The 144179-nt window shown below is 46.4% G+C and overlaps 2 protein-coding genes across 2 annotated transcripts in view; both read left to right on the plus strand.

Moving 5' to 3' along the window:
* Positions 1–35159: 35159 nt before the first annotated feature.
* LOC149428550 (A-type potassium channel modulatory protein KCNIP2-like) lies at positions 35160–115727 on the plus strand. The gene is made up of 8 exons (XM_089667274.1): positions 35160–35572; positions 81092–81216; positions 99465–99534; positions 102949–103019; positions 107762–107869; positions 110446–110550; positions 110636–110698; positions 115555–115727. Exons 1-8 carry the CDS (start codon positions 35491–35493, stop codon positions 115600–115602), a joined length of 672 nt encoding a protein of 223 aa, XP_089523400.1. The 5' UTR covers positions 35160–35490; the 3' UTR covers positions 115603–115727.
* Positions 115728–136446: 20719 nt separating this feature from the next.
* Positions 136447–144179, plus strand: part of LOC149428551 (protein O-GlcNAcase-like) — a gene marked incomplete at its 3' end in the record, with an annotated part of 26279 nt that continues 18546 nt past the window's right edge. Inside the window, exon 1 of the mRNA XM_089667275.1 lies at positions 136447–136853. Coding sequence (XP_089523401.1) covers positions 136700–136853 — 154 coding nt within the window. The remainder of the gene's footprint in view (positions 136854–144179) is intronic.

Genomic DNA, 144179 nt, shown 5'->3' on the forward strand with positions numbered 1-144179 from the left:
TGCTCCGGTCTTTCATCCTGTTATAGTAGTGGTGCTCCGGTCTTTCATCCTGGCATAGCTGTGCTGCTCCGGTCTTTCATCCTGGCATAGTAGTGGTGCTCCGGTATTTCATCCTGGCATAGCTGTGCTGCTCCGGTATTTCATCCTGGCATAGTAGTGGTGCTCCAGTCTTTCATCCTGGCATATCTGTGCTGCTCCGGTCTTTCATCCTGGCATAGTAGTGGTGCTCCAGTCTTTCATCCTGGCATAGCTGTGCTGCTCCGGTCTTTCATCCTGGCATATCTGTGCTGCTCCGGTCTTTCATCCTGGCATAGCTGTGCTGCACAAATCTAATATTATGGCCTAGCTGCTCTGCAACGGTCTTTCATCCTGGCATAGTAGTGGTGCTCCGGTCTTTCATCCTGGCATAGTAGTGGTGCTCCGGTATTTCATCCTGGCATAGTATTGGTGCTCCAGTCTTTCATCCTGGCATAGCTGTACTGCTCCGGTCTTTCATTCTGGCATAGTAGTGGTGCTCCGGTCTTTCATCCTGGCATAGCTGTGCTGCTACGGTCTTTCATCCTGGCATTGTAGTGGTGCTCCAGTCTTTCATCCTAGCATAGCTGTACTGCACTGGTCTTTCATCCTGGCATAGCTGTGCTGCTCCGGTCTTTCATCCTGGCATAGGAGTGATGCTCCGGTCTTTCATCTTGGCATAGCTGTGCTGCTCCGGTCTTTCATCCTGGCATAGCTGTGCTGCACCAGTCTTTCATCTTGGCATAGTAGTGGTGCTCCAGCCTTTCATCCTGGCATAGTTGTGCTGCTCCGGGTTTTCATCCTGGCATAGTAGTAGTGCTCCAGTCTTCCATCCTGGCATAGCTGTGCTGCTCCGGTCTTTCATCCTGTTATAGTAGTGGTGCTCCGGTCTTTCATCCTGGCATAGCTGTGCTGCTCCGGTCTTTCATCCTGGCATAGTAGTGGTGCTCCGGTCTTTCATCCTGGCATAGTAGTGGTGCTCCGGTATTTCATCCTGGCATAGCTGTGCTGCTCCGGTCTTTCATCTTGGCATAGTAGTGGTGCTCCGGTCTTTCATCCTGGTATACTTGCGCTCCACCAGCCCGGCACAGTTTCTTTTCCCAGTAATCTGGTGATCCTGGAACCTGTCAGCTTGTGATGCTGGAACACACGGCCCAGGCTCCTTGCTGTCTATACCATGCAGAGAGTCTACTAGGAAGGTTTTCTCAGCCACCAATCAAACTCATCAGCTCCTCAGAGGAAGTCATACATCACGGCCTTTAAATGGCTCCCGGTCTCAGTACTCCCCTCAAGAGTCCTCAGCTATGATGCAAGCAGTGGGCGGGCTCTTGGGAGGAGCTATGCAAATATCAAAATGTCTTGATGGGTGGGTGTCAGTCTGGAGAAGTGGGCGTTCCTAGGCAGGCTGTATTTGCATAGGTAACACCCACATGTGATGCTGAGCCATCGTGATTTAACTCCTTGGCGCCGAGGGAACGCAAATATACGGCCTCTCATCGGCTGGGCCTTGACGCAGAAAGGCCACATATTTGCTTACCAAAACTTAAACTCCTGGCACAGTCACCAGCTACTTGCGATCCGAAGATTTCCGATCACGGCGGTCACATGATCATAAGCCCCGCCTCCCAGCTTCAGAAACCCCTTAAAGCGCCAGGAGGCGCTGGTGTAACAGGAGTTAATGAACTGGAAGTGAATGAATCAAAGGGGTGGACCAGGGACAGTTAGGGTGGGGAGGAAAGGGCTAGATGATGCTGGATGTCCTCCAGCCAGAAAATGAGGCGGAGCTCTGTCTGACTTGTTTCAGCTTCTAATGCACATTGTGAGCAGCTCACAGTGTGCGTCAACCCTTATCAAACCCCAACCACTAAATACCTTAACAGTTAGGGGACTCTCAACCAATCAGGAGCACTGCACAGGCTTCCCTCATCAACATTCGTAGAGGAGGAGGGAGTAGAGGGATGACCTTATCAGTGCACTTCTTCTCCCTATTTATTTTAGGTGCCTTCACAGTGCTTTACATTCAAAGGAGCTTACAATCTAATGACTTACTAGGGCAAATTGGAGTGTGGGAGGAAACCCATAGAAATACATGGAGAGCATGCAAACTCCATGCAGATAGTGTCCTGGCTGGGAATTTAAACCACTGAACCGCCTGCTACAATTGGTACAACTAACATCCACGTCTACTGTAAGGACTCATTCACACCAGCGGTGGTCCCTGAAGCATTGCATCTCCATCTCACTGAATGCTTTAACCCCTCCATCACCACTTTGGTGGTCCAGCCGTGTGCATTGCCCGTAGTTGCAGGGTGATGGCAGAGCGCCCCCATTAGGAGGTATCATTATTGCTGCGGTGTGTGTGCACCCCTGACTGATGTAGCTATTCTCCACATTGAGATTCAAACCAAGGACTCCAACACTGCAAGCAGGTCCGGATCTAGCGGGGTGCTGGGTTAGCTGTTCCCCCCACAGGTTTTAGTTGTGCCCCCCAAGTCTTGAAATCGCATCCTCTGATCCTTGAGTCTAATATTTGATGTAAGGGGGCACTCTGATGGTGTCCCTGATGTAGGGGGGATTCTGGTGGGGACACTGATACAAGGGGGCACTCTGATGATACACCTGATGCAAGGGGGCACTCTGATGGGGACACCCGATGTAAGGGGGCACTCTGATGGAGACCCTGATGTAGGGGGAACTCTGATAGGGTCACTTAAGGTAAGGGGGCACTCTGATGGGGACCCTGATGTAGGGGGAACTCTGATAGGGTCACTTAAGGTAAGGGGGCACTCTGATAGGGACACTGATATAAGGGGGTACTCTTTTGGGGACACCTGATGTAAGGGGGCACTCTGATGATACACCTGATTTAGGGGGGACTCAGATGGGGCCACTGATGTAAGGGGGCACTCTGATGATACACCTGAGGTAGGGGGGACTCAGGTGGGGACACTGATGTAAGGGAGCACTCTGATGATACACCTGATGTAAGGGAGCACTCTGATGGGGACACTTAATGTAAGGGAGCACTCTGATGGGGACACTTAATGTAAGGGAGCACTCTGATAGGAACACTGATATAAAGGAGTACTCTTTTGGGGACACCTGATTTAAGGGTGCACTCTGATGATACACCTGATGTAAGGAACCACTCATATGGGACACCTGATTTAAGGGGGCACTTGATGGGGACACCTGATAAAAGGGGGCATTCTGATGGGGTCACTGATGTAAGGGGGCACTCTGATAGACACATCTGATGTAAGAGGGGACTCTGATGGGGACTTTGATGTAAGAGGGGACTCTGATGAGGACCTTGATGTAAGGAGGTACTCTGATGGGGACACCTGATGTAAGGGGGCATTCTGATGAGAACCTGATATAAAGGGGGACTCTGATGAGTATTCATGATCTAAAGGGGGGCTCTGATGGAGACTTCGGATGTAAAGGGGGACTTTAATAGGGACTTCTGATATAATGGGTCACAGGTTTTGTTTAATCCTAACACATACTAGTGTTTCCCAAGTCATGACACTGTGTGACTGTCAGTGACTCAAACAGTGTTGACATTATGCCACCTGACTTTTTTTACTGCCCCCCCAGATCAGAAAGGCTAGATCCAGCCCTGACCGCAAGGCAGAAGTGCTAACCACTGTGCTGCCCCTCTCCGCCCCATCTAGGGTGGGCAGTGACCAACCTGTTAGGCTTAACCCCAGTTTAGAAAAGTGAGGTGACTGACCTGGCTGTGCTCCCTGGCAGGGGGTCTTTCGATCACACGATTGACTAAACAGAACATGGTACATATTCTTTCCATACTTATAGTTCATAATTGGGAGTTCACAACCAAAAGCTGTAATCGGTCCTAAAGTTTTCCAAAATTTTACCAAAATTTTTCAGCCCCACCCGAAAACCCCAGCAACCCAACTCATCACGAAGAAGACTCCCAAGTCGCGGAAGCTAATCTACGTTTGGTTTATGTCGTATTTAAACTTGCTCCACTAAAGAACTCAACTTTCTTAGTGGTGTTAAAGTACTAATTTGGTCTTCTGCAGTCAACTGAAATATCACAAGAATTGTTTCACATAATTGCTTGTACATGTCAAAAGTATTAAGAGATATTCCTGCGATAGTGTGAAATCAGCTAATGCAAACAGCGTCGGAGAGAGCTGCGAGGAAAGAGACGGGAGCTGGGGAGTTTGAGCTTTGCATATCTGTGACAGCAACAAAGGCAGCGTGCATGGGAGGGAGGGGGAACATGGGCTCTCCATCCACAGGCAACCTACATACACTCCAACCAGTTTCTCTGCTCCTTTAAGTCTTTGATATCTGCTAGCATGGAGGAGAAGATAGGTTGCCTCTGCGCTGGAAAAGAACTACAAGGCTAGCAGATCTTTAAGGGAGAACTTTAGGCAAGCCCAGATTCCGGTGTCGACAGAGTTAAAAACCTAACATCGAACGTGGCGGCTGAGATCTTGCATATCATTTGTTGCAAAGCTTCAACTTGAAAGATTCAACTTCACGCTAAGTGGTCACCAAAAAGGAGAAGATCTGCAGACCAGCGTTCTTGCCTTCAAAGGACCACTTGCCTGGGCAAAAAATCCAAAAATAGATCTTCAAGGTTAGAAGATCTGTTGGAGACCTGGGCTGATACCTCTCGGGCTACAGCAAGCTTCAAATGACCACTTGCCTTGCCTAGACAAAAATCCCCAAAAAGAGATCTTCAAGGTTAGAAGATCTTTTGGAGACGTGGGATCCTGCCTTTGGTGCTACAGCAAGCTTAAAAGGAGCAATTACCTTGCCTGGCCAAAAAATCCAACAAGAGATCTTCAAGGGTAGAAGATTTTTTGGAGACCTGGGTTCCTGCTTTTTGGTAAAACATCAAGCTTCAAAAGACCACTTGCCTTGCCTGGACAAAAAAATCCAATAAGAGATCTTCAAGGGTAGAAGATTTCTTGGAGATCTGGGTTTCTGCCTTTGATAACACATCAAGCTACAAAAGACCACTTGCCTTGCCTGGACAAATAAAGCCTAAAAAGAGATCTTCAAGGGTAGATCTCTTGGAGACCTGGGTTCCTGCCTTTGGGAAAACATCAAGCTTCAAAACACCACTTGCCTTGCCTGGACATAAAAAACCTAAAAAGAGATCTTCAAGGGTAAAAGATCTCTTGGAGACCTGCGTTCCTGCCTGTGGTACTGCAGCAAGCTTCAAAGGAACACTTGCCTTGCCTGGACAAAAAAAAAAGCCTAAAAAGAGATCTTCAAGGGTAGAAGATCTCTTGGAGACCTGTGTTCCTGCCTGTGGTACTTCAGCAAGCTTCAAAGGAACACTTGCCTTGCCTGGACAAAAAAAAAAGCCTAAAAAGAGATCTTCAAGGGTAGAAGATCTCTTGGAGACCTGTGTTCCTGCCTGTGGTACTTCAGCAAGCTTCGAGGAACACTTGCCTTGCCTGGCCGAAAAAAACAAAAAGGGATCTTCCAAGCCTAGCCTCTGAAAAATGTAAATCATCAAATCCTAGACCTATGGAGGAAGAGATCACAAGGAAAGTCCCCGAAAGGGATGGAGCCAGCTAGTTTTGCATGTCCAGATGGTAGATGGTAAGAGGGAAGTTATCAGGGTCCTACCTCCGTCCTCAGGGCGATGGTGCTACCCAGGATGTCCTTGGAGGAGGAGTGGCATTCGGAAGGATTCCAGACTTTGGGCATTGTTTTTCTGATCTTCAGCTCACTTAAACTTCTGCACTTTTTGGGGATCATAGACTTTTCAGAAGAAGGTAAGACCACCTCCAGAAGATGACCAGTAGGCAGGTGAATGATGAGTGAATGTAGCTTTTCATGCCACAGTCAGTGATTTTAATGCACAGTTAGTATATGCATACCTGAAATATCAATATAACGTTTTTTTGTTTTTTTTTTTAATCCCCCCCCAAATAAGTTGAGAAACCAAAGGTTGAAATATGGTTGATCACATTTGAAAGTTCCATTAGCTTTCCCCCCAAATGTCTCATCAATTTGTTTGTACCTACCAGGTGACTTGACCAGGGATGTCTTAATGCATGGGCACCTCAGGGCACTGCCCAGGGTCTCCAGATGCATGGGGGCCCCATAATAATCTTGCATTACATCATAATTGCCAAATGTCCCGGATTTGCTGGGACAGTCACGCTTTTTACTAAGCTGGCCCGGCATGGCAGAGTCTTAGAACCTGTATTGTGCCCTCATGATCCCAGTATTGTGCCCTTATGCCTCCCCTCCCCCCATACTGTGCCCTTTATGTAGATTAGTCTTTGATTTATGGCATTTTTTTTTTATCGTTTAAAATCAATTTTATTGAAAGTACTGATGAATATATGTTTAATTGTATCGATTATATATTATTATTATACAGGATTTATAGGGCCAACAGTTTGCTCAGCGCTTTACAATATAACGGGAGACAATACATATACTTTCATTCTTGACAGTAGGTGCGTAAAGGTGGTTGGTAGGGGCCCCCAGTGATTACTTTGCCCAGGGGCCCATGATGCTATTAAGACGGCCCTGGTCCTGATACTTCACTGTCTACATGCTTGTTCCCAGCCAATAACCCACTAAGCGGTTTGCCAGTTCTGAAATTTGTACCTTCAACAATAAGTTGGCAACAACAACTACATTTTCATCAGGACAAGTTTCATTTAAACGTCCGGCCGAAAAAAAAAATCAGTTTCAGTACAAATATTGTGGGGTGGGGGGGGGGGGTTGGTTTTTTTTGCTCATAGTAACCATTTATATGATGATGAATTCTGATTTGCTACGGAACAACTTCGATTTTTGAGCTAATTTTATTTTTTGCAGTTTTACCGGCCCAGTTGGTTTCCTACCCCATAGCCACTCAGATAGCCTATTAGCAGCCCGTTCAGCTTCAAGCAGTTGTTAGTCCAGTGCCTCCCATCCATCCTCCTGTAATTCCTCTGGTGTAATATGTATTGGCCGGGCTACATTGTAGTTGTCTGACTGCTGTGCTTCAATCTTCTCCATATATATATATACACTGCCCGAGGGCCCCGGGTCAGTAGGGGGCCCCATGAGATGCCCCTCGTACCTTTTTCATAGGCTTTTTTGAGTGTAGGCAAGGACACAGGGGCCCCATGATGCCCTATTGCCCGGGGGCCCCATGAGTTGTCAGTCCGTCCCTGATTGAGATATATATATATAGACTGTGTGTGTATATATATATATATATATATAGGGGTTTTCTTCACAGAGAATAGGTGCAGGTACTCTCCGCTTCCGAGCCCCCCCTTTTCTCTGTCCCCCTTCCCACCTCCTTGCACCGTCCTCCGCAGCCAGGAACAATAGGCCCCTTCCAGCAATGATAGATCCCCCTGAGCAACAATAGACCACCAGCATCAAAATACACCCCTCCCCACCAAGAACTATAGACTCCTCCCCCCCTCCCAGCAATATTAGACCACCCCAATGTAACAATACAGTAGGAACAATAGGCCCCTTCCAGCAACAATAGATCCCCCTGAGCAACAATAGATACCCCACCCTCCAGCAACAATAGACCACCAGCATCAGAATACCCCCCTCCCCACCAAGAACTATAGACCACCCCAGCAGTATTAGACCCCCAATGTAACAATACAGTAGGTCTACCAGCATCAATAGACCCCTCCCTCAACAGTAGATCCCTCCCAGCAACGATTTGACCCCTAGCAACATCAGATCCCTCCAGAAAAAAATAGATCCCTCACCAGCAACAATAGACTTCCCCAGCAGCAAAGGATACCCCAGTGACGATAGATCCCCAGCAGCTGGCATTGGAAGGCCTTCCAGCAAACCCCAGCACCCCGTCCAGTGCTGGAGGGGCTGGCATGTTCCAGCTGAAAAATGAATATATATACAATATAGAGGGCTTTTCTTCCCAGAGAATAGGTGCAGGTACTCTCCGCTTCCGAGCCCCTCCTTGTCTCCGTCCTCCTTCCCACATCTGAGCAACATTCTCTGCAGCCAGGAACAATAGGCCCCTCCAGCAATGATAGATCCCCCTGAGCAGCAATAGATACCCCACCTTCCAGCAACAATAGACCACCGGCATCAAAATACACCCCTCCCTACCAAGAACTATAGACCCCCCCAGCAATATTAGACCACCCCAATGTAACAATACAGTAGATCTACCAGCAGTCAGAATCAAATAGACCCCTCCCTCCACAGTAGATCCATCCCAGCAGTGATTTGCCCCCTTGCAAAATAAGATTCCTCCAGAAAAAATAGATCCCTCACCAGCAACAAAAGATCCCCCAGTGACAATAGATCCCCAGCAGCTGGCATCGATAGGCCCTCCAGCAAACCCCAGCACCCCATCCAGTGCTCGGGGCGCTGGCATGCTCCTGCTGAAAAAACGCCCTGAATATATATATACAGTATAGCTGATTACATATCCTGCTCCAGGAGTCAAAGGAGGGCTCTATATATTTTTCTAGTGAGTAACAAGAAGTATTAAGTTGAATGGCTCTGTACACACCTCTACTTTTTGTTGCATTGACTCATACCATAGCAAGGATGGGTTTGGAAACCATGCAGAAAACCCCCCTTCCCCCGCACGTTCCGTCCCGGGTACAAGGTGTAGTTGTAAAGGAATGGTTGAGCCAAAAGTTATGTATCAGTTATGGGTGGAGCCTGGTTAAATCAAGCCTTTGGCTTTGTTCCCACCTCCTTGGCTTGGTAGGCATTTCCTTTCTTTACTTTACATTCCTCGTATGTTTATTCTGCTGGTATTTGGCCTCTCCTGGTCCCCCCTCCCCCCATCAATTTGTAAAATATATTTTTACTCTAAACCTTTCTATTCTCATTACACATATTATTTTGGACTGAGTGATGTCATCACCAGGTCTCTGCGATTCTCTATGCTATGCAGGCAGATCATGGCCGGTGGGTGAGGCCGGCAGAGTGCTGTACCTAGCTTCCTGAAAACATCACAGCACCTGGCCTCAGTACTCATCTCAAGAGCCTTCAGCCCTGGTGCAAACAGTGGGTTGGAAAACAGTAAAATGCTTTCAGGGGCTGGTGTCAGGCTGGAAGAGGGGGCGTTCCTAGGCGTTCCTACATGTGCATGCAGATTGTCCTAGGTGACACTCACTTGTGATCACATGATTGCAAGACCTGAAATCCACTAAATGAAAAAGAGCAGTCCAGGGACAGTGAGGCTGGGGATGAGAGGGCTAAATGATGCTGGGCATCCTCCTCCTCCTTTTTAGTATTTACCAGAAATTGAATTTACAAAGTTTCGGGTGGACAGACCCTTAAAGCTCTTCGTCAGCCTTCATCAACCTTTTTACGTCAGAGGAACCCGTGAAATAATTTGTAGATCTCGAGGAATCCCTGCTAAGATTAGTCCATTGGGGGTCACATGGAAAATCCCCCTTACATTGGTGGTCAGTGGGAAGAATGTCCCTTACATTGGGGGTCAGTGGGAAGAATGTCCCTTACATTGGGGGTCAGTGGGAAGAATGTCCCTTACATTGGTGGTCAGTGGGAAGAATGTCCCTTACATTGGGGGTCAGTGGGAAGAATGTCCCTTACATTGGTGATCAGTGGGAAGAATGTCCCTTACATTGGGGGTCAGTGGGAAGAATGTCCCTTACATTGGTGGTCAGTGGGAAGAATGTCCCTTACATTGGGGGTCAGTGGGAAGAATGTCCCTTACATTGGTGATCAGTGGGAAGAATGTTCCTTACATTGGGGGTCAGTGGGAAGAATGCCCCTTACATTGGTGGTCAGTGGGAAGAATGTCCCTTACATTGGGGGTCAGTGGGGAGAATGTTCCTTACATTGGTGATCAGTGGGAAGAATGTCCCTTACATTGGTGATCAGTGGGGAGAATGTTCCTTACATTGGTGATCAGTGGGAAGAATGTCCCTTACATTGGTGATCAGTGGGAAGAATGTTCCTTACATTGGTGATCAGTGGGAAGAATGTCCCTTACATTGGTGGTCAGTGGGAAGAATGTCCCTTACATTGGTGGTCAGTGGGAAGAATGTCCCTTACATTGGGGGTCAGTGGGAAGAATGTCCCTTACATTGGGGGTCAGTGGGAAGAATGTCCCTTACATTGGTGGTCAGTGGGAAGAATGTCCCTTACATTGGGGATCAGTGGGAAGAATGTCCCTTACATTGGTGATCAGTTGGAAGAATGCTCTTTACATTGGGGGTCAGTGGGAAGAATGCCCCTTACATTGGTGGTCAGTGGGAAGAATGTCCCTTACATTGGGGGTCAGTGGGGAGAATGTTCCTTACATTGGTGATCAGTGGGAAGAATGTCCCTTACATTGGTGATCAGTGGGGAGAATGTTCCTTACATTGGTGATCAGTGGGAAGAATGTCCCTTACATTGGTGATCAGTGGGAAGAATGTTCCTTACATTGGTGATCAGTGGGAAGAATGTCCCTTACATTGGTGGTCAGTGGGAAGAATGTCCCTTACATTGGTGGTCAGTGGGAAGAATGTCCCTTACATTGGGGGTCAGTGGGAAGAATGTCCCTTACATTGGGGGTCAGTGGGAAGAATGTCCCTTACATTGGTGGTCAGTGGGAAGAATGTCCCTTACATTGGGGATCAGTGGGAAGAATGTCCCTTACATTGGTGATCAGTTGGAAGAATGCTCTTTACATTGGGGGTCAGTGGGAAGAATGCTCTTTACATTGGTGGTCAGTGGGAAGAATGTCCCTTACATTGGGGGTCAGTGGGAAGAATGTCCCTTACATTTGGGGTCAGTGGGAAGAATGTCCCTTACATTGGTGGTCAGTGGGAAGAATGTCCCTTACATTGGGGGTCAGTGGGAAGAATGTCCCTTACAGTGGGGGTCAGTGGGAAGAATGTCCCTTACATTGGGGGTCAGTGGGAAGAATGTCCCTTACATTGGTGGTCAGTGGGAAGAATGTCCCTTACATTGGTGGTCAGTGGGAAGAATGGTAGTTAATATGCAACCCTCACAGTCAGCTAAGAAGATCATTGATATCATGCTACTAGCTCCGTCATGTAGGGATGGACCTGGAATTATGAAGGCACCATCAGATGGAAGATCAGTTATCCACAGCTGAGGAAACCCCTGGCAACATCTGGAGGAACCCTAGGCTTCCACAGACCCTTCGTTGGGAGTGACCGATCTACGTTTTTCACGTTCTTTTGCTGTTTTCAAAGTAAGAAAACTATATACTGAAATAACTCGAACAAAAACAAAAGGCTCTTTGGACCTCCTCTGTCTCGAATAAGTCCCCCCTCCCCTCTCGAAGGGTCATCCAAAGAAATGATGAAACTTTAGAAGGGGCAGGTGTCGTCTGGAGTTGAAGTAATGGCGAAACGTTAGACTGTATTATGATATTTTCATGAGTCAGCTGGCCAAGTTGAGCCTCGTGGTCCCTCGGCCACTCCCAGAAGCAGGTTCTCATTCCTGAAAGTGAATGATGCCATCGCCCATTATGCTCATTAACAGCTGTGCAGTGCAACATTTAACACACAACCAGAGCGGCTCCCTCAATAATTCATACGATGGTTCATACAGCCGGGCTTTTAAGACGCGTAAACCCATACATTAAGGGACTTCGAAAACAGAAGAAGACAGCTGGGCTTAAACATTGTTTAACCGTTAGGGCGGGGAAAGATGGTTGCCGATTGGTCCTTACGAATGGTCCAGGTATATGATATTTAAAGTCGATCTCAAGGCAAGCACCGAAACCCAGCGTGTGCTCCTCTGTTCTTTGCAGGACTCACCCTCTCCTTCTGGGTTTTTACTAGCCAAAGATCCTCTTTTTGGTGACACCAGGAAAACATGGTGGCAATTGTGAGTTTTAGGGTGTCACTAGGTTTTGTTAGGACCTTGGGTTTTGTGCTGCCCTAGGCAACACAAAAATTAGAGCCCCCCTCCCCGGTGGAGAGAGCAGACCCACCCCCATATAGAGAGTCCGACAGTGACCAACAACACCCCTGTCCCCCCCCACCCAAGAGAGAGTCTTCAACTAACACCCACCCACCCCCTCCCCCAGCAACAGAGAGAAAGATACTCACCTTCACAGCTACAGACATCCCCGGAAACGAGAGTTGAGTTCTGCATATACCAATAAGCAGCCCGCAGCTTCTTTTGGATCCCACCTGCTCCCCATGCCGCACGTGTCCCTTCTTCCTGGGGGGTGCTGCCCCCCTGAAAAATGTCGCCCTAGGCAAATGCCTTGTTTGCCTTGTGGTAAACACATCCCTGTATTTATATATATATATAGAGAGAGAGAGAGATACTGTATGTTGAAATGCATTTTTTATATATTACAAAATATATGAAAAATATTTTTTTTTAAATATATATTTTTTTAAAATATTCTTCAGATTTTTTTTTTTTAACATACAAAAAGTAATTTTAACATGTATTTTACATATATTTGTAAATGCATTTTAAAAATGTAGATTAAATGTATTTTTAAAAACATACAGTATATTTGAAAATGTATTTTTAAAAATATTTGTTATATATTCTGTAATATATAAAAAAAAAAGCATTTTAACATACAGTGTGTGTATATATACATATATATATATATATATATATATATATATTTATATATTTATATATATTATGCACATTGAAATGCATTTTTATTACAAAATATATGAAAAATATTTTTAAAAATATATATTTTTTAAATATATTCTTCAGATTTATTTTAACATATAAAAAGTCATTTTAACTTATATTTTTACATATATTTGCAAATGAATTCCAAAAATGTAGATTTTTTGTTTTTAAAGACATACAGTATATTTGGAATGTATTTTTTAAAATATTTTTCATATACTTTGAAATAAAAATGCATTTCAACATGCAGTATATATATATATATATATATATATATATATATATATATTTGTGTGTGTGTGTGTGTGTGTGTGTGTGTATATATATATATATATATTTTTTTTCTACCCAAATATATTGACATATAATATATTTGACATATATAGAGAGAGAGAGAGAGAGACTTTGTTGAAATTAATTTTTTTATATATTACAAAATATATGAAAAATATTTTTTTACAAATATATATTTTTTATATTATTCAGATTTTTTTTTTAACATATATTTATAAATTTTTTAATATATTGAATACGGCCAAAATTGTAATATTTCAAATATATGTCAATATATTTGGGAAGAATATTTTTTAAATATATTTAAAATATATTTTTCTTTTCTTTAAAGCTAGGTCTGTATGTATATAAGGACATAAAACCAGCTTTGGACACCCCAGCGCACATTCCCAGCACACTACCAAGGAGTTGCATTTTGGCACAACAGAGCAGAAATAAACCATCTGTGCGTTGTGGTGCGCTGCAAAAAAAAATAAAAAAATTAAAAAATGTGCAGGTGCGTTAAAAGGTCCATTGTGCTTCGGCAGCCCATTCAAAATGAATGAGCTGCCTTACTTTGCATGAACATGCAAAAAAAAAAAACACATAACTGTGCATGCGGTAATGCTTGTTCAGCATTTTATGACTTCCGCCGAGCGCCCCCCCTGGGTGCAAGAGTCAGGACATAAGTCTGTATCTGGCAGGTGTGACCATGTGTTGCTCTGGCCATAGAAAAGCACATCATGCAGGCTGCATTCACACTTGAACGTTTCGTAGCTTGAACCTCGAAGTTCCAAAAACGCTCAAACTTAAAAAAAAATCAATTGTTCTCTGTGGTGCCTCTTCATGTGATCAGGTGTGAACAGGCACCACAGAGAACAATTGATTTTTTACGTTTGAGTTTTTTTTGAGATTCGAGCTTCAAGCTATAAAATGCTCAAATGAGAATGCAGCCTTAGTGAGTGTCAGGGTGTCAGAGTGTCAGGGTGTCAGGGTGTCAGAGTGTCAGAGTGTCAGGGTGTCACAGTGTCAGGGTGTCAGAGTGTCAGGGTGTCAGGGTTTCAGGGTGTCAGGGTGTCAGAGTGTCAGGGTGTCAGGGTGTCACAGTGTCAGGGTGTCAGAGTGTCAGGGTGTCAGAGTGTCAGGGTGTCAGAGTATCAGAGTGTCAGGGTGTCAGGGTTTCAGGGTGTCAGGGTGTCAGAGTGTCAGGAATACGATGCATGGAGTAGTATCATCCTGGATGCTCCCTGCATTCCCATATGGAAGAGAAATATATTTCCAATATTTTTAGAAAAAAAAAAATTATACATGCGATATATATACTATATGTGTGTATATATACAGTTGTGTTCACAATAATAGCCGTGTGTTGAAAAAAGTGAATAAAGCTGAAAATCCTTCTAATAGCTTTTTATTTCCATCCACACAAATGCATTGGGAACACGACACATTCTATTCCAAATCACAACAGGAAGAAAAATACATCAAATTTGTGTTGTTCCTCTAAAAAAATGGAAGAAAAGTGAATATTAGACGGTTCAAAATAATCGCAGTGTTTGTATTCTTCTTTACAAACTCAAACATTCACTATATAAACTGAGAAATGTTTGAAGATTTTGCTTTCCTTTGAATGACTTCATGAATATTTGGTTGTAGTCGCACTGTTTCTGAGAACTGCTGTACATCTGTGTTGCATGGAGTCCCCCAACTTCTGGCCCCTGTGATCAGGTATTCCAGCCCAGGATGATTGGACCACATTCCACAGTTCTTCTCCATTTCTTGGTTTTGCCTCAGAAACGGCATTTTTGATGTCACCCCACAAGTTTTCTATTGGATGAAGATCCGGGGATTGGGCTGGCCACTCCATAACGTCCATCTTGTTGGTCTGGAACCAAGATGTGGCACGTTTACTGGTGTGTTTGGGGTCGTTGTCTCGTTGGAACCCCCATTTCAAGGGCATTTCCTCTTCAGCATAAGGCAGCATGACCTCTTCAAGTATTCTGATGGATTCAAACTGATCCATGATCCCTGGTATGCGATAAATAGGCCCAACACCGTAGTATGAGAAACATCCCCATATCATGATGCTTGCACCACCATGCTTCACGGTCTTCACAGTGTACTGTGGCTTGAATTCAGTGTTTGGGGGTCGTCTGACAAACTGTCTCCGCCCACTAGACCCAAAAAGAACAATCTTACTTCCATCAGTCCACAAAATGTTGCGCCATTTCTCTTTAGGCCGGTCAATGTGCTCTTTGGCAGATTGTAACCTCTTCAGCACACGTCTTTTTCCCAACAGTGGCACTTTGCGGGGACTTCTTGCAGATAGCTTGGCTTCACATCGGCGTCTTCTAATTGTAACAGTCCTCACAGGGAACGTCACACCTTCTTTCATCTTCCTGGAGCTGATTGTTGGCTGAGTCCTCACAGGGAACGTCACACCTTCTTTCATCTTCCTGGAGCTGATTGTTGGCTGAGTCTGCCCCATTTTGGCTATTCTTCTATCCATTCCAATGGTAGTTTTTCGCTTTCTTCCGCGTCTTTCAGGTTTTGGTTGCCATTTTAAAGCATTTGCCATCATTTTAGCTGAGCAGCCGATCATTTTCTGCACTTCTTTATATGTTTTCCCCTCCAATCAACTTTTTAATCAAGGTACGCTGTTCTTCTGAACAATGTCTGGAACGACCCATTTTCCTCAGGATTTCAGAGAGAAATGCACTGTAACCAGCATGTCCAACATTTGCTGCCTTCCTTCCTTAAATAAGGGCAATAATTGCCACCTGTTTATCAAAGAATGAATGACGTCACTAATAGAACTCCACACGGCTATTATTTTGAACACGCCCCTTTCAATGAGTGATTCAATGACACAGAATCAGCAGCATGCATGTCATGATTGTCGGGTCTGTTGGATTTCTATGACTCTACTACACCTGCTAGGAAATTATTTGCCATGTAGAAATATCATTTCCACCAAAAACAGCGATTGATCCGGTTAGTGATGTCTGACTGCTATTATTTTGAACACAACTGTATATATATATTTATTATTATTTTTATTTTATTTTTTTAATTATTTTTTATTTATTTAGTTATTTTTTTTTTTTATTGAAATATATTGAATATGGCCAAAATTGTAGCATTTCAAATACACGTCAATATATTTGGGAAGAATATTTTAAAAATATATTTCAAATATATTTTTTCTTCCATGTGGGTTTTTTCTCACGTTTGTGTCAATTTAAATTGCCTGCTACATGGAGAGAAGATATTTGTTACTGTCATTATATTTGTTATGTTCGACCCGAAGCCCATCCCGATCAGCGAGGTCGCCCATCACATTTAAGAATTAATGGGGGGGGGGGGGGTCAGAGATGAGTCGGGACCCAAAGGGGAGAATGAGGGCCAGGGGCAGACTGACAACTCATGAGGCCCCCTACTAACCCCAGGCCCTCAGGCAGTGCCCGAGTTTCCAAATGAGGGCCCATAGTGACCCGATTAGGAGGAGGCATTATTGCAGAGTGGCGTCCTGATAGAATATTCGATGTAAAGGATAAATGCGACACCAGAGGAATCCTGCAGGTGATAAGTCAGTACTGTGACTGCGCGGCCCATTGTTCCCGGCTCAGAGACGATCGGTATTTAATCCTGAACAGCTTGTATTTCCTGCACACCGAGATTCTCCGCGAATTCCCAGCCTCCGCGCTTCATAAAATATTCAAATTGCTTTTGTTGCGTCCTGTAATTGTAACTCCATCTGTGAACACAGGAACCCGCGGTGAGCGCCCCGCCGCCCCACCGCCGCCTTCTGTCACAGATAAAGCAGAACATTAGTCGCCGTTAAACAGCCACTGAGCTCTTCTGATAGGCTGGAATCTTTCTTCTTTCTTGGATACACAGAATATAACTGGATAGAACATTTATAGGGAAAGTTGATCCAGGGAATATCCGATTGCCTCTCGGGGGATCAGGAAGGAATTTTTTCCCTGCAGGAGCAAATTGGATCGTGCTTTGCTGGGTTTTTTGCCTTCCTCTGGATCAACTGTGGCTGTAGGATTATAACTTTTTTTTTTTTTGAGGGTTGAACTGGATGGAATTTTGTCTTTTTTCAGCCAGACTAACTATATACTCGAAAAATATTCCTGTGAAACTGCTTATACGTTCGCTCTGTGCAATCGGATTTTTTATATTTTTGATTGCAGGTCGAATGTTAGAGGTTTATACCGATTAGAGGGAAAAAGGAAAATACGGCATTATGGAAACTAGATGGAGCTGAGGGAATAGTTAGACAAAAAATGAACTATAAATAGGTTTACTGTAGGCAATAAATAATAATAATAATACAAAATATATTGACTATAAGCAATGAATAATAAATGATAATAAATACATTTAATATAAGCAATAAATAATAATGATCGTAATAATAATAATAATAATAATAATAAATACATTTGCTTTAGACAATGAATAATAATAATTAATTAATAAATGTACTATAGGCAATAAATAATACAATTATTATTCTTATTATAAATTTTTTTATAATAATTATTAATAATACATTTACTATAAGCAAAAAATAATAATAATAATGATAATAATACATTGACTATAGGCAATGAATAATAAATAATAATAAATACATTTACTATAAGCAATAAATAATAATGATAATAATAATAATAATAATAAATACATTTGCTTTAGGCAATGAATAATAATAATTAATAAATAAATGTACTATAGGCAATAAATAATAAATTAACTATTATTGTTATTAATATTTATTATTTATATTATTATTAGTATTATTAATAATAATAATACAGAAATACATTTACTATAAGCAAAATAATAATAATACAAAATACATTGACTATAGGCAATGAATATTAAATGATAATAAATACATTTACTCTAAGCAATAAATAATAATGAATACATTTGCTTTAGGCAATGAATAATAATTAATAAATAAATGTACTATAGGCAATAAATAATAAATGAATTCAATATTATTGTTATTTTTATTATTTTTATTAGTAATTTTTTATTAATTATATTTATTTATTATTATTAATAATAATAATAATAATAATACATAAATACATTTACTATAAGCAAATAATAATAATAATAATAACAAAAATACATTGACTATAGGCAATGAATAGTAAATGATAATAAATACATTTACTATAAGCAATAAATAATAATAAATACATTTACTATAGGCAATAAATAATAAATTAATTCATTATTATTGTTATTATTATTATTATTTTTATTAGTCATTTTTTATTATTAATAATAATAATAATAATACATAAATACATTTACTATAAGCAAATAATAATAATAACAAAAATACATTGACTATAGGCAATGAATAGTAAATGATAATAAATACATTTACTATAAGCAATAAATACATTACCTATAGGTAATTAATAATAGATAATAATAATTTGTACATATTAATAATAAATACATAATAATAATAAACACATTTACTTTCGGCAATGAATAATATAATTTAATACATTTAAAAAATGTACTACAGGCAATAAATAATAATAATTTTTACAATAATCATCATCATAAAAAATGACACATACATTCATTATTGGCAATAAATAATAATACATTTGAATGATAATAATAATAATACATTGATAGGCAATAAATAATAAATTTGTTAATTATAATAATATTAATAATAATACATACATTTACTTTAGGCAATGAATAATAATAATAATTGATAAATACAAAATGTACTATAGGCAATAAATAATAATAATAATAATATTTAATAATAATAAATTTACTATAAGCAATAACTGTACTATAATAAATTTAATTTTATAATTTATAAAAATAATTGTATAATTTATAAAATGTTATATATTTCGTATAAATTTATATATCTATAAAATAATGTTATAATCAGTTAAAATGAATCTACTATAATCATTAGCGCCATCTAGTGACCATAATGTGGTATTATCCTGATTTCATTTTTTTATGAGTACACCTCATAATCTTTTTTTTTTCTATGAACCAAAGAGTGCCAAACGTTTAAAACTGAAAGCCGATGCTTTGACACAAACTGTGTAAAGTCTGCTCAATTCTAAAATGTAGATTTTGGGTGGATGGGCCTCTTAAATCTCTCGGGGGCTAGTTTGCACTTGCATGGCGTTGCATTGCGTGCAATGGCTAATTTGTGTCCAGAAATAGGACATTGTGAATGCTGAGGAAATATTTGTTAATTGCCGTCTTTCTGTCCTGGTGACAACCACATTCCTATTTTTACTGATGGGGGGAGGTGGGGGTCATAGGGACAGGAAGTGAGGGGAAATCTCCCCAGTGGGGTCACAGGGTTGATGGTGCTGAGCGGATGTTGGAGGATTCAGGCCGGTGAAGGATTCCATCATTGGCTCTATATATAACCCTCACCTTGAGCGGCCCGTCCTGGTCACACGTCATCGGGGAAAAGCTGAGAAAGCAAAGCCGCCGCGTCACCTCATTATCACTTTGTATGGAGTGTGAAGATTGTGCGGCGGGAGGGTTGCTATAGAAACGTGTGGTTGGCGGGACCCTCGCTAGATCTCTAGATCAGAGATTCCCGACCATTTCCAGTCACAACACCTTTTAAAAGTTTGTAAAATCACCCCCCCCCTTCCCGGGCAATCTGAACCTGCGATGATGCAGACATTAACTTCACCTCAGAGGCCCCCCTTCATGCCAGAGTCCCTATTTCATGTTAGAGTCCCCCATCACATCAGAGTTCCCCTATTTCATCAAAGTCCCCTCTTCACATCACAGCCCTCCCAAAATATCAGAGGTTCTCCATCACATCAAAGGGACCCTAATTACATCAGAGTAACCCTTTCAAATCAAAGTCCCCCCATCACGTCAGATACCTCCCCATTACATACAAGTCCCCACATCCCATCAGAGGCCCTCATCACATTAGAGTCCCCCTATTTAATTAAAGTCCCCCCATAACATCAGAGGTACCCTAGTACTTCAGGGGCCCCATTACATCAGAGGCTCCCCTTCACCTCAAAGTCCTCCTATCACATCAGAGTCCCCCCAATACTCTCCCCGGACCCCGCATTCACTATATCCGCTCTCCCCGGACCCCGCATTCACTATATCCGCTCTCCCCGGACCCCGCGTTCACTATATCCGCTCTCCCCGGACCCCGCGTTCACTATATCCGCTCTCCCCGGACCCCGCGTTCACTATATCCGCTCTACCCGGACCCCGCGTTCACTATATCCGCTCTCCCCGGAGCCCGCGTTCACTATATCCGCTCTCCCCGGACCCCGCGTTCACTATATCCGCTCTCCCCAGACCCCGCATTCACTATATCCGCTCTCCCCGGACCCCGCGTTCACTATATCCGCTCTCCCCGGACCCCGCATTCACTATATCTGCTCTCCCCGGACCCCGCATTCACTATATCCGCTCTCCCCGGACCCCGCATTCACTATATCTGCTCTCCCCGGACCCCGCATTCACTATATCCGCTCTCCCGGACCCCGCGTTCACTATATCCGCTCTCCCCGGACCCCGCATTCACTATATCTGCTCTCCCCAGACCCCGCGTTCACTATATCCGCTCTCCCGGACCCCGCGTTCACTATATCCGCTCTCTCCGGACCCCGCGTTCACTATATCCGCTCTCCCCGGTCCCCGCGTTCACTATATCCGCTCTCCCCGGACCCCGCATTCACTATGTCCGCTCTCCCCGGACCCAGCATTCACTATATCCGCTCTCCCCGGACCCCGCGTTCACTATATCCGCTCTCCCCGGACCCCGCGTTCACTATATCCGCTCTCCCGGACCCCGCGTTCACTATATCCGCTCTCCCCGGTCCCCGCGTTCACTATATCCGCTCTCCCCGGACCCCGCATTCACTATGTCCGCTCTCCCCGGACCCAGCATTCACTATATCCGCTCTCCCCGGACCCCGCGTTCACTATATCCGCTCTCCCCGGACCCCGCGTTCACTATATCCGCTCTCCCGGACCCCGTGTTCACTATATCCGCTCTCCCGGACCCCGCGTTCACTATATCCGCTCTCCCCGGACCCCGCGTTCACTATATCCGCTCTCCCCGGACCCCGCGTTCACTATATCCGCTCTCCCCGGACCCCGCGTTCACTATATCCGCTCTCCCCGGACCCCGCATCTACTATAACCGCTCTCCCCGGACCCTGCATTTACTATATCCGCTCTCCCCGGACCCCGCATTCACTAGATCCGCTCTCCCCGGACCCCGCATTCACTAGATCCGCTCTCCCTAAACCCTACATTCACTATATCCGCTCTCCCCGGACCCCGCGTTCACTATATCCGCTCTCCCGGACCCCGCGTTCACTATATCCGCTCTCCCCGGACCCCGCGTTCACTATATCCACTCTCCCCGGACCCCGCGTTCACTATATCCGCTCTCCCCGGACCCCGCGTTCACTATATCCGCTCTCCCCGAACCCCGCGTTCACTATATCCGCTCTCCCCGGACCCCGCGTTCACTATATCCGCTCTCCCCGGACCCCGCATTTACTATATCCGCTCTCCCCGGACCCTGCATTTACTATATCCGCTCTCCCCGGACCCCGCATTCACTAGATCTGCTCTCCCCGGACCCCGCATTCACTATATCCGCTCTCCCCGGACCCCACATTCACTATATCTGCTCTCCCCGGACCCCGCATTCACTATATCCGCTCTCCCAGGACCCCGCATTCACTATATCCGCTCTCCCCGGACCCCGCATTCACTATATCCGCTCTCCCGGACCCCGCATTCACTATATCCGCTCTCCCGGACCCCGCATTCACTATATCCGCTCTCCCCGGACCCCGCATTCACTAGATCCGCTCTCCCTAAACCCTACATTCACTATATCCGCTCTCCCCGGACCCCGCGTTCACTATATCCGCTCTCCCGGACCCCGCGTTCACTATATCCGCTCTCCCCGGACCCCGCGTTCACTATATCCACTCTCCCCGGACCCCGCGTTCACTATATCCGCTCTCCCCGGACCCCGCGTTCACTATATCCGCTCTCCCCGAACCCCGCGTTCACTATATCCGCTCTCCCCGGACCCCGCGTTCACTATATCCGCTCTCCCCGGACCCCGCATTTACTATATCCGCTCTCCCCGGACCCTGCATTTACTATATCCGCTCTCCCCGGACCCCGCATTCACTAGATCTGCTCTCCCCGGACCCCGCATTCACTATATCCGCTCTCCCCGGACCCCACATTCACTATATCTGCTCTCCCCGGACCCCGCATTCACTATATCCGCTCTCCCAGGACCCCGCATTCACTATATCCGCTCTCCCCGGACCCCGCATTCACTATATCCGCTCTCCCGGACCCCGCATTCACTATATCCGCTCTCCCGGACCCCGCATTCACTATATCCGCTCTCCCCGGACCCCGCATTCACTATATCCGCTCTCCCCGGACCCCGCATTCACTATATCCGCTCTCCCCGGACCCCGCATTCACTATATCTGGTCTCCCCGGACCCCGCATTCACTATATCCGCTCTCCCCGGACCCCGCATTCACTATATCTGCTCTCCCCGGACCCCGCATTCACTATATCCGCTCTCCCCGGACCCCGCATTCATTATATCCGCTCTCCCCGGACCCCGCATTCACTATATCTGCTCTCCCCGGACCCCGCATTCACTATATCCGCTCTCCTCAGATCGGAGATTGGCCCTTTAAGAGTTTCAGAAGCCGGGAGGTGGGACGGGCGGGACGGAGTTTAGAGGTCATGTGACCGCCGTGGCATGCTGGAAAGGTCCTGATCAAAAGAGGAGTTCGGGACCTTTCCGTGAGTACCAGACATGTGTGTTGGGAGCGTACAGGGCGCGCGCTCTCGGCACATATGTTCTTTTTTAATAGAGCGCAAATGTGCAGCCCCTCGGCATCTAGGCCCAGACACCGGGAGGCTGCACATTTTCGTGCAGCCGGAATGAAGAGGTTAAAAAGCAAAACAGCAGCATATTTGCTACAATAGCGTTCAACGGAGAATCTGCTGAAATGCACGGTAATGCGTTTTTGCCGCGTTTTTGCATTTTTATTCTGCCCAGCAAAAAAAAAATCTAAGAAATAAAAAAAAGTTGAACAACATACAAAACACGTCAAAACGCGCGTAGAAAAACGCAGAACGAACTGCAAAAAAAAACGGCCAAAAAAGCAAACCGTGAACGGAGGAGCCTAAAACCTGGAAGCTGATTGGTTTCTATGCAGAGCTGAGCCAGATTTTGCACCCCCCTGACGCCTCTAATTACCCCGCGGATCGTGGCGCACCATCTCAACGCGTGACTTTTGCCCGTCCCCGCTGCCTGGGCTGCAGGCAAAGTCGCAGCAACATTGCGGATGTGTAAAGCCAAGTTAGCAAGTTATCAGCCGAGCGTAAAATTGCATTAACAGTTATATTTATTTTTTATATATATTTTAGGTTATTATTAGGCTTGTCAGTGATCTCACTTTTTTTATTTTTAATTATGAATTGTCACCATTACAGAAGAACAGCGAGGAGGGGGAGGGTGAGAAGGATCCGGTGCGGTATTATATAGCGCATGGCGCCCCCCTGTCCCTCCTCCGGTGTCTTGCATTTATATCCAGGGGCAAACTGACAACTCATGGGGCCCCCGGGCAATAGGGGATCATGGAGCCCCTGCAGGGGTGGACTAACCATTTGGAAACTCGGGCACTGCCCGAGGGCCCGGGGTCAGTAGGGGGCCCCATGAGATGCCCCTGCTACCTTTTTCATAGGCTTTTTTGAGTTTGGGCAAGGACACACGGGCCCCATGATCCCCTATTGCCTGGGGGCCCCATGAGTTGTCAGTCCACCCCTGGGCCCCTGTGTCCTTGCCCAAACTCAAAAAAGCCTATGAAAAAGGTACCAGGGGCTTCTCATGGGGCCCCTTACTGACCCCGGGCCCAAGTTTCCTAATGGTCAGTCCGCCCCTGATTATATCTGATGTATAGATCGGTATAAACTTGACTTCAAAATCGCGCGATTTTCATTGCGACTCGACGCGACGTTGGATGAGCGCGGCTTTGGCTTTGACCGAGGATGATTGTTTGTGTTGCACAACGGCGCACACAAGTCGCATGTATATCATTCAGGTGCAACTTTCATGTCGCATTGAAGTCTATGGCCCTCCAGTCGCATGAAAAGCAGTGCAGGAACTACCAGGGGCGGACTGACCATTTGGAAACTCAGGCACTGCCCCAGGGCCCGGGGTCAGTAGGGGGCCCCATGAGATGCCCCTGGTACCTTTTTCATAGGCTTTTTTGAGTTTGGGCAAGGAGACAGGGGCCCCATGATCCACTATTGCCCAGGGGCCCCATGAGTTGTCAGTCCACCCCTGGGAACTACCTTCAAATCGCTGCACATATATGAATGGTACTCGTTGGGAAACATGGGGTGCGACTCATCGTGTGACTTTTGGACCCCAAAGTCGCACGACATGTCGCATCAGTGTGAATGGGCTGTAAAGGAAAGTAAAGCGTGTTTTCTGCGAACTATTACTAGTTGGAGCTATTTTTTTGTAGAGAAAATTGGAAATGACTTTCATGTTTATAAAACCTTGCGTTTACACATTGTTACATAGAAATTAACCACTAGAGGGAGCTCCCAGTAGCTCAGAGCTATTACTCTGTCTCTCCAGTGGCGTGGCTCGTCCTGTCTGCAGTGTGTCGTCTTTTGGGTATGACGTGCATGTAGGGGTGAGCATGCAAACCTGCATCCCCGATGCTGGGGGTGTTCATTGGCTTGAAGGGTCTTAAAACACCAAATTTTCTGGTGGCCGTTGCTGTGTTGTCTTCCCAGGTATCCTGTGTGTGAGATTTCTCCTTCTCTGATTACCTGTTGCTGACCTGGATTGCATGACTTTGACTCTGCTCTGGTCTCCATCTACTGTTGCCGACTCTGTTCCTTTTACTCACCTTGCCTGTTGCCCGACTCAACCTCAGCCTGGACCCCGGCTACTCTCTTGCCTACCATCTTCCTCAACCAATGCTTGAACCATGACTACTCTCCTGTCTGCTGCCTGCTTCAACCTTTGATTGGACCCAAATTATTCTTCTGTCTGCCGCCTGCCTCAACCTGGAGACCAGCTACTGTCCCGCCTACCACCTTCCTCAACCAATGCTTGAACCATGACTACTCTCCTATCTGCCGCCTGCCTTAACCTTTGATTGGACCCCAATTATTCTTCTGTATACCACCTGCCTCAACCTCAGCCTGGAGACCAGCTACTGTCCCGCCTACCACCTTCCTCAACCAATGCTTGAACCATGACTACTCTCCTGTCTGCCGCCTGCTTCAACCTTTGATTGGACCCAAATTATTCTTCTGTCTGCCGCCTGCCTCAACCTCAGCCTGGAGACCAGCTACTGTCCTGCCTACCACCTTCCTCAACGAATGCTTGAACCATGACTACTCTCCTGTCTGCCACCTGCCTCGACCTCTGATAAGACCCCAACTATTCTTCTGTCTGCCACCTTCCTCGACCTCTGATTGGACCCCAATTATTCTTCTGTATGCCACTTGCCTGGACCTCAGCCTGCACACCAGCTTCTCTCTTGCCTACATCCTTCCTCAACCAATGCTTGAGCCATGACTACTCTCCTGTCTGCCGCCTGCCTCAACCTCTGTTTGGACCCCAACTATTTTTCTGTCTGCCACCTGCCTCGACGTCTGCCTGGACACTGACTACTCTCATGTCTGCAGCCTGCTTTGACCTCTGCTTGGACCCTGAATACTCTCTTGCCTGCCGTCTGCCTCGATGTCTGCTAGGACACTGATTACTCTCTTTCCTGTCTTTCCATCTAAACCTCTTCTTGGACTCTGATTACTCTCTCGCCTACCGCCTACCTCAGCCTTTGCTTGGACCCTGATTCCTCTCTTGCCTACCATCTTCCTCAACCTCTGCTTGGACACAGACTACTGTCTTGCCTGTTGCTCGCCTCAACCTCTGCTTGGACTCTGACTATGCTGGCCACCTGCTTTGCTCTCTTACCTGTCACCGGTTTGGATCCCAACTTTACTCTTGCCTGCTGACTGCCTCAACCTCCATTTGGACCCTGACTGCTCTTTTGCCTGCCTCAACCTCTGCCTGAACACTGACCTGCTGCCTCATCCTATCCTGTCTGCTCAACTTAGCCACTCTGCACCGCTGCGTGAAGGCTGCAACCCAGTGGCAGCAAGCAGCAAAGTACTACATTCTTGCCTGCCACCTGCTTCAGCCTCTGCCTGGACACTCTCTTGCCTACCACCTGCTTCAACCTTTGCTTGGACCCAGACTACTCTCTTGCCTGCCTCTTGTCTCGAACTCTGCTGGGACCCAAACTATACTCTTGCCTGCCACTTTCCTGAAAGTCTGTTTGGACCCTAACTGCTCTCTTGCCTGCTGCCTTCTTCAACCCCTACTTGGACCCCTCACTAGACTCTTTCCTGCCACCTTCCTGAACATCTGTTTGAAACCTAACTTCTCTCTTTCCTGCCGCCTTCCTTAACCCTTACTTGGACCCCCACTAGACTCTTTCCTGCCACGTGCCTGAATGCCTTTTTGGACCCTAACTTCTCTCTTGCTTGCCACCTTCGTCAACCCCTACTTGGACCCCCACTAGACTCTTGCCTGTCACCTTCCTGAACATCTGTTTGGACCCTAACTTCTCTCTTGCCTGCCGCCTTCCTCAACCCCTACTTGGACCCCCACTAGACTCTTGTCTGCCACCTTCCTCGACCTCTGTCTGGTCACTGGCCTGCTGCCTCATCCCATCCTGTCTCCTTAACGTAGAGACTCTGCAGCTAGGACCCTTTGAAAGGGCAACCCGAAGGCTGCTACCCAGTGGCAACAAGCAGCAAAATAGCCCTTGGCCCCTAGGTTCACCGACCCATCACTCCTTGGTGAAGACCAACCTATCAGTGAGACCCCACGCCTTGGGGTAGCTAGCATTACCCACCAGGTGCATCTTTCATAACACAGGGTTTGGGCTCCCGGCTCCGCAGACCAGCAGGGAATTGCAGTGGAGGTAAGTATAAGTGGCTGGAGGTGTGTTCCTGTTAGAGGTTCAATCGTTTTCTCTATTCCTTCTCAACCATGGTTGATATAGATGTCAACCGCACAATCATGGTGTAGCACTCCTAAGCAGGAAGCAGAGCCTGCCTATGTACTGAACGAACCTTTGACAGGTAAAACAACTCCCACATATGTATTCGATTGCTGCACTTAGCTGTTTGCCCGGAGTCCGGCTTTAATTTTGGTCATTATATATGCCTGAGCATATACGCCCTCGGCCTCCTTGGCATCCTTCCACCCATCTGTCATGTACGGTGGAGTCCTGCACATTGGGCTTCTGTGTTGTGAAACAGATCTGTGACTGTCTATTAAAGGCTCTACCATATGGGGTAACGATGATCGCACTGTCACACCAGCGACTCTCCTTTCCTCCATTACTTCCATTGTCTGGGCAGTTTAGGTTTCTGAACCTCCAGGAATAGGCGGTGTCGTTGCTCCGTCCTGGTTTCAGAGATTCTTTATCCTACCTCTTCTATTATTTACAAGGAATGACCAAAAGCGTCAACTACTAACCCAGTTTACTTCTAACATTTCCCGCTGTAAACGAGACCTCGATCTAGAAAGACAGTCAATAGAACAGAGTGCCAAACGGGGAACCAGCACTGCAGAAGGGCCGCATTACTTATATGGGGAATTCTCTCAAAGTAGACATGGAATCAGGGGTGGATTGACAACTCATGGGGCGACCGGGCAATAGGGGATCATGGGGTCCCTGTGTCCTCGCCCACACTCAAACCACACCCGAAAGAGCCTATGAAAGGGACCAGGGGTATCTTATGGGGCCCCCTCCTGACCCTGGGCCCGAGTGCCGGAATGGTCAGTCCGCCCCTGCTTGGAATTTGGTTACGCCAACCGAAGCCGCTCATGGGATTAGTGGCTAGCAGGTCTGTCTTGCAACCCTGGGTTCCTTGGTTTGAATCCCAACTTAGACACCGTCTGCATGGAGTTTGCATCAACTCCCTGTGCTTGTGCCCATATGGAAGAAAAATATACTTTAACCACTTCCAGTCCGGACGCTTTCACCCCCTTCCTGTCCGGACACTTTCACCCCCTTCCAGTCCGGACGCTTTCACCCCCTTCCAGTCCGGACGCTTTCCCCCCCTTCCAGTCCGGACGCTTTCCCCCCCTTCCAGTCCGGACGCTTTCCCCCCCTTCCAGTCCGGACGCTTTCACCCCCTTCCAGTCCGGACGCTTTCACCCCCTTCCAGTCCGGACGCTTTCCCCCCCTTCCAGTCCGGACGCTTTCACCCCCTTCCAGTCCGGACGCTTTCCCCCCCTTCCAGTCCGGACGCTTTCCCCCCCTTCCAGTCCGGACGCTTTCCCCCCCTTCCAGTCCGGACGCTTTCACCCCCTTCCAGTCCGGACGCTTTCACCCCCTTCCAGTCCGGACACTTTCCCCCCCGTCCAGTCCGGACACTTTCCCCCCCCCTTCCAGTCCGGACACTTTCCCCCCCCCCCTTCCAGTCCGGACACTTTCCCCCCCCCTTCCAGTCCGGACACTTTCCCCCCCGTCCAGTCCGGACACTTTCCCCCCCGTCCAGTCCGGACACTTTCCCCCCCCTTCCAGTCCGGACGCTTTCCCCCCCTTCCAGTCCGGACACTTTCCCCCCATTCCTGCCCAGGCCAATTTTCAGCTTTCAGCGCTATCACACTTTGAATGACAATTGTGCGGTCATGCAACACTGTACCCATATGAATTTTTTAGCATTGTTTTGAGACAGATAAAGCTTTATTTTGATGGTATTTATTCACCGCTGGGATTTTAATTTTTTTTGCTATGTAAATTAAAAAGTCCAAAAATTTTGAAAAAAAAGTGTTTTTCTTACAAAATTTTGCAAATAAATAGTATTTGATCATAAATCTTGGCCAAAATTTATTCTGTTATATTTTTAGTAAAAAAAAAATAACCCAAATTAGTTTATAACCAAAATTATAATTTTTAAACTTTTTTTATATTATTATTTTTTTATTTTTTTTTTACATTTGTCACCCTAGCAGTACAGTGTCACCATGGTGACACTGTACTACTTGTGGGGGGTGATGAAGATTTTTTTTTTTTACACTGATTGCTTTTACACCCATAGAGGCTGTACTGTAAATCAATCATTTCTCCTTCTCTATGGCTGCATTCTTGTGTGTATTTGTATATATATATATTTATTGAAATATATTGAATATGGCTTAAATTGTAGTATTTCAAATATATTTTTCTTCCATGGGGTGTAGCTTTCCTTCTACACTCCTAAGACACGCTGGTCACCTAATAGCCCCGTGTACATGAGACAGTGACGTTGTGTCATAAATAATGTCTAGACATGTGTGGTTCGATTCATTCCGAATTGAAATTCGGACTAAATTTTCTTTATTTGGATGTATCCGAATTTCCCAATTACAATAGTAAGGAATTCGAACGAATCTGAAATAATGAGATGAAATTTTGTCTGAAATTTCAATCAAATTCTAAGTTTGAAAATGAAAATCGAATCAAATTCATATATATTGCTGAATGTTGCTGATTTCCTTCAAGGGGTGTTAGTGTTAGAATGTAGCCATCTTTCGAAATTCTAATTTTGATTAGAATGAAACAGAATAGAAAAGAAAATCATAGAATAGAAAGGAATAAAATAACAAAAATAGAATATAAAATAAACGAATAAAATAGAATATAAAGGAACAGAATAGAATAAAAAAATAGAATAGATTGAATATAGCTTTCTATCGAAATTTGAATTTTAAAAAGAATGACAGGAGGTGTTCCCGGTCTGCAGTGGTCAGAACCGACCAAAAGTGGGCCAAGGAAGGAAAACCGGCCAACCGGAAACAGGTTCATAGGTGACTAAGGCTCATTGATGGAGGTGGAGAGTAAAGACTGGCCTGTGTAGTCCGATCCAATAGAAGAGCTCCTGTTGCTCAATTGCTGTGCCAGAGCACACAGAGCATTGCAGTTTGTTGGGTAGGGGGCTGTGTAGCCACAGACCGGTCAGGGTGTCCATGCTAACCTGTATCCACAGCCAAAAGTGCCTACAATGGGGACGTGAGCATCAGAATTGGTCCACAGAGCAATGGAAGAAGGTGGCCTGGTCTGACGGATTCAAGAATAGTCTGAGGATCATAACAAGTGTTGACTTGACTTCCAAATTCTCCAGATCTGAATCCAATTGAGCATCTGTGGGATGTGCTGGAAAAACAAGTCATAAGCCATAGCGGCCCCACTTCCCAACTTAAAGGACTTAATGGATCACTACTGATGACTTGGTGCCACAGCATACCTTCAGAGGTCTGGTGGAGTCCATGCCTCAACAGGTTATGGCTGATCAGTATATATCACACGGGCAACTCAACCACCCTAATCCAATCACCACGTTGTCATGGAATCTGACAAGCTTAATTATTCAAGAACTTGACAGGAGGTGTTCCCGGTCTGCAATGGTCAGGACCGATCAAAAGTGGGCCAAGGAAAGAAAACCAGCCAAACGGAGACGGGTTCATGAGTGGCCAAGGCTCATTGATGGAGGTGGAGAGCAAAGGCTGCCCTGGGTAGTCCGATCCAATAGCTGTAGCTCATATTGCTGAAAAAGTGCATACTGGTTCCGATAGAAAGCTTCCAGAACAGACAGAGCATCGCAGTTTGTTGTGTATGGGGCTGTGTAGCCACAGATCAGTCAGGGTGACCATGCTGACCCATGTCCACAGCCAAAAGCACCTACAATGGGGACATGAGCATCAGAACTGGACCACAGAGCAATGGAAGAAGGTGGCCTGGTCTGATGGATTCAAGAATGGTTTGAGGATCATAACAACAAGTGTTGACTTGACTTCCAAATTCTGAATCTGAATCCAAACGAGCATCTGTGGGAAGTGCTGAAAAAACAAGTCTAATCCATGGAGACCCCACTTCCCAACTTAAAGGATTTAATGAATAGCTACTGATGACTCGGTACCACAGCATACCTTCAGAGGTCTAGTGGAGTCTATTCCTCAACAAGTTATAGCTGATCAGTATATATCGCACGGGCAACTCAACCACCCTAATCCAATCACCACGTTGTCATGGAATCTGACAAGCTTAATTATTCAAGAACTTGACAGGAGGTGTTCCCGGTCTGCAGTGGTTAGGACCAACCAAAAGTGGGTCAATGAAAGAAAACCAGCCAACCGGAGACAGGTTCATGAGTGGCCAAGGCTCACTGATGGAGGCTGAGAGCAAAGGCTGGCTTGTGTAGTCCGATCCAATAGCTGTAGCTCATAATCCTGAAAGTGCATACTGGTTCCGATAGAAAGCTTCCAGAACACACAGAGCATCGCAGTTTGTTGTGTATGGGGCTGTGTAGCCACAGATCGGTCAGGGTGACCATCCTGACCCGTATCCACAGCCAAAAGCACCTACAATAGGGACATGAGCATCAGAACTGGACCACGGAGCAATGGAAGAAGGTGGCCTGGTCTGATGATTCAAGAATGGTTTGAGGATCATAACTTGACTTCCAAAGGAAAGACTTAATGAATCGCTACTGATGACTCGGTACCACAGCATATCTTCAGTGGTCTAGTGGAGTCTATTCCTCAACAAGTTATAGCTGATCAGTATATATAACACGGGCAACACAACCACCCTAATCCAATCACCACTGTCAGGAATCTAGGAATGACCAGAAAGGTGTGGACTGACACAGGGAAACGCAGGTCTCAGGTACAGTATAATACAGTTATTATTAGCCACCCAGATATATATATATATATATATATATATATATATATATAAACGCACAGTGAACAAACCAACCTTCCAACGAAGCAGGAACACAGGCGTAGTCAGGGCTGGAGAGGTGGAAAGGTCAGGCTGGCCGTAGGGTTCTGTAATGACCGTTTGGTGGTACCTCTAGTGGTCCCCAGGACAGGATTCCCCAGGGCGCGGAGTCTAAGTCCCAGTCTGCTTATTCACCAGGGCCCCTGATGGTGAGGATGGACTTGGAGCAGACAGGAACCAGGTCGCGGCCCCTGAGTACACCTGCTAGTGGTAGAGGGGTCCGCCAGAGGTATGTGCAGGTACGGCTGGATCCGTGCAGGATGGATGGATGGCAGAGTAGTTAGCGTGGTCAGACGGGCCAAGTCAGCAACGTGCAGGCAGCAAGGTACCAAAAGGAGCAGGCAGAGAATGGTCAAGGTCACAAGCCGGGTTCAGTAACTCATGGACAGCGCGGTACAGGGGATCAGGCAGAAGGATGGTCAGGCAAGCCAGGGGTTTAACAGGAGACGGTCAGCAGAGGTCAGAATCAAGCCGGGTCAGCAACGAAGCAGGAACACAGGATACCAGGTACAGAGGCTCATGGGAAAACATACACCAAGGCCCAGAGCACAGGCCCGGTCATGCCTTATATACACCTTTCTGTAATCAGCCCCAGGTTTGGCTGATTGTGAGCTTCTGGCTGCTAAGAGCACCTGCTGGTCAGCTCTGGTACTGCAGCCCACACGGCAGGTGAGTCCCACCACCAGTGCTGAGTCCATTCCTGACAACCACGTTGTCATGGAATCTGACAAGCTTAATTGTTCAAGAACTTGACAGGAGGTGTTAAAGTTTGTGAGATCTCTGGGTTCTAATTTACACGATCCAATCCCACGGTGACATGCAGCCCGGGACGTGTCATAATTATTTGAGGTGCATGGTTGAAGGTGTGACTTGTCAAATCCCGAGGGTAGAGATGTTAAACACGGCATTGTGTGTGGATGGCAGGTTGAGGACTCCGATAATACTAAAACCAGGACAGGCAGACAGGTAGCCCTTTCACAGGTAGGTCCTTCTTGGGTATTCCGGTAATCACTTACCTACCACTGTATCGGCATCATTTATAAACGGCACTGCAAAAAAAAAGTATCATTGGGCGGCCAATGTACCCATAAACCGAGCCAAACTGAGCGCACAGAGCCGATTCGAGAGGCTCTGCACATTGTGATCACTGTGCAAATCACAGCGATCACAAAATCGCGGGCAGTGATCTGATCTCTCTATGTGACGCTTTGATCTCCATTCTTCCACTGTATGCGCCTGCACATTAACCCCTTCGTCTCCTCCTCCCTCTGCCTTTTGCCTCCCTGCGCAATTTCTAGCGCAACATTACCACGCCCCCTCAATACCAGCATGTTCATCCCATAACAAAAACAATTTGTAGCAAAAATAAGATCGCCATTTCTGCTTTCCAAAAAAGGGGTCAGTTTGGGGTGTTAAACAGACGCTAAGAAACGTTTTTATTTTCTCAACATTTTGCTTTTTCCTTTATATTTAGTATAAAATAACCCCCCCCCCAGAGCCAGGGTTGGTGCTACCACTAGGGGAACTAGGCAGCCGCCTAGGGTGCACTGCTGTCTGGGGTGCAGCTATGGTTTCCTTACTCTCTGCCATGGACGGATCTAGGGGGCAGTTGGGGTGGAGCTTGTAGGCCACGGGAACTGTACGCAATGAAAAGGAAGGGGGGTAACAATAATTTATGCTGAGATGAGTGGTTTGTGCAGGAGGGGGATGGGGGCTATTTGTGCTGGGATGGGTAATGGGGGGGGGGGATTTGTGCTAGGAGAAGGAATAGGGAGATATGTGCTAAGAGTAGGAGGGAGGTTTGTGTGGGTGGGGGGAAATTTGTGCCATGGGGGAAGGGGTGTTTGGTAGGGTGGGTGGATTTTATGCTGGGAACAGTAATTTGGAGGGGTTTTACCTAGAGGAATGATTTGTTCCTAGGTGAGATTTGTGTTAGGAGGGGGGATTTTGGGGGGATTTGTGTTAGGAAAGAGAAATGGGGGGATTTGTGTTAGGAGGGGGGATTGGGGGGGGGTTGTGCTAGAAGAGGAGAAGGGGGGATTTGTGATAGGAGGGGGAATAAGGGGGATTTGTGTTAGGAGGTGGGATTTTGGGGGGATTTGTGTTAGGAGATAGAAATGGGGGGATTTGTGTTAGGAGGGGGGATGGGGGGATTTGTGTTAGGAGAGGAGAAGGGGGATTTGTGTTAGGAGGGGGGATTTGGGGTGGATTTGTGTTAGTAGGGGGAATTGGTGTGTGGGGGGGGGGAGAATTGGTACTAGTAGGGAGATGTGCTAGGAGGGAGAAATGGGGGGGTTGTGCCTGGGGGGATTGGGATAAGGTGGGAGGATTTTATGCTGAGAAGAGTAATTTGGAGGGGTTTTAGCTAGAGGAAGGATTTGGGGGAATTTGTCCAAGGTGGGGGGATTGAAGGAAGAGGATTAGTGCTAGGAGGGGGGATTGGTGGGGGGAATTTTTTCCCAGGAGGGGGATTGGGGGGTGGGAGTTGTGCTAGGAGGGATTTGTGTACGGGTATTACAGGCTCATACACTTTGGGTGACCTTTGACCCCTGATCCTCAAGCTGATGAGTCCTATTCAGAGCAATTGAATATAAACTTTTCATTCATTATGAATCAGAAATCCCGGCATCTCCAGGTGAACGCCGGCCGGTTCCCCGGGACGGGTATTACAGGTATTAAATAGCAGCTCATGTACTTTTGGTGACCTCTGACCCCTGTGAAATGAAAAAATGAATAAATATAAACCTTTCATAGGTAAGACAAGATATTAATTATAAATTAGGAATTCTGTATTATAAAACCTCAATAAAAATGACTGAAAAAGAATCGGGAATCCCGGCACCTCCAGGTGAACGCCGGCAGGTTCCCCAGTATGGGTGTTACAGGTTGAAGATTTTAAATATCAGAATCCATATACTTTGGGTGACCTTTGACCCCTAATACTTAAGCTGATGAGTGAGATTCAGAAAAATTTGATATAAAATTTTCATCATAATGAATCGGGAAACCCGGCACCTCCAGGTGAACGCCGGAGAGCTCCCCGGTTCGGGTATTACAGGGTCAATAGCAGAACTCCTAGACACTAGGCGACCTTTGACCCCTGTGAATTTGGTAAGTCAGGCAGGACAATCGTTATGAATTGGGACTAAATATTCGCATTCCTTCATAAACCCGACTGCTGCCAATTCTCGATGTTTGGAATATCATCGCCTCGGCACGTCCCTCCGCACATCCCCTCCATCCTGCAGCAATCCGTATCCCGCACACATGCAGAAAGTTGATTGTCGCCGTGTCGGGGGGGGGGTGGGGAAGGGTTTCCCCCTCGTATTCGGATGATGAACAGCCTCCCGAGGCCTTGACATGCTTCACTTCCAGCGGAGGTCTCTGCGTCTACAACACATCTGCAGTGATTAAAAAAAAAAAAAAAAACCCCACGTTGTTCCTGTACCTCCCGGCTCCAGCCGCAGACTTCTGCAGTGTGTAGTGTGACCAGACTGCAGGATCTGCCGGATCGCTGAATTAAAAGGCAAAAGACACCCAATAATTACCATCAGCGCACCAGCCGGAACCTCTCGCTGCAACAACCCGAGAAGGCTGGAGAAAGAGGCAGCAACATATTTACCCAGAAACCGGGAATTCGGGGGATTCCGGGCAGAAGATGGCATTTATCCCACAGACGGCCGGGTGTATGCTCAAGTCTGTCAGGGACCTGCTGCCCAATAGACTGAGGAGGCGGAAAAGTGAGTCTTGGGGACCATTTCTTCCTTTCAGCTCCTGGATCACATTGCATCCCAAAGTGGGCTTTGTGTATCCAGGGGCGGACTGACAACTCATGGGGCCCCCAGGGGCGGACTGACAACTCATGGGGCCCCCGGCAATAGGGGATCATGGGGCCCCTGTGTCCTTGCCCAAACTCAAAAAAGCCTATGAAAAAGGTACCAGGGGCATCTCATGGGGCCCCCTACTGACCCCGGGCCCTCGGGCAGTGCCTGAGTTTCCAAATGGTCAGTCTGCCCCTGTATGTATGTATATATATATATATCTATATATATATCTATATATATATAGATATATATATATAGATAGATATATAGATATACATATATCTATATATAGATATACATATCTATATATAGATATATATATATATCTATATATAGATATACATATATCTATATATCTATATATCTATATATAGATATATATATATCTATATATAGATATATATAGATATATATATATATATAGATATACATATATCTATATATAGATATATATATATATCTATATATAGATATACATATATCTATATATAGATATATATATATCTATATATAGATATATATATCTATATAGATAGATAGATAGATAGATAGATAGATAGATAGATAGATAGATAGATATAGATATATATATATATATATATATAGATATATATATATAGATATATATCTATTTATATATATAGATAGATAGATAGATAGATAGATAGATAGATAGACAGATATATTAAAAAAAATATTAAATATATTTTTTTGGACTGGTTGGATTTGCTTTTGTTTGTTCTTATGTAAATTATGTCAATTATTGATGATAAAATTTTAAAAATGATAATCAAATGTTAATAATATTATAATAGTTATTATAATAAAACACTTAGAATTATAAATAAAATATTATAAATAATTATATTTAAGACAATTATGAAAATAATAATAATAATATAATTATTATAATAAAACACTTAGAATTATAAAATAAATATAATTTATAACTAATAAAATTATAAAAATGATAATAAAATTATAATAATTATTATTATAAAAAAAATACTTATAATTATTTTTAATATAAATATAATTTATAACTAATAAAATTATAAAAATTATAATAATTATTATAATAAAACACTTATAATTTTTTATAATATAAATATAATTTATAACTAATAAAATGATAATAAAATTCTAATTATTATTATTATAATAAAACACTTATGATTATAAAAAAATTATAAATAATTATAACTAACAAAATTATAAAAATGATAATAATATTATAATAATTATTATAATAAAACCACTTATAATTATAAAGAAAATATTATAAATAATTCTAAGTGTTTTATTATAATAATAATTATTTATAATATTTTCTTTATAATTATGTTAATATTATAATAATTGTTATAATATTATTATCATTTTTATAATTTTGTTATAATTATTTATCATGTTTTTTTATAATTATAACTAATAAAATTATAAAAATAATAATTATTATTATAATAAAACACTTAGAATTAAAAAGTATTATAAATAATTATATTTACTACAATCATGAAAATGATAATAATATTATAGTAATTATTATTATAATAAAACACGTCTGCTTACAAATAAATTATTATAGCTAACAAAATAATAAAAATTATAATAATATTATAATAATTATAATAATAATATTATTATTTTTGTAATAAAATACTTATAATTATTTATAATATTTTCTTTATAATTACAACTGTTTTATTATAATAATTATTATAATATTATTATAAATTTTATAATTTTGTTAGTTATAATTATTTATAATATTTTATTTATAATTATAACTAATAAAATTATAAAAATGATAATATTATATGAATTATTATAATATAACACTTAAAAATATTTAAAAAATTATAAATAATTATAACTAATACAATTATAAAAATGATAATATATTATAAGAATTATTATAATAAAACACCTAAAATTATAAAGAAAATATTATAAATAAATATAATTAATATTAAAAAATGATAATAATTTTATAATAATTATTGTAATAAAACACTTATAGTTATAAATAAAACATTATAAATAATTATAACTAATACAATTATAAAATGATAATATTATAATACATATTATAATAAAACACTTATAATTATAAAGACAATATAAACTAATAAAATTATAAAAATGATAATAATATTATAAGAATTATTATAATAAAACACTTAAAATTATAAAGAAAATATTATAAATAAATATAATTAATATTATAAAAAAAGAAAATAATATTATAAGAATTATTATAACAAAACACTTAACGTTATAAATAATTATAGCTAATAAAATTATAAAAAATGATAATATAAGAATTATTATAATAAACGCTTATAATTATAAAGCAAATATTTTAAATAATTATAACTAATAAAATTATTTAAAAAATTATAATAATATTATAAGAATTATTATAATAAAATGCTTAAAATTATAAAGAAAATATTATAAATAAATATAATTAATATTATAAAAATGATAATAATATTATAAGAATTATTATAACAAAACACTTATAGTTATAAATAAAATATTATAAATAATTATAACTAATAAAATTATAAAAAAAATAATAATATTATAAGAATTATTATATTAAAAAGCTTAAAATGATAAAGAAAATATTCTAATTAAATATAATTAATATTATAAAAATGATAATAATATTATAAGAATTATTATAACAAAACACTTATAGTTATAAAAAAAAATTATAAATAATTCTAACTAAAAATTATAAAAATGATAATAATAATATTCTAATAATTATTATAATAAAACACTTATAATTATAAAAAATATTATAAATAAATATAATTAATATGATAAAAATGATAATAATATTATAATAAATATTATAACAGACCACTTGTAGTTATGATTAAAATATGGTAAATAATTATAATTAATAAAATGATATAAATTATATTTATTATTAAATATTTTGCTTTACAATCCGGTGATATAACATATGAGCAGATTGTGGGTTGTTGAACCGGTTGATTGAGAAGGATAGATTTTTTTTTTTTTTCTTGCTACATACAGATTATTCGAGAAGGTAGGAAAATAAAGCAATGATGATGTACAACAGCCTATAGGAACCAATCAGAAATAATCTCCTAAATGACCTGAATGTATAAGGTGAAATCTCATTGGCTGATATGGGGTACATCACATGACTCCGCATCAAACCGTACGGCAATATTTCTTTGCTTGTTCCCACCAGTTGTAGTGCAGGAATGCTCAAAGCATGTTCTTTGCAGTGGCGTCCCTAGGGGGGTGCGAGGGGTGCAGGCTGCTCCGGGTGACAGTGGCGTCCCTAGGGAGGTGCAGGGGGAGCAGACCGCACCGGGTGACACCATCACAGGGGGTGCAGGAGCAGGATGCCATCACAGTGACAGCTGCCCCCGCCGTGGTGTAGCGGTAAAATGAGTATCCCCTGAAGCAACTGCGCATGTGCTGGTTTCAGGCCGAAGAAGCCGATCGCCGGCTCTGTGCTAAAATCTGCTTCTTCAGCCTGAACCCGGTACATACGCAGTTGCTTCAGGGGATACATATCTTCAAGGGATACTCATTTTACTGCTACCATGGCACCACTGCTTCCTCTTTGGAGGGGTGACACAACATGTTATCGCACCGGGTGACACCAACCCTAGGGACTCCTCTGTCTCCCCATACAAATCTCGGCAAAATGCACATGTAAAAATCGTGGCAAAATGCACGTGCACGAGCTTCTTTTTGGGTGAAAAGGTAAGAGACGTAAATGGGCTGCCCTATGGGTGGCACACGGAAGCGCGTGTAAATCGCGCTTTCAAAACGCAAGCAGGAACGCAGAAGGCCGCAGTACCATGCATGCTGTTTGGTGTGATGCAATTTCAAAAACATGTCTGTGCTACTTTTTGCATCTTTCCATGCATTTGTCAGCCCATTTGAATTAATGGACTGCTAATAATGCACCACATACAGCATAGGCCCCGTTCACATTAGGCGATTTTTTGGGGGGATTTTTGGGGTTGTTTGTACTTTCATTAATAAAATGATGATTAGTCCCTTTTTGGGTTTTAAAATAATCATTTTAGGCCTCAAGATTAATTAAAACCCCCAAATATTATATGCAAAAAAAAAATACTAGTTGTTTTCAATTTTTATAAGACACAATTTTAGCGCAACGGTTGATCAAATGTTCCGTACAAAAAAAGTTAGTGACACTAAAGTTTTGTTTTTTTGTTTTTTTTTTTTCTTAAAAATAATAAACATGTCTGTCCTTACCTGCTCTGTGTAATGGTGTTGCACAGAGCAGCCCTGACCCTCCTCTTTTCAGGTCCTCGCAGGCGCTTCTGGCTCCTCCCTTCTGTCAGGTGCCCCCGTAGCAATCAGCTTGCTATGGGGGCACCCGAGCAGGGACGCTAAAAAAAATGAGAGGAAGACTCTGACAAACCATCAGATCCCAATGGGGAGGAATCTCCTGCTGGATCTCTATACTGACATGGACGGGGGATGGGTGAGGAACGTAAGGACGCCCCATCGTTTGATGGAAATGATCGACATACAGAGGACTGAATTCAAAGCCCCCCCCGAAAATCAAAGTGAAGAAATGATGCAGCAGGCGAGTCCATTTGGCTGAAATGTCATTGCAGTAACTCAGAATGGTCCTCAGTAGTTTGTATGGCCCCCACGTGCTTGTATGCATGCCTGACAACGTCGGGGGAGGCTCCTAATGAGACCACGGATGGTGTCCTGGGGGATTTCCTCCCAGATCTGGACCCGGCCATCACTGAGCTCCTGGACAGTCTGAGGTGCAACCTGGTGGCATCGGATGGACCGAAACATGACATCCCAGAGGATGGATTTAGGTCAGGGGAGTGTGGGGGCCATTCAATGGTATCAATTCCTTCATCCTCCAGGAACTGCCTGTATACTCTCCCCACATGAGGCCAGGCATTGTCTGCACCAGGAGGAACCCAGGACCCACTGCACCAGGAGGAACCCAGGACCCACTGCACCAGGAGGAACCCAGGACCCCCTGCATCAGGAGGAACCCAGGACCCACTGCACCAGGAGGAACCCAGGACCCAATGCACCAGGAGGAACCCTGACCCACTGCACCATGAGGAACCCAGGACCCAATGCACCAGGAGGAACCCAGGACCCAACACACCAGGAGGGACCCAGGACCCACTGCACCAGGAGGAACCCAGGACCCAACTCACCAGGAGGAACCCAGGACCCAACTCACCAGGAGGGACCCAGGACCCACCGCACCAGAAGGAACCCAGGACCCACCACACCAGGAGGAACCCAGGACCCAATGCACCAGGAGGAACCCAGGACCCAACTCACCAGGAGGGACCCAGGACCCACCGCACCAGAAGGAACCCAGGACCCACCGCACCAGGAGGAACCCAGGACCCACTGCACTAGGAGGAACCCAGGACCCAGCGTACCAGGAGGAACCCAGGACCCAGCGTACCAGGAGGAACCCGGGACCCCCCGTACCAGGAGGAATCTGGGACCCAATGCACCAGGAGGAACCCAGGACCCACTGCACAAGGAGGAACCCAGGACCCACTGCACCAGGAGGAACCCTGACCCACTGCATCAGGAGGAAACCAGGACCCACCGCACCAGGAGGAACCCTGACCCACTGCACCAGAAGGAACCCGGGACCCACCGCACCAGGAGGAACCCGGGACCCACTGCACCAGGAGGGACCCAGGACCCACCGCACCAGGAGGAACCCTGACCCACTGCACCAGAAGGAACCCAGGACCCACCGCACCAGGAGGAACCCGGGACCCACTGCACCAGGAGGGACCCAGGACCCACCGCACCAGCGTAGGGTCTGACAATGGGTCCAAGGATTTCATCCCGATACCTAATGGCAGTCAGGGTGCCATTGTCTATCCTGTAGAGGTCTGTGTGTCCCTCCATGGATATGCCTCCCCAGACCATCACTGACCCACCACCAAAACAGTCATGGTGAACCATGTTACAGGCAGTAGAACGTTCTCCACGGCTTCTCCAGACCCTTTCACGTCTGTCACATGTACTCAGGGGGAACCTGCTCTCATCTGTGAAAAGCACAGGGCGCCAGTGGTGGACCTGACAATTCTGGTGTCCAATGGCAAATGGCAATCCAGCTCTATGGTGCCGGGCAGTGAGCACAGGGCCCACTAGAGGACGTCGGGCCCTCAGGCCACCCTCATGAAGTCTGTTTCTGATTGTTTGGTCAGAGATATTCACACCAGTGGCCTGCTGGAGGTCATTTTGTAGGGCTCTGGCAGAGCTCCTCCTGTTCCTCCTTGCACAAAGGAGCAGATACCGGTCCTGCTGATGGGTTAAGGACCTTCTACAGCCCTGTCCAGCTCTCCTAGAGGAACTGCCTGTCTCCTGGAATCTCCTCCATGCTCTTGAGACTGTGCTGGGAGACACAGCAAACCTTCTGGCAATGACATGTATTGATGAGGAGTTGGACTGCCTGTACAACCTCTGTAGGGTCCAGGTATGACCTCATGCTACCAGTAGTGACACTGACCCGAGCCAAATGCAAAACAAGGGAAAAACAGTCAGAAAAGATGAGTAGGGAAAAAATGTCAGTGGCCTCCACCTGTAAAACCATTCCTGTTTTGGGGGTCATCTCATTGTTGCCCATCTAGTGTACCTGTTGTTAATTTCATGAACACCAAAGCAGCTGAAACTGATGAACAACCCCCTCTGCTACTTACCTGACCAGATCAATATCCCAGGAGTGTCATGGACTTGATGCCAGACTCGGGTTACAAAGTGTTCCTTTAACATTTTTGAGCCGTGTATGTATGTGTGTATGTGAGGGCGGGGCAGACTTGGGGGAGGGGGAGTTAAGTGCAGGGCTGCCTTAATGCATGGGCACTGCCCAGGGGCCTCATGTGCATGGTGGCCCCATGATAATCTTGCAATACAGCATACTTGCCAACTGTCCCAGATTAGTTGGGACAGTCACGCTTTTTACTAAGCTGTCCCGGCATGGCCCAGGCAACGTCCCAGAATCTGTACTGTGCCCTCCTGATCCCAGTATTAGGTCCTCCTGATTCCAGTATTGTACCCCCCTGATCCCAGTATTCTACCCCCCCTGATCCCAGTATTGTACCCTCCTAACTCTCCTGTACTGTGCCCTCCTGATCCCAATATTGTGCCCTCCTGATCCCAGTATTGTGCCCTCCTGATCCCAGTATTGTGCCCTCCTGACCCCAGTATTGTGCCCTCCTGATCCCAGTATTGTACCCCCCTGATCCCAGTATTGTACTCCCCTGATCCCAGTATTGTGCCCTCCTGATCCCAGAATTGTGCCCTCCTGATCCCAGTATTGTGCCCTTCTGATCCCAGTATTGTGCCCTCCGGATCCCAGTATTGTGCCCTCCTGATCCCAGCATTGTGCCCTCCTGACCCCAGTGCTGTACCCTCCTGACCCCAGTATTGTACCCTCCTGACCCCAGTATTGTACCCTCCTGATCCCAGTATTGTACTCCCCTGATCCCAGTATTGTGCCCTCCTGATCCCAGTATTGTGCCCTCCTGATCCCAGTATTGTGCCCTCCTGACCCCAGTGCTGTACCCTCCTGACCCCAGTATTGTACCCTCCTGATCCCAGTATTGTACCCTCCTGACCCCAGTATTGTACCCTCCTGATCCCAGTATTGTGCCCTCCTGACCCCAGTATTGTGCCATCCTGACCCCAGTATTGTACCCTCCTGACCCCAGTATTGTACCCTCCTGACCCCAGTATTGTACCCTCCTGATCCCAGTATTGTGCCCTCCTGATCCCAGTATTGTTCCCTCCTGATCCAGTATTGTGCCCTCCTGATCCCAGTATTGTGCCCTCCTGATCCCAGTATTGTGCCCTCCTGATCCCAGTATTGTGCCCTTCTGATCACATTATTGTGCCCTCCTGATCACAGTATTAGGCCCTCCTGACCCCCCCCATACTGTGCCCTTTGTGTTGATTGGTCTTTGATTTACGGCATGCTTTCTTATGGTTTAAAATCAATTTTATTGAAAGTACTAATTTAATGCTATCAAATATACTTTCATTCATGAGAGTGGGCGTGTACCTTGGGGCGGCTGGTACGGGCCTTGAATTGTTTTACATGTAAGGCGACTTTCACACGGAGGAGTTTTTGAGTTAAAAAAAGCACCTGAAAAGCTCAAGAAAATGCTTCCCTGTGTATGTGAATGTATATCTATGTATGTGTTCACACTGAGACGTTGCGGTGTAAAAAATGCCGCTTGCGTCATCTTTGGGGCATGTTTGGGGAGTTAAAAAAATGCCCCAAAAAATGCCTCTTTCCATTGAAATCAATGGAATGCACCTGAAAAATGCCTGAAAAGCACCTGAAAAATGCCTCTGAGAAGCGTTTCTGGTGCAGTTTTTAAGTCACGTGTCCTTTAAAAAGACACTAAGAAACCGCGGCAAAAGTCTATGCGTTTTTGCGGCGGATCAGTGTGAACGTAGCCTAACTTTATATTTATCTCATAGGGGCCCTGGGAAACATGGCGGGGGAGGGGAGGTTGCACAGGAGAAGGGATGGTGCGCTACTGGGGGTCCGCAGAAGCATTAGGGTGTGCTGCGCTTTTGAAGTCCCGATTACCGCAACTTCACTGCTTTTGCACCCTCCATGATAACTAATGGTAGCGCACCAAAAATGCAGAGGGGCGGGACTAAATCTCCCTGACCTCCAAAACCCAGTCGTGCTCCAGAGGCTACTGATAGGTGGCGAGGAAGCAATGTGACGCCATCTCATCGCCATTTTTAATCCCATCGTTGCCGACATTCACGCTGCAATCATGTGCGTTCCGGGCGTTTGTGGTTCTTCCCCATTTACTTGAATGGCCGATCCCTACGTGTTGAGTGAACTTTTATTGCCAAGCATCATGGCCGTGCCACGGAAAAATCTCTGTCCACCGCCTATGGCAGCTTAAGGGGGAGGGAGGTTGGCAGGTAGCAAAAATGTGGCTCAACTGCACATTTTTGCTGCCCCACAACCAGGGGCGTCCCTAGGCAGGTGCGGGGGGTGCTCCCCACACCGGGTGACACCAAACCCGCTCCACGAAAAGTTTTAAAGCAAGCCGACGATCCCCGCAGGATGGATGGGATCTGCGGATTCAGCATAATGGATCGGACTTAGATCCATTATGCTCCCCAATCCGCAGATCCCATCCATCCTGCGGGGATCGTCGGCTTGCTTTAAAACTTTTCGACCAGGGGTGGACTGACAACTCATGGGGCCCCTGTGTCCTTGCCCAAACTCAAAAAAGCCTATGAAAAAGGTACCAGGGGCATCACATGGGGCCCCCTACTGACCCCGGGCCCTCAGGCAGTGCCCGAGTTTCCAAATGGTTAATCCGCCCCTATTTACAACTTACCTTTTCGTGGAGAGATCAGTTAACCCCGTATAGGTTGCAAGCCAACGATCCCCGCAGGATGGATCGGATCTGCGGATTGGGGAGGATAATGGATCGGACTCTGATCCATTATGCTCAATCTGCAGATTCGATCCATCCTGCGGGGATCGTCGGAAGGGGTGTCACCAAGTGTTCTGGCACCGGGTGACACCAACCCTAGGGGCCAGGGGCGGACTGACAACTCATGGGGCCCCCGGGCAATAGGGGATCATGGGGCCCCTGTGTCCTTTCCAAACTTAAAAAAGCCTATGAAAAGGGTACCTGGGGCATCTCATGGGGCCCCCTACTGACCCCGGGCCCTCAGGCTGTGCCCAAGTTTCCAAATGGTCAGTACGCCCCTGATAGGAACGCTCCTGCCCCTCAACTGCAGGTCTAAACAAAGCCATACGCCATCCATAGATGGATTGAATCTCAGCCGTTTCAGTGGGGAGATTCGATCCATCCGTGGGCAGGCTGATTGTAACCAAGTCAATCCATCGATCGACTTGGGTACAACCAGCATGTTGGATTTTTAGCATGCGATTGTTGCCAGCAGTTATAGCCATCGGCAGTAATCATTGTGTTCTACCTACATTCTACCTGCTGGCCCCCATGGTTCCCTGAGCCTTGAAGATTATTTCCAGGATTCCCCCGGGGTGAAAGGGTTGAAAAAGGCTGGGCTAGTGGTTAATGCTCTTGCCTTGCAGAACTGGAGTCCTTGGTTCAAATCCCAACCAGGACACCTGCATGGAGTTTGTATGTGCTTCCAAAGAAGAGAGAAGGGAGGGGCAGCTGCCCTGGGTGCAGAGGAGCAGGGGGGAAAAGACCATGACTAAGGCCCAGAATTTGTGGGGCTGAAACGCGTCAATCTTTTTATTGGATGGATTCTTTTTACGTCTCGATAGATCAAGAATAAAGATTTGTTTTTTGTTTGTTTTTTTTAGTTTTTTTTTTTTATTCATCCTTTTATCCTTTTATTTAATTTTATATACAAAAATAAATACATATACAACTATTATATAAAGATAGTTTTACATATAAAAAAAAAGAAGAAGAATGATTTGTAATTTTTTTTTTTTCATACCTTACCGGTGATGGGCTCAAACGCGTCGATCTTTTTATCGGATGGATTCTTTTTATGTCTCAATGGATCAAGAATAAAAAATTTATTTTTTTTTATTTATCCTTTTATTTTATATACAAAAATAAATACATATACAACTATTATATAAAAATAGTTTTTTTATATATATATATAAATAAATAAAAAGAATAAAGATTTGTAATTTTTTTTTCCCATACCGTGTCAGTGATGGACTCTCATACATTAGATAGTAAGCTCCTTGGGGACAGATGTGAAGGTTCCATGGGTAGAGCTTTGTGTAAATTGCTGGGGTTCTATAGATACTTGTAACAAAGACTTTACCTGATGGTCAGTTCACTTCTTGAAATCAGATTTTTTTTTTTTATTCCTATATTCTTGGATTGGCTTTTTAATAAATCGGGAAAAAAAAAATCGATCATCAACATTGTGTATGGAAATGTACAAAAGCCAGGACAGCAAATTCTTTGCATTGCTTCTCTTCCCTGCATGCAGCCGCCATATTCACCATAATCTGTGCTCCTGAAATGTCTCCGGTATGATGTATTGGTGTCATGGTGTCATGTCTGTATTATGAGAACTCCGATGTATGTGGTGACAACATGCAATTTATTAATGTGTATACAGTCTGTCCAATCGTCATCCAATCTTCTGTATCCTGTGCAGAGATTTCTATGTTTTATATTCGTCTTTCCATACTTGATTGTCCCGGTAATGCTATTCGGTTCTCGATGATCACATCTCATTATACCTCCCAGCTTTCCGGTGTTTTCCTACAATTCTGCATTCTTGTCATGGAAACAATCTGTACCGTGTTAGTATCTGACACACCGACAACCAGTCATCCCTAGGAAACCTGCTGAGGGTATTGTGTGGGTCTGCGGACCAGAGAAGGATCTCATTTATAACTTTGTACTGTATAGTGTATTATAGTAACAGAGCGTTGTATAGTAACATGTAACCGAGGGACATATACTGTAGTATAGTAATATATTGTAAGACAGTATAGAAACATAGCATAGTGTAATGTAGTATGGTATAGAAATATAGTATAGTGTAGTATAATATAGTAACATATAATAATGTAGTATAGTAACATTGTAAGATAGTATAGTATAGTAACATATAGTATTGTAATGTAGTATAGTAACATATTGTAAGACAGTATAGAAACATAGTATAGTGTAATGTAGTATAGTATAGTATAGAAACATAGTATAGTACATCAAACTATAGTAACATATAGTATTGTAATGAAGTATAGTAACATATAGTATAGTGTAGTATAGTATAGTAACATATTGTAAGATAGTATAGTATAGTAAGATATATTATAGTAATGTAGTATAGTAACATTGTAAGATAGTATAGAAGCATAGTATAGTGTAATGTAGTATAGTATAGTATAGAAACATAGTATAGTACATCAAACTATAGTAACATATAGTATTGTAATGAAGTATAGTAACATATAGTATAGTGTAGTGTAGTATAGTAACATATTGTAAGATAGTATAGTATAGTATAGTAACATATATTATAGTAATGTAGTATAGTAACATATTGTAAGACAGTATAGAAACATAGTATAGTATAGTAACATATAGTATTGTAACAGGGGCGGACTGACAACTCATGGGGCCCCTGGGCAATATGGGATCATGGGGCCCCTGTGTCCTTGGCCAAACTCAAAAAAGCCTATGAAAAAGGTACCAGGGGCATCTCATGGGGCTCCCTACTGACTCCGGGCCCTCGGGCAGTGCCCAAGTTTCCAAATGGTCAGTCCGCCTCTGTATTGTAATGAAGTATAGTAACATAGGGTTTGTATAGTAACATATAACCGAGTGACATATCCTGTAGTATAGTAATGTTGTATAGTAATATATTGGAAGATAGTATAGAAACATAGTATAGTGTAGTGTAGTATAGTAACCGGGGCGGACTGACCATTTAGCCACTCAGGCACCACCCGAGGGCCCAGGGTCAGTAGGGGGCCCCATGAGATGCCCCTGGTACCTTTCATTGGCTTTGTCATAGGCTTTTTTGGGTGTGGCCTAAGGGACACGGGGGCCCCATAATCCCCTATTGCCCAGGGGCCCCATGAGTTGTCAGTCCGCCCCTGATAGTAACGTATAGTAATGTAGTATAGTAACATTGTAAGATAGTATAGTATAGTAACATATAGTATTGTAATGTAGTATAGTAACATATTGTAAGACAGTATAGAAACATAGTATAGTGTAGTGTAGTATAGTAACATATAGTATAGTAACATATAGTATAGTAACATATTGTAAGACAGTATAGTAACATATAGTATAGTAACATATAGTATAGTAACATATTGTAAGACAGTATAGTAACATATAGTATAGGAAGATAGTGTAGTATAGTAATATATAGTAATGTAGTATAGTAACATATTGTAACATAGTATAGATATATAGTAATGTAGTATAGTAACATATTGTAACATAGTATAGATATATAGTATAGTGTAGTATAGTAACATATTGTAACATAGTATAGATATATAGTATAGTGTAGTATAGTAACATATAGTATAGGAAGATAGTGTAGTATAGTAATATATTGTAAGATATTATAGTAACATAGTATAGTATAGTAACATAGGGCCGTGGATAAGGGGGCACCACCAGTCCTCCTGTACGGGGCCCAGGCCAGCAGGGGGGCCCAGGCAGCTGGGATAACTGGGCAGGGAGGGTGATCAGCACGAATTACTGGAACCGATCCCCTGTATGGTTCTTCCTGCAGCAGCTGAAAGCTGGATTCTTCTCTTATCCCTCACAGTTGTTGCAGAGATACATACAGGGGATCAGTTTCAGTTATTGCTTCAGCCCTTGCTGCACCCATCACCCTCCCTTTTCATCATATGTTTTCCTCTGATGCACATCCCCCCCCCCCCCTTGTGCCCCCACCCCTTGCAGTACTTCCGACTTCCATCCTCTCCTTCCCACCGGCAGCTGCAAGCACACAATAGGATCCTTCAGAATAGAGGGTTGGGGATGGGTTCAAATATGTCACATTCACCAGCTCCTTTCTTTCCTGAATGAACACAATGAGTGATCGGCACCGATCACTCACTGTGTTCATTCGTAAATGAAGCATAGTAAACTCTGGGTTTTTTTTGGAGGGGGGCCCTGTTAGGTTGACTGTATGGGGCCCTGCGGTTTCTAACAGCAGCCCTTAATATAGTAACATGAAGTTGTATAGTAACATATAGCTATATGGTCTGGTCAGGAAGGGGGGGGGAATCCTCGGGAGATGGAGGGGTTAAAAAAGAAAGAAAACCGCAAACAGTGTTTACAGGTTTTATTTATTCAGGAATCTCCGTCAACAGTCCTAAGGCACAGGATGACAAACTCTGGGGTGGGAGCGCTCAGTGCAAAAGTTCACATCGCTCGAGGGTCTGTTTAAAATGTTTGTTGGTTAAAGGCATCAGGTAGAGCTATGCGTTTCGGGTTGAAACTCCTCCCTCCAGTCTTCAGGGCTGTCAAAAGTGAGAACTGCCACTGCAGACAAAGACAGCAATAAAAAAAAGTGAATTAAGTTTTAACCATTAAACTGCAGCTTCCCCTGTGATCAGATTTGAAGAAGGGGGGAGGCATTTCAACCCAAAACGTGTTGGCTCTACCTGATGCGTTTAATCAATAAACATTTGAAAAAGACCTTGAAGTAATATGGACTTTTGCACTGAGCACTCCTCAGTAGCCACCCCCCAGAGTTTGTCATCTGCTGAGAGTTTTCTTTGTGGGTCAGAGGCAACAGCCCGGGACCAGAACTAGGTCCATCTATGGTGCACCTTCATTATGCATTAATCCCTTTGAAGGAGTACTTACCCCACTGTACATCCTCCAGTACCAAATCTGGCTTCTTTTGGTCCAGCTCTATTACACACGTCTCAGACACAGAATGGGATCCGGCCATTTCACACAACACAGAAGCCTCAGCGGTGGAAGAAGTCCTGGGTGTACAAGGCATGGCTGAGATACGTTGATGATGTTTTTTGGGGCTCTCCTTGTACAGCCAGGGTCTACATCTCCGCAGTCTTGTGGCACATCAGGCTCCCAAAAATGTAGGTTTTGTGCTGCCTTAGGCAACAAGAAAATCGGCCACCCCCCGTGGAGAGAGCCTGACACTGACCAACACCACCCTCCACCCCCGCTGAGGAGAGAGCCTGGGACATTGACCAACAACACCCCTGCCCCCCCCCCAGACAGCCTTCCACTATCATTGCCCCCCATACACCGCCTTCCCCACCTGGCGAGAGAGAGAAAGACACTCACCTTCACAGCTCCGGACATCCATGAGAATGAGAGTGGGGCTCTGCATATGCTGTCAAGCAGCCCGCAGCCTCTCTCGGATCCCACCTGGTCCCCATGCCGTGCGTGTCCCTTTTTTCATCCCTTTTTCCAGGGGGGCACCGCTGCCCCCCCTGAAAAGTGCCGCCCAAGGCAAATACCTTGTTTGCCTTCTGGTAAATACGCCCCTGGCTCCCAACCCATAGAGGTGCCTGTAGGCACAAACCTACTGTGTCTTGTATACCGGTAGTGGTTTTTACAGGGTCTCCTACTTTCTTCTGGAGGCCAACACAACTATGTACTGTAAACCTTCAGAACATAAAACAACCTCCAGGAGACAATCATGACATTGTTCCTAAGAAAGACCAGTATGGAAAAACACGTGCAAAACTGTGCAAATCCCTCTGAAACCATGACCCTGCATGCCTTGCCTTTGTTGTCCTGGTATTGCTCTAGGCCGTTTACAAAAATTGCATTTATTGGGAGGTGCAGTCCCGTGATGAAAATTGTGATTGTAAAATTCTCATTGACGTGTTATTTCTTGCACTACTTCCTATGGTTCCCCAGCCCCACCCCTACCCCCTTCCTGCAACGGCGGCTCGTAATTCAGAACCAATAAAAGCTTTAACCTTGTGCTACACGAAGAGCGGATGCTAAAAGCTTTTTCGGTTGATGATTGGGATGCAATTAGCCCAAACGCCATCCACTGTAATTAGCTAATTAGAGACATCTAGGCGGCTTCACGTGGTAGGACTTGAGTTTTAATGTTTTTGCCAACCTCCGCTTTGTTTTCCATCAAGCACAGAGGATCCCACTTTGGGAGAACATTAAGATGTTCCTGTAGACCAAAACATCATAAAATGTCTCCTGAGATATCTGGAAATGGAATGATGATGTCATTGGGTGTTAGGTACAGGAAACGTCCCCTCTGGTCCTTTACTTCTCTCGTGTCCTGGTTCAGTCATAGACTGCAAATATAATGTGGAGCAGATTTTCTCGATCTTTTCACCCCAGAGGAACCCTTAAAACAATTTCCTGGTCCCTGGGAACCCTTGTAATAAACAAATTCATTGGAGGTCAGTGGGAAGATTGCCCCTTACATCAGTGTTAGTGAGAATGCTATTTACACTGGTGATCAGTTGGAAGAATGCCCTTACAATGGTGGCCAGTGGGAAGAATGCCCCTTACATTGGAGGTCAGTGGGAAGAATGCCCCTTACATTGGTGATCAGTGGGAAGAATGTCCCTTACATTGGTGGTCAGTGGGAAGAATGTCCCTTACATTGGTGATCAGTGGGAAGAATGTCCCTTACATTGGAGGTCAGTGGGAAGAATGTCCCTTACATTGGTGATCAGTGGGAAGAATGCTCCTTACATTGGTGATCAGTGGGAAGAATGTTCCTTACATTGGAGGTCAGTGATAAGAATGCCCCTTACATTGGTGATCAGTGGGAAGAATGTCCCTTACATTGGGGGTCAGTGGGAAGAATGTCCCTTACATTGGTGGCCAGTGGGAAGAATGCCCCTTACATTGGAGGTCAGTGGGAAGAATGTCCCTTACATTGGTGGTCAGTGGGAAGAATGGCCCTTACATTGGTGGCCAGTGGGAAGAATGCCCCTTACATTGGAGGTCAGTGGGAAGAATGTTCCTTACATTGGGGGTCAGTGATAAGAATGCCCCTTACATTGGTGGCCAGTGGGAAGAATGCCCCTTACATTGGAGGTCAGTGGGAAGAATGTTCCTTACATTGGGGGTCAGTGATAAGAATGCCCCTTACATTGGTGGTCAGTGGGAAGAATGCCTCTTACATTGGTGGTCAGTGGGAAGAATGTCCCTTACATTGGAGGTCAGTGGGAAGAATGTTCCTTACATTGGGGGTCAGTGATAAGAATGCCCCTTACATTGGTGGTCAGTGGGAAGAATGTCCCTTACATTGGGGGTCAGTGGGAAGAATGCCCCTTACATTGGTGGCCGGTGGGAAGAATGCCCCTTACATTGGTGGTCAGTGGGAAGAATGTCCCTTACATTGGTGGTCAGTGGGAAGAATTTCCCTTACATTGGGGGGTCAGTGGGAAGAATGTCCCTTACATTGGGGGTCAGCGGGATGAATGCCCCTTACATTGATGGCCAGTGGGAAGAATGCTCCTTACATTGGGGGTCAGTGGGAAGAATGCCCCTTACATTGGTGGCCAGTGGGAAGAATGTCCCTTACATTGGTGATCAGTGGGAAGAATGTCCCTTACATTGGTGGTCAGTGGGAAGAATGTCCCTTACATTGGTGATCAGTGGGAAGAATGTCCCTTACATTGGAGGTCAGTGGGAAGAATGTCCCTTACATTGGTGATCAGTGGGAAGAATGCTCCTTACATTGGTGATCAGTGGGAAGAATGTTCCTTACATTGGAGGTCAGTGATAAGAATGCCCCTTACATTGGTGATCAGTGGGAAGAATGTCCCTTACATTGGGGGTCAGTGGGAAGAATGTCCCTTACATTGGTGGCCAGTGGGAAGAATGCCCCTTACATTGGAGGTCAGTGGGAAGAATGTCCCTTACATTGGTGGTCAGTGGGAAGAATGGCCCTTACATTGGTGGCCAGTGGGAAGAATGCCCCTTACATTGGAGGTCAGTGGGAAGAATGTTCCTTACATTGGGGGTCAGTGATAAGAATGCCCCTTACATTGGTGGCCAGTGGGAAGAATGCCCCTTACATTGGAGGTCAGTGGGAAGAATGTTCCTTACATTGGGGGTCAGTGATAAGAATGCCCCTTACATTGGTGGTCAGTGGGAAGAATGCCCCTTACATTGGTGGTCAGTGGGAAGAATGTCCCTTACATTGGAGGTCAGTGGGAAGAATGTTCCTTACATTGGGGGTCAGCGATAAGAATGCCCCTTACATTGGTGGTCAGTGGGAAGAATGTCCCTTACATTGGGGGTCAGTGGGAAGAATGCCCCTTACATTGGTGGCCGGTGGGAAGAATGCCCCTTACATTGGTGGTCAGTGGGAAGAATGTCCCTTACATTGGTGGTCAGTGGGAAGAATTTCCCTTACATTGGGGGGTCAGCGGGAAGAATGTCCCTTACATTGGGGGTCAGCGGGATGAATGCCCCTTACATTGATGGCCAGTGGGAAGAATGCTCCTTACATTGGGGGTCAGTGGGAAGAATGCCCCTTACATTGGTGGCCAGTGGGAAGAATGTCCCTTACATTGGTGATCAGTGGGAAGAATGTCCCTTACATTGGTGATCAGTGGGAAGAATGCCCCTTACATTGGAGGTCAGTGGGAAGAATGTCCCTTACATTGGTGATCAGTGGGAAGAATGCTCCTTACATTGGTGATCAGTGGGAAGAATGTCCCTTACATTGGAGGTCAGTGGGAAGAATGTCCCTTACATTGGGTGTCAGTGGGAAGAATGTCCCTTACATTGGAGGTCAGTGATAAGAATGCCCCTTACATTGGTGATCAGTGGGAAGAATGTCCCTTACATTGGGGGTCAGTGGGAAGAATGTCCCTTACATTGGTGGCCAGTGGGAAGAATGCCCCTTACATTGGAGGTCAGTGGGAAGAATGTCCCTTACATTGGTGGTCAGTGGGAAGAATGGCCCTTACATTGGTGGCCAGTGGGAAGAATGCCCCTTACATTGGAGGTCAGTGGGAAGAATGTTCCTTACATTGGGGGTCAGTGATAAGAATGCCCCTTACATTGGTGGCCAGTGGGAAGAATGCCCCTTACATTGGAGGTCAGTGGGAAGAATGTTCCTTACATTGGGGGTCAGTGATAAGAATGCCCCTTACATTGGTGGTCAGTGGGAAGAATGCCCCTTACATTGGTGGTCAGTGGGAAGAATGTCCCTTACATTGGAGGTCAGTGGGAAGAATGTTCCTTACATTGGGGGTCAGTGATAAGAATGCCCCTTACATTGGTGGTCAGTGGGAAGAATGTCCCTTACATTGGGGGTCAGTGGGAAGAATGCCCCTTACATTGGTGGCCGGTGGGAAGAATGCCCCTTACATTGGTGGTCAGTGGGAAGAATGTCCCTTACATTGGTGGTCAGTGGGAAGAATTTCCCTTACATTGGGGGGTCAGTGGGAAGAATGTCCCTTACATTGGGGGTCAGCGGGATGAATGCCCCTTACATTGGTGGCCAGTGGGAAGAATGCTCCTTACATTGGGGGTCAGTGGGAAGAATGCCCCTTACATTGGTGGCCAGTGGGAAGAATGCTCCTTACATTGGTGGTCAGTGGGAAGAATTTCCCTTACATTGGGGGTCAGTGGGAAGAATGCCCCTTACATTGGTGGTCAGTGGGAAGAATGCCCCTTACAGTGGTGGTCAGTGGGAAGAATGTTCCTTACATTGGGGGTCAGTGGGAAGAATGCTCCTTACATTGGTGGTCAGTGAGAAGAATGTCCCTTAGAGTGGTGGTCAGTGGGAAGAATGTCCCTTACATTGGTGGCCAGTGGGAAGAATGCCCCTTACATTGGAGGTCAGTGGGAAGAATGTCCCTTACATTGGTGGTCAGTGGGAAGAATGGCCCTTACATTGGTGGCCAGTGGGAAGAATTTCCCTTACATTGGGGGGTCAGTGGGAAGAATGTCCCTTACATTGGGGGTCAGCGGGATGAATGCCCCTTACATTGATGGCCAGTGGGAAGAATGCTCCTTACATTGGGGGTCAGTGGGAAGAATGCCCCTTACATTGATGGCCAGTGGGAAGAATGTCCCTTACATTGGTGATCAGTGGGAAGAATGTCCCTTACATTGGTGATCAGTGGGAAGAATGCCCCTTACATTGGAGGTCAGTGGGAAGAATGTCCCTTACATTGGTGATCAGTGGGAAGAATGCTCCTTACATTGGTGATCAGTGGGAAGAATGTCCCTTACATTGGAGGTCAGTGGGAAGAATGTCCCTTACATTGGGTGTCAGTGGGAAGAATGTCCCTTACATTGGAGGTCAGTGATAAGAATGCCCCTTACATTGGTGATCAGTGGGAAGAATGTCCCTTACATTGGGGGTCAGTGGGAAGAATGTCCCTTACATTGGTGGCCAGTGGGAAGAATGCCCCTTACATTGGAGGTCAGTGGGAAGAATGTCCCTTACATTGGTGGTCAGTGGGAAGAATGGCCCTTACATTGGTGGCCAGTGGGAAGAATGCCCCTTACATTGGAGGTCAGTGGGAAGAATGTTCCTTACATTGGGGGTCAGTGATAAGAATGCCCCTTACATTGGTGGCCAGTGGGAAGAATGCCCCTTACATTGGAGGTCAGTGGGAAGAATGTTCCTTACATTGGGGGTCAGTGATAAGAATGCCCCTTACATTGGTGGTCAGTGGGAAGAATGCCCCTTACATTGGTGGTCAGTGGGAAGAATGTCCCTTACATTGGAGGTCAGTGGGAAGAATGTTCCTTACATTGGGGGTCAGTGATAAGAATGCCCCTTACATTGGTGGTCAGTGGGAAGAATGTCCCTTACATTGGGGGTCAGTGGGAAGAATGCCCCTTACATTGGTGGCCGGTGGGAAGAATGCCCCTTACATTGGTGGTCAGTGGGAAGAATGTCCCTTACATTGGTGGTCAGTGGGAAGAATTTCCCTTACATTGGGGGGTCAGTGGGAAGAATGTCCCTTACATTGGGGGTCAGCGGGATGAATGCCCCTTACATTGGTGGCCAGTGGGAAGAATGCTCCTTACATTGGGGGTCAGTGGGAAGAATGCCCCTTACATTGGTGGCCAGTGGGAAGAATGCTCCTTACATTGGTGGTCAGTGGGAAGAATTTCCCTTACATTGGGGGTCAGTGGGAAGAATGCCCCTTACATTGGTGGTCAGTGGGAAGAATGCCCCTTACAGTGGTGGTCAGTGGGAAGAATGTTCCTTACATTGGGGGTCAGTGGGAAGAATGCTCCTTACATTGGTGGTCAGTGAGAAGAATGTCCCTTAGAGTGGTGGTCAGTGAGAAGAATGCCCCTTACATTGGTGGCCAGTGGGGAAGAATGCCCCTTACATTGGTAGTCAGTGGGGAAGAATGCCCCTTACATTGGTGGTCAGTGGGAAGAATGCCCCTTACATTGGGGGTCAGTGGGAAGAATGTCCCTTACATTGGGGGTCAGTGGGAAGAATGTCCCTTACAGTGGTGGTCTGTGGGAAGAATGTCCCTTACATTGGGGGTCAGTGGGAAGAATGTCCCTTACATTGGGGGTCAGTGGGAAGAATGTCCCTTACATTGGGGGTCAGTGGGAAGAATGTCCCTTACAGTGGTGGTCAGTGGGAAGTATGCCCCTTACAATTGTTGTTAGAAGGCCACCTTTACAGATAGCTATAAAAATCTTTGGTGTCCTGCAGCTGAATCTGCCAAGAGGCATCGTGCCTGATGGACACAGTATGGGTTAAAGTATAAAGACCAAAACCCAGTTGTTTGTTGTGGGCAGCAGTACAAATTCTACCCTACTGCTGTCAGTGTATGGTCCGATGGACCTCTTCTTTGTCCTTTACTGAATCCCTTCTTAGAAAGAGCAACTCCGTCCCTAAGGAACTTTGAAAAGGGTCACTTTAAGAAACAAACTCCAATTGTGAGAATGCAGACCCTTCCTGTAATTTGTAGGAGTGCCGGAGTCCAGGTCATTGTGTCTTGCCTTTACTTGCTACATGTGGAGGACTGTTGGTTTGGGTTTTGGCAGAAATCAGCTACTGATTGCCTAGGGCAGGGGTGGGCAACTGTGGCCCTCCAGCTGTTGTAGAACTACAAGTCCCATGAGGCATTGCAAAACTGACAGTTACAAGCATGATTCCCAAAAGCAGAGGCATGATGGGACTTGTAGTTCACCAACAGCTGGAGGGCCACAGTTACCCACCCCTGGCCTAGGGGGAACTCTCTCTTTGGCAGCACCTGAATGTGTCTAATAACACGCTTGGATCATCCTGTGTTGTCAGCATGTGGACAGCTGCAGGCTATTTTCTTCCCTGTAGGTTGCGCTCATCAGGAGCGGTACTGCAGCTGGAGGGGAAGTAAAGGGAAACGTTTCCCTATGGTTTCCTCGGTTCCCTGGAGCAGCATTTCTGTTGGCTACGCTGCATCCAGGTGACCCTGGTGGCCAACTTGGGTCATGCAGAGTCATTTTAAGGCCCTGTCCCCAGTTTTTGGAATGCATTTGTGAAGTGGCTAGTGTAGGATCTGCGTTTCTCTGGGATTCACATAGACTACAAATACATTTTTAAATGCAGATGTAGCCTACAGTGTGTCCAATCAGAAGGAAGTATTTTCATCTCTCTGCAACTAATATTTTTTTTTACTATTTCATCTCTCAGAGCATACCCATCTTTCAGGGACAGCACTAGCAGCAGGGAGAGGTTCCAGAGAAGTTTGGAAAGCTCAGGGCCTACATCTGCATTGGTGCAAGCTCCCTTTTGGGTCGGTGTGGCCAAGCCGTATTCCACCCTCCTTGACAAGAACTATCTTCAATTTGGGTCTACTACCACAGGCTCTCTCCGTTGCATTGATTGTAGGTTACCAATCAAGTGAGCTCCCTTGCCAGGCTCTTCTACTGTTTGCCAGTTCTTCAGTATATCGGTTACTGCAACCTCGAACCTCCGTGTGTTTACTGCTGCTGCACCTACCCAACAAGCCCATGTTGTACTTTGTGGTATTGCAATTTTGAAGGGCTTTCATTAATTGTCTCTACAGCAGGGTGGTGCCGTGGACATAGCATGCTGTGATTTCGGACAGTGTTTCATACAGTTCCACATGATCATCTCAGGTGTGGATTCAACCCTTGGGTGTTCCTGTGGAAAAAAAGTTTGGCTGAAGGATAGATATAGGCGTGGGGTTGTAAATGAGGTTATTTCGGAACAGTGACCGGTCACCAGTGGGGTGCCACCAAGGTCTGTACTAGGTCCCATTCTGTATATATATATATACAGTATCTCACAGAAGTGAGTCCATCCCTCACATTTTTGTAAATATTTGATTCTCTCTTTTCATGTGACAACACTGAAGAAATGACACTTTGCTACAATGTGACGTAGTCAGTGTACAGCTTGTATAACATGTAAATTTGCTGTTCCCTCAAAATACCTCGACACACCACCATTAATGTCTAAACCGCTGGCAACAAAAGTGACTCCACCCCTAAGTGACAAGGTCCAAATTGGGCCCAAAGTGTCAATATTTTGTGTGGCCGCCATTATTTTCCAGCACTTCCTTAACCCTCTTCGGCATGGAATTCACCAGAGCTTCACAGGTTGCCACTGGAGTCCTCTTACACTCCATGACGTCATCACGGAGCTGGTGGGTGTTAGAGACCTTGCGCTCCTCCACCTTCCGTTTGAGGATGCCCCACAGATGCTCAATAGGGTTCAGGTCTGGAGACATCCTTGGCCAGTCCATCACCTTTACCCTCAGCTTCTTTAGCAAGGCAGTGGTGGTCTTGGAGGTGTGTTTGGGGTCGTTATCATGTTGGAATACTGCCCTGAGGCCCAGTCTCCAAAGGGAGGGGATCATGCTCTGCTTCAGTATGTCACAGTACATGTTGGAATTCATGGTTCCCTCAATGAACTGTAGCTCCCCAGTGCCGGCAGCGCTCATGCAGCCCCAGACCATGACACTCCCACCACCATGCTTGACTGTAGGCACATGGAGGCCCCACAGATGCTCAGTAGGGTTCAGGTCTGGAGACATGCTTGGCCAATCCATCACCTTTACCCTCAGCTTTTTTAGCAAGGCAGTGGTGGTCTTGGAGGTGTGTTTGGGGTCGTTATCATGTTGGAATACTGCCCTGTGGCCCAGTCTCTGAAGGGAGGGGATCATGCTCTGCTTCAGTATGTCACAGTACATGTTGGCATTCATGGTTCTCTCACTGAACTGTAGCTCCCCAGTGCCGGCAGCACTCATCCAGCCCCAGACCATGACACTCCCACCACCATGCTTGACTGTAGGCACACGGAGGCCCCACAGATGCTCAGTAGGCTTCAGGTCTGGAGACATGCTTGGCCAGTCCATCACCTTTACCCTCAGCTTCTTTGGCAAGGCATTGGTGGTCTTGGAGGTGTGTTTTCTGGTCGTTATCATGTTGGAATACTGCCCTGCGGCCCATGGTCTTCTTTAGTATGTCACGGTACATGTTGGACACCTAAGCAAAAAGAATCTTCTGCGAGAGTACAATTTTGGTGGAGGGAGGTGGGTACATTGTTAGCTATTTGGTCTTTTTTTCTGATATTACTATTCGGAGCAGGCCACTGCGTACTAATTCGATGGAATGGCGTGGGTGATCTTTATGCTGACCATATACACAATGGAACAATTGTAAGATATAATAGACAATCCAATGGCAATTTTGCTCTACGTTGATCATTTTGGTCAAGAAGGGTCAATCCATCCTGGTGAAAGACCCACCATTCATTGAGTTCAGTGTCGAAAGAATGTTGATGTATCATGACGTGATTGGCCAACGATCTCGGATGAAAATGGATTTTCTCCATTTTGTGCTGGAAAATGCATGAGGACACCCTTAGAGTGAAAAGCCCTTAACCACTTACCGTGTCATGTGACCGTTCCATCCATCTTGTCTGAACCATCTTTTTCTGTCTGCACAGATACAAGTCCGCTCTTTATGTTCTCATGGTCCCGCTGTCTCAGTCTCCTTACCTACCTTCCAGTCTCTGTCCTTGTCCCCGTATTAATAAATTGCATGTTGGAGTTGTTTTACTTGCTGACCGCTTGCTTGTCTTCTTTTTTGTAAAAAAAAAAATTTGTCTTTTAGTTAACACACGATCAATGTACGCAAGAGGATCGCGGCTCAACTTGTCACGAACGCAAAATTATTTATTCAGGATAGTATGTTCTATTTCTTTAGAGCTCTGTCTAGATCCTGGTCATAGACTACCAGACATATCTAGGTCATGTACAAATCTGTTGTACGGGAAAAAAAAAAGACAGCTAAAAAAAAAAAACACGGGGATTTTCCTCCTTCAAAGTTTGGACACCAAGTAGGCAAAGAGAAGGCCGGGTTTAAAAATACAGCCATCGGAGGAGGTCTTCTGAGAAAAGACGGACTCTGTCTCCTGGACTATATTAGTAGTCGGTGCGTACGGAATATATGAACTCATTCTGTTCATCCCCGAGCAAGGGTTCATTCAGGTTCCCCTGTAGGGAAATCAGTTTTCTCGCCTACCTTTTGGCCATGAAAAATACGTGGAAATGAAACCCCTTTGGAGCGTAGACGAGAATTGAATGAATTCCTTACTGCTTGACTTTAACTGAAAGCCAGGAAAGACCGATAGTCTCCTTAACGTCCCTTTTCGAAATGATTCGCTCATTCATTAGAACTCATTGACATACTGTAAGAACTTGTGTTACCCACAGCCACCAATCACATTGATTTGTTGATAGGAGGAATCTGAAAGCTTGAAATGGACTGGTGGTTGCGGGGATTTTCCTGAGGCATCTGAGATGTCAGTGCCTTCACCCACTAAAAGCCATTATTTAGGGTAGCACTGTCTAAATCAGCCATTTTCAACAAGGGAAGAACCTTTAGGGTTTCTCAAGAGGTTGCTAGGGGTTCCTTGAGCTACAGCTGGTACCTCCATAGTTCCTAGGTCAACGCCGGTGCCTTCACCCCCACAAAGACATTATCAGTTTACCACTGTCTAAATCACCTATGCTCAACTAAGGTGGAACTCTAGGGTTCCTCAAGAGGTTGCTAGGGGTTCCTTGAGCTTCAGCTGGTGCCTCCATAGTTCCTGGGTCAATGCAGGTGCCTTCACCCCCACAAAGACATTAACAGTTTACCACTGTCTAAATCACCTATGCTCAACTAAGGTGGAACTCTAGGGTTCCTCAAGAGGTTGCTAGGGGTTCCTTGAGCTTCGGCCGATTGATCTTCCATCTGATGGTGCCTCCATAGTTCCTGGGTCAACGCCGATACCTTCACCCCCACAAAGACATTATCAGTTTACCGCTGGCTAAATCACCTATGCTCAACTAAGGTGGAACTCTAGGGTTCCTTGAGCTTGAGCTGGTGCCTCCATAGTTCCTGGGTCAACGCCGGTGCCTTCACCCCACAAAGACATTATCAGTTTACCACTGTCTAAATCACCTATGCTCAACTAAGGTGGAACTCTAGGGTTCCTCAAGAGGTTGCTAGGGGTCCCTTAAGCTGTGGCCGATTGATCTTCAATCTGATAGTGCCTCCATAGTTCCTGGGTCAACGCCGGAGCCTTCACCCCCACAAAGACATTATCAGTTTACCACTGTCTAAGTCACCTATGCTCAACTAAATTGGAACTCTAGGGTTCCTTGAGATTCAGCTAGTGCCTCCATAGTTCCTGGGTCAATGCCTGTGTCTTGATTGACCTTCCATCTGCTGGTGCATGCATAGTTCTATGGTCAGTGCTGGTGCCTTCACCCCCTTAAAGCCATTATCAGGGTGTTGCTATTTAAATCAGTCATTCTCAACCAGGAAACCCCCCTCGGATCCTTAGGGTTCCTCAAAAGATTGCTAGGAGTTCTTTTAGCTGTGACTGAATGACTGTCCAGCTGATGGTGCCTCCATAGTTCCTGGGTCAACTCCGGTGCCTTCACCCCCACAAAGACATTATCAATTTACCACTGTCTAAATCACTCATTCTCAACTAAGGTGGAACTCTAGGGTTCCTCAAGAGGTTGCTAGGGGTTCCTTCAGCTTCGGCTGATTGATCTTCCATCTGATGGTGCCTCCATAGTTCCTGGGTCAACGCCTGTGCCTTGATTGACCTGCCATCTGCTGGTGCATGCATAGTTCTATGGTCAGTGCTGGTGCCTTCACCCCCTTAAAGCCATTATCAGGGTATTGCTATCTAAATCAGCAATTCTCAACCAGGAAACCCCCTCAGATCCTCTGAGCTCCTCTTCCCTCACCAATAGATCCCACACCAGCAACAATAGACCCCACCCCCACCTTTAGCAACCATAGACCACCAAGCAAAAACAGATCCCCCAGCAGCCAGCATCAACAGACCTTCTAGCACACAACTGACCCCCCAGCAACAGTAGATCCTACACCAGCAACAATAGACCCCCCCCCTTTAGCAACAATAGACCACCAAATATAAACAGATTCCCAAGCAGCCAGCATAAATTAACTCTTCAGCAGCAGACAACAATAAACCCCTTCCCTCAACAATATACCCCCCTTTAGCAACAAAAGACTCCCTTTAGCAACAATAGACCACCAAGCAAAAACAGATCCCACAGAAGCCAGAATCAACAGATCTTCTAGCACACAACTGACTTCCCAGCAACAGTAGATCCCACACCAGCAACAATAGACCCCCCCTCCAACAACAACAGATCTCTCAGCAGCCAGCATCAACGGACCTTCTAGCACACAAATGACCCCCCAGCAACAGTAGATCCTACACCAGCAGCAATAGACTCCCCCCCTTTAGCAACAATAGACCACCAAGCACAAACATATCCCCCAGCAGCCAGCATCTATTGACTCTTCAGCAGTAGACAACAATAAATCCCTTCTATCAACAACAGATCCCATCAAGCAACAATAGATCCCACACCAGCAACAATAGACCCCCCTATAGCAACAATAGACCACCAAGCAAAAACAGATCCCCCAGCAGCCAGCATCAGCAGACCTTCTAGCAGACAATTGACCCCCCCCAGCAAAAGTAGATCCTACACCAGCAACAATAGACTCCCCCCTTTAGTAACAATAGACCCCCCCCCCATTTAGCAGCAATAGAACACTAAGCAAAAACAGATCCCCCAGCAGCCAGCATCAATTGACTCTTTAGCAGCAGGCAACAATAAACCCCTTCCCTCAATAATAGATCCCTTCCCTCAACAATAGATCCCACACTAGCAACAATAGACCCCAAGCAAATCCAGATCCCCCAGCAGCCAGCATCAAATGACTCTTCGGCATTAGAAAACAATAAACCCCTTCCCTCAACAATAGATCCTTTCAAGCAACAATAGATCCCACACCAGCAACAATAGACCCCCCTTTCAGCAACAATAGACCACCAAGCAAAAACAGATCCCCCAGCAACCAGCATCAACAGATCTTCTAGCACACAACTGACCCCCCCCCCCCCCCCCCTCAGCAAGACTAGATCCCACATTAGCAACAATAGACCACCAAGCAAAAATAGATCCCCTCCAGTTACAATACATCCCCCAGCAGCCAGCATCAACACACCTTCCAGCACACCCCAAGTATTTCTTGTCATTACATACATTCAGTGCTGGAGGTGCCAGAACTGCGTTCCTGCTGAAAAAAGCACGCAGCTCTGGCACCTCCAGCACTGAATCTACATACTGTATAGAGAGAGAGAGAGAGAGAGAAAGAGATTGATTTATTTTTTATAATAACGCATAGGTGCATATATATATATTATTATTATTATCATTATTATTATTAATAATAATAATTATTATTATTTATTTTTAATTATTATTTCCTTTTTTTTAGTTAATTCTTTTGTTTTCAAATATATATATATACGAAATAAAAATAAATAATAATTAAATAACAATAATAATTATAAATATATATATATCTTTCATATCAACACAAGACTATATACTATTATTATTTATCTTTATTTTATATATATATATATATATATTTTATAATTATTATTTAATTATTTATTTTATATCTATCTATCTATATATATATATATATATATATATATATATATAATAAAGATAAATAATAATTAAACAATAATAGTATATAGTCTTGTGTTACATACTGTATATATATCTTTCATACCAACACAAGACTATATACTATTATTATTTATCTTTATTTTATATATATATATATATATTTTATTATTATTATTTAATTATTTATTTTATATCTATATATATATATATATATAATAAAGATAAATAATAATTAAACAATAATAGTATATAGTCTTGTGTTACATATATATATCTTTCATACCAACACAAGACTTCATAGCCGCTTGTTCACATTATCAGCAAATTTAGTTTAAAGAGGACCTTCAGCAGGTGCAAATACCGGCACTCACCCAGCGCTGTTTTCCCGCAGCCGGTTCTGGGTCCCTGGCATCGCCATTTTGGAAATGGGAGCCCGGCTGTGGAATCACATCCGGCTTCTCAAAATTGGAAAATTGTCATAAATTTTTTTCTTATTAATTATGCCATCTATGGCCACCCATGGCTACCTACAGTAGGTGACAGGAAGTCAAATGTGTATAGAAGAATATCTCCCCCCCCACCCCAACCTTCCCAGATATAATCAGCGCGGTACATAATCTATCCTGTAAATACATTGCAGAGATGTGTCGTGTCACTGATCAATAATAAACATTACCGATCAATATGTATCAATATCCGGTTCGTGACAAGTTCATCTGTGACCACCTCTGGTACGTCATCCGTGGACAAGTCAATTCGCTGATTTCCAATTTGCTGTTTTTTTTGTTGTTTTTTTTTTTTAAATATTGTGAATGACGCTGTTCATTATCTAATGTCATTTATCACTGCTGGCAAAAAAAGTGTACCTGTCATCCCTTTGGGGAGGTTACCCATATGGAAGAGAAATATATTTTTAATATATTTAGAAAAAAAAAATGATACATGCGACATATATTTACAATATATTGGCCTACGTGAATATATTTTAACATGTATTCCAAAAATGTCAATTAAAATATATTTTCCAAAGGCATACATTTAAAAATATATTTTTCAAAGGCATACATTTAAAAATATATATTTAAAAATATATTTTCCAGATATTTTTGAACATCTAAAAAAAATGCATTTAAACATAAATTTTTAAATATATTTGTAAATGCATTCCAAATTATACTTTGATATATATTGCAGCGTGTGTTCTGAATATATTTTTAATAATATATTCACAAATATATTGAAATATATTTTTGAATATATTAAATACGGCCAAAATTGTATTATTGTAAATGACACTGAATATATTTTTAATAATATATTTACAAATATATATTTTTTTAATTGAATATGGCCAAAATTGTAGTATTTCAAATGACACTGAATATATTTTTAATAATATATTCACAAATAAATTGAAATATATATTTTTTTAATTGAATATGGCCAAAATTGTAGTATTTAAAATATAGGTCAATATATTTGGGAAGAATATATTAAGAATGTATTTTTTAAAATATATTTAAAATATATTTTTCTTCCATGTGAGTAGCCATACAGCGAGTGTAATCAATATCCGGCCTAGGAATTAGTAACATCACTTTGGGGTTTCTTTATTAATAAATCATAGAGGTATTCATCTGGCGAAGCTGCGAGCACGTTCACTCTGTGTAAAGTCGAATGTTCTTAGGCTACTTTCTCTCCAGGTCGAATGTTATTCATTTCTATGGAATAAATCAGGAAAATACCTCATCATGGCCACTAGATGGAGCCGATCATCATCAGATTTAAATACTCATTTACAATGAGATCCAGCTCCAGCTAGTAGCCAAAAAGTGGGATTTTCTTTTAACCACTTCAATACCTGACACTTTTACCCCCTGACTTGCCCAGGCCAATTTTCAGATTTCAGAGCTATTGCACTTTGAATGACAAAAGTGTCATTCAAAGTGCAATATCAAATTTTTATAATTTTTCTGTACCCATATCAAATTTTTTATAATTTTTCTGTACCCATATCAAATTTTTTTAGAATTTTTCTGTACCCATATCAAATTTTTTTATAATTTTTCTGTACCCATATCAAATTTTTATAATTTTTCTGTACCCATATCAAATTTTTTGAATTTTTCTGTAACCATATCAAATTTTTTAGTATTTTTCTGTACCCATATCACATTTTTATAATTTTTCTGTACCCATATCAAATTTTTTAGAATTTTTCTGTACCCATATCAAATGTTTAGAATTTTTCTGTACCCATATTACATTTTTAGAATTTTTCTGTACCCATATCAAATTTTTTGAATTTTTCTGTACCCATATCAAATTTTTAGAATTTTTCTGTACCCATATCAATTTTTTTTAGAATTTTTCTGTACCCATATCAATTTTTTTTATAATTTTTCTGTACCCATATCAAATTTTTAGAATTTTGTTTTGAGACAGATAGAGCTTTCCTTTGGTGGTATTTAATCCCCACCGGTTTTTTTTTTTTTTTTTATTTTGGAAATATACAAAAAAAAATACAGGAAATGTTGAAAATAACACATTTTCCTGACTTTTTGTTATAAAATTTTCAAATAAATAATCTTTCTTTGTAAATTTTAAGCCAAAATGTATTCTGCTACATTTTTTTGGTAAAAAAAAAATCCCAATAAGTATCTATTATTTAGACTGTGTGAAAGTAGTAAAATCTACAAACTGTAGGATATATCTGAAAATCGATCAGTCCTGATGTACTGGCCCAGAGGGCGGGGTCACTTTCTACGTGGAGCCAATCAGCAGAGGGCTTGCAGTGGTGACAGGTGCACTTTTACAAATACAGAAGCAGCTTGCATTGTATGATGCCTTTCAGACGCTTTGTTCAATAACCCCGCCCCCATGCTTTGCCATTCCCCCCGCATGCTTTGCCCCTCCCTCTGCATGCTTTGCCCCTCCCCCCGATCATCTGCCCTAACACTCTGCTTTGTTCCGGTGATTTCCAGGCAACGTTCCGGGACAAAATAAAAAAGCTTTTAAACAGCGAATCCTCAAACTGTTGCCTTGCTGCGGTCCCAACGCCACGCCTTCAGTCAGCGAAAGCAAGTGAATCGTTCTCCTTTCTTGTCCTGTATTGGTCGATCGCCGTCATTTGATTTGTTGAGTCGACTTTAACGGCGGCCCCCGTCGGAGCCCACACCTTGGATTCCTCTCTTTGCTCCAAGGGGGCGCCACAGAGCAATGTGGGAGTGGGGGGCGGGGAGTATGTGCAGCTGGTGGGGCCGCCATTAAAGTGAACCTGTTGCTTTGCTTCATTTACACCGGGGTCACGCCCATGAGGTTCACGCCCATGAGGTTCACGCCCATGAGGTTCCCACAGCGGTTTGCAGAAACGCACTGCAGTCCATTTAACATGAGACAGGTTCACATCTGTGCGTGTTCACCCCGGTGCGCATCATGGTTCCAGGCCAGGTCCCTAGGACCGGTTCTGTTCCTGTTACCGGGTTGGCCGGGTTACTGTTTTTTTTTTTTAATTATTATTATTATTTATCATAACTAGAATGGAGAAACTGTAAAAAAAAAGGTTTTTGAATCCAGGTAAGACACAACTCAAAACTATATTTTCCTGTGTGTAGTTATGGGACAGATGTTTCAATTTTTTTCATTTTTTAATTTTTTTAATTCTTTTATTATTATTATTATTATTAATCATAACTATAATGGAGAAACTGTAAAAAAAAATAGGTTTTTGAATCCAGGTAAGACACAACTCTATACTATATTTTCCTCTGTGTAGTTATGGGACAGATGTTTCAATTTTTTGCATTTTTTTTCATTTTTTTAATTCTTTTATTATTATTATTTATCATAACTAGAATGGAGAAACTGTAAAAAAAAATAGGTTTCTGAATCCAGGTAAAACACAACTCTATACTATATCTTCCTCTGTGTAGTTATGGGACAGATGTTTCAATTTTTTTTCATTTATTTTTCATTTTTTAATTAAAATGTATTGTATTTTTTATTTAAATTTAAATTTTGATTGTATGGGATTACTATTTTTATTTTATTTATTTATTTTACCACAACCATAATAAAGAAACTGTAAAAAAAAAAAAAAAAAAGGGTTTTTGAATCCAGGTAAAACACAACTCCACACTCCAAAATATAATGTAAATATAATGTGTAATTATGGGACAAATGTTTTAAAATCTTTTTTTTTTTCATTTTTTTAATTAAAATTTATTGGATTTTAAATTTAAATGTAAATCTTGATTGTATGGGATTACTATTTTTAGTTTATTTATTTATTTATTTATACCATAAATATAATAAAGATACTGTAAAAAAAAACAAAAAAAAGGTTTTTGAATCCAGGTAAAACACAACACCACACTCCAAAATGTTTTCCTCTGTGTAATTACGGGACAGATGTTTTAAAATCTTTTTTTGTTTCTTCTTTTTTTAATTAAAATGTATTGTATTTTTATTTGAAATTTACATTTTGATTGTATGGGATTACTATTTTTATTTTTTTTTATTTTTTTTTACCATAACTATAATATAGAAACTGTAAAAAATAGGTTTTTGACTCCAGATAAAACACAACTCCACACTCCAAAATGTTTTCCTCTGTGTAATTATGGGACAGATGTTTTAAAACTTTTTTTTATTTTTTTTAATTACAATTTATTGTATTTTTAATTGAAATTGAAATGTTGATTGTATGGGATTACTATTTATTTTATTTTTTTTATGATAAGTATAATAAAGAAACTGTAAAAAAAAAATAGGTTTTTGAATCCAGATAAAACACTACTCCACACCAAAATGTTTTTCTCTGTGTAATTATGGGACAGATGTTTTAAAATAATTTTTTTAGTTTCATTTTTTTATTAAAATTTAATTGTATTTTTAAGTTAAATTTAAATTTTGATTGTGTGGAATTACCAAAAAAAAACAAGAAGGTTTTTGAATCCTGGTAAAACACACCTCCACACATGACTGAAAAAATTAAATGCTTTCCTCTCTTTCATTATCAGACAGATGTTTTATCCGTTGGTTGCATTTTTACATGTTTAGTCAAGTTGAATTAAAGATGCAAGTCCACCTGGTTCAGCCATTTTTTCCCCTAAATATTTTTTTTTAAAAAAAGTTAATTTATTGGCTCGGTTTTAGTGGATCTTTTCATGCGTAAAAAATAAATGAAGCCACACTCCAAAATGTTTTCCTCAGTGTAATTATGGGACAGATGTTTCAATTTTTTTTTCATTTTTTTATAAAATTGTATTGTATTTTTAATTGAAATTGAAATTTTGATTGTATGGGATTACTATTTTTAGTTTAGTTTTTTTTTTTTACCATAATTATAATAAATAAACTAAATAGTCACTAAAAAAGTTAATTTATTGGCTCGGTTTTAGTGGATCTTTTCATGCGTAAAAAATAAATGAAGCCACACTCCAAAATGTTTTCCTCAGTGTAATTATGGGACAGATGTTTCAATTTTTTTTTCATTTTTTTATAAAATTGTATTGTATTTTTAATTGAAATTGAAATTTTGATTGTATGGGATTACTATTTTTAGTTTAGTTTTTTTTTTTTACCATAATTATAATAAATAAACTAAATAGTCACTAAAAAAGTTAATTTATTGGCTCAGTTTTAGTGGAACATTTAATGTGTAAAAAATAAATGAAGCCACACTCCAAAATGTTTTCCTCAGTGTAATTATGGGACAGATGTTTCAATTTTTTTTTTCATTTTTTAAATAAAATTTTATTGTTTTTTTTTATTGAAATTTAAATTTTGATTGTATGGGATTACTATTTTTGGTTTAGTTTTTTTTTTTTTTACCATAACTATAAAAATAAACTAAATAGTCATTAAAAGAAAAGTTAATTTATTGGCTCGGTTTTAGTGGATCTTTTCATGCGTAAAAAATAAATGAAGCCACGCTCCAAAATGTTTTCCTCAGTGTAATTATGGGACAGATGTTTACTTTTTTTTTTTTTTTTTTTTAAATTAAATTTTATTGCATTTTTAATTGAAATTGAAATTTTGATTGTATGGGATTACTATTTTTAGTTTAGTTTTTTTTTTTACCATAATTATATTAAATAAACTAAATAGTCACTAAAAAAGTTAATTTATTGGCTCAGTTTTAGTGGAACATTTAATGTGTAAAAAATAAATGAAGCCACACTCCAAAATGTTTTCCTCAGTGTAATTATGGGACAGATGTTTCAATTTTTTTTTTCATTTTTTAAATAAAATTTTATTGTTTTTTTTTATTGAAATTTAAATTTTGATTGTATGGGATTACTATTTTTGGTTTAGTTTTTTTTTTTTTTACCATAACTATAAAAATAAACTAAATAGTCATTAAAAGAAAAGTTAATTTATTGGCTCGGTTTTAGTGGATCTTTTCATGCGTAAAAAATAAATGAAGCCACGCTCCAAAATGTTTTCCTCAGTGTAATTATGGGACAGATGTTTACTTTTTTTTTTTTTTTTTTTTAAATTAAATTTTATTGCATTTTTAATTGAAATTTAAATTTTGATTGTATGGGATTACTATTTTTAGTTTAGTTATTTTATTATTATTTTTTTACAATAACTATAATAAATAAACTAAATAGTCATTAAAAAAAGTTACTTTATTGGCTCGGTTTTAGTGGAACATTTCATGTGTAAAAAATAAATGAAGCCACACTCCAAAATGTTTTCCTCAGTGTAATTATGGGACAGATGTTTACATTTTTTTTCAATTTTTTTATAAAATTTTATTGTATTTTTAATTGAAATTTAAATTTTGATTGTATGGGATTACTATTTTTAGTTTATTTATTTTATTTTATTTTTTTTACCATAATTATAAATAAATAAACTAAATATTCATTTAAAAAAAGTTCATTTACTGGCTCAGTTTTAGTGGAACTTTTCATGCGTAAAGAATAAACGAAGCCTCGTGTACAAATTAGTCGACATGAAATCAAACCGGGTTTTAATCTTGTTTAGTGAGAGATTATTTCCTTGGCAGGCGCAGAGGGAGGTGTCGTTTTCTGGGTCAGAGCGCTCATGTTACCTTGGATGGCACACATCTTAAAATGTCTAAAGTTGCATTATTATTCCACTCTGAACAATTAACCTTCGACCCCCCCTCCCCCCCCCAATACGCAATAAATAAATAAATACATTAAAAAATTTTTAAAAAATTCTAAATGAAAAATGTTGATTTGCGTACGTGAACATGTGGACTGTGTCAAGTTTTACCCCTTCCAGTCCGGACACTTTTCCTCCCTTCCAGTCCGGACACTTTCACCCCCTTCCAGTCCGGACACTTTCCCCCCCTTCCAGTCCGGACACTTTCCCTCCCTTCCAGTCCGGACACTTTCCCTCCCTTCCAGTCCGGACACTTTCCCCCCTTTCAGTCCGGACACTTTCACCCCCTTCCAGTCCGGACACTTTCCCCCCCTTCAAGTCCGGACACTTTCCCCCCATTCCAGTCCGGACGCTTTCCCCCCCTTCCAGTCCGGACACTTTCACCCCCTTCCAGTCCAGACACTTTCCCCCCCTTCCAGTCCGGACACTTTCACCCCCTTCCAGTCCGGACACTTTCCCCCCCTTCCAGTCCGGACACTTTCACCCCCTTCCAGTCCGGACACTTTCCCCCCCATCCAGTCTGGACACTTTCCCCCCCTTCCAGTCCGGACACTTTCCTCCCCTTCCAGTCCGGACACTTTCCCCCCCTTCCAGTCCGGACACTCCCGCCCCCCTTCCAGTCCGGACACTTTCACCCCCTTCCTGTCTGGACACTTTCCCCCCCTTCCAGTCCGGACACTTTCCCCCCCTTCCAGTCCGGACACTTTCCCCCCCTTCCAGTCCAGACACTTTCCCCCCCTTCCAGTCTGGACACTTTCCCCCCCTTCCAGTCCGGACACTTTCCCTCCCTTCCAGTCTGGACACTTTCCCCCCCTTCCAGTCTGGACACTTTCCCCCCCTTCCAGTCTGGACACTTTCCCCCCCTTCCAGTCTGGACACTTTCCCCCCCTTCCAGTCTGGACACTTTCCCCCCCTTCCAGTCCGGACACTTTCACCCCCTTCCAGTCCGGACACTTTCCCCCCCATCCAGTCCGGACACTTTCCCCCCCTTCCAGTCCGGACACTTTCCTCCCCTTCCAGTCCGGACACTTTCCCCCCCTTCCAGTCCGGACACTTTCACCCCCTTCCTGTCTGGACGCTTTCCCCCCCTTCCAGTCCGGACGCTTTCCCCCCCTTCCAGTCCGGACGCTTTCCCCCCCTTCCAGTCCGGACGCTTTCCCCCCCCTTCCAGTCCGGACACTTTCCCCCCCTTCCAGTCCGGACACTTTCCCCCCCTTCCAGTCCGGACGCTTTCCCCCCCTTCCAGTCCGGACGCTTTCCCCCCCCTTCCAGTCTGGACGCTTTCCCCCCCCTTCCAGTCCGGACACTTTCCCCCCCTTCCAGTCCGGACACTTTCCCCCCCTTCCAGTCCGGACACTTTCCCCCCCTTCCAGTCCGGACACTTTCCCCCCTTCCAGTCCGGACACTTTCCCCCCCTTCCAGTCCGGACACTTTCCCCCCTTCCAGTCCGGACACTTTCCCCCCCTTCCAGTCCGGACACTTTCCCTCCCTTCCAGTCTGGACACTTTCCCCCCCTTCCAGTCTGGACACTTTCCCCCCCTTCCAGTCCGGACACTTTCACCCCCTTCCAGTCCGGACACTTTCACCCCCTTCCAGTCCGGACACTTTCCTCCCCTTCCAGTCCGGACACTTTCCCCCCCTTCCAGTCCGGACACTTTCACCCCCTTCCAGTCCGGACACTTTCCTCCCCTTCCAGTCCGGACACTTTCCCCCCCTTCCAGTCCGGACACTTTCACCCCCTTCCAGTCCGGACACTTTCCCCCCCTTCCAGTCCGGACACTTTCACCCCCTTCCAGTCCGGACACTTTCCCCCCCATCCAGTCTGGACACTTTCCCCCCCTTCCAGTCCGGACACTTTCCTCCCCTTCCAGTCCGGACACTTTCCCCCCCTTCCAGTCCAGACACTTTCCCCCCCTTCCAGTCCGGACACTTTCCCCCCCTTCCAGTCTGGACACTTTCACCCCCTTCCAGTCCGGACACTTTCACCCCCTTCCAGTCCGGACACTTTCACCCCCTTCCAGTCCGGACACTTTCCTCCCCTTCCAGTCCGGACACTTTCCCCCCCTTCCAGTCCGGACACTTTCCCCCCCTTCCAGTCCGGACACTTCCCCCCCCCTTCCAGTCCGGACACTTTCACCCCCTTCCTGTCCGGACACTTTCCCCCCCTTCCAGTCCGGACACTTTCCCCCCCTTCCAGTCCGGACACTTTCCCCCCCTTCCAGTCCGGACACTTTCCCCCCCTTCCAGTCCGGACACTTTCCCCCCCTTCCAGTCCGGACACTTTCCCCCCCTTCCAGTCTGGACACTTTCCCCCCCTTCCAGTCCGGACACTTTCCCCCCCTTCCAGTCCGGACACTTTCCCTCCCTTCCAGTCTGGACACTTTCCCCCCCTTCCAGTCTGGACACTTTCCCCCCCTTCCAGTCTGGACACTTTCCCCCCCTTCCAGTCTGGACACTTTCCCCCCCTTCCAGTCTGGACACTTTCCCCCCTTCCAGTCCGGACACTTTCCCCCCCTTCCAGTCCGGACACTTTCCCCCCCTTCCAGTCCGGACACTTTCACCCCCTTCCAGTCCGGACACTTTCCCCCCCTTCCAGTCCGGACACTTTCCCCCCCTTCCAGACCGGACACTTTCCCCCCCTTCCAGTCCGGACACTTTCACCCCCTTCCAGTCCGGACACTTTCCCCCCCTTCCAGTCCGGACACTTTCACCCCCTTCCAGTCCGGACACTTTCCCCCCCTTCCAGTCCGGACACTTTCACCCCCTTCCAGTCCGGACACTTTCCCCCCCTTCCAGTCCGGACACTTTCACCCCCTTCCAGTCCGGACACTTTCCCCCCCTTCCAGTCCGGACACTTTCCCCCCCTTCCAGTCCGGACACTTTCCCCCCCTTCCAGACCGGACACTTTCCCCCCCTTCCAGTCCGGACACTTTCACCCCCTTCCAGTCCGGACACTTTCCCCCCCTTCCAGTCCAATTTTCAGTTTTCAGTGCTATGAATGACAATTGCGTTGTCATGCCACAATGTACCCGTATTAATTTTTTACCATTTTTTGAGACAGATAAAACTTTATTTTCGTGGTATTTTTTTCCCTCCGGGATTTTTCTTTTTTTTTTTGCTATATAAATGAAAAAGTCCAAACATTTTGAAAAAAGTTTTTCTTACAAAATTTAGCAAACGAATAATCTTTCTTCCTCAATCTTGGCCAAAAATGTATTCGGCTATCTTTTTAGTAATAAAATTAGTTTATAATCAAAAATTAGACTTTTTTAAAAAAAATTTTTACAATTTTATTTATTTTTTTATATTATATTTGTTTTTTTTGTTTTTTTACATACCCTCACCCTAACAGTACAACGTCACCATAGGGATTTTTATTTTATTTTTTTGCTATATAAATGAAAAAGTCCAAACATTTTGAAGAAAAAATGTTTTTCTTATAAAATTTTGCAAATAATCTTTCTTCATAAATCTTGGCCAAAATGTATTAAAAAAATAAAAAAAAGTAACCCAAATTAGTTTATAACCAAAAATTATATTTTAAAAAAAAAATTTAAAATTTTTTTTCAATATTAATATTTATTTGTTTTGTTTTTTTACATACTGTCACCCTAGCAGTACACTATCACCATAGTGACACTGTATTACTTGTGGGGGGTGATGAAGATTTTTTTTTTCTTTACACTGATTGCTTTTACACCCATAAAGGCTGTAAAAGCGATCATTTCTCCTTCTCTCTGGCTGCATTCTTGCAGCCATTGAGAAATACTGTGTGAGCTGTGATTGGTCACAGCTTGTCACATGGTACAAGGCTGTTGTGAATAGCCCTGTACCATGTGACCTCTGTGATCATTCACAGATTTCACACGTAGTAAGCAATGATGTCAGAAGTGACATCGTGCTTACTACTCTGCATGTGATCACTGATTGGCCAATCAGTGATCACATGATCAGGACCTCGCACAGAGGTTCCGTACAGTGATTGGACACAGCGGGAACAGTGGGGTAGGGCTGACACCACCCAGCCCATGGAAATGCTGTATGTTGTTGGGAGGAGCTGAGTGCATTTCCAAAAGATCAACCGATATTTTTCTGTACTTGGAGGGTCTCTAAAGGGATAAAATGTGGAAAAATGGCCGTGTGTGGCGGTGCTCAGCGGGGAAAAAGTGACGGATGCCCATGTGGGACGTTACTGGACCGTGGCGGAAAATATAGAAAAACCCATTGGTGTCATTTGGGGGGGGGTCGGTAGGGCACAGGACCGTAAACATGGGTTAGGTTGAAATCCTGGGACAGTCCTGGGGAATTTGGAACAATTGGGGGGGGAGGGGGGCGGGGTATAGTTTGTGGAAAATGGTTCAAAGCTCTGCCAGGTTTAGATTTGTCCCTGATGGGGAGATCCAGCCTCATGACTTGTAACCGGGAACTGAAAATGGAGGGAAGTCCCTCCTGTTGGGTCTCTGGGAAAGGAAATTCTCCTAAACCACTTCTAGATGAGTAGGAAGCCCATGCTTCTTCTAGATGAGAAGGAAGGCCATGGTTCTTCTAGATGAGCGGGAAGCCCATGCTTCTTCTAGATGAGTAGGAAGGCCATGCTTCTTCTAGATGAGTAGGAAGACCATGCTTCTTCTAGATGAGTAGGAAGGCCATGCTTCTTCTAGATGAGTAGGAAGACCATGCTTCTTCTAGATGAGTAGGAAGGCCATGCTTCTTCTAGATGTACAGGAAGGCCATGCTTCTTGTAGATGAGTAGGAGGATAATGCTTCTTCTAGATGAGTAAGAAGACCATGCTTCTTCTAGATGAGTAGGAAGACCATGCTTCTTCTAGATGTATAGGAAGGCCATGCTTCTTCTAGATTTACAGGAAGGCCATACTCCAGTTGGACGGATAGGAAGGCTATGCTTCTAGATGAGTAGGAAGACTATGCTTCTTCTAGATGTACAGGAAGGCCATGCTATCTTTGGAACAATAGGGAGGCTATGATTCTCGATGGATCAAGAAGGACCTACTCCTTTTAAGATCAATAGATGATTCTAGAGTAATAGACACACCATACTTCTTATGGATGTATTTGAAGACTATGCTACCTTTGGATTGATAGGAAGGCTAAAGTTCTAGATGAATAAAAAGGCCATGCTTCTTCTAGATCCCCAGGGAGGCCATGCTCCTTCTAGATCCCCAGGAAAGTCATGCTCCTTCTAGATCTCCAAGAAGACCATGATCCTTCTAGATCCCCAGGAAGGCCATGCTCCTTCTAGATCCCCAGGAAGGCCATGCTCCTTCTAGATCCCCAGGAAGGCCATGCTCCTTCTAGATCCCCAGGAAGGCCATGCTCCTTCTAGATCCCCAGGAAGGCTATGCTCCTTCTAGATCCCCAGGAAGGCTATGCTCCTTCTAGATCCCCATGAAGGCCATGGTCCTTCTAGATCCCCAGGAAGGCCATGCTCTTTTTGGACCAATAGGAAGTCTATGCTTCTAAATGAATAGGAAGCCCATGCTTCTTCTAGATGTACAGGAAGGCCATGGTATTATTGGACCTATAAGAAGACTATTCTTCTCAATGAACCAAGAAGGCCGTTCTCCGTTTTTGACCAATAGGAAGGTAATGCTTCTAGATGTACAGGAAGACCATGGTACCATTGGACCATTTTGACCAATAGGAAGGTTATGCTTCTAGATAAGATAGGAAGAATGTGCTCATTTTAGACTGATAAGAAAACCATCACCACTTAGACCGATAGGAATGCCGTGCAGCATCTTGATGTACAGGAAGGCCATGCTCCTTCTAGATGGATAGGAAGGCCATGCTTCTTCTATATCCCCATGAAGGCCATGCTCCTTCTAGATGGATAGGAAGGCCATGCTCCTTCTAGATGGATAGGAAGGCCATGCTTCTTCTATATCCCCATGAAGGCCATGCTCCTTCTAGATGGATAGGAAGGCCATGCTTCTTCTATATCCCCACGAAGGCCATGCTCCTTCTAGATGGATAGGAAGGCCATGCTTCTTCTATATCCCCACGAAGGCCATGCTCCTTCTAGATGGATAGGAAGGCCATGCTTCTTCTATATCCCCACGAAGGCCATGCTCCTTCTAGATGGATAGCAAGGCCATGCTTCTTCTATATCCCCACGAAGGCCATGCTCCTTCTAGATGGATAGGAAGGCCATGCTTCTTCTATATCCCCACGAAGGCCATGCTCCTTCTAGATGGATAGGAAGGCCATGCTTCTTCTATATCCCCACGAAGGCCATGCTCCTTCTAGATGGATAGGAAGGCCATGCTTCTTCTATATCCCCACGAAGGCCATGCTCCTTCTAGATGGATAGGAAGGCCATGCTTCTTCTATATCCCCACAAAGGCCATGCTCCTTCTAGATGGATAGGAAGGCCATGCTTCTTCTATATCCCCACGAAGGCCATGCTCCTTCTAGATGGATAGGAAGGCCATGCTTCTTCTATATCCCCACGAAGGCCATGCTCCTTCTAGATGGATAGGAAGGCCATGCTTCTTCTATATCCCCACGAAGGCCATGCTACTTCTAGGTGGATAGAAAGGGGAGCAGAGAGACCACCAAAACCTAGCAGAGGTTCTAACACCTTTGGTTCTCCTACCAGTTTATTTACAAACCTTGTTTTCTTTTGGAGTGTTTACGATAAATTAGATGATTTTTTTCTACACGTGCCATGAAATGAATCTGTATATCTGAGGTTTTAGGTTTTTCCTTTAAATGTTGTAGAGACCCAATGCCATCCAAAAATTCACCTTTCAGTAAAATACAAGATCCACTCCAATGTCCTGGGGCCCCTCCCACATTGGAAATCGGCCACTAAGATTTTACGCACCTCCCCTCGTCTTCCACATTGTAGACTAATGGAGGAAAAATATAATTGAAATGCTAAAATTGTGGCCGTGTTCAATATATTTCAATAAATAAATATTTTTATATATATACACTGCATGTTGAAATGCGTTTTTATTACAAAATATATGAAAAATATTTTTAAAGACATTTCCAGTATACTGTATGTCTTTAAAAATACAAATCTACATTTTTGGAATGTGTTTACACATATATGTTAAAATGACTTTTTTATATGTTAAAAAAAAAATCTGAAGAATATATTTAAAAAATATATATACAGTACATGCAATATATAGACTCCAATTAACTAACCTAAATGACAAAATTAAAATTCAATAATTATACGTACTTATCCACCTAAAGTCCACCCTATAGTAGCTTTACATACATTTTCAAATATACTGTATGTCTTTAAAAATACAAATCTACATTTTAGAATGCATTTACATATATCTGTAAAAATATATGTTAAAATAACTTTTTTTATGTGTTAAAAAAAAAATCTGAAGAATATATTTAAAAAATATATATTTAAAAAAATATTTGTCATATATTTTGTAATAAAAACAAATTTCAGCATGCAATATATATATATATATATATATATATATATACGTATACATATACTGCATGTTGACATACAAAATATATGAAAAAATATTTTTAAAAATACATTTTCATATATACTGTATGTAAAATACAAATCTACATTTTTGGAATACATTTACACATATATGTAAAAATATATGTTAAAATGACTTTTTTTATGTTAAAAAAAATCTGAAGAATATATTTTTAAAAAATATATTTATAAAAATATTTTTCATATATAATGTAATAAAAATGCATTTCAATGTGCAATATATATATATATATATATATATATATATATATACTGCATGTTGACATACGTTTTTATTACAAAATATATGAAAAAATATTTTTAAGAATACATTTTCATATATACTGTATGTAAAATACAAATCTACATTTTTGGAATACATTTACACATATATGTAAAAATATATGTTAAAATGACCTTTTTATGTTAAAAAAAATCTGAAGAATATATTTAAAAAAAATGTATTTATAAAAAATTTTTTCACATATTTTGTAATAAAAATGCATTTCAATGTGCAGAATATATATATATATATATATATATATATATTATTTTGAAATATATTGAATATGGCCAAAATTTTAGTATTTCAAAAATATGGCAATATATTTGGGAAGAATATTTTTAGATATATATCAAATATATTTTTCTTCCACATGGGTTAGATTGTAAGCTCTAACGAGCAGGGCCCTCTGATTCCTCCTATTATTAATTTGTATTGTAATTGTACTCCCACATGGAAGAAAAATATTTAAGAAATATTCTTCCCAAATATATTGGCATATATATACTGTATGTTGAAATGCTTTTTTTATATATTAAAAAATATATGAAAAATATGTTTAAAAATATATTTTAAATATTTTTCAGATTTTTTTAACATATAAAAAGGTAATTTTAATGTATATATTTACATATATGTTTTAAATATATCAAAAAATGTAGATTAAATATATTTTTAAAGACATACAGTATATTTGAAAATGTATTTTTAAAAATATATTTCATATATTTTGTAATATATATAAAAAAAGCATTTTAACATACAGTATATATATATATATAAAATATGGCCAAAATTGTAGCATTTCAAATGTATGGCAATATATTTGGGTAGAATATTTTTTAAATATATTTTTTGTTCCATATGGGAGGCTACACCGTTACCGCCCTTCCAAGAAAATCCCTGAAGGATGCAGACCAGCTGGAGATACCTCAGCCCATTGCAAGAGCGTCTTCTCACGAGATTTCAGCTGCTCTGCATTCCATAGAATCCCGCTGGAAGGAATGCAACGTCACCTTGGCCTAGGCACTGCCGCCACCCATATGGAAGAGAAATATATTTCCAATATATTTAGAAGAAAAAATTATACATGCGACACATAATTACAATATATTGGCCATACGCAAATATATTTTAACATGTATTCCAAAAATGTCAATTAAAATATATTTTCCAAAAGGCATATATTTAAAAATATATTTTTTTAAATATTTTTTCCAGATATTTTTAAACATCTAAAAAAATGCATTTAAAGACAGATTATTAAAAATATTTTTCATATATCTTGTAATAAAGACGCATGTCAACATGCAGTATACATATATATATATATTTATATTATTATTATTTATTTATTGAAATATATTTTGAAATATATTGAATATGGCTAAAATTGTAGCATTTCAAATACATGGCAATATGTTTGGGAAGAATATTTTTAAAGTATTTTTAAAATATATTTAAAAAAATGCATTTACACACAGATTTTTAAATATACATGTAAATGCATTCCAAAGTACACTTTGAAATTATTTCGTGTGTTCTCAATATTTTTTTTATAATATATTCACAAATATATTGAAATATATTTTTTAAATATTTTTAATATGGCCAAAATTGTAGTATTTGAAATATAGGTCAATATATTTGGGAAGAGTATATTATGAATGTATTTTTAAAATATATTTGAAATATATATTTTTTTCCATGTGGGTTCAGGGACCTTGCGTTTTACCCCAGGACAGGGGCGGACTGACCATTGGGGAACTCGGGCACTGCCCGAGGGCCCAGGGTCAGTAGGGGGCCCCATGAGATGTCTCTGGTACCTTTCATAGGCTTTTTTTGGGTGTGGTTTGAGTGTGGGCAAGGACACAGGGGCCCCATGATCCCCTATTGCCCGGGGGGGCCCCATGAGTTGTCAGTCCGCCCCTGCCCCAGGATCCTGTTAAACAAATTATTAAGGCTCGTCTGTGTTGACTTGGGTAACATCTGCGTCTCCTCTTGCAGACAGCATAGAAGATGAGTTTGAACTGTCTACGGTTTGCCATCGTCCAGAAGGCCTTGAACAGCTACAAGAACAAACCAAATTCACCAAAAAAGAACTTCAGGTTCTATATCGAGGCTTTAAAAATGTGAGTAAATTGGGTTCAATAGAGACCATGGGATGGATTTGGTTACTGCGGTCGTATATGTAATATTGTGTACAGAAAATTGTACAATAATTGTGATTTGGAGTCATTGTGATGGGGGGGGGGGCCATATGGAAGAGAAATATATTTCCAATATATTTAGAAAAAAAAAATCTACACGCGACATATATTTACAATATTACTATTATTATTACATCGAGTTTATATAGCGCCAAAGGGTTTGCTCAGCGCTGTACAATAGAGGGGGGGACAATACATGAAACAGAACAGCAACTACAAACAGCACACGAGGGGTAAGAGGGCCCTACTCTTTCGAGCTTACAATCTAAGAGGGAGGGGGTAGTGGTACAGGAGGAAGTGTCTGTGGGGGATGGAGTGGTAGGAGGAATGAAGGAGAACGGCTGTTAGGTGAGGGCGGGGTAGGCTTCCCTGAAGAGGTGAGTTTTCAGGGAGCGCCTGAAGGTGAGGAGGGAAGGCGACAGTCTGATGGATTGGGGTAGTGAGTTCCAGAGGATGGGGGAGGATCTGGAGAAGTCTTGCAGACGTGCGTGTGAGGAGGAGACCAGGGAGCAGGATAGAAGGAGGTCCTGTGAAGAGCGAAGGGTACGGGTAGGGTGGTACCTGGGAATCAGGTTGGTGAGGTAGTTAGGGGCAGTGTTGTGAATGGCTTTGTAGGTCAGGGTTAGTAGTTTGAATTTGATGCATTGGGCAATCGGGAGCCAGTGGAGGGAATGACAGAGGGGGGTGGCAGAGGTGGAGCGGTTGGTGAGGTGGATGAGTCTAGTCGCTGAGTTCAGGATGGTCTGGAGCGGGGATAGCCTGCACTGGGGTAGGCCGGTGAGAAGGGAGTTGCAGTAGTCAAGGCGTGAGATAATCAGGGAGTGTACGAGTAGTTTAGTGGTGTCTGGGGTGAGGAAGGAGCGTATCTTGGCAATGTTGCGGAGGTGGAGTCTGCATGTGTTTGTAAGTGATTTGACATGAGGTTAGAAGGAGAGGTTTGAGTCCAGAATGACGCCAAGGACTTTGACTTGCGGGGCGGGATTGATGGTGGTGTTGTTGGTGATGATGGATAGGATGGGGGGGGGGCACGGGCTGGGGGGAAGACGAGAAGCTCGGTTTTGGAGAGGTTAAGCTTGAGGAAATGGAGCGACATCCAGTCAGAGATGTCGTTTAGGAGGTGAGTGATGCGGGCGGAGAATGTGGGGGTGAGGTGGGGGGTCGAGAGGTAAATTTGAGTGTCATCGGCGTAGAGGTGGTAGTTGAAGCCGTGGGAGTGTATGAGTTTGCCAAGGGAGGAGGTGTAGATGGAGAAGAGAAGGGATCCAAGGACAGAGCCCTGGGGGACCCCAACAGAGAGGGGGAGGGAAGGGGAGGTGGCACCATTGTAGGAAACGCTGAAGGAGCGTCGGGATAGGTAAGAGGAGAACCAGAAGAGAGCGGTGTCTCTGATGCCAAGGGAGAGTAGTTTATTAAGGAGGAGGGGGTGGTCAACTGTGTCGAAGGCCGCGGAGAGGTCCAGGAGGAGGAGGACAGAGTAGTCGCCTTTGGCTTTGGCGGTTAGTAGGTCGTTGGTGATTTTGAGGAGGGCGGTTTCGGTGGAGTGTAGGGGACGGAAGCCGGACTGTAGTGGATCAAGGAGGTTGTTGTCAGTTAGGTGGGCGCTTAGACGGTCGTAGACTAAGCGCTCAAGGAGCATGGAAGTGAGTGGCAGCAGGGAGATGGGTCTGAGGTTGTTTGGGTCAGTGGGGTCCAGGGAGGGCTTTTTGAGTATGGGGGTGATGTGCGCATGCTTTAGGGGGGAGGGGAATACGCCGGTAGAGAGGGAGAGATTGAAGATGTGGGTGAGGGAGCGGATGAGGGAAGAGGGGGGTGACCGGAGGAGTTGAGAGGGGATAGGGTCCAGGGGGCAGGTAGTGAGGCGGGCTCCTGAGAAGACCCTGGTGACTTCCTCAGTGGTAGCAGGGCTGAAGGAGTGCAGCGCTGGGGGGGTTACGGTAAGCGGGGCCTTGGGTGTGGTGGGGGGCAGTGCGGTTGCGAGGTCAGAGGAGGGAGGAGATGAGGGGGACATGGGGGGGGGCTAGATGGGGAGGTAGATTGCGAGTTGACTATGTCCTTACGGATTGCATCAATCTTGTTGTGGAAATGAGTGGCAATCTCGTGGGTGTTAAGTGAGGTACTGAGTGGAGGAGGGGGGGGAGAGAGTAGGGAGTTGAAGGTGGAGAAGAGTCGGCGAGGGCAGGAGGAGAGGGTGTTGATCAGGTTAACGAAGTAGGCCTGCTTGGCGGCGTGGAGGGAGGAGGTGTAGGTGAGGAAGGCAGATTTGTAGAGGGAGAATGCATGAGGGGACCTGGTTTTGCGCCATAGTCTCTCCAGCATGCGACTGCGACGTTTGAGGCATTTAGTGTGGTCGTTCTGCCAGGGTTGGAGCGGTCTGGGTTTGATGTAGCGTGTGGTTAGGGGTGCCAGAGAGTCTAGGGTAGCTGATAGTGAGTCGTTGTACGCGGTGGTGGCTAGGTCAGGACATGACAGTGAGAGGATGCTGTCGTGTAGGCGGTCGGCAGCCGAGTGGAGGGGGGCCGGGTTCAAGTTGTGGAGGTTTGCGGCTGGTGATGGTTTGGCGCTCTGGGGGGGGGGGAGTTAGGGGAAGGGGAGATGGAGAACGTGAGGAGGTGGTGGTCGGAGAGAGGGAAGGGGGTGTTAGTGAAATGGTTGAGGGTACAGAGGTGGGAGAAGACGAGGTCCAGGGTGTTCCCATTGATGTGGGTGGAGGATTGAGTGTGCTGTGTGAGCGCGAAGGAGGAGGTTAGGTGGAGGAGTTGGGAAGTAGCCGGGGGTCCCTAGAGGAGGGATGAGGTGGTGAGGGGCCAGGGTTCGGGGAGATGTCCCCAGCGGATAGGAGAAGGAGAAGGGTGCGGAGGGTGGCATGGGAATGGGAAGTGCAGGAGCGTGTGGGTCTGATAGTGGTGGCACGTGGGTCGACGGGGGGGTGGAGTACCAGGAGGAGGTGGTGAGTGCCGTAGTGGGGAGAGGGGAAAAGTGAAGGGGCAATGTAGAACTGTTTTGGGGGGGTAGGCGGGTAGAGGGAGGCGATTTTTGGGATGCAGGAGAGGAAAACGAGGAGCAGGAATGCAGGTGGCATGTTGGGGTGAGTGGAGTGCTGGTCGGGTCGGGGGAGGTGAAGGGATACAGGTCAGGGCAAGGTGATGTGGAGAGTCTGTATCACCGTGGAGGAGTCCATTTGAGTCCTTCTGTAGGGGGAGAGTGAGAGTGGAGGGCAGCAACTGGCTGGCTGCAGTCTGTGGGTGCAGTATGCTGGCATCCGTGGGTGCTGCGGCACGTCTTCAGTGGGTCCGGTGGTTCGGCGAGCGGAGGGGTCATAGGGTGCGATGTCTGGGGGTATTGGTAGGCACGACGTCTGGTGATGCTGGCGGCTCGGTGACTGGAGATGTTGAGGCCAGGCGTCAGGTGCTGAGGGCTCGGCGTCAGGGAGGCGCTGAAGGGCGCAGGGTCAGGAGGTGTTGAAGGGTCGTCATCAGGAGGTGGTGTGGACCGACGTCTGGAGTGGGCTAGGCGTTGGTAGGTGCAGTAGGGCTCGGCGTCCGTGGGCAAAGTGAGCCAGTGCATGCGGATGTTGGGGGTCAGCGACTGAGGGTGCTAGGGGCCCGGCATCTATGGGAGCGGTAGGGCCTGGTGTCAGTGGGTGCTGAAGGACGCGTGGCAGGCTTGACTCCTCCGGATTGGATAGGGCTCAGGGCTGTGTAGGTGCCCGGCCGCGTGGTACCCGGACGGGAGCAGGGAGGCAACTGGTAGTGGAGGCTTACCCTCTCGGTGCGGGTGGCCTGGAGAGGTCCTTGGTCCGTGGCTGGGTGCCGGCTGATGCAGGGTGCTGGGTGGTCTGAAGCAGCCCCTAGGCTGGGGCAGGGTGCTGGGTGCAGGTAGCTGGGTGCCGGTAGCTGGGTGTCCTGAGGTGGTAGCTGGGTGCCGGTAGCTGGGTGCTGGGTGACCCTCTCGGTGCAGGTGGTGGAGATGCGGCGATGTCTTAGTTTGTTTGGTGGTCTGAAGAGGTCCCTGGTCCGAGGCTGGGTGCCGGCTGCTGCAGGGTGCTGGGTGGGCTGAAGCAGCTCCTGGGTGCCGGGTGCAGGTAGCTGGGTGCCCGGTAGCTGGGTGCTGGGTGCTGGGGAAAATATATTTTCCAAAGGCGTATATTTAAAAATATATTTTTCAAAATATATTTTCCAGATATTTTTGAACATCTAAAAAAAATGCACACAGATTTTTAAATATACTTGTAAATGCATTCCAAATGACACTTTGATATATATTGCAGCGTGTGTTCTAAATATATTTTTAATAATATATATTCACAAATATTTTGAAATTTATTTTTGAAATATATTGAATATGTCCAAAATGGTAGTATTTGAAATATAGGTCAATATATTTGGGAAGAATATATTAAGAATGTATTTTTTTTAAATATACAGTTGCAAGAAAAAGTATGTGAACCCCTTGGGATTACGTGGAGTTTTGCATGAATTGGGCATAAAATGTGCTCTGAACGTCATCTAAGTCACAACAATAGAAGAACACAGTCTGCTGAACATAATACTACACAAACATTAGATGTTGCCATGGTTTAATTGCACATAACATGTAAACATTCACAGTGCAGGGAGGAAAAAGTATGTGAGGCCCTAGCTTCATGACTTCTCCCAGAGCTAATTGGAGCCAGGAGTGAGCCAACCTTGACTCCAATCAGTGTGATGATATTGGATGTGTTGCTGACAGCTGTCCTGCCCTTAAAAAACACACACCTGTTTTGGGTTTACTGGTTTCAAGAAGCACTGTCTGATGTGAACCATGCCTCGCAGAAAAGAGCTCTCAGAAGACCTACGATCAAGAATTGTTGACTTGCATGAAGCTGGAAAGGGTTACAAAAGTATCTCCTTGAGCCTTGATGTTCATGTGTCCACGGTAAGACAGACTGTCTACAAATGGAGAAAGTTTAGCACTGTTGCTACTCTCCCTTAGCGTGGTCGTCCTGTAAAAATGACTGCAAGAGCACAGCGCAGAATGCTGCATGAGGTAAGGAAGAATCCCAGAGTGTCAGCTAAAGACCTACAGAAATCTCTGGCACATGCTAACATTTTTGTTGACACATCTACAATAAGGAAAACATTAAACAAGAATGGAGTACATGGGAGGACACCACGGAGGAAGCCATTGCTGTCCAAAAAGAATATTGCAGCACGTTTGAAGTTTGCAAAAGAGCACCTGGATGTTCCACAGCACTACTGGCAAAATATACTGTGGACAGATGAAACCAAGATTGAGTTGTTTGGGAAGAACACACAACACTATGTGTGGAGAAAAAAAGGCACAGCACACCAACATCAAAACCTCATCCCCACTGTGAAACATGGCGGAGGGAGCATCATAGTTTGGGGCTGCTTTGCTGCCTCAGGGCCTGGACGGATTGTTGTCATTGATGGGAAAATGAATTCCAGAGTTTATCAAGACATTTTGCAGGAAAACATACGACCATCTGTCCGCCAACTGAAGATCCGCAGAGGATGGGTGATGCAACAGGACAATGACCCAAAGCATGCAAGTAATTCAACAAAACAATGGCTGCAACAGCACAGAATACGCCTTCTGGAGTGGCCCAGTCAGAGTCCTGACCTCAACCCGATTGAAATGCTGTGGCATGACCTTAAGAGAGCGATTCACACCAGACATCCCAAGAATATTGCTACACTGAAACAGTTTTGTGAAGAGGAGTGGTCCAAAATGACTCCAGATCGTTGTGCAGGTCTGATCTGCAACTACAGGAAACGTTTGGTTGAGGTTATTGCTGCCAAAGGAGGGTCAACCAGTTATTAAGTCCAAAGGTTCACATACTTTTTCCTCCCTGCACTGTGAATGTTTACATGTTATGTGCAATTAAACCATGGCAACATCTAATGTTTGTGTAGTATTATGTTCAGCAGACTGTGTTCTTCTATTGTTGTGACTTAGATGACGTTCAGAGCACATTTTATGCCCAATTCATGCAAAACTCCACGTAATCCCAAGGGGTTCACATACTTTTTCTTGCAACTGTATTTAAAATATATTTTTCTTCCATGTGGGTTTGAAGGCTTGTAGGGCTCGGTCACACCACACCACCTCGGTCACACTAATCGAACACATTCCCATTGAAGAGACAATGACATTTATCTCATGTTCTATTGGCTCAGTTCACACCAAGGCAGCGCTGAAAATAAAAAAGACGTTGCATTTTTATGCAGCTCATTCCAACGTGCTATAGGGCATGGCAGAGCTGCTCGCATTAAAGTAGAACTGGAAAAAACTTTTTTTTTTCATTTTTGATAGCGAACAAGAGGGTTATAACCCATCAGGCTTTTTTTTTTGGCATCTGTGTCCCATTGTGGAGATTTTCTTTCACTTCCTGTCCCATAGCCAAACAGGAAGTTAGAAGAAATCCTTGCAAATTGAGGGAATCCCTTGGGCCCCCCCCCCCCCAGGTCACCAGACCTAGTGTCCCCATTGGAAGACCTCCTTCTGTTACGTTTCTGGGGACAACCCAAAATTTGGGATTTTCTTTTACTTTCAATGATAATAATTATTATTATTATATATTATATAAATATAATATATTATTAATATACTATTATTATACAGGATTTATATAGTGCCAACAGTTTCAGCGCTGTATGTCTTTAAAAATACAAATCAAAATTTTTGGAATGCATTTACAAATATATGTTAAAATTACTTTTTTATATGTTACAAAAATAAAAATCTGAAGAATATATTTTAAAAAAAAATATTTTTTAAAATATATTTTTTTTAAAATATATTCTTCAGATTTATTTTATATTTCAATATTTTTATTGAGAAATAAACATATTAAAACAAGATGGCTAACAATAAAAGAAAAGAAAAAAAAAAGAAAGGGCCCACCAACAAAATGGAACCAGATTCAGAATCATAAACATAATACTGGTAGGTAAAAAAAAAAAAAAAAAAAAAAAAGAAAAAGAAATTTAGCAGATAATAGCATTACAATGCACATGAAAAAAGTCAAAGCCATCAAAATATACAAGTTTCAAAGATCAATAAACAACAATTATAGCAAAATAGACCAAAAATAACAAAGAAAAATAAAAATGTTTAACAAATAGTAGGAAAAGAGAAAAAAAGAGGAAAAATAGAGAAAGGAGGGGGGGGGGGGGGGGGGGGTCAGCTGCCAGACACTCACGATACAGTAATATAAGCAATCCAAGGATCCCAAGTCCTCTCAAATCTGGACACATCATCAGAGACGATACTCGTCAGTTTATCATTAACCATTATCCAGTTCAGTTTTTGTTTCACCCTATCCAGCGGGATCAAAGATTGCTTCCAACTCCTAGCTATAGTAATGCGAGCCGCCAATAAGATATATACAATTAGTTTAATCGATCTTTTGGGAACATCAGAGGGTAGTATATTAAACAAGGCTACTTCCGGCGATCTACGGATATTAATTCCTGTCACTGAGTAAAGAAAATTAAATATGCGGATCCAGAACCTACTCACGACTGGGCATTTCCACCAGACATGGAACATAGTACCCTCTTGACCACAGCGTCGGAAACAGGCAGAAGAAACGGAAGGATACATAATGGCTAGGCGAGCAGGGACCAAATACCACCGAAGTAGCGTCTTGTAATTAGATTCAACAAGATCAGTGTTAATCGAAATCTTCGATAAGGCATGGGCCGCCGTCCGCCAGGTATCCAAATCCAATGAACTATTTAAATCCCGTTCCCATAAAGTCATGTAAGACAATTTTGTTAGAGGATCAACCAACAAAGCATAAACAATGGACAAGCGACCCCGCATTACCCCACTCGCCCCACAGGAGACCTCGAGGGAAGTAAGCGCACAAGGTTCTGTGAGTAGTCTAAGTTTGCTATCAATAAAAGAGCGAAGTTGATGGTAACGAAATATCTCTCCACGAGGCATCCCACAAAAATTCACAAAATACTGACGAGACCGAGGGCGAACCCCATCTAAATAATCACCAATACGTAGCAAACCCTTATTAATCCACCATTGGAACCCCGCGAAAGACAAACCCGGAACAAACTCAGGATTACCAAACACCGGAGCCAACGGAGTATGCGGAGAGAAAAAAGGTTTACGAGCTCGCCATCTATCCCACACTGACAATGAATAAGATAGAGTAGGACACAAAATAGGAGGGCGCAATCTATTGGGAAGCCACATGAGAGTACCAATAGCATATGGACGGCACGAAAGAGCCTCAATCCCAACCCATTGGGGGACATATCCCCTGGCCGTAGTACAAGATAATTGTGCTATTTGGGCCGCCTGAAAATATGCGAAAAGATTAGGGAGTCCCAAACCACCATGCCTCTTCAAAGAAAACAAGGTAGATTTGTTCAGCCTAGGGCGCTTTCCCCTCCAAACAAATCTGGAGACTGCAGCCTGCAGGAAGACTAGTTCTCGTTTGGGAATCAAAATTGGTAACGTCCTAAAATAGTATAATAATCTAGGTAGGAAGGTCATTTTAATAGAATTAATTCTACCGAACCAGGAAAGAGAAAGATCCTGCCAGGCTAATAAGTCATTCTTAAGTCGCTTGAAAAGCGGGATATAGTTGGCCTGGTATAGCGTCGATACAGATTTCGTAAGAAGAATCCCCAGATAGGGGAGAGAACCAGGAGCCCACTGAAAAGCAAAGTTTTCCCGGCAGTAGCGAACCTCTGAATCGGGTAAAGAGATATTCAAAGCAACAGTTTTAGAGGAGTTGAGCGTAAGACCGGAGACCTCAGAAAAACGATGAAACAGATGGAAGAAACCAGGTAGAGACGTTCGAGGATCAGATATATACATAAGAACATCATCGGCAAATAGGGCACATTTATGAACCCTTTGACCACAGATAACACCCGATATAGAGGAATCAGCGCGAATAGCAATCGCAAGAGGTTCCATCGCCAATGCAAAGAGCAACGGAGAAAGAGGACATCCCTGTCTAGTTCCTCGCTCTATCGAAAAAGGAACTGATTTATGACCACGAATGGATACCTGAGCTGACGGGGTAGAATAGAGGGCCCGCAACAACGTCGTAAAATAAGGGCCAAACCCAAACCTGTCCAACGTTTTAAACAAATAATCCCAGGACAGACTGTCGAATGCCTTCTGAATATCCAGTGACAGTAGAAAAACATCCCTTTGCGACGATCCATCCCAATTGGACTGCACAGCTGACAGCAAAGCTATAGTCCGCCTAATTTGGTCCGATGTTTGTCGACCACTTATGAATCCTGATTGGTCATCATGAATGTATAAGGCCAAGAAATTATGGAGCCGTAAGGCCAGGATTTTAGTAAGAATCTTTAAATCACAATTAATTAAAGAAATAGGCCGGTAATTGGAGACCATAGCGGCATCCTTGAAAGGCTTGGGAATGACACTAATGAATGCCTTATTTTCCTCTGGGAGAACCACACCCCCCTCCCGCAAATAATTAAAGTACAGGGCCATATGGGGTATCAGAATGTCCGGGAAAGCTTTATAGTAAGTATTAGGAAGACCATCCGGTCCCGGGGCCTTGTGAGAGGCCAGGGATTTCACCGCATTCCCAACCTCTTCACAGGAGATAGGTTGTTCCATTAGCTCCCTATGTGCCTCCTGGAGGGGGGAAAAGGAGATAGACTCCAAAAAAGCCTCCAGAGAGGAAGAAGAACAGCCCCCCGTGGGCGAACTATAAAGCTGAGAGTAAAAAGACTGAAATTTGTGGAGGATCTTACCCGGGTCCTGGGATAACGAACCATTGTCCAGTCTGAGCTTGGGGAGGGCCGTCTGGGAGTGTCTAGGAGTCAGCTTGCGTGCCAACAAGGTGCCAGGTCTGTCCCTCCACGTAAAGAATTTATGATTAGACCAACGAAGTTGTTTATCCGCAGTGGTAGTAAGACATAAATTAAGTTCCAGTCGGGCCTGGTCAAGTTTAAGTAACAAATCAGAACTGGGATGATGTTTATGTTGAGCAACCAGGTCAATATATAACTGAGTTTTAGTAGCAAGTAGGTCAGTTCGGGCTTTTTTTAAACGAGAAGAGAGTTGAATAATATAGCCCCTGACTGAGGCCTTATGAGCTGCCCAATTAATCGCCGGGTTCGTGTCCTCTGCTTTATTAAAATCAAAAAACATTTGTAGGTGCGATGAAATTTCCCGACAATGAGATGGATTACCCAAAATAGAGTCATTAAGACGCCAATGAAAAGCCGTCTTACCAAGAGTCTCGGACGAAAAGGTGATAGAAACTGGGTCGTGGTCAGACCAGGGCGTGGAAAAGATTTTAGCAGTGACAAGTTTGGGGAGTGAATATGTATGAAGAAAAATATGGTCAATGCGAGAATAACTATCATGAGCCCTGGAGTAGTGGGAGTAGTCTCGGGAAGTAGGATTAGCCTCCCTCCATGCATCAATAAGATCATAGCGATATAAAAGTTGAGCCAATTTACGGCTCCGTCTAGAAGGAGGTTGAAGCGTGGCGGTTTGGGAACGATCCAGAGTCTGATCCAATGCTAAATTAGAGTCACCAGCTAGAATAACGTCACCCTCAAATTCTCCTACCAGAGTACTTAGCAAAGATTGGAAAAATTCAACCTGATTGGTATTGGGGGTATAATAAATTATAAAAGTGATAAGGTCGCCTCCCAAGTGGCCTTTCACCAAAAGATATCTCCCCTCCTTGTCCCGGATAATTTTAGAGACAACAAAGGACACTCGACGAGAAAAGCAAAGGGCCACCCCCCGCTTTTTCTCTGTGGCATTAGCAAAAAAGCAGAGAGGGTAATTTTTATGAATATAACGTGGAGAGAAGGAGGGTGGAAAATGAGTCTCCTGTAAGGCAACTATATCCGCCCCAAGGGAGTAGTATGAGCTGAAAGCCTGTATACGTTTGGATGGGGAATTGAACCCCTGAACATTATGAGAAAGGAAGCGAATTTCTCCGCTAGTGGACCGTACGGAAGACATGACAAATAATTATGGAACTAAGCAGAATAAAGACCCCTCGTTCCTTAAAAGTAAGAAGATCCCTATAAGTCCCTAAATGTCGCCAGCTGACCCCCCAAAAAATCAGAAAACAACAAAAAGAAAAAAGACAGAAAAAAACAGAAAAAAGAAAAGAGAACATTCGGATCACAAAAGTCCAAATGCCAAGTGACCGCGGTACACAAAACAGTATCAGAAAATGAAGGAAACAATGTACCAGGAAATACAGAGCAATAGCCCTGCGGTGGAATAGGTCTGCCCAGAGAAACATTCCCGGGGAAGAGTCTTCCAATCAGGGAGAGCGCAAAGACACTCTCCGGCACTAACAGCAGTTACAACCCAATAACAATAAATCGAACGCACAGTGCATTAAACAAAAAAACAAAGCAATTAGAGCCACTGAAATGATATTCAGCAAACAAATGTAATTAACATCCTAAGTCCCACCCCCAGCCCATCCCCCCAAACCAATATAACAACAGCGGCCAATGCTCCGAAGAGCCACAGAAAGGCCGCCATAAACGAACATATTCCAGCGAAAAGTCCCCAAAAGAACACAAAAGTTCAAGAAGTCCACCCGGGCGGATTCCGGGACCCCTTCTTCTTAGACGATGGAGTAGTCCACAAAGGCTGGAGCGGCGGAGGTCGAGAAGCCGATCCCGTGGGAGAATGGGACGTCGGACTGCGAGATATAATACCCAGCTGAAGCAGCAACTCCTCGCCATCCTGGAATGTAGTAAACCCATAGGATTTCCCATTAAGAGTGAACTGCAGACGAAAAGGGTAGGCCCAGCGATATTTAATGCCCTTTTGAACCAAGTGAGAAAGAAGTGGCTTGAGGGAGCGCCGCCTCTGGATAGTGGCCGACGAAACATCAGCAAAGATTTGTACCTTGTGCCCTGCAAGCTCTATATCCGGATTCTCCCTGCCAAACCGCATAACCGCTTCCTTAACCTGAAAAAAATGAGGCTTGACGATGATATCTCTAGGAGGCCCCCCTTGCCGGGGGGGGATCAATGCCCGGTGAATGCGATCAATCTCAAGATGAAGATCATCAATTGCAGGCATAGCGGACCGCATGAGGGTATGTGCGCAGCTAGTAAGCTCCTTAACCGACTCAGGAAGACCTCGAATGCGAAAATTGTATCGCCTAGCCCGATTCTCCAGGTCATCAATTTTAGAATACGCCTCCTCCAGGCGATCTTGCAAGTCGGTGATCATGTTAGAATTTTGGGAGATACTTTGGACTGTCGCATCAACTTTAGCCTCAATACAGTCTAAACGGTGGCCCAAGGCCTGAAAATCCTGCTTTAAATCCGCCGCCAATTTTGAGGTAGCTCTGTCTAATTCGCGTTGCAGCAAATCTGCGAATCGAGCTATCAAAGTCGCATCACAAGAGTATAGAGGCGGGTCAGGAGGAATCGTTGGCGAGGAAGCCGGGCTGTCATCAGCGGGATCTGGACCGCTATGCTGGCTTGAAAAAATGGCAGCTATGTCGCTGCTCAAGGGCGAGGATGCAGGGGAGTCACGGCTCAATGGACAGGCCGAAGCCTGGGACTCTAGTGGCACAGGGCTGGAGGATGACTGGGGGGGCTGCAGGAAGTCACTCACCCCACCTAGCGATGCTGCTGTAGTCCTCCCTGGCCCAGCGTGGGACGAGGAGCCCATCTTCTCTCTCCGAGGGAGAGGTGCTGCTGTAGGAGAGGCAGAGGAGACCCCATGAGCCGCGGGCGCCGATCCGGCCGCCATCTTGGTCCTCCCAGTCCCCGCAGGGAGCCGCAGCTGGGAGCCTCCACGGCTCTTAATCGCCGACTTGCCGGGCATAGTGACAGGTGCCCGAGATCCGGAGATAGGCAGGGGGGGGCCCCGGGGGTGAAGCGGCACTATGCCCTTTTATGGGCTGCTGTCAGTGCCGGAGATGTGCGGAGCTAATGCCGGGACATCCGATCCCGGCGGCCGCGCATGCGCACTCCTCCAGATTTATTTTAACATATAAAAAAAAGTCATTTTAACATATATTTTTACATATATTTGCAAATACATTCCAAAAATGTAGATTTTTTGTTTTTAAAGATATACAGTATATTTGGAATATATTTTTAAAATATTTTTCATATACTTTGAAATAAAAATGCATTTCAACATGCAGTATATATATATATATATATATATATATATATATATATATTTGTGTGTGTGTGTGTGTATATACAGTATATATATATATATATATATATGTGTATATATATATGTATATTCTACCCAAATATATTAACATATATTTGAAATACAACAATTTTGGCAATATTCAATACATTAAAAATAAATGAATAAATTATATATATACATATATATTATATATATATATATATATATATATATATATATATATATAATTTATTTATTTTTAATATATTGAATATGGCCACAATTGTAGTGTTTTAAATATATGTCAATATATTTCGGTAGAATATTTTTAACATATATTTTTCTTCCATATGGGCGCCAGCAAAACTTCCCCCTTCTTCAGCACAATCCTTCACTAACAAATACCCCCTTCCTGAAGCAAAACCTTCAACAGAACCACTCCACTCCACTCCAACCTGTACTGTGCTGGTCACTGTACTCCTTGCTGGAAGCTATGACATGAGGAAGCAAAGCCCTGCCTCTTCCAAGATGGCCGCCTCCACTCAGAGACACACTGCAGAACAAAACATGCAAAGCCAGTAATCACGGCACAATTGTCTACGGGGAGACCACAGGCAGTACTGGTGACTAGCCCTTTGCCATTTGGCACATCTTCTAGAGTTCAATTTCTTTTTAATGGTTGGAGGAGGAGGAGACAGCCAGGCCATTAGCTTTTTCAGGAATCCAACAACGACAGACCGCATATATTTCCCGCAGTACGCATCCTTTAAACATAGGCTCTTTTTCCTTCACATGGTTGGCAGCATTTTTACTTTGGCATTACCACAGATGGAAAACGCTCGAGTCTTGGATCATGAATTATTGAGGCGATTTGAAATGACCCCTCCGTCAACTTCTAAGGTTCTCCGTTCCGATTTTCTTCTCTGTCCACTACTGAATTTTAACGAGCGCCAAACAAAGCTCGGATTTCAGACCAACTGATACTGAACAGTGACCAAAGGTCCTTCAAATGGCCTACATTTTAATTATACATAATGGAGGTGTCTCATTATTTAGACAAAGACTGAGGTCATACTTTGACTTTGATGTATCTTTCTCTGCCAACTGTCGTGTTGGAAAATGTGAGCTTCGAATGGCAACGGAAACAGACCGTACAACATTTATACGCTACGTGGCCAAGAGTACATGGGCCCACTCCAAAATATACAGTTCAGGTGTTTCCTCATGTCAATGAATCAGTATACAAAGACGTTGTAGACAATTCGGCTCCTCCAACCTTTCGGTGAAGGCCCTTTTCTGTTCCAGCATGACTGTGCCCCTGTGCACGTAGCCAGCTCCATAAAGACCTGGTTTGATGAGAGTTCTTTGAAGGAACATACGTGACCTACACAGAGCTTTGGCCTCAACCCTACTGAACACCTTTGAGATGATCAGTCAGCCTGTGAGTGTGGCAGGAGTTTACCTCAGGACAGGCTAGGGAGGTTTTAAGATCAGAGCTTCTAGAGTCCTTCACACCTCTCCAGAAACCTGAGAGCTTTCTGGAGGAGGGATGTAGGAGGGGAGGAAGCTTGGATTTGCATGCTTGGGAGACCTTGGCCAATCCCATGGCAGGAGGCTAGGCATGGTGGCCAAGGCAACCCTTAAGAACCACAGAGCCTGGGAGTGGGGGGCATTGTCAGGTGAAATATGGAGTCAGAGGCTGAGTAACAGCCTAGGATGAGTCAGCCTGTGAGTGTGGCAGGAGTTCACCTCAGGACCGGCTAAGGAGGTCTCCGTTTCCAGCCTTCTGCTATGGGTGTCAAACTCCCAAGATCTCCGGACAAGATGACAAGACATTGTCTATTGTACAGCGCTGAGCAAACCCTTTGGCGCTATATAAACTCGTAGTAATAATAATAATAATAACGTTTACGACATGGCACCAGATCTTGCGAATGTGCAGATGGAGATTTGGTGACCCATCTTTCATATTGCATGTTGCTATTGTAACACCCTCTAGGTTAGCTAGGTAGTCTTTTGTTCAGTCAGAGGCTGAGTAGCAGCCTAGGAAGAGTCAGCCTGTGAGTGTGGCAGGAGTTCACCTCAGGACAGGCTAGGGAGGTTCTAAGGTCAGAGCTTGTAGAGCCCTTCACACCTCTCCAGAAACCTGAGAGCTTTCTGGAGGAGGGGAGGAAGCTTAGATTTGCATGCTTGGGAAACCTTGGCCAGTCCCATGGCAGGAGGCTGGGCATGGAGACCAAGGCAACCCTTAAGAATCACAGAGCCTTGGAGTGGGGGGGGGGGCAGTGTCAGGTGAAAGATGGAGTCAGAGGCTGAGTAGCAGCCTTGGATGAGTCAGCCTGTGATTGTGGCAGGAGTTCACCTCAGGACAGGCTAGGGAGGTTCTAAGGTCAGAGCTTCTAGAGCCCTTCACAGCTCTCCAGAAACCTGAAAGCTTTCTGGAGGAGGGGAGGAAGCTTGGATTTGCATGCTTGGGAGACCTTGGCCAATCCCATGGAAGGAGGCTAGGCATGGTGGCCAAGGCAACCCTTAAGAATCACAGAGCCTGGGAGGAGGCCCAGGGACGAGGCCTACCTACAGGCAAGTGATGGAGAAGAGGATCTCCACTGTACCATCATCTTCACGGGAGGATATCCTGAGCAGCAGGGAAGGAGCTAGCCCAGCGAAAAGCAGCCACCAACCTATTAAGTACTCTTACACCCACTGGGACGCATAAGGGGAGAGGGCAGTCAGGTGGAAAACCCAACTAACTTCTCATCTGTAGCTGCTGTGCTAAATTGACAGTTTCTGGGCCCCCTCACCCAGGGAATACCCTCAGTGCAGCTGGGTGAAGAGGAGGATTCATCTAGGGTCTGAGGAGGTTCACCAGAGAGCTGGAATGATCTTAAAAGGAGAGACCACTGTTGTCCACATCCCTGCATCGTTGCTAAAGAGTTTGTCCTCAAGTTTGATGTTCCCTTGGGCATCCCATACATCCCTCAAACCTATCCAAGTTATTAACTCCTTAATAAAATCACAAAACCAAGCTCAAGGACTGTTTACTGACTTGGAGTGCAACGTGTGGAAGAAAATGTGCAGAACTGTAGGTGGACCCAAAACTCAGCGACTCCTAAGAAGGGGGGGGGGGGGGTAGTGCTACACTATATTGTTGGGAGATCTCCAAGGAGTTTGTCATCTATTCCCCTGTAGCCTTCTGGGACGTGTGATGTATATTCCAGGGGGTTGAGGTGGAGAACAGCTATGTCCTCCTCGCCCAATGAGGACGTTCTTCACCTAGGCGAGGTTGACGTAGCCGTTCTTCATCTCTAAATGAGGAATTCACAAAAGTACACAAAATAGTAAGCAATCAGGGGTGTCAAACTGGCGGCCCCTCCGGCTCTTGCGCTACAAGTCCCATCATGCCTCTGCCTTTGGGAGTCACGCTTGTAACTGTCACTCTTGCAATGCCTCGTGGGACTTGTAGTTTGGCAAAAAGGTGGAGGGCCACCAGTTTGACACCCGTGACATAAGAGGAAGGGGAGAGGAAATAAATAGAAGTTGGTGGAAGGTTCACCTTCATGGCGTAATGGAGTAAGGGTGACTGAACAAAACAGAAAACTTTTTAGGCGGCACAACAGAATGTTGCCCGCATCCTCCACTTTTGCTTATTATGTCAGCCAGTTGCTTGGGGTGGGATGAGGGTACTTGGCACTTGGGCTGGGATGAGTGTACTTGGCGCTTGGGGTGGGATGAGGGTACTTGGCACTTGGGGTGGGATGAGAGTACTTGGCACTTGGGGTGGGATGAGGGTACTTGGTACTTGGGCTGGGATGAGGGTACTTGGCACTTGGGGTGGGATGAGTGTACTTGGCGCTTGGGGTGGGATGAGGGTACTTGGCACTTGGGGTGGGATGAGGGTACTTGGCACTTGGGGTGGGATGAGGGTACTTGGTACTTGGGCTGGGATGAGGGTACTTGGCACTTGGGGTGGGACGAGGGTACTTGGTGCTTGGGTTGGGATCAGGGTACTTGGCTCCTGTGTAAGCTCGACTTTCCCTGGGAATATGAAATAGGGTGTGAGAGAAGCGAGGGTGGGGGAGGTTTGGGTTGGGGGGTGGTAAGTACATGCTGCCTATGCTTCATTGAATAAAGTGCAATGGTTACATTGATCAAAGAATGAGTTTGATTTAAAGTGGTTGTCAACCCTTCCATACACCCGGTGAAGTGACCGGCCTCAGGTGATACACAGAGAGGAAACAAATCCTCCTACGTTAGTTGTACCTGTGTATCTGCAGTATTCTCTTCTCTACATCTCTACATCCTTTCAAAGTGTTGAATTTATAAAGCTTGTTTGAGCCATAAGAAAAAAGGAGAAAAGCTAAATTCACACACCTCAGTAAGGGGAGCTCTGAGAGCTGATTGGAGGGAAGAGACACCCCCCCTCCCCTCCACATAGCTCACATTAACAGAGCTGAGGTTGTGAAGTGACTGGCCTCAGTTGATACACAAAGCTGAAACACATCCTCCTACGTAAGCTGTACCTGTGTATCTGTAGTATTCTCTTCTCTACATCCTTTACAAGTGTTGAATTTATAAAGCATGTTTGAACTGTAAGAAAAAAAGGGGGCGTTAAGCTAAATTTACACACCTCAGTAAGGGGAGCTCTGAGAGCTGATTGGAGGGAAGAGACACCCCCCTCCACTCCTCGTAGCTCACATTAACAGAGCTGAGGCTGTCAATCTGCTGGAAGTCCCTTCCCTGTCACCATTTTTCTCTTGGTGTCACAAAGTGACTCATGCTGATAGCAGAGGAAGGAGGCAGCAGGCAGAAATGACACTGAGTGCTCTGGACTGAGACAAGTACACACTATAGAGGGATGTGCTTTGTACATATTTCATGTCGGAGGCTTACAGCCACTTTAAGGAACCCACCGTGTTGGTGCGGCTGGGAAAGGATCTGCGCCTCTTAATCTGTTTAATGTGCAACGTTTAGATACAACATTCAGATATTCTGATTTCTCCTAACAGGAGTGTCCCAGCGGCATTGTCAACGAAGATAACTTCAAACAAATCTACTCCCAGTTCTTTCCACAGGGAGGTAAGTTGTAACCGCCATCATGATTGGTCATCACTGTCATTGTGGATAATTACGCCGGCGACCTACGCGGACAATTCAGGCTGCACGCAGGATGAGAAAATACACGAGCAGGGGGAAGGCCGCAGGGGGATGGCCACAGGGGGATGGCAGGAGGATGGCCGCAGGGGGATGGCCACAGGGGGATGGCCGCAGGGGGATGGCCACAGGGGGATGGCAGGAGGATGGCCGCAGGGGGATGGCCGCAGGGGGATGGCCGCAGGGGGATGGCCACAGGGGGATGGCAGGGGGATGGCCACAGGGGGATGGCAGGGGGATGGCCGCAGGGGGATGGCCGCAGGGGGATGGCCGCAGGGGGATAGCTGGTGGATGGCCGCAGGGGGATGGCCGCAGGGGGATGGCCGCAGGGTGATGTCCGCAGTGGGATGGTTGCAGGGGGATGGCAGCAGGGGGATGGCAGCAGGGGGATGGCCGCAGGGGGATGGCAGCAGAGGGATGGCAGCAGAGGGATGGCAGCAGAGGGATGGCCGCAGGGTGATGGCCACAGGGGGGTGGCTGGGGGATGGACGCAGGGCGATGGCCACAGGGGGATGGCTGCAGGGAGAAATGCCGATTTTAGCACGATCAGTAGATCCTGATTGATAGGGAGCTTCTAAAGCAAATACTTCCATTTCCCTCCCTCACCTCCCTATTGGTCCTATTTATGTGATGGGCAGCTGCAATGTCCAATGGGGAGGCTTAAGAGGTGGGAGCTCAGTTTTTATAGAAAAGTAAAGAATTGCTTATCGCTTCATTGGCCTCCCACAACGGTACAATCCGTCTGTGAAGCATGCTTGTTATACTCACTGTGGAACCTAAGGGGTTAATCCTCTGCATTTGTTTGATCCTGTCTTCTCTGATCCTCACCTTCTTCCTGTGTCCCCCTCTTATCTCCTGATAAGAAATATTGTGTGGAGTCACTCTGCACATGCTCAGTTTGGTGTGTATTGCTAGAGATATTTTTTTTTTGGGTGAGCAGCACAGGGCCAATCAGCACTATCCAGTCAGGGTCAGGGGTTCTGCATCTGCATTCTCCTAGAGCAGAATGAAAACTCCTCCTACAAGCTTTAACCAGTGCTTTGCTGGACACTGATAGAAGTCACAAGACTGCTATATACTACTGATGATAACAGGTATTTAGCAGTTTATATTTATGAAAATAATTGCATTTCCATGTTGTGTGTACTGTGGGAGAGCGGATATAGTGAATGCAGGGTCCGGGGAGAGCGGATATAGTGAATGCGGGGTCTGGGGAGAGCGGATATAATGAATGCGGGGTCCGGGGAGAGCGGATATAGTGAATGCGGGGTCCGGGGAGAGCAGATATAGTGAATGCGGGGTCCGGGGAGAGCGGATATAGTGAATGCGGGGTCCGGGGAGAGCGGATATAGTGAATGCAGGGTCCGGGGAGAGCGGATATAGTGAATGCGGGGTCTGGGGAGAGCGGATATAATGAATGCGGGGTCCGGGGAGAGCGGATATAGTGAATGCGGGGACTGGGGAGAGCGGATATAGTGAATGCGGGGTCCGGGGAGAACGGATATAATGAATGCGGGGTCTGGGGAGAGCGGATATAGTGAATGCGGGGTGCGGGGAGAGCGGATATAGTGAATGCGGGGTCCGGGGAGAGCGGATATAGTGAATGCAGGGTCCGGGGAGAGCGGATATAGTGAATGCGGGGTCCGGGGAGAGCGGATATAGTGAATGCGGGGTCTGGGGAGAGCGGATATAGTGAATGCGGGGTCCGGGGAGAGCGGATATAGTGAATGCGGGGTCCGGGGAGAGCGGATATAGTGAATGCGGGGTCTGGGGAGAGCGGATATAGTGAATGCGGGGTCAGGGGAGAGCAGATATAGTGAATGCGGGGTCCGGGGAGAGAGGATATAGTGAATGCAGGGTCCGGGGAGAGCGGCTATAGTGAATGCGGGGTCCGGGGAGAACGGATATAATGAATGCGGGGTCTGGGGAGAGCGGATATAGTGAATGCGGGTCCGGGGAGAGCGGATATAGTGAATGCGGGGTCCGGGGAGAGCGGATATAGTGAATGCGGGGTCCGGGGAGAGCGGATATAGTGAATGCGGGGTCCGGGGAGAGCGGATATAGTGAATGCGGGGTCCGGGGAGAGCGGATATAGTGAATGCGGGGTCCGGGGAGAGCGGATATAGTGAATGCGGGGTCCGGGGAGAGCGGATATAGTGAATGCGGGGTCCGGGGAGAGCGGATATAGTGAATGCGGGGTCCGGGGAGAGCGGATGTAGTGAATGCGGGGTCTGGGGAGAGCGGATATAGTGAATGCAGGGTCCGGGGAGAGCGGATATAGTGAATGCAGGGTCCGGGGAGAACGGATATAGTGAATGCAGGGTATGGGGAGAGCGGATATAGTGAATGCGGGGTCCGGGGAGAGCGGATATAGTGAATGCAGGGTCCGGGGAGAGCGGATATAGTGAATGCGGGGTCCGGGTAGAGCGGATATAGTGAATGCGGGGTCCGGGGAGAGCGGGTATAGTGAATGCGGGGTCCGGGGAGAGCGGATATAGTGAATGCGGGGTCCGGGGAGAGCGGATATAGTGAATGCGGGGTCCGGGGAGAGCGGGTATAGTGAATGCAGGGTCCGGGGAGAGCGGATATAATGAATGCGGGGTCCGGGGAGAGCGGGTATAGTGAATGCGGGGTCCGGGGAGAGCGGATATAGTGAATGCGGGGTCCGGGGAGAGTGGATATAGTGATTGCGGGGTCCGGGGTTTAGTAACACTTTATCTACTTGCCATCCTTAGGCCGTTTATAAACATTCATGGACTTCAACTGGTTAAAATGAGCTCAGAAATCAGTTTGGAATCATTATTTTCACTCGGCAATCAGCTGTTCAGTAAAAATGAAGCGGGAGGTTTTACAGTTGCCCTTACAGTTGTTAAATGAGTGGAATCATTGCTCCATTTATTAATTCCCCCCAGCAGTCTCTAGTTTCTCACTGATGCGACGTCATGCCGCTTGTCACACACGGGGGGGGGGGAGACTTACTAGAACTGGAACACTCAGAATCTGGTGCAGCTGTGCATAGCAACCAATCAGCTTCTAACCTCAATTTGTTCAATTAATCTGGAAGCTGATAGCATACGTGGTAACACACGTGGTCAGAATAGCACCAGTCGCACAGCTCCCGATGTACACAGGACCATGTCTTTTGGCACACTGACTTATGAAGGTTGGTGCTCCCTGTGACTGCACGTGCAGCTTTGTGCTGCCATCTGTTGGCGTGTTGCAAAACTAGTCTTTTTGATACCACCTTGTATAAAAGGAAATCTTTAATAATTATTTTGTTTCTCACATTTGAATCCATTTGCGGGGCCCTGACTCTCTCTTGTTATCTTTGTCTTGCAGACTCCAGCATGTACGCACATTTTCTGTTCAATGCGTTCGACACCGACCACAACGGCTCCGTCAATTTCGAGGTGAGAGTTCTCAAGCACTAGGCGCACGCAGACCTGCCGCATGGTATCCGCAGATGCCGTTTATCACCCGACTACTGAACGGGGTGCATACATTAAAGTGTAACTCCGGACAAGCTGTTTGTTTGTCTTAGGCCGGCCATTCATTATACAATTTTCTCGTTCAAATTCTGTTAGATTTACCTTCCGTTCTGTAGTGCGAGGGCCGGCCTGATTACATACAAATTGAAGGCGTTTAGGTCGGACCTCGTATTATATGGTTTTTGGTAAATCTAAAAGATAAATTGTACCAAAAAATTCTATAATGTATGGCCAGCTCTAGAGCAAGGGGTCCCGAGATGAGGCCACGGCCGGGCCCGCTACAAGATTTTATCCGTCTCACGTCTAGGGTCAGGGAGATTCCTATGCATAGATCAGGGGCGGACTGACCATTTGGAAACTGTGGCACTGCCCGAGGGCCCGGGGTCAGTAGGGGGCCCCATGAGATGCCCCTGGTACCTTTTTCATAGGCTTTTTTGAGTTTGGGCAAGGACACAGGGGCCCCATAATCCCTTATTGCCCGGGGCCCCATGAGTTGTCAGTCCACCCCTGGCATAGACTGAGGATTCAGATCAGCAGAGACTGCTGTGGTCTCGGAGTCTCCCCCCAAACTGCCCCCCCACACTGCACTGTCACCATCACCATTGTTGCTAGGACTGCTGGCATCCTGATGAAAGGGGGGCTATGATGTAAGAAGGGACTCTGTTAGGGACCCTGATGTAAGTGGGGACCCTGATGTACAGGGGAACTCTGATGGGGGTGCTGATATACGAGGAACTCAAATGGGGACCCTAATATAAAGAAGGACTCTGATAGGGACCATGATGTAAGGGGGGACTTTGAAAAAAGGGGAACTATACATATGTATACATATTTATATATATATATATACAGTCAGGTCCATAAATATTGGGACATGGACACAATTCTAACATTTTTGGCTCTATACACCACCACAATGGATTTGAAATGAAACGAACAAGATGTGCTTTAACTGCAAACTGTCAACTTTAATTTGAGGGTATTTACATCCAAATCAGGTGAACGGTGTCGGAATTACAACAGTTTGCATATGTGCCTCCCACTTGTTAAGGGACCAAAAGTAATGGGACAGAATAATAATCATAAATCAAACTTTCACTTTTTAATACTTGGTTGCAAATCCTTTGCAGTCAATTACAGCCTGAAGTGTGGAACGCATAGACATCACCAGACGCTGGGTGTCATCCCTGGTGATGCTCTGCCAGGCCTCTACTGCAACTGTCTTCAGTTCCTGCTTGTTCTTGGGGCATTTTCCCTTCAGTTTTGTCTTCAGCAAGTGAAATGCTCAATCGGATTCAGGTCAGGTGATGGACTTGGCCATTGTAGAACATTCCACTTCTTTGGTTGCTTTTGCAGTCTGCTTTGGGTCATTGTCCATCTGCACTGTGAAGCGTCCAATGAGTTGTGAAGCATTTGGCTGAATATGAGCCGATAATATTCCCGAAACACTTCACAATTCATCCGGCTGCTTCTGTCAGCAGTGACATCATCAATAAATACAAGAGAAGCAGTTCCATTGGCAGCCATACATGCCCACGCCATGACACTACCACCACCATGATCACTGATGAGGTGGTATGCTTAGTATCATGAGCAGTTCCTTCTCCATACTCTTCTCTTCCCATCACTCTGGTACAAGTTGATGTCGGTCTCATCTGTCCATAGGATGTTGTTCCAGAACTGTGAAGGCTTTTTTAGATGTCGTTTGGCAAACTCTAATCTGGCCTTCCTGTTTTTGAGGCTCACCAATGGTTTCCATCTTGTGGTGAACCCTCTGTATTCACTCTGGTGAAGTCTTCTCTTGATTGGTGACTTTGACACACATACACCTACCTCCTGGAGAGTGTTCTTGATCTGGCCAACTGTTGTGAAGGGTGTTTTCTTCACCAGGGAAAGAATTCTTCTGTCATCCACCACAGTTGTTTTCCGTGGTCTTCCGGGTCTTTTGGTGTTGCTGAGCTCACCGGTGCGTTCCTTCTTTTTAAGAATGTTCCAAACAGTTGTTTTGGCCACGCCTAATGTTTTTGCTATCTCTCTGATGGGTTTGTTTTGTTTTTTCAGCCTAATGATGGCTTCACTGATAGTGACAGCTCTTTGGATCTCATCTTGAGAGTTGACAGCAACAGATTACAAATTCAAATAGCACACTTGAAATGAACTCTGGACCTTTTATCTGCTCATTGTAATTGGGATAATGAGGGAATAACACACACCTGGCCATGGAACAGCTGAGAAGCCAATTGTCCCATTACTTTTGGTCCCTTAACAAGTGGGAGGCACATATGCAAACTGTTGTCATTCCTACACCGTTCACCTGATTTGGATGTAAATACCCTCAAATTAAAGCTGACAGTCTGCAGTTAAAGCACATCTTGTTTGTTTCATTTCAAATCCATTGTGGTGGTGTATAGAGCCAAAAATGTTAGAATTGTGTCCATGTCCCAATATTTATGGACCTGACTGTATATATATATACAGTTGTGTTCAAAATAATAGCAGTCAGACATCACTAACCGGATCAATCACTTTTTGGTGGAAATGATATTTCTACATGGCAAATAATTTCCTAGCAGGTGTAGTAGAGTCATAGAAATCCAACAGACCCAACAGTCATGACATGCATGCTGCTGATTCTGTGTCATTGAATCACTCATTGAAAGGGGCGTGTTCAAAATAATAGCCGTGTGGAGTTCTATTAGTGAGGTCATTCATTCTTTGAAAAACAGGTGGCAATTATTGCCCTTATTTAAGGAAGGAAGGCAGCAAATGTTGGACATGCTGGTTACAGTGCATTTCTCTCTGAAATTCTGAGGAAAATGGGTCGTCCCAGGCATTGTTCAGAAGAACAGCGTACCTTGATTAAAAAGTTGATTGGAGGGGAAAACATATAAAGAAGTGCAGAAAACGATCGGCTGCTCAGCTAAAATGATGGCAAATGCTTTAAAATGGCAACCAAAACCTGAAAGACGTGGAAGAAAGCAAAAACTACCATTGGAATGGATAGAAGAATAGCCAAAATGGGGCGGACTCAGCCAACAATCAGCTCCAGGAAGATGAAAGAAGGTGTGACGTTCCCTGTGAGGACTGTTACAATTAGAAGACGCCGATGTGAAGCCAAGCTATCTGCAAGAAGTCCCCGCAAAGTCCCACTGTTGGGAAAAAGACGTGTGCTGAAGAGGTTACAATCTGCCAAAGAGCACATTGACCGGCCTAAAGAGAAATGGCGCAACATTTTGTGGACTGATGGAAGTAAGATTGTTCTTTTTGGGTCTAGTGGGCGGAGACAGTTTGTCAGACGACCCCCAAACACTGAATTCAAGCCACAGTACACTGTGAAGACCGTGAAGCATGGTGGTGCAAGCATCATGATATGGGGATGTTTCTCATACTACGGTGTTGGGCCTATTTATCGCATACCAGGGATCATGGATCAGTTTGAATCCATCAGAATACTTGAAGAGGTCATGCTGCCTTATGCTGAAGAGGAAATGCCCTTGAAATGGGTGTTCCAACAAGACAACGACCCCAAACACACCAGTAAACGTGCAACATCTTGGTTCCAGACCAACAAGATTGACGTTATGGAGTGGCCAGCCCAATCCCCGGATCTTAATCCAATAGAAAACTTGTGGGGTGACATCAAAAATGCCGTTTCTGAGGCAAAACCAAGAAATAGAGAAGAACTGTGGAATGTGGTCCAATCATCCTGGGCTGGAATACCTGATCACAGGGGCCAGAAGTTGGGGGACTCCATGCAACACAGATGTACAGCAGTTCTCAGAAACAGTGCGACTACAACCAAATATTCATGAAGTCATTCAAAGGAAAGCAAAATCTTCAAACATTTCTCAGTTTATATAGTGAATGTTGGAGTTTGTAAAGAAGAATACAAACACGGCGATTTTTTTGAACCGTCTAATATTCACTTTTCTTCCATTTTTTTAGAGGAACAACACAAATTTGATGTATTTTTCTTCATGTTGTGATTTGGAATAGAATGTGTCGTGTTCCCAATGCATTTGTGTGGATGGAGATAAAAGCTATTAGAAGGATTTTCAGCTTTATTCACTTTTTTCAACACACTGCGATTATTGTGAACACAACTGTATATATATATATAAATAATTTATTTATTGAAATATATTTTGAAATATATTGAATACGGACAAAATTGTAGCATTTCAAATATATTTTTCTTCCGTATGGGGAGCAGCGGGGCAAATTGATGACATCACAGGATCAAGGGAAGGGTGGACCTCAGAGTTCTGGATTCCTTCAGTCTTATTTAGGAAGACCAGGGGCGGACTGACCATTTGAAAACTCGGGCACTGCCCGAGGGCCCGGGGTCAGTAGGGGGCCCCATGAGATGCCCCTGGTACCTTTTTCATAGGCTTTTTTTTAGTTTGGGCAAGGATACAAGGGCCCCATGATCCCCTATTGCCCGGGGGCCCCATGAGTTGTCAGTCCGCCCCTGAGGAAGACTTATATAATTCAATGCCTAGAACGGCCAATCACGGTTCTTCTTTTTCTGCAATAAGCCGGGTCATGGTGGGATACCGCACTTTGCACCTCAGTATTGCTGTTTGCACGGCTTTATGGTGTTACAAAGTAGATTGCTGGATGTTTCTATGACACGTCTCTGACCGGTGTTCTCTCTCCTGTAGGATTTTGTAGCGGGATTGTCAGTCATCTTGCGAGGGAGTATAGATGACAAACTGAACTGGGCCTTTAATTTGTACGACCTAAACAAAGATGGCTGCATAACTAAAGAGGTACGAGTGTCCAAACCAGCGTCCACAAAAATGAAGAGAGTCAATTCTCTAGCACGTTCCCCCTTCCTATGTACAGCATAGTCCTCTCCACCCCCCACCCCCATAACCTTTTATGTAGCAGCTGGGGAATACCGTAGAGCAGCCATTCTCAACCAGAGTTCCAAGGAACCCTAGGGTTCCTCAAGAGGTGTCCAAGACTTCCTTGAGCTGTGGCCAACTGAGCATCCATTTGATGGTATCTTCATAATTCCAGTATCAAAATCACATTGCACATGACTGCAGGGTGGCATTCTGGGGCATGCTCCCCACTGATCACCACCAATGTATGGGGCATTTTCCAAATGGCTCCTAATAGAGTAGTCCTAGCAGGGGTTCCCTGAGACCTGAAAATGATTTCAAGGATTCCTATGGAATAAGGCGGTTGAGAAAGGCTGATATAGAGTGTCAATGGAATAACTGCTTTGTGTCTGCTGCAAATCCAAGATGGTGGTACCCAGCAGTAGTCTCAGGGATTTTAGATGTCCACTCAAGGGAGGTTTGTTAACAGGGTCACAGTCAGGGGTCAGGCTTGGAGATCCGGACTATAGCAATAGAGAGGCTCCCACTGACCAGCAGGATAAGTACACAAGCAGGTCACTCTGAGGAGCTGTTTTACGGTGTCTTGCCGAATAATCACCTGAAATTGAAGTTTTTGTGCTCTCAGCTTATTGGTCCAGCACCCGTTTTGGAATTTTTATACATGGCTTCCATTTGCCATCTATAGGCACAGAATCTTCTGTGCCTAATGAAAAATATGGTCCTTCATCTGAAACCTATAATCTACAACAGACATTTTTAACGATTCCTTCAGAGGTTGCTAGGGACTTCCTTAGTTGTGACTGGTTGACCTCCCATCTGACGGTGCTTTCATAGTTCTGGGGGCATGCTACTTGGAAGTGCCAGGGTTGGACATCAATGTCTTGAGGGTGGCATTCTGACCACCAATGTAATGAGGGTTCTTCTCATTGACCACTAGTGTAGGGAACATTCTTTCTACTGACCACCCATATTACGAGCATTCTTCCCACTGATCACCAATGTAAGGAGCATTCTTCCCACTGACCCCCAATGTAAGGGACATTCTTCCCACTGACCACCAACGTAAGGAGCATTCTTCCCACTGACCACCAATGTAAGGGACATTCTTCCCACTGACCCCCAATGTAAGGGACATTCTTCCCACTGACCCCCAATGTAAGGAGCATTCTTCCCACTGACCACCAATGTAAGGAGCATTCTTCCCACTGACCTCCAATGTAAGGGACATTCTTCCCACTGACCCCCAATGTAAGGGACATTCTTCCCACTGACCCCCAATGTAAGGAGCATTCTTCCCACTGATCACCAGTGTAAGGAACATTCTTCCCAGTGACCCCCAATGTAAGGAGCATTCTTCCCACTAACCCCCAATGTAAGGAGCATTCTTCCCACTGACCACCAATGTAAGGGACATTCTTCCCACTGACCCCCAATGTAAGGGACATTCTTCCCACTGACCCCCAATGTAAGGAGCATTCTTCCCACTGATCACCAGTGTAAGGAACATTCTTCCCACTGACCACCAATGTAAGGGACATTCTTCCCACTGACCGCCAATGTAAGGAACATTCTTCCCACTGACCCCCAATGTAAGGGACATTCTTCCCACTGACCACCAATGTAAGGAACATTCTTCCCACTGACCACCAATGTAAGGAGCATTCTTCCCACTGATCACCAATGTAAGGGGCATTCTTCCCACTGACCACCAATGTAAGGGACATTCTTCCCACTGACCACCATTGTAAGGGACCTTCTTCCCACTGATCACCAATGTAAGGGACATTCTTCCCACTGATCACCAATGTAAGGGACATTCTTCCCACTGACCTCCAATGTAAGGGACATTCTTCCCACTGACCACCCATGTAAGGGACATTCTTCCCACTGACCACCAATGTAAGGGGCATTCTTCCCACTGACCACCAATGTAAGGGACATTCTTCCCACTGACCACCAATGTAAGGGACCTTCTTCCCACTGACCCCCAATGTAAGGGACATTCTTCCCACTGACCACCAATGTAAGGGGCATTTTTCCCACTGACCCCCAATGTAGGAGACATTCTTCCCACTGACCACCAATGTAAGGGGCATTCTTCCCACTGACCCCCAACGTAGGAGACATTCTTCCCACTGACCACCAATGTAAGGGGCATTCTTCTCACTGACCACCAATGAATTGATTTTAGCAGGGGTTCCTGAGTCCTAATAGTTATTTTAAGGGCTCCTCTGTGGTAAAAAAAAAAAAAGTTGGATCTACAATATCAATGCTTCCCAGTATTGGTGTCCAAAACCTGCTCTGAAATCTCCATTCAATGATTAGTTTTACTTTGCCCCACCTTTTAAAATGAAGAGGTTGCGTTCTGTAGACCCACAATGCCTTGAATTTAAAGGCAGGGTTCTCAGGAAGGGAACGGGGCTCTCTAGACCTACATCAGATGATATATATTTGATCACTGAAGTTATTATGCTACTATTTCTGTTGTCTTCTTGTAGGAGATGATGGACATCATGAAATCCATATACGACATGATGGGCAAGTACACGTACCCGAATATGAGGGAAGAGGCACCCAGAGAGCACGTGGAGAACTTTTTCCAGGTGAATTTCCAGGCCAAGCCTTCTCTATACTGTGTCTGCCATACCGCTCTGCATATTTAACACGTCCATCTTTCTTTTTCCCTAGAAAATGGATAGAAATAAGGATGGTGTAGTCACAATCGAAGAATTCATAGAATCATGTCAGAAGGTAATGTGGCTATTTACGACCTCCATACTGGACAGATATTCATTTTGTGAATGGTTAAGTGAACCTTTGCCCTGCCCGTTCTTATCTTCTTTTTGCTCCTCCAGTGCTCTGTTTGGCCACTGAGAGAAGAGAGTGGGTGGAAACCCTCTCTTAGAAATGTAGCACCCTCCTAGTTAGCAGGGGGGAGCTAGCTAATTATTATTTTTTTTAAATAGAAGGCCGAGTAGCAGCCTGGGTGATAATCAGAGGGGTCAAATTCGGATCAGGGCTGAGAAGCTCTGCAGATCAGTTCACTGATGCCTCCAACTGATCTAGAGATTTGGAGAAGTCTCTGGAACTCAGTGGGTGGTGGTGAGGTCTTAAAAGATCCTGACCAATCCCCAGGCAGGAGAGGCTTGGTATGGGGTTGGGACAGCCTTTAATTATGTTTGAGCATGCTCAGCAGCAGGAGAGTTCACATGGAAGATGGAGTGAGAAGACGAGATGCAGGAGCCTGGGGAGGGGACCCAGTGGGAAGGGGCCTACCTACAGGCAGGAAGCTGGAAAGTAGGATCACTCAGACCTCATCGGCCCCCAGAGCGAGGACCGCCTGTGGAGCCAGTCCAGCGGAAGGCCTGAAAGCAGCTACCAACCCACCGGCTCACAGGACTGACTGAGTAATCCTGCACCCCCTGGGCCAGACAAGGGAAAAGCATTTGGGTTGGAAACCTGACTCGCTCTGTTCTAAGGACTGTCCGCCTTTACAGTAGTAGCCACTGAATCCCCTTCGCTCAGGGATTCCTCTAGATTGCTGGATAGAAGATGACTTATCTGGGGTCTGGGGTGGTACGCCAGGAGAGGCTGGAGAGCTCTCCTAGAAGAGGAAACCCTTCTTTGCAGACTTGTACATAGTTGTTAGGAAGTTTTCCTCAGTTTACAGTCCCTTGGGCATCCCATGCACCCCTTACTCCATCCAAGGTCAATTCCCCTAAAAAAAGTCTATTTGGGCAACAGCCAGGCGAGACGGTAACAATACAACAGGCAATGATAAATTCATGGACTTGCGGGCAGCAGGGTAGAAGGGAAGGGGAAGTAGTCAAGAACAAAGCCAGGGTCAAAACAGGAGCACCACAGCAGACTGGGGAGAGCCAGAGAAGATTCGGAATTCAGACCAGGTTGGTAAGAAAAGGTCAGGATCCGATGCAGAATTGCAGGTCGTAGGTACAATACTGTAGCTCTCAGGCTTAAATGGCCCACTTGGCACCTCGATTTGCAAGGAACCTGAACATATCCACACACAAATGTTGGCCATGCAAAATTCTATTACTGAATTATGCACATGTGCGGGTGCTCATGCAGACAACCTGCCATGCAGGCTGGCTTGGTCTTCCTGTAGCACACTGACCCCTGACGGGTTTGTTCCAAGTTCTATTCCCAAGTGGGTGCGAGCAGTCAGGCACACAGAATTTTCCCAGTCTCTGAACCAGGGGCGGACTGACGACTCATGGGGCCCCCGGGCAATAGAGGATCATGGGGCCCCTGTTTCCTTGGCCAAACTCAAAAAAGCCTATGAAAAAGGTACCAGGGGCAACTCATGGGGCCCCCTACTGACCCCGGGCCCTCGGGCAGTGCCCGAGTTTCCAAATGGTCAGTCCGCCCCTGCTCTGAACACAATCCCCAGGCCCTGAGTGTCTTTTTTGAAGTTTAATGCTGGTTAAACTTGGTTGGGTTTGGGGTGAGCCTTGGGATTCTCCAAATGTGCTGGAAACTGAAAGAGAGGGCACTCTCTGGTACTAACCAGACTCTTCAGGGTAGACCTCTTTTGATAACAGATAGAGGACATACAGCTTAGGGGACTCCCACTATGAAAGCTGCCCTAAGCCAGCAACTCTGGAACAGTCTCTTCAAGGGTTAAGCAGCTACAGTCTCTAGGATCTCTCTCTATCTCAGGCCTCTACTCACTGTGTCCTTGTGTACATGGATGCCTCCTTCCGGTACCAGACAGGCCCTCCAGGCCAGATCCTCTGCAGACTTTCTCCAAAACTCAGCAGCTTTAGTAGTAGGGCCCCCAGTTCTCCCTAAGCTGGGACTTCATTGAAACCCCTGCATTCTTCAGCTAATCTGCCCAGAAGGGCAGCAGCCCTTCAGGCTGGGCCTTGTCCTCCAGGGCAAGGATTCTATCGGTTTAAGGCCCCAGACTATTTATACACACCTCAGCCCCATGCTGGTCATCTCATTGACCAGAGATTGGCTGAAGCTGTATGAATATTAAACCCAGGGTCTTCCTCTTCTAACCCTCTAGAACCTACTACAGGAAAGAGGGAAGTAGTTGAAACTGCAACCAGTAGGACCCAGAATAACCAAAAGCAGTCAAATCCTGCTCCTCTGACTACTATTTCTACCAGCAACCTACTAGGAGGGCGCTACATTCATAACACGTGGTCAGTTGTCCACAAGCTGTTGATGAGTAGTTGGAATTGTTGTGGAGGAAGTTAGGTGTCCTGTACAAAGTCCATACTTCAACCCTACTGGACACCTTTGAGATGAACTGGAGGGAAGAGCAGGAGCACGGTAGCTAGACGTTACTCCTTCACTCTCAGGGTCTATGTAGGGGGACCCCGGGGCACCCTCCCCTCCCCCAAGAGGGAGGGAAGAGAAGGAGCACAGTAGCTAGATGTTACTCCTTCACTCTCAGGGTCTATGTAGGGGGACCCCGGGGCACCCTCCCCTCCCCCAAGAGGGAGGGAAGAGAAGGAGCACAGTAGCTAGATGTTACTCCTTCACTCTCAGGGTCTATGTAGGGGGACCCCGGGGCACCCTCCCCTCCCCCAAGAGGGAGGGAAGAGAAGGAGCACAGTAGCTAGATGTTACTCCTTCACTCTCAGGGTCTATGTAGGGGGACCCCGGGGCACCCTCCCCTCCCCCAAGAGGGAGGGAAGAGCAGGAAAACGGTAGCTAGATGTTGCTCCTTCACTCTCTGGGGCCATGTAGGGGGACCCCGGGGCACCCTTCCCTCCCCCAAGAGGGAGGGAAGAGAAGGAGCACAGTAGCTAGATGTTACTCCTTCACTCTCAGGGTCTATGTAGGGGGACCCCGGTTCACCCTTCCCTCCAGCAAGAGGGAGGGAAGAGCAGGAACACGGCGGTAGCTAGATGTTACTCCTTCACTCTCAGGGTCCATGTAGGGGGACCCCGGGGCACCCTTCCCTCCCCCAAGAGGGAGGGAAGAGCAGGAGCACAGTAGCTAGATGTTACTCCTTCACTCTCAGGGTCTATGTAGGGCAGTGTTTCTCAACTCCAGTCCTCATGGACCCCCAACAGGTCATGTTTTCAGGATTTCCCTCAGATGAAACAGCTGAGGTAATTACTAAGGCAGTGAAACTGATCAAATCACCTGTGCAAAATAATGGAAATCCTGAAAACATGACCTGTTGGGGGTCCATGAGGACTGGAGTTGAGAAACACTGATGTAGGGGGACCCCGGGGCACCTTAGGGGACCTGCTCTACTCACCTGCTTCCACTTGGGCAACTCTGACCATAGTTTGGGAATCCAACGTCCAACAAGCTCATATAGGTGTGATGGTCAGGTGTTCACAAACTTTTTGCTTTATAGCGTCCACATGAACCTACAGGGATTAGTATACCAGCCAAGCAATTAAACTAATCCCACAACAGTACAATCAGTCTGTAGATGCAGTAAAGCGTGCTTGTTATACTCACTGTGGAACCTAAGGGGTTAATCCTCCGCATTATGTAAAAAGGCTGCGGCGGGCAATCTGGCGCTAACAGACCCTGGCTGGGAGGGACACCAACTGACACAGAGGTCGCTAACAACACTAATACAGTGATCAGATATACCTTACACTGTCCAGGGGCAGACTGACAACGCATGGGGCCCCCGGGCAATAGGGGATCATGGGGCCCCTGTGTCCTCGCCCACACTCAAACCACACCCAAAAAAGCCTATGAAAGGTACCAGGGGCATCTCATGGGGCCACCTACTGACCCTGGGCCCTCGGGCAGTGCCAGAGTACCCCAATGGTCAGTCCACTCCTGACACTGTCACTGTACTAGTGATACCGGCTGGGAAAGGGTTAACATCCAGGGGCAACCAAGGGGTTAAATGTGCGCCAAAACGAGTGTAATGTGTGAGGATTTTACTGACAGATATGGTCGAACTTCGATTTGATTTCAGGGAGAAGAAATAACCAGGTGTCTGTATACAGAGTTCTGTGTGTTTGTAAACACAGAACCTTGTGCTGCGATTGGCCACAGCCGATCAGCAGGTATACAACCAAAATTATTGGCCGAAAGCAGGGGCGGACTGACCATTTGGAAACCCGGGCACTGCCCGAAGGGCCCGGGGTCAGTAGGGGGCCGCTTGAGATGCCCCTGGTACATTTTTCATAGGCTTTTTTGAGTGTGGGCAAGGACACAGGGGCCCCATGATCCCCTATTGCCCGGGGGCCCCATGAGTTGTCAGTCCGCCCCTGGCCGAAACCTGCTTACAAGCACTGGTCAGCAGGGGACGCGCATGCGTGCTGAAAACCAGGAAGTTAAGCCGCGACGTCATCAAGCTTGGCTGTGACGCCCGCCAGCAGTTAAATGACCCGTGGGCGGGAGGAAATCGGTTCATGTACGGCAGGGGTGGGCAACTGTGGCCCTCCAGCTGTTGTAGAACTACAAGTCCCATGAGGCATTGCAAAACTGACAGTTACAAGCATGACTCCCAAAGGCAGAGGCATGATGGGACTTGTAGTTCACTAACAGCTGGAGGGCCGCAGTTGCCCACCCCTGATGAACGGTAATCAATTCAATTACTTGTTACATTTTGTTATATTGTATTGTTTTTTGTTTTTTTTTGTTTCCAATCGCAGGATGAAAACATTATGAGATCCATGCAGCTCTTCGACAACGTCATTTAGCAAAAAGCGGCGAAGGAACGGATTTCGGGATCGCACTTTTGAATAGACATTCTTCTGGCTGCACAATTACAGAATAGTGTGTCTGATGCAAACTAAAATGCAATTATAATCTCTGTACTACTTTACGGCTGTTGTAAACACTTAAAAAAAGAAAAAAAAAAAAAAAGGTAGGGGGGGACAAAGGAAACCTCCCGCCGAAGATTCCAAAAACTCCAGTTTCCCGACGTTAGCACACTGCCACCTAGTGGATCCGTCCAGAATACTGATTGGATTTGGAAAAAAAAGTTCAACTATCGTTCGATTTTATTTTCTTTTCCATATATCACGGGGACCTTCTGTATCCTTTTACAGAGATGAAGGTTTTTGTCCAGAATCAGGAAATCGCGACGTAAATGTTCCTTTTCTTGGGGAAACGTGGACAATGTTGCTGCATCTGTAGCCACGTATCGATATTTATCAGGATGATTCGTTTCTATGGAGTCGATCGATTCTGCGGCACCTTGCAGAGCACATTCACGGCGGTCCCTCGTAGGACAGACAGTCGGATCTGCTGGGTCCCATTAATACATACATTTTCCATGCCTGGAGCAGGGGCGGACTGACCATTCGAGCACTCGGGCACTGCCCGAGGGCCCGGGGTTAGTAGGGGGCCCCATGAAATGCCCCTGGTACCTTTTATAGGCTTTTTTTGGGTGTTCTTTGAGTTTGGGCAAGGACACAGGGGCCCCATGATCCCCTATTGCCTGGGGGCCCCATGAGTTGCCCGGGATCAGTAGGGGGCCCCATGAAATGCCCCTGGTACCTTTTATAGGCTTTTTTGAGTGTTCTTTGAGTGTGGGCAAGGACACAGGGGCCCCATGATCCCCTATTGCCCGGGGGCCCCATGAGTTGCCCGGGATCAGTAGGGGGCCCCATGAAATGCCCCTGGTGCCTTTTATAGGCTTTTTTGGGTGTTCTTTGAGTTTGGGCAAGGACACAGGGGCCCCATGATCCCCTATTGCCCGGGGGCCCCATGAGTTGTCAGTCCGCCCCGGGCCTGGAGATAGACAGAATCTATTTAAAGGGCCAGTCCGCCCCCCCAAAACTGATATCTCGATTCGGGTTGGTTGGTATCGGGTCACAGATTTGCACTTCCGGCTGCTTTCTTGTTATAAAACCGATTCAAGCTCTAGTAGGGAGTGAGACGATCTTGTGATGGGTGTGGCATTGGGGCGGAGCTGGGAACGCGGGTGCAGGGGGGGGTTTTCTGAGCGGGATTCCCCAAGAGATATGAGAAGCCATTGGATTGTTAGCCTTCCAGTCCCTACATTTAGCTGAATTATGACTTCTGGTGGGGTGACCGTTGGACCCAGGAGACCAGGAGGAAGGCGTGCAAAGTCAGGCATCAGCGGCCCGTGGCCTCCACTCTCATGGGCTTCCAGAAAAACAGAGGTCCCTTAACCGTCCACAGTGCCCCCCAACCTCCCACAGTGCCCCCCAACCTCCCACAGTGCCCCCCAGCCTCCCACTGTGCCACTCAGCCTCCCACAGTGTCCCCCAACCTCCCACAGTGCCCCCCAACCTCCCACAGTGCCCCCCAACCTCCCACAGTGCCCCCCAACCTCCTACAGTGCCACTTAGCCTCCCACAGTGCCCCCCAACCTCCCACAGTGCCACCCAGCCTCCCACAGTGCCCCCCAACCTCCTACAGTGCCACCCAGCCTCCCACAGTGCCCCCCAACCTCCTACAGTGCCACCCAGCCTCCCACAGTGCCCCCCAACCTCCCACAGTGCCACTCAGCCTCCTACAGTGCCCCTCAGTTTGCTACAGAGCCTCCAGACCTTTATAGTGCAGAGCGGCTCCCATAGTGCCCCCCAACCTCCCACAGTGCCCCCTGAGAGCCTTCAACCTCCACAATGCCTACCAAACGTTCCACAGTGCCACTCAGCCTCCTACAGTGCCCTCAGCTTGCTGAAGAGCCTCCAGCCTTCTATAATGCAGACCAGTTCCCATAGTCCCCCCTAACCTCCCATAGTGTCCCCCAACCTCCCATAGTGGCCCACAGTGCACCCTGAGAGCCTTCAACCTTCACAATGCCCACCAAACTTCCCACAGTGTCACTCAGCCTCCTACAGTGCCCCTCGGCTTGGTGCAGAGGCCCCAGCCCTCTATAGTGTCCCTCAACCTCCCATAGTGGCCCACATTGCCCCCTAGTCCCAGAGAGCCTTCAACCTCCACAATGCTCCCCAACCTCCCATAGTGGCACACAGGCCCCCTGAGAGCCTTCAACCTCCACAATGCTCCCCAACCTCCCATAGTGGCACACAGGCCCCCTGAGAGCCTTCAACCTCCACAATGCCCCCCAACTTCCAATAGTGGCCCACAGGCCCCCTGAGAGCCTTCAACCTCCACAATGCCCCCCAACTTCCAATAGTGGCCCACAGGCCCCCTGAGAGCCTTCAACCTCCACAATGCTCCCCAACCTCCCATAGTGGCACACAGGCCCCCTGAGAGCCTTCAACCTCCACAATGCCCCCCAACTTCCAATAGTGGCCCACAGGCCCCCTGAGAGCCTTCAACCTCCACAATGCCCCCCAACTTCCAATAGTGGCCCACAGGCCCCCTGAGAGCCTTCAACCTCCACAATGCCCACCAAACTTCCCACAGTGCCCCCCAGCTTGCTGCAGAGCCTCCAGCCCTTTATAGTGCAGACCAGCTCCCATAGTGTCCCTCAACCTCCCATAGTGGCCCACAGTACCCTCTGGCCCCAGGGAGCCTTCAACCTTCACAATGCCCCCCAACTTCCCATAGTGCCACTCAGCCTCCTACAGTGCCCCTGCTTGCTGCAGAGCCTCGAGCCCTCTATAGTGCAGACCAAAGGCAAGGTGCCGATAATGGCTTCTCTGTTCTATTATAAAATAAATGTGTCAGGCAACTCACATGCAAAGTCGTGTCCCATAGACTTTCATGCAAAATTGCTTCCCATAGACTTTCATGCAAAAACACGTCCCATAGACTTTCATACAAAAATGTCCCCTAGCGACTTAAATGCAAAATTGCGCCTCCTTATAGACTTTTTTTGCAAAAACGTCCTTTAGTGACTTAATTGCAAAACCACATCCACATAGACTTCAATGCAAAACCACCCACTAGTGACTTCAATTCAAAATCAAGCCCCATCGATTTTCATGCAAAGTCACTTCCCATAGACTTTCATGCAAAAACGCCCCTAGTGTCTTCAATGTAAAATCGCGTCCAATAGACTTTCAGGCTAAATCACGTTCCCATAGACTTTAATGCAAAAGTGCCCCCTAGTGATGTCAAAGCAAAATTGCATCCCATAGACTTTAATGCAAAATCACATCCCCGTAGACTTCAATGCAAAAACGGCCCCTAGTGACTTCAATGCAAATGTGAACATAATAAACCCAGCCTAGGCTCGCAAGGCATGCTGGGAAATGTAATGAGAGAGCAGCCGGGGAATCGAGCCGAGATGATACCGCCTCATTTGTACCTACAACACGCCTGCATCGCCGTACTGCATTTTAGAATTCTGCAGGTCATGTGACCAAAAAATTCTTTGAATCCCGAAACAATGTTTCTTCTGTCAGCAGATTTTGTTGTTTCTCACCTTAGAATGTCAGGATTGGCTAGCGAGGTGTTTGTGACATGTATATGATAATGAGTAGGTGTGACCTGCGGGGGGCCACGCCCACAAAGCGCACTTCTGTCCCTTGATGTGTGTTGTGTGTAGCCTCGGTTCACACTGATGCGACTTATCACGTGACTGGATATCATGGGACTGGATGCGACTTCCATTGTGAGTCAAAACATATTCATAGTTCCAGCGCTACTTTTCTGCGTCTTCGGTGCGACTCCAGTCCATAGACTGCAATGCAGAAATCACAAAAGCAGCAAGGAGGGTCTTCATCTGTGCGACTTTGATGCAACATCCGACTTCAGAGGGTTTTTTTTTTTTCACAAAAGCCAAAGTCACACTGGAAGTGGCATCAAGTCGCACTGCAGAGTCACACTGGAAGTGGCATCAAGTCGCACTGCAGAGTCACACTGGAAGTGGCATCAAGTCGCACTGCAGAGTCACACTGGAAGTGGCATCAAGTCGCACTGCAGAGTCACACTGGAAGTGGCATCAAGTCGCACTGCAGAGTCACACTGGAAGTGGCATCAAGTCGCACTGCAGAGTCACACTGGAAGTGGCATCAAGTCGCACTGCAGAGTCACACTGGAAGTGGCATCAAGTCGCACTGAAAGTGGCAGAGTCGCAGCAGGGCAAACCGAAGCTTACCAGAAGCTGTCCCAAATGGGCGTCTGCAGGAAAGTAGGTTGAATGACTCACCCCGGGCTCACACCTCTGCGTTTTCATCAACGTTTGCAGAAACGCAGCGCAGTCCATGTAACATGATTTCCTGTGGGACACGTTCACATCTCCGCGTTTTCACCCCGGTGCGTTTTTTGGAAAGGGGCGGGGATTTTTTTTAAAGCAAAAAGTTGCGATTTTGGTTTTATAAACTTAGATTATATTCTTTACTATTCTATTCCTTTATTTTCTATTCTATTCTGTTCCGTTTAAAACTATTCTTTTCTATTCTATTCTTTTATTTTCTATTATTGAATGTGTTCTCTTCAAAATTCAAATTTCGGCAGACAGTTATATTTTTTCTATTCTATTCTTGATTTTCTATTTAAATCTTTTCTATTCTGTTCTCTGATTCTCTATTCTAATATTTTCTGTTCTTTTCTATTCTATTCTTTGATTTTCTATCCTATTCTAATTTTTTCTATTCTAATTGATTTCATTCTTTTCTATTCCTTTATATTCTATTCTATTTTGTTGTACTCTATTATTTTCTCATCTATTCTTTTGTGTTCTGTTCTATTCAAAATTCAAATTTCGGAAATCATTTATATTCAATCTATTCTATTCTATGCTATTGTTTTTCTAGCCTATTCTTGATTTTCTATTTAAATCTTTTCAATTCTAATCTTTGATCCTCTATTCTAATATTTTATGTTCTTTTCTATTCTATTCTTTGATTTTCTATCCTTTTCTAATGTTTTCTATTCTATTCTAATTGATTCTATTCTACTCTATTCTTTTATTTTCTATTCTATTTTGTTCTGTTTTACTCTATTCTTTTCTTTTGTATTCTGTTCTATTCTTTTATTTTCCATTATTGAATTTGTTCTATTCAACATTCAAATTTCAGAAGACAGTTATATTCCTTCTGTTCCATTGTTTTTCTATTCTATTCTTGATTTTCTATTGAAATCTTTTCAATGCTATTCTTTTTTATTCTATTCTTTGATTCTCTATTCTAATATTTTCTGTTCTTTTCTATTCTATTCTTTGATTTTCTATCCTATTCTAATATCTTCTATTCTATTCTAAATTGATTCTATTCTTTTTTATTCTTTCATTTTCTATTTTGTTCTGTTTTACTCTATTATTTTTTATTCTATTCTTTTATTTTCTATTCTGTTCTTTTTTACTCTATTCTTTTCTAATCCATTCTATTCCTTTATTTTCTATTCTATTTTGTTCTGTTTTACTCTATTCTTTTCCATTCTATTCTTTTCATTTGTATTCTGTTCTATTCTTTTATTTTATATTCTGCTAAATGTTCCTCTATTCTATTCTATTCCTTTATTTCCTGTTCTATTTTATTTCTGTTTTACTCTATTCTTTTTTATTCTATTCTTTTATTTTCTATTTTGTTCTTTTTTTCCTCTATTCTTTTCTATTCTATTCCTTTATTTTCTATTCTTTTTCATGCTATTCTTGTCTTCTAGTTCAAATTAAAATTTTTTTTCTCAAATTTGTTTTTGAATTCCAATCAATTTTGAACGTCGGACGAATTTCGTTTTGTTGTTTCAGATTCGTTTAAATTCGTTACTATTGGAATTGCGAATCTCCGAATAGCGGAAAATTCGTCTGAATTTCGAATCGGAATGAAACGAACCGCACGTGTCGGGAGTTGCTTTCCTCCAATGCACCATACCAAAAAAAAAATCCTATTTTAGTAGCAAGTGGTACTGGTAGCCAAAGGAAGAATGTAAGAAGTCGCACACAACCCCTGCCACGTGTCTTAGTATTTCCTACGATGGACAGCTCCATCTGCTGGCAGAATGAGGTATTTTCCTGAAGCGCCTTAGCCGGGGAAATACCACATTGTGGCCACTAGATGTCGCTGTGGATCACAGGAAATACACAGATTACACCCATTATGGGCATTATAGGGGGTGAGTTGGCAGATTGTGAGACGTTCGCTCCACAGATATATGATATCCAATGAATATCTCAGCACCGGCAGTTCTCGGATCTTCCGTGACGGCTTCACATAGGTGGTCAGGGGATCAGAATGGTAACTTCGGCCCCCCATCATAGAAATAATATGGAATGCTCTTACAACCAATGGGATCCTCCCTGCAATTCACAGCATAGCTCTTCCTCCAGCATTTGTTCTGTGCGAATCGGGTGCAATCGATCGTTCTCCCTCGATTCCCATTACAGGGTGAAGGTTTATTCCTTCATGAAATACTGCATTATGGCCACTAGATGGAGCAGAGGATCACACTTGTTTTCTTAGATTCTCCAGCTCCATCTAGTGGCCATAATGTGGTATTTTCCCAGATCACTCGATTTTTTTTTGGATTTTTTTCTTTTATGAAGGGGTAACATTCCACCTGTAGAGGAAATAGAAGGGGAACATTCAGTTTTGCTCCGTTGGCACAGAGCGAATGTCCCAGAGGTTTCACTGGACCAATAGCTATGCACATTTTTTGAAACAAATACACTCCTTGGTGATCCTGCCATGAAGGTCTCTGTCCAAGCACTTCCTGTTATAGGGTGACAACGCTGTCTCCCAGTTGTGCTCCTGCATTGTCACCCTGTCACACGCTCTCCCAATGAAGAGTGCGAGCAACTATACCGGACACACAGGAAGCCATGACAATTGTGGGCGACACATAGTGCTTTAGCACAGGAGACCCCCCCAAACCCCCGCCCACCCCCCTGGTCCGTGGCCTGCTGCTGGCCACTGAGCAGGAGGTGGAGCGGCAGGGGAGCGAGTCAGCACAACCTGTTCTTCCAGTCTCCAACCACTAGAGGGTGCCCACTCCCCTCCTCTCAGCACCACTATTCCCTGACTTCCCTGTGGTCACATCAATGAAGAAGAGGAAGAGAGATGAGGGAGAGGGGGAGGGGGAGAAGAAGGGGAGGGAGGGGAGTCGAGCTGGGCCGGGAACAGGATAGTCATAGAGCACTGGTGAGACCCCCTGCATCCCCAACTACCCCAACACTCTGCGCCCCCTGCATCCCCAACTACCCCAACTCTCTGCGCCCCCTGCATCCCCAACTACCCCAACATTCTCCACCCCCAACTACCTTAACACTCTGCGCCCCCTGCATCCCCAACTACCCCAACATTCTGCGCCCCCTGCATCCCCAACTACCCCAACATTCTGCGCCCCCTGCATCCCCAACTACCCCAACATTCTGCGCCCCCTGCATCCCCAACTACCCCAACATTCTGCGCCCCCTGCATCCCCAACTACCCCTACACTCTGCACCCCCTGCATCCCCAACTACCCCAACATTCTGCATCCCCTGCATCCCCAACTACCCCAACATTCTGCATCCCCAACTACCCCAACACTCTGCGCCCTCTGCATCCCCAACTACTCCAAAGCTCTGTGCCCCCTGCATCCCCAACTACCCCAACACTCTGCGCCCCCTGCATCCCCAACTACCCCAACACTCTGCACCCCCTGCATCTTCAACTACCCCAACACTCTGCGCCCCCAGCATCCCCAACTACCCCAACACTCTGCGCCCCCTGCATCCCCAACTAACCCAACACTCTGCATCCCCAACTACCCCAACACTCTGCACCCCCTGCATCTTCAACTACCCCAACACTCTGCGCCCCCTGCATCTTCAACTACCCCAACACTCTGCACCCCTTGCATCCCCAACTAACCCAACACTCTGCGCCCCCTGCATCCCCAACTACCCCAACACTCTGCGCCCCCTGCATCCCCAACTAACCCAACTCTCTGCATCCCCAACTACCTCAATTTTCTGCGCCCCCAACTACCCCAACTAACTCAACACGCTGCATCCCCAACTAACCCAACACTCTGCATTCCATACTTCCCCAACTACCCCAATGCAGGCCATACGCGGTTCGAATTCCGAACGATTTTTCATTCATTCTGTAATCCAATGGTGCCACCAATGATTTCATAAATAGCCCATTTTTCACAAATTTTCCAGCATGCCCAATAAACGAAATGGGGAGGAACCACGAAAATCGGCCGATGCCATTGCCCCACTAACAGAGTGAAAATCGGCCGATTATTCTTAGGTTCGATTTTCGTCTGAAAATCGTTCGGAATTGGAACCATGTATGGCCTCACAACACTCTGCACCCCAAAGAGTTCCTGGTGCTAGTGAGGTTGGGGAAATCAAACTAAAGGAGGGGGATGAGTGAGCACCCCCCCCCTATTGAACCATACCAGGCCACATGCCCTTGATATGGTGGGGTGCTTTGGTAGACAGGGGCACCCCCCCGTAGAGTACCTTGGCCCCATGTTGATGAGGACAAGGGCCCCTTCCCCACAACCCTAGGCCAGTGCTCGCGGGGTGTCTAGGGATGACTTACCAGAATCTGGAAGCCCTCAGGGGGTTGGGTGATCTTGAAGGACTGGAGGAAAACCGATGCAGAAGAGAGAATTGTAGGAGGAGAATCTGAAAATGGTCATGGTAGACCCGACTCTCACCTGAGAGTCAGGCAACTATTTCCGGGGAAAGAAGTTGCTGAAAGTATATATTTTTGCCAAATAAATTGGAAATTTTTATAACTTGTATCAAACTGACTAACGAATAAAATCTTTCGATACAGAAACGGGCGGACTGACAACTCATTGGGCCCCCGGGCAATAGGGGATCATGGGGCCCCGGTGTCCTTGCCCACACTCAAAAAAAGCCTTTAAAAAAGGTACCAGGGGCATCTCATGGGGCCCCTTACTGACCCCGGGCCCTCGGGCAGAGCCCGAGTGACTGAATGGTCAGTCCGCCCCTGCACAGAAATGTCCTTGGAAGGGCCGCTCTGGAGAAGGCTGTCGGCCATCATGGCAGCCGGGATCTACAATGGTTGTCATTGGACGGTCTCATTCCAGGGAATGCGCTGAAAACGTCACCGGAAAGGTGACAACATCAATTGAGATCGGTACAGAAATCCTATGCACATTCGTGTCCTTTTTTTTTTTTTTTTTTTGCATAAATGCAATAATCTTCCATGACGTAGAAATTGAAAAGGGCGTTCCCCTTTTTTTCCGTCGTCGTTTTTATATTGGGGGGAGGGGTAAAAAAAAAAAGAAATAGTAGCATGCTTTATAAATACAGAGATTATTTACGATCGCTTGAAACTCAGCCCATGTATGTAAAAGCTGAGAGTCGAAAAATACAGTTAGCAATATCCCAGCGCTGGAACTGAAAAGAATCCCTTCATCCTTCCAGCTGGCTTCCATGACCTTACATTGGGATGCCTCTTTCTTTCTTTTTTTTTTTGTGAATGTCAAGATTCCCAGCATGACAGGTGTGGACTGAAAGTTTCTATAACCTCATCTTTCTACACGACTCGGAGGAATGTTCTATGGAGAATCTCCCGGAGTCCCATTGACTGGATGCTCCTCTCATCCCCAATATGGAAGCTGAACCGCACTGACCTAAAAACAAACAAAAAGAGAAAAAAAAGAAAACCTCACTAATAATGGCATGAGCTGTGTATATAGAGGACCCGCCCACTTCTATGTGACGTGTGCTTTGTTAGCGTGTACTAGCTGCTCGGCATCTCACAAATGTCTATTTTGTACAAAACCAAGAATAAAATCCAACATTGCTATGCAGCGGATCTGCCTCTTGTCGTCATTGCTGTCCCCGGATTCTTCCCGGAGAAGGGGCGGGCCGGGGGTGTGGCCAGGGATGCCAGGAGAGATCATGGAGATCTGTACAGCCTGCCTGACGGGGGACTCTTCCCCAGTGTCTCCGCATATACGCTCCTCCACCCTGCAACCTCTGAATCCCCTGCATCCCCCTCCACACTCTCTGTACCCCGATTACACCACACTCTGCACCCCCAACTACCCCAACATTCTGCACCCCCAACTACCCCAACACTCTGCACCCCCATCTACCCCAACACTCTGCACCCCCTGCATCCCTAACTACCCCAACACTCTGCACCCCCAACTACCCCAACACTGATCCCCCAACTACCCCAACACTCTGCATCCCCAACTACCCCAACATTCTGCACCCCCAACTACCCCAACACTCTGCACCCCCAACTACCCCAACACTCTGCACCCCCAACTACCCCAACATTCTGCACCCCCAACTACCCCAACACTCTGCACCCCCAACTACCGCAACATTCTGCACCCCCAACTACCCCAACACTCTGCACCCCCTGCATCCCTAACTACCCCAACACTCTGCACCCCCAACTACCCCAACACTGATCCCCCAACTACCCCAACACTCTGCACCCCCAACTACCCCAACATTCTGCACCCCCTGCATCCCCAACTGCCCCAACACTGATCCCCCAACTACCCCAACACTCTGCACCCCCAACTACCCCAACACTGATCCCCAACTACCCCAACACTCTGCACCCCCAACTACCCCAACACTCTGCACCCCTGCATCCCCAACTACCCCAACATTCTGCACCACCTGCATCCCCAACTACCCCAACACTCTGCACCCCCAACTACCCCAACACTCTGCACCCCTGCATCCCCAACTACCCCAACATTCTGCACCACCTGCATCCCCAACTACCCCAACACTCTGCACCCCCAACTACCCCAACACTCTGCACCCCCTGCATCCCCAACTACCCCAACATTCTGCACCGCCTGCATCCCCAACTACCCCAACATTCTGCACCCCCTGCATCCCCAATTACCCCAACATTCTGCATCCCTGCATCCCCAACTACCCCAACACTGATCCCCCAACTACCCCAACACTCTGCACCCCCAACTACCCCAACACTGATCCCCAACTACCCCAACACTCTGCACCCCCTGCATCCCCAACTACCCCAACATTCTGCACCCCCTGCATCCCCAACTACCCCAACATTCTGTACCCCCTGCATCCCAAACTACCCCAACATTCTGCACCACCTGCATCCCCAACTACCCCAACACTCTGCACCCCCTGCACCCCCAACTACCCCAACACTCTGCACCCCCTGCATCCCCAACTACCCCAACATTCTGCACCCCCTGCATCCCCAACTACCCCAACATTCTGCACCCCCTGCATCCCCAACCTTCTGCACCCCTGCATCCCCAACTACCCCTACACTCTGCACCCCCTGCATCCCCAACTACCCTAACACTCTGCACCCCCTGCATCCCCAACATTCTGCACCCCCTGCATCCCCAACATTCTGCACCCCCTGCATCCCCAACTACCCCAACATTCTGCAACTCTTGCATCCCCAACTACCCCAACACTCTGCACCCCCTGCATCCCCAACTACCCCTACACTCTGCACCCCCTGCATCCCCAACTACCCCTACACTCTGCACCCCCTGCATCCCCAACTACCCCAACACTCTGCACCCCCTGCATCCCCAACTACCCCAACACTCTGCACCCCCTGCATCCCCAACTACCCCAACACTCTGCACCCCCTGCATCCCCAACTACCCGGACTCTCTGCAACTCTTGCATTACTCACTACCCCATTATCTGCAGCCCCTGCATCCCCCAATGCACCTCACTCAGCACTCTCTGCAACCTTTGTTACTCGTGCTTTGCCCCCATTACATCTCATGCTGCACTGCCGGTGTCCCCCACTACTCCTTCTGCATCCACTTTACACCTCACTCTGTGCCACCTGCACCTCCTACTAGCCCAAATTCTGAACCTCAATTACACCTCACTTTGTACCCCCTGAACCTTCATTATCCCACACTCTGCACCCCCTGCATTTCTCACATTCTGCCCCCCCTGAATCCCCAATTGAACACCTAATTTTGCATCCCCCAGTACCCCACATCCTGTATCCCCGACTACCCATCATGCTGCACCCCCTGCATCCCCCATTACATCTCATTCTGCACCCCCACTACTCCACATTCTGTACCACACCCCCAGAATCTCCCAGTACCCCACCTCCTGCATTCCCCACATTCTGACCCCACCCCCCTGAACCCCCATTTAACACATTACTCTGCATTCCCCCACTCCCCCGTACCCACACCCTGCATCCCCTACTACCCCCCATTGAGCACCCCCTGCATCCATTACACTTCGCTATGCAACCTGTGCAGCCCCAGCTCCCCACATTCTGCACCCCTACATCTCCCAGTACCCTACATTCTGCACCCCTACATCTCCCAGTACCCTACATTCTGCACCCCTACATCTCCCAGTACCCTACATTCTGAATCCTCCACATTCTGCACCCCTACATCTCCCAGTACCCTACATTCTGCACCCCTACATCTCCCAGTACCCTACATTCTGAATCCATCACATTCTGCACCCCTACATCTCCCAGTACCCTACATTCTGCACCCCTACATCTCCCAGTACCCTACATTCTGAATCCTCCACATTCTGCACCCCTACATCTCCCAGTACTCTACATTCTGCACCCCTACATCTCCCAGTACCCTACATTCTGAATCCTCCACATTCTGCACCCCTACATCTCCCAGTACCCTACATTCTGAACCCCTACATCTCCCAGTACCCTACATTCTGCACCCCCTACATCTCCCAGTACCCCACATTCTGAATCCCCCACATTCTGCACCCCTACATCTCCCAGTACCCCACATTCTGAATCCCCCACATTCTGCACCCCTACATCTCCCAGTACCCCACATTCTGAATCCCCCACATTCTGCACCCCTACATCTCCCAGTACCCTACATTCTGAATCCCCCACATTCTGCACCTCCTACATCTCCCAGTACCCTACATTCTGAATCCTCCACATTCTGCACCCCTACATCTCCCAGTACCCCACATTCTGAATCCCCCACATTCTGCACCCCTACATCTCCCAGTACCCCACATTCTGAATCCCCCACATTCTGCACCCCTACATCTCCCAGTACCCCACATTCTGAATCCCCCACATTCTGCACCCCTACATCTCCCAGTACCCTACATTCTGAATCCCCCACATTCTGCACCCCTACATCTCCCAGTACCCTACATTCTGAATCCTCCACATTCTGCACCCCTACATCTCCCAGTACCCTACATTCTGCACCCCTACATCTCCCAGTACCCTACATTCTGCACCCCCTACATCTCCCAGTACCCCACATTCTGAATCCCCCACATTCTGCACCCCCTACATCTCCCAGTACCCCACATTCTGAATCCCCCACATTCTGCACCCCTACATCTCCCAGTACCCCACATTCTGAATCCCCCACATTCTGCACCCCTACATCTCCCAGTACCCTACATTCTGAATCCCCCACATTCTGCACCTCCTACATCTCCCAGTACCCTACATTCTGAATCCCCCACATTCTGCACCCCTACATCTCCCAGTACCCTACATTCTGAATCTTCCACATTCTGCACCCCTACATCTCCCAGTACCCTACATTCTGAATCCCCCACATTCTGCACCCCTACATCTCCCAGTACCCTACATTCTGAATCCCCCACATTCTGCACCTCCTACATCTCCCAGTACCCTACATTCTGAATCCGCCACATTCTGCACCCCTACATCTCCCAGTACCCTACATTCTGAATCCCTCACATTCTGCACCCCTACATCTCCCAGTACCCCACATTCTGAATCCTCCACATTCTGCACCCCTACATCTCCCAGTACCCTACATTCTGCACCCCTACATCTCCCAGTACCCTACATTCTGAATCCACATTCTGCACCCCTACATCTCCCAGTACCCTACATTCTGAATCCACATTCTGCACCCCTACATCTCCCAGTACCCTACATTCTGAATCCATCACATTCTGCACCCCTACATCTCCCAGTACCCTACATTCTGAATCTGCCACATTCTGCACCCCTACATCTCCCAGTACCCTACATTCTGAATCCATCACATTCTGCACCCCTACATCTCCCAGTACTCTACATTCTGAATCCATCACATTCTGCACCCCTACATCTCCCAGTACCCTACATTCTGAATCTACCACATTCTGCACCCCCTACATCTCCCAGTACCCTACATTCTGAATCCCCCACATTCTGCACCCCTACATCTCCCAGTACCCTACATTCTCAATCTACCACATTCTGCACCCCTACATCTCCCAGTACCCTACATTCTGAATCCACCACATTCTGCACCCCTACATCTCCCAGTACCCTACATTCTGAATCCACCACATTCTGCACCCCTACATCTCCCAGTACCCTACATTCTGAATCCATCACATTCTGCACCCCTACATCTCCCAGTATCCTACATTCTGAATCCCCCACATTCTGCACCCCTACATCTCCCAGTACCCTACATTCTGAATCTACCACATTCTGCACCCCTACATCTCCCAGTACCCTACATTCTGAATCCCCCACATTCGGCACCCCCTACACGTCACTCTGCACCCCGTGCTGCCCCACTACCCCACACTCTGTATCCCACATCCAACTGACACACCGCCCCCCCCTCCCCCCAGTCATATTTGGGCTGAAAATATGATAAACAAGCAAATTTAAATTCATAAGAAACCGGATTCCTAATCCTTTCTGTACATTGGCTCCACATGTGCTGCCCCCAGAGGTTACCATGAAATATACATCTGCACAGCTTGCTAAGGCCATGGTTATTTAAAAAATGAATTGACTTTCCTGGTTCCCCCCCCCCCCCCCATCAACATACTGATGAGATTTTTAAATAAAACCTTTCCATTTTCATTGCATTCCTCATTTCAGTCCCACTGGGTCTCTGTGCTCTTCTATGCAATGCAGGCAGATTATATTTATTGGGAGGGGCCTGTACAGAGCTTCCTGCAAATATCACAGCACCCTGCCTCAGTACTCCTCTCAAAAGGCCTGATGCAAGCAGTGGGCGGGCTTTTGGGAGGAGTTATGTAAATATCATAATGCCTTGCTATGGAAATGTCAATGGGGGCGGGGACATTTTCATGCACCCGCATGTGATGCTGAGTCTCCATGACTAGAAGAGGGTTGGCCAGTCAAGCTGGGAAGCAAAGGCCTAGATCAGTGGTCTCCAAACTGTGGCCCCGGGGCTGGATGTGGCCCTTTGCTTGCTTTTATCTGGCCCTTGGGGCAATATTATTCCTCCCACTGTCAGCATCAATTTAGAATAAGAGATCCTGTCACTGACACCAATGATGGGGCACTATTCCTCCCACTGACACCAATGATGGGGCACTATTCCTCCCACTGACACCAATGATGGGGCACTATTCTTCCCACTGACACCAATGATGGGGCACTATTCCTCCCACTGATACCAATGATGGGGCACTATTCCTCCCACTGATACCAATGATGGGGCACTATTCCTCCCACTGACACCAATGATGGGGCACTATTCCTCCCACTGACACCAATGATGGGGCACTATTCCTCCCACTGATACCAATGATGGGGCACTATTCCTCCCACTGACACCAATGATGGGCACTATTCCTCCTACTGATACCAATGATGGGGCACTATTCCTCCCACTGACACCAATGATGGGGCACTATTCCTCCCACTGACACCAATGATGGGCACTATTCCTCCTACTGACACCAATGATGGGACACTATTCCTCCCACTGACACCAATGATGGGGCACTATTCCCTCCACTGACACCAATGATGGGACACTATTCCTCCCAATAATACCAATGATGGGCACTATTCCTCCCACTGACACCAATGATGGGGCCCTACTCCCCCCACTGACACCAATGATGTGGCACTATTCCCCCCACTGACACCAATGATGTGGCACTATTCCCCCCACTGACACCAATGATGGGGCACTATTCCTCCCACTGACACCAATGATGGGGCACTATTCCTCCCACTGACACCAATGATGGGGCACTATTCCTCCCACTGACACCAATGATGGTGCACTATTCCTCCCACTGACACCAATGATGGGACACTATTCCTCCCACTGACACCAATGATGGGACACTATTCCTCCCACTGACACCAATGATGGGGCACTATTCCTCTGACTGATACCAATGATGGGGCACTATTCCTCCCACTGACACCAATGATGGGGCACTATTCCTCCCACTGACACCAATGATGGGGCACTATTCCTCCCACTGACACCAATGATGGTGCACTATTCCTCCCACTGACACCAATGATGGGACACTATTCCTCCCACTGACACCAATGATGGGACACTATTCCTCTGACTGATACCAATGATGGGGCACTATTCCTCCCACTGACACCAATGATGGGGCACTATTCCTCCCACTGACACCAATGATGGGGCACTATTCCTCCCACTGACACCAATGATGGGACACTATTCCTCTCACTGATACCAATGATGGGGCACTATTCCTCCCACTGACACCAATGATGGGACACTATTCCTCTCACTGATACCAATGATGGGGCACTATTCCTCCCACTGACACCAATGATGGGACACTATTCCTCTCACTGATACCAATGATGGTGCACTATTCCTCCCACTGACACCAATGATGGGACACTATTCCTCTCACTGATACCAATGATGGGGCACTATTCCTCCTACTGACACCAATGATGGGGTAATATTCCTCCCACTGACACCAATGATGGGGCACTATTCCTCCCACTGACACCAATGATGGGGTAATATTCCTCCCACTGACACCAATGATGGGACACTATTCCTTCCACTGACACCAATGATGGGGCACTATTCCTCCCACTGACACCAATGATGGGGCACTATTCCTCCCACTGACACCAATGATGGGGCACTATTCCTCCCACTGACACCAATGATGGGGCACTATTCCTCCCACTGACACCAATGATGGGACACTATTCCTCCCACTGACACCAATGATGGGGCACTATTCCTCCCACTGACACCAATGATGGGGCACTATTCCTCCCACTGACACCAATGATGGGGCACTATTCCTCCCACTGACACCAATGATGGGGCACTATTCCTCCCACTGACACCAATGATGGGGCACTATTCCTCCCACTGACACCAGTGATGGGGCACTATTCCTCCCACTGATACCAATGATGGGGCACTATTCCTCCCACTGACACCAATGATGGGGCACTATTCCTCCCACTGACACCAATGATGGGGCACTATTTCTGCTCTTTTTTCTCTACTCTTTTCTATTCTATTCCAATGGATTCTATTAACTTTTTTTTTTTTTATAATGTTTGAACTGGATGGATTTTGTCTTTTTTCAGCCAGACTAACTATGTAACTATTCTTCTATATTCCTTTATTTTCTACTCTATTCTGTTCTATTCTTTTATTTGCTATTCTGTTCTTTTTTTTTTCTCTATTTTCTTTTCTATTCTATTTCTTTATTTTCTTTTCTATTTTATTCTATTCTTGTTTTCAAATTCGAATTGTTTTGTTTTTCAAATTTGTTTTCGAATTCGAATTTTCTTGCTCAATTACTATTGTCATTCGAAGTTCGGATACATCTGAATCTCCCGAATAACGGAAAATTTGTCCGAATTTTGATTCGGAACGAAAGGAACTGCACATGTCTACCAGTAACACACTCCCTGTCCTAGGGTGACAACACATCACTGTACTGCATCTATAGGGGAGCAGTGTTGTCACCCTCCTTAGAAAGGACAGGTCGTGTAGTTCACAGAAGAAGGCTGGGAAAGTTGCAACATTGTTTCTCATTTACAGGAAGCGACGAGGATACTTCATTCCCATCAGGATCGACAGGTATTTTCTGTACTTGCTGAAAATGTATTTAGCCGGAAATGGAAAGCTAACGCAGCCAGTAGACCTGTGTGATGCGGGGATGTGCAAAATCCTGCGCTTTCCTGCCATGCAGTGGTGCCTATGTTACTGCCACTCGCAAGCATCTGATAACATGTGCGTTTTCACACGCCAAGATGCATGGATGTCTTCTGCAACAGGGTCAGCGATTGCTTTTGGGTAGGGCGGCCCATCGAATGAGCTGCAAGTGCGATCCGATCCTCGGGACTGGTAAGCTGCAGTATATAAAAGTCTTGCTCTCGGTTGTAAGTACGAGGGGGTATCAAAAAATTTCCAGACTAGTTTTGCAACATGCCAACAGATGGTAACAAACACAGTCACAGGGAGCACCGACCTTCATAAGTCAGTGTGCCAAAAGACATGGTCCTGTGTACATCGGGAGCTGTGCAGCTGGTGCTCTTCTGACCACGTGTGTTACCACGTCTGCTATCAGATTCCAGCTTAATTGAACAAACTGAAGTTAGAAGCTGATTGGTTGCAAGGCGGTGTAGAGCGGGCCTCGTGTCCCCCAAGGCGGTGTAGAGCGGGCCTCGTGTCCTCCAAGGCGGTGTAGAGCGGGCCTCGTGTCCTCCAAAGGGGTGTAGAGCGGGCTTCGTGTCCCCCAAGGCGGTGGAGAGCGGGCCTCGTGTCCTCCAAGGCGGTGTAGAGCGGGCCTCGTGTCCTCCAAAGAGGTGTAGAGCGGGCTTCGTGTCCCCCAAGGCGGTGGAGAGCGGGCCTCGTGTCCCCCAAAGCGGTGGAGAGCGGGCTTCGTGTCCCCCAAGGCTGTGTAGAGCGGGCCTCGTGTCCTCCAAAGAGGTGTAGAGCGGGCTTCGTGTCCCCCAAGGCGGTGGAGAGCGGGCCTCGTGTCCCCCAAAGCGGTGGAGAGCGGGCCTCGTGTCCCCCAAGGCCATGTAGAGCGGGCCTCATGTCCCCCAAGGCCGTGTAGAGCGGGCCTTGTGTCCCCCAAGGTGGTGTAGAGCGGGCTTCGTGTCCCCCAAGGCCATGTAGAGCAGGCCTCATGTCCCCCAAGGCCGTGTAGAGCGGGCCTCGTGTTCCCCAAGGCAGTGTAGAGTGGGCCTCGTGTCCCCCAAGGCGGTGCAGAGCGGGCCTCGTGTCCCCCAAGGCGGTGTAGAGCGGGCCTCGTGTTCCCCAAGGCGGTGTAGAGCGGGCCTCGTGTTCCCCAAGGCAGTGTAGAGCGGACCTCGTGTCCCCCAAGGCGGTGTAGAGCTTGCTTTGTGTCCCCCAAGGCTGTGTAGAGCGGGTCTTGTGTCCCCCAAGGCGGTGTAGAGCGGGCCTCGTGTCCCCCAAGGCGGTGGAGAGCGGGCCTCGTGTCCCCAAGGCGGTGGAGAGCGGACCTCGTGTCCCCCAAGGTGGTGGAGAGCGGGCCTCGTATCCCCAAGGTGGTGGAGAGCGGGCCTCGTGTCCCCAAGGCGGTGGAGAGCGGGCCTCGTGTCCCCAAGGCGGTGGAGAGCGGGCCTCGTGTCCCCAAGACGGTGGAGAGCGGGCCTCGTGTCCCCCAAGGCTGTGTAGAGCGGGCCTCGTGTCCCCAAGGCGGTGTAGAGCGGGCCTCTCCTCGTGTCCCCCGCAGCAGTGGCGAAGAAACCGGAAGTCGGAAACCAGAACTCGGCTTCACAATGAGGCTTGGAGCGCAAGTGGAACGCAAATCGATCCCTAGGGCCTGGGGATCGCATTGCAAGCCACCCGTTTCATTGCAAGCCACCCGTTTCATCTGTGCTCCCCACAAAGGGATTTCCCCTCGCATTTGGCGAGCGGGCGAATGGAAATTTCAAGCCCTGATATAGATAATACATGTATATCACACATAAATCATCAAACCTGGCAGAACAGGAAGATGTCCTTTTAATGACGAAACGCGTAAAGGGCAGAGCCTCCTGCTGACGTCATCACGTACCACTGACTTGTAATGCAACCTAGTATATTGATGCTTTTAAAGAGTCACCAATGGAAAATATTGGGCACAGACGTTTGTTGCTGAGGATTGCAAAAATGGCTCTCACAGCGAAAGGGTTAAAGGGGAGGAGTCAAGATCGGGCGGTTAAAAGCTTACACATTATTGCACAAAGAGGAGCCTTTCCTAACATGATCCCCCTTGGCCCCTCCCCAGTCCCGCCTCCCCCATGTGACACAGGAGCACGCAATTTGAAAGGTTTGACATATTTGGTATCCATTGACTCAGCGCAACATTTTATTTTCGTTTTTTTACATTTTACGAAAAAGTTGATTTATTGCACTTTCACGCCCTAAAATGAATGGAAAGCCTTTTTTTTTTTTTTTTGCGCTTCCTAAATGGTTGTGCTGATATTTTGTGACATAAGAAATTGGAAACGCCACCATTTTATTCTCCGGGGTGTCTGCTTTCAGAAAACACGACACATTCAGGGGGTTGGGTCATCTTCAGGCCTAAAAAGACTGTGCAAACATGGCTGTGGCAGGGAAAGGGTCAAGGGGGAGGAGTCAGGATCAGGGGGCTGAAGGCTCAGCACAGCATTGCACAAATGACTGCCCATAGACCATCCTGATCCCACCGCGCCCCGCCCCTCCCAGCGCTGCACCCATGTGACAGATTTGAAATAGAAAACCACGCCTCCGGTAACCCCGCCCCTTCCATAAACTTATCCTGGAAGACCACTCCCTCCTATCTCCTCCCCTCATCTCCAGAAGTCTGGCGGAAGAGGTACTCAGGCCCCTCCTCCAGAAGTCTGGCGGAAAAGGTTTTCAGGCCCCGCCCTCCACCCCATCTCCTCCCCCAGCAGTCTGGCGGAAGAGTTATTCAGGCTCCACCCTCCGCCGCCAACACGCACCGCCTGTCAGAGTCGTCCTGTCAGCCCCGCCCCCCGCGCAGGCGTACTGCGGAGTAAACAGAGGAGCGGAGATTGTAGAGTGAGGGGAGAGCTCCGCCATACGGGACCGACACCGAGGAGGACGGGGAGAGGAGAGAGAGGAGGAGATCGGAGCGCCGCCGGGAGTCAGCCGATCCCCGCTGCGAGGGAGGAGGAGAGCGGGGCGCTGAGGGAGCGCCGAGGAGAGAAGACAGGAGACCGGTTCCAGCCGGATCCGTCCCGCGCCTGCGCACTGCGCTCCGCCATGGTGCAGAAGGATGGACAGAGCGGCCCCAGCGAGCCGGACAAACCGACCGGAACCAGCCCGACCCCCCTCACCGGAGAGCTCAGCGCCCCCCCCGGAGAGGAGGAGCCGGACACCCCCCGGGCCAGGCGCTTCCTGTGCGGGGTGGTGGAGGGTCAGTCTGTATATACTCTGTATACCCCTCCCCCAATGTGTGTTATATCACCCCTCCCCCATACTGCCCCCTATAGAGGAGACCTCCCCTCCCCCACACAGAGAATCCCCTCCCCCATACTGCCCCCTATAGAGGAGACCGCCCCTCCCCCACACAGAGAATCCCCTCCCCCATACTGCCCCCTATAGAGGAGACCTCCCCTCCCCCATACTACCCCCTATAGAGGAGACCTCCCCTCCCCCATACTACCCCCTATGGAGGAGACCTCCCCTCCCCCACACAGACCATCCCCTCCCCCCATACTACCCCCTATGGAGGAGACCGCCCCTCCCCCACACAGAGAATCCCCTCCCCCATACTGCCCCCTATAGAGGAGACCTCCCCTCCCCCATACTACCCCCTATAGAGGAGACCTCTCCTCCCCCACACAGACCATCCCCTCCCCCCATACTGCCCCCTATAGAGGAGACCTCCCCTCCCCCATACTGCCCCCTATAGAGGAGACCGCCCCTCCCCCACACAGAGAATCCCCTCCCCCATACTGCCCCCTATAGAGGAGACCGCCCCTCCCCCACACAGAGCATCCCCTCCCCCATACTGCCCCCTATACAGGAGACCTCCCCTCCCCCATACTACCCCCTATGGAGGAGACCTCCCCTCCCCCACACAGACCATCCCCTCCCCCCATACTGCCCCCTATAGAGGGGACCTCCCCTCCCCCATACTGCCCCCTATAGAGGGGACCTCCCCTCCCCCACACAGAGCATCCCCATATCGCCCCCTATAGAGGAGACCACCCCTCCCCCACACAGCATCCCCTCCCCCATACTGCCCCCTATAGAGGAAACCGCCCCTCCCCCACACAGAGCATTCCCACCCCCATACCGCCCCCTATAGAGGAGACCTCCCCCCCCCCCCCACACAGCATCCCCTCCCCCATACTGCCCCCTATAGAGGAAACCGCCCCCCCCCCACACAGCATCCCCTCCCCCATACTGCCCCCTATAGAGGAAACCGCCCCTCCCCCACACAGAGCATTCCCACCCCCATACCGCCCCCTATAGAGGAGACCTCCCCTCCCCCACACAGAGCATCCCCTCCCCCATACTGCCCCCTATACAGGAGACCTCCCCTCCCCCACACAGACCATCCCCTCCCCCCATACTACCCCCTATAGAGGAGACCTCCCCTCCCCCACACAGACCATCCCCTCCCCCATACTGCCCCCTATAGAGGGGACCTCCCCTCCCCCATACTGCCCCCTATAGAGGAAACCGCCCCTCCCCCACACAGACCATCCCCTCCCCCATACTGCCCCCTATAGAGGGGACCTCCCCACCCCCATACTGCCCCCTATAGAGGAGACCCACACACACACAGAGCATCCCCTCCCCCTATAGAGGAACCCCCCTCCCCATATCACCCTCTATAGAGGAGACCCCCACCTCCCCCCACACAGAGCATCCCCTCCCCCGTACCACCCCTATTGAAGAAACTGTCCTTTATAAAGGAGACACCTTCCACAGAGCACCCCCCCATACATCACCTGTAGACAAGACCCCCCCTTCCCCATATCGCTCCTTATAGAGGAGACCCCCCCCTCACAGAGCATCCCTTTCCCCAATACCAACCCCTATAGAGGGGAACCCCCCTCCCCCACACTGACCCCTATAGAGGAGACAACCCCTATAGAGGCCCCCCCTTTCCCCATACCGCCCCTTATAGAGTATATCGCTCCCATATAAAGGAAACCCCTTCCCCCATACCGACCCCTATAGAGGAGCCCCCTTCCACTATACTGACCCCTATAAAGTAGACCCCCCCCCCCCAGATCATCCCCTTTCTGTATATCACCTCCTATTGAGGAGATCCCTCTTCCCCTATACTGATCCTTATAGAGGAGACCACATTTTGCCCCCCTATAAAGGAGACCGACCCCTCACCCATACCGCCCCCTATAGAGGAGGCCCCCCCGAACACACACACAGAGCAACCCCTCCTCCATACCGCCCCCTATAGAGGAGACCCCCCCCCCCCCCCACACACACACAGAGCAACCCCTCCTCCATACCACACCCTATAGAGGAGACCCCCCCCCCCCCACACACACACACACAGAGCAACCCCTCCTCCATACCACACCCTATTGAGGAGACCCCCCCCCCCCCCCCCCCCCACACACACACACACACACACACAGAGCAACCCCTCCTCCATACCACACCCTATAGAGGAGACCCCCCCCCCCACACACACACACAGAGCAACCCCTCCTCCATACCACACCCTATAGAGGAGACCCCCCCCCCCAAACACACACACAGAGCAACCCCACCTCCATACCGCCCCCTATAGAGGAGACCCCCCCAAACACACACAGAGCAACCCCTCCTCCATACCACACCCCATAGAGAAGACCCCCCCCACACACACACACAGAGCAACCCCTCCTCCATACCACACCCTATAGAGGAGAAAAAACACACACACAGAGCAACCCCACCTCCATACCGCCCCCTATAGAGGAGACCCCCCTTCAAACACACACACAGAGCAACCCCTCCTCCATACCACACCCTATAGAGGAGACCCCCCCCCAAACACACACACAGAGCAACCCCTCCTCCATACCACACCCTATAGAGGAGACCCCCCCCCCCCCCCCCCCCAAACACACACACAGAGCAACCCCACCTCCATACCGCCCCCTATAGAGGAGACCCCCCTTCAAACACACACACAGAGCAACCCCTCCTCCATACCACACCCTATAGAGGAGACCCTCCCCCCCCCCCCCACACACACACAGAGCAACCCCTCCTCCATACCACACCCTATAGAGGAGACCCCCCCCCCCCCCCCCCAACACACACACAGAGCAACCCCACCTCCATACCACACCCTATAGAGGAGACTCCCCCCCCCAACACACACACAGAGCAACCCCTCCTCCATACCACACCCTATAGAGGAGACCCCCCCTTCCACATACTGCCCCATATAGAGGAGACCCCCCCCCCCACAGAGCATCCCTCCCCCATGCCGGACCCTATAGGGACCCCCCTCCATCATACCAACCCCTATAGTGGAGATCCCCCATCCCGAGTTCTACAAAATTGATCATCCCCCCCCATACCTCCCCCTATAGAGGAACCCCCCTACCCCACAGAGCATCCCCTCCATACAACCCCCTATAGACTTGATCCCCCCCCCCCATCTGCACAGTGTCCCCTCCCCCTATAGAGGAGACCCCCCCCTCCCCCACACACACTCAACATCCCCTTCCCTCATATGACCACCTATAGAGATGATCCCCCTCCCCTATACCGCCCTTATAGAGGAGACCTCCCTTCCCCATACAGCCTCCTATAGAGGAGATCCCCCCCCCCCCCCACTCACACAGAGCATCCCCTTTCCCAATACCAACCCCTGTAGAGGAGACCCTCCCCATATGGCCCCTATAAAGGATACCCCCCCCACAGAGCATTACCACCCCCTATAATGGAGTCCCCTCCACAGAGCATCCCCTCCCCCATACCACACCTTATAGAGGAGACCCCCCCTTCTCCCACATACTGACCCCTGTAGATTAGACCCCCCCCACCTTACAGAGCATTCCCTTCCCCGATACTATCCCCTATAGAGGAGACCCCCCCCCCCCGAGGCATTCCCTCCCCCCATACCAACCCCTATAGAGAAGACGACCCCTATAGCGCCCCCCTTTCCCCATACTCCCCTCTATAGAGGATACCGTCCCCATAGATGAAACCCTTCGCCCATTCCGCCCCTATAGAGGAACCCTCTCACCTATATCACCCCCTATAGAGGAGACCCCCTCCACCTTACTGACCCCTATAGAGTAAATCCCCCCCCCCCCCGAGCATCCCCTTCCTGTATACCACCCCTTATAGAGGAGACCCCTCTTCCTCTATACCAATCCCTATAGAGGAGACCGCATGTTGCCCCCTATAAAGGAGACCCCCCCCCCCCCCCCCATGAGCATCCTCTCCCCCATTCCACCCCTTATAGAGGAGACCCCCCCACTTCACCCATACCGACCCACTATAGAGGAGACCCCCTCCCCCATACCGCCCCCTATAGAAGGGACCCCCTTCCAACGCACACAGAGCATACCCTTCCCCCCCATACCGCCCCCTATAAAGGAGGCCCCTCTCCTCCCCCACAGAACATCCCCATACCACACCCTATAGAGGAGACCTATCTTCCCCATACTGACCCTATATAGGAGACCCCCCCCCCCCAAGAGCATCCCCATGCTGGCCACTATAGAGGAGACCCCCTCCCCCATACCGGCCCCTATAGGGACCCCCTCCGTCATACCGACCCCTATAGTGGAGACCCCATTCCGGCCCCTACAGAGGAGACTACCCCCCACCCCTGTAGTGGAGCTCCCCTCCTCCATACAACCCATCTATAGAGGTGACCCCCCCCCCATCTGCACAGTGTTACCTCCCCCTATAGAAGAGACCCCCCCCCCCACACACACAGCATCCTCTTCCCTCAAACGACCACCTATAGAGACGATCCCCCCCTCCCCTATACTGCCCCTATAGAGGAGCTCCCCCCCACAGATAGAGCATCCCCAATACCAACCCCTATAGAGGAGAACCTCCCCACAGAGCATTATCGCCCCCTATATTGGAGCCCCCCCCACAGAGCATCCCCTCCACCATACCACACCCTATAGAGGAGACCCCCCTCCCCCCCTTACAGAACATCCCCTCCCCCATACCACACCCAATAGAGGAGACCCCCATACTGACCCCTGTAGAAGAGACCCCCTCTCTCCACCCCTACAGAGCATTTCCTCCCCCATACCAACCCCTATAGTGGAGACCCCTCCCCCATACCAATCCCTATAGAGGAGACCCCATACTGATCCCTATAGAGGAGTGCCACACCCCTTTCCTTCCCTCTGGGAGAGGATCGCCCTTCCCCGATATCCCCCCCCCTTCCCTCGGAGGGGATCGCCCTTCCCCGATATCCCCCCCCCTTCCCTCGGAGGGGATCGCCCTTCCCCGATATCCCCCCCCCTTCCCTCGGAGGGGATCGCCCTTCCCCGATATCCCCCCCTTCCCTCGGAGGGGATCGCCCTTCCCCGATATCCGCCCTTCCCCGATATCCCCCCCTTCCCTCTGGGAGGGGATTGCCCTTCCCCGATATTCCCCCCTTCCCTCTGGGAGGGGATCGCCCTTCCCCGATATCCCCCCCTTTCCTGTGGGAGAGGATCACCCTTCCCCGATATCCCCCCCCTTCCCTCGGAGGGGATCGCCCTTCCCCGATATCCCCGCCCTTCCCCGATATCCCCCCCTTCCCTCGGAGGGGATCGCCCTTCCCCGATATCCCCCCCTTCCCTCGGAGGGGATCGCCCTTCCCCGATATCCCCCCCCTACCCTCGGAGGGGATCGCCCTTCCCCGATATCCCCCCCCCTGCCCTCGGAGGGGATCGCCCTTCCCCGATATCCCCCCCCTTCCCTCGGAGGGGATCGCCCTTCCCCGATATCCCCCCCCTTCCCTCGGAGGGGATCGCCCTTCCCCGATATCCCCCCCCCCTTCCCTCGGAGGGGATCGCCCTTCCCCGATCTCCCCCCCCCTTTCCTCGGAGGGGATCGCCCTTCCCCGATATCCCTTCCCTCGGAGGGGGATCGCCCTTCCCCGATATCCCTTCCCTCGGAGGGGGATCGCCCTTCCCCGAAATCCCCCCCCCTTCCCTCGGAGGGGATCGCCCTTCCCCGATATCCCCCCCTTCCCTCGGAGGGGATCGCCCTTCCCCGAAATCCCCCCCCCCTTCCCTCGGAGGAGATTCCCCCTTTGCGATATTCCCCCATCAGAGGTTTTCCGTCCCTTATATACCCCCCCAATGCCAGAAGGGATTCCCCTCCCCCTGATAGAGGATTCCCCCTTTCCTGATATTCCCCCCTCCCCCAGAGAGGATTCCCCTCCACCCAAACAAATAGACACACCCACTTTTTTAAAGAAAACCCAAAGAAGCCCCTCCCCCACCTGGCCAGGTGCTTCCTATACCGGGTGGTGGGTCAGTGTCGCCAGTTATTAGTATTACTACATAACAATTACCCTGAAGGACCCCCCCCCCCATTGTCATCATGGATCTCCCATTTCTAGTGTGTGTGTCTATGTGCATAATGTGTTGTGTAGATATATATCCAGTATCTCCCAGAAGTGAGCCCCCCCCCCCCCCCCACCTCCTCACATTTGTGTCAATCTTTGATTCTTTTCATGTGACAACACTGAAGAAATGACACTTTGCTACAATGTGACGTAGTCAGTGTACAGCTTGTATAACATGGAAATTTGCTGTCCCCTCAAAATAACTCAACACACCGCCATTAATGTCTAAACCGCCGGCAACAAAAGTGACTCCACCCCTAAGTGACAATGTCCAAATTGGGCCCAAAGGGTCAATATTTTGTGTGGCCGCCATTATTTTCCAGCACTGCCTTAAACCTCTTGGGCATGGAGGTCACCAGAGCTTCACAGGTTGCCACCGGAGTCCTCTTCCACTCCTCCATGACAACATCACGGAGCTGATGGATGTTAGAGACCTTGCTCTCCTCCACCTTCCATCTTCCACTCCTCCATGACGTCACCACGGAGCTGGTGGATGTTAGAGACCTTGCGCTCCTCCACCTTCCGTCTTCCACTCCTCCATGACGTCACCACGGAGCTGGTGGATGTTAGAGACCTTGCTCTCCTCCACCTTCCATCTTCCACTCCTCCATGACGCCATCACGGAGCTGGTGGATGTTAGAGACCTTGCGCTCCTCCACCTTCCATCTTCCACTCCTCCATGACGCCATCACGGAGCTGGTGGATGTTACAGACCTTGCGCTCCTCCACCTTCTGTTTGAGGAGGCCCCACAGATGCTCAGTAGGGTTCAGGTCTGGAGACATGCTTGGCCAGTCCATCACCTTTACCCTCAGCTTCTTTAGCAAGGCAGTGGTGGTCTTGGAGGTGTGTTTGGGGTCGTTATGTTGGAATACTGCCCTGCGGCCCAGTCTCCGGGGGGAGGGGATCATGCTCTGCTTCAGTATGTCACAGTACATGTTGGCATTCATGGTTCCCTCAATGAACTGTAGCCCCCCAGTGCCGGCAGCACTCATGCAGCCCCAGACCATGACACTCCCACCACCATGCTTGGTTGTAGGCACACGGAGGCCCCACAGATGCTCAGTAGGGTTCAGATCTGGAGACATGCTTGGCCAGTCCATCACCTGTACCCTCAGCTTCTTTAGCAAGGCAGTGGTGGTCTTGGAGGTGTGTTTGGGGTCGTTATGTTGGAATAC

Source organism: Staurois parvus, unplaced genomic scaffold (assembly GCF_062004578.1).
Source record: "Staurois parvus isolate SC_StPar_1 unplaced genomic scaffold, SC_StPar_1.0 ptg003144l, whole genome shotgun sequence".
Lineage (NCBI taxonomy): Eukaryota > Metazoa > Chordata > Amphibia > Anura > Ranidae > Staurois > Staurois parvus.

Excerpts from the sequence above, each read along its gene's own strand:
- LOC149428550 (XM_089667274.1), top strand. The coding sequence starts at position 35,491 with ATGGCATTTATCCCACAGACGGCCGGGTGTATGCTCAAGTCTGTCAGG. Across the intron at positions 99,535-102,948 it reads CCAGTTCTTTCCACAGGGAG|ACTCCAGCATGTACGCACAT; the intron begins GTAAGTTGTAAC and ends TTTGTCTTGCAG. Across the intron at positions 107,870-110,445 it reads ATGGCTGCATAACTAAAGAG|GAGATGATGGACATCATGAA; the intron begins GTACGAGTGTCC and ends GTCTTCTTGTAG.